Genomic DNA, 143,155 nt, shown 5'->3' on the forward strand with positions numbered 1-143,155 from the left:
GCAGTGCTTGCTGGGAGTTGTAGGATGGAAGGAGGCCAGTGCGTCAGAAGGCGCTGAGGGGGAAGAGCTCTGTGGTCACTTCCTGGAGCCCGCAGCGGCATGCGGGGAAGTGTAGTCCCCGAGGAGCATGCTGGGAGGGGCGGTGCGTGGCCGGGCCCGGGCGGGATTGGCGGCGCGCCCCGCGCGGGGCGGGGCCACGAAGAGCTGGAAGGGCCCGGCCGGCTCCTCCCCTGCGGGCGTCACTTCCTTCCCGGCCGGAGCTGGCCCCGCTCATTCTCTTTAGTGTTTGCCCTGTGCCGCCGCCGCGACTCGCTCGCCTCTCCCCGGCCCCCCGCTTCCTGGGAGCCGCCAATGGACTGAGGCGCCCGCCCGCCCGCCCGCCCGAGCCGGCCTGGGAGCCGCAGCCCACGCAGCGCCAGGTGAGGGGAGGGCGGCGCGCTGGCTGACTGGCTCCGCAGCGGGGCTGAGGGGCCGGGAGGAGAGGGGAGGGGGAGGCCGCGGCCAGGCCAGGCCTGCGCCTCGGAGGGGCCTAGCGGGAAGACCGTCGCGGGCCGCTGTGGCTGGCAGGGGGTCCCGGAGTCCGCTGACAGGCGCTCTCCCCCTTCCCTCCGCGGTCTGCCTGGGTCTGCGCCCTGCTGGGTGGCCGCTCCCGCCGCCGTCCTCGCCGCACTTGCTTGGGAGTAAGCCCCGTTGACTAGAATGGCGCCAACTTCCGAGTAGACAGGCACAGGACTGGGATCCCAGGCTGCCATTCTCTCCACACTTACCTGGGAGTAAGCCCCACTGGCTGTCATGGGACTTGCTTCTGAGTAAACATGCACAGCATTGGGCTGTCAGGCTGCAGTGTTATCCACACTTACCTGGGAGTAAGCCCCATTGACTGTAATAAGACTTACTTCTGAGTAGACTTGTGTAGGATTGGCCTCTGAGGCTGCAGTCCTCTCCACACTTTCCTGTGAGTAAGCCCCATTGACTATAATGGGACCTACTTCTGAGTAGACATGCAGAGGGTTGGGCTCTGGGGCTGCCATCCTATCCACACTTACCTAGTTGTAAATCCCATTGACTGTAATGGAACTTACTTCTGAATAGACAGGCGTAGGATGGGGCTCTCGTTTCACTTTATGCTCTCCTCACTCTGGAGTCACTCCGAATTAGCCTGCTAGCACTTGATTCTGCTCTCTTCCTCTCCTTGAGTATTAGGGCTGCAACCTCTATCCACCCTTACATGTCAGTAAGCTCCATTGTCTACAATAGGAGTTACTGGTGAGTAGACATGCCAAGAATTGGGCTGTTGGATCTCTGCACAGAGAAAGCAAAGGACAACTAGGAAGCAATCTTCCTTTTCCATCTGCCCCCAAATAACCTATCTTCCCCCAAGGACAGTGTTGGGGGAGGGATTAAGCCGTTTCTGCCCAGTGTTGCGAATACACAACAGGGATCAAATATGTACACTTGTGGACTGGACAGGAATTGGTTAAGTGGCCTACAAATCTCTGTACAGCAAGTTGTAACATGTATCTAAACCAGTGGTTCTCACACATTTAGCAGTGGGACCCACTTTTTAGAATGTGAACTTGTCAGGTCCCACCGGAGGTGATGTCATGACTGGAAGTGACATCATCAAGTAGGAAAATTTTTAACTATCCTAGGCTGCAATCCTACCCACTGTTACCCAGAAGTAAGTCCCATTTGCTGTCATATACATAGCTTGTTAAAAGTACAGGTCTGTAACATTTTCCCAAATGCAGTCACATACCATGATAGCATCGGGTCTAATATATTAAAAATAAAATATTGAAATGAATGGGGACCCACCTGAAATTGACTCGCAACCCGCCTAGTGGGTCCTGACCCACAGTTTGAGAAATACTGATCTTCTAGACCAGGGGTATCTAAACTGGTGTCAAGGGCCAGAAAAAACAATTAAATATAAAATTTAAATAAATACATTAGAGATGGAACTTAGATGAATGACTAAAATTGAACGAACGAATGGGTTCAAATGACTAGGATTTCTCTAAGCACAAACACAACCCAAGAAATAAAGCACACACACTTAAATGGACCCCCATTCCCCCACCCCACAAGCACAACTCTGGTTGAGTTTGGTCTACTGGACCAGAGGCTCTCAGAGGATCAGAGGCTGGCTGCGGGCCAGAGAGAGGCACTTTGCAGGCCGCATCTGGCCCACGGTCCGGGGTTTGGAGACCCCTGTTCTAGACCAATGTTTCTCAGCCTGTCATATCAGTACCACCAGTGGTACTTGAGGTGGTGTCTTGTATGACACCTGCCACCTAGCAGCTAGACCAGGAATTTGATGCAGCAAAAAGTGGTAGGAGACTTGGCAGGCAGAGCTCTAAGGTATGCTTTTCCGCATTCAAAAAATCCTTCTCACGCACCCTTAGCTTCTTATTGGTGTTTGTCGCATTGCATCTGGTATCCCAACTCCAAAGTAACTGGCGATGTGATCACCAGTTACTTTGGGTGGCACGTCAAATAGGTGGACCATGTGAAGTGGTATGGAGGAGGACAAGTGTTGACAAACACTGACCTATATAAAACACTGAGGGGAGTAGGTTAAGTTGCCCACAGATCTCTGTGCAGTAAACTGTAACATGTATCTAGATCAGTGTTTCTTAACCAGTGGTACGGGTGTACCACCAGTGGTACTCGAGGTGGTATTCACTGGACTAATGGTATTCACTGGACCATTGGACAGCTGCCATCTGTCAGCAAGGCCAGGAACTTGACCCAACAAACAGCTGTAGCCTTGGGAGGCAGAATTCTGAAGCATGCTTTTCCACGCTTGGAAAAAGCCCTCCCGTCCATGCTGAGCCTTTTATTGGTGGTTGTTGCATCACATCTGGCCTCCCAGCCCAAAAGTAACTGTCATCACCAGTTACTTCTGATGGTACTTTGAACAGGTGGACCATGTGAACTGGTATGGTGGTGGACAAACGTTGAGAAACACCAAGCTATACAAAACGGTGGGGGGGGGGGTTAAGTGGCCTGCAAATCTCTGTGCGGTAAACTGTAACATGAATCTATTCATCCACTCCCAGCCTGCTTTCCCTAATTGTATAACCTCCTTGTGCTTGACATTACTCATGAGCATTCTGTGCAAAACGGGCACACAGATCTCTCTACTGCAGTTGCTTATGTTCTTGTAATACCAGGGTCATAAAGCCACTTGTGACTCTCTGACTTGACTTGTCAATTTTAGACATGGGTTTAGTTTTCCTAATTTTTCCAGTAAGGAAAATGAAGTTATTTTGGATTGGAACCTTGATTCTGTGCTACCTACTGAATTGCATCTCTGTTCTCTAGGATTCTATTGATTGTATGAGTGGTTCCCAAACTGAGCTGCAGCCATGGAATCCTCACATAAAACCTGCCACCCTATACAGTGTATAGGAATGTGGCCCTAATAAGGAGCCACAGCCAATGGCCCAGGGAGCTTCCAGGCTAAGGGAGCCACTAGCCAAAAAAGTTTGAGAACATCTGGATGTCCTTGTATCGCAGCTGTGGTCTACCTGTAGGGCGCTTTCCTTGCACGAGTTCTCCATAGAGGAGATCCTTTGGGATCCGGCCATCATCCATTCTCACGACATTACTGAGCCAACGCAGGCGTCTCTGTTTCACCAGTGCATACATGCTAGGGATTCCAGCACATTCCAGGACTGTGTTGTTTGGAACTTTGTCCTGCCAGGTGATGCCGAGGATGCATTGGAGGCAGCGCATGTGGAAAGCGTTCAGTTTCCTCTCCTGTTGTGAGCTGGAATCCCTAGCATGTATGCACTGCTGAAACAGAGACGCCTGCGTTGGCTCAGTCATGTTGTGAGAATGGATGATGGCCGGATCCCAAAGGATCTCCTCTATGGAGAACTCGTGCAAGGAAAGCGCCCTACAGGTAGACCACAGATGCGATACAAGGACATCTGCAAGAGGGATCTGAAGGCCTTAGGAGTGGACCTCAACAAGTGGGAAACCCTGGCCTCTGAGCGGCCCGCTTGGAGGCAGGCTGTGCAGCATGGCCTTTCCCAGTTTGAAGAGACACTTGGCCAACAGTCTGAGGCAAAGAGGCAAAGAAGGAAGGCCCATAGCCAGGGAGAAAGACCAGGGTCAGACTGCACTTGCTCCCAGTGTGGAAGGGATTGTCACTCCCGAATTGGCCTTTTCAGCCACACTAGACGCTGTGCCAGAACCACCTTTCAGAGCGCGATACCATAGTCTTTCGAGACTGAAGGTTGCCAATACAATACACTTATAATACATGCCTTTATTTTTTTACTTTTATTGTGTTTTAATGAATGCTGGAAACTGCCCTGGGCACCTCAATATTTTGAATAAATATATGTGTGGTTGATTACAACCTGTACAAACTTCCTCCCACAGGTAGGAGGAAAAGCATGAACTCAAGGGTTGCACTTGCTCATGCAGATGATGAACTATGCATCCTTATATCTGAACTGGGCTTTTCTCTTCCTCATCCTTTCCTCCCCTTTGTTTTATTTTCTCTTTCTCTCTCTCAAAAATGATTGGTGTGCTAGCGTGCTCTAGGCATTACAATCCACCAGCTGAAAAGTAATTGTTTAGATTAGTGGTTCTCAAACTTTTTTAGAGATCCTAGAGGCTGCTGCCTGACATATAAATGCCAAGGGGTGTGGCTATAATGCTGATTGGGCAGCAGTGCTCCCCCCAAGTAGCAGCTTGTCTAACCCTTGATGCACATAAACTAATCTTCCCTATAAGTTTCGTGAACCATCAAAAAGTGGGTCACGATGAACTAGTGGGTCTCTGACCCACAGTTTGAGAACCACTGGTTTAAATCATGCAGGGCAATTCTATATTAGACAGACTTGATACGTGTGTGAGGGCAGACCTAGCCTGAGCTGAGTTGGAGAATAAGTTCCCCAGGTTTATAGCATAGTGGGCTGTTGGAAGAAAGTTGCAGAAAGTATTTTTTACTTATGGCAAGTACAGTACTGCTTAATCCTGTACAGCAAAAGCATTGCAGAAGGTACAAACTGGTGATTAACAATTGAATTGGCATTCTCTTTCCAAATTACCCTGCTGTGTTTTAGCATTTGGCAGGCCAAAGTCAATTTCAGAAGGATGTGTGTATGTTTTCTGCCATTAGACATGAAGGCTGGAACAGTTAGGACAATATATATGCATTTTTTTGTTTGTCTTTTTTAGCCACAGTGTAAAGATGGTCAGCATTCATCTTTGGCATAGGAGCCAGAGGCTATGTCTGTTAGTGGATGGCAGGCCACTATGTTGTGGCGCCACTTCCGGACATTCGGTGATGATGTTTGGCTTGGAAGTGTGCAGCCTCTTGACTGTACAGTATTAGAGGGAACAGTGATTGATGGTGAGCAGTGGAGACTTAACAGCACACTGCAGCCTAACTCAGTGAAGGACCAGTTTTGTGCCATCATTATGCCCATCATGAAAGGGATAGAGTGCAGGTTGATCAGGTTGGCCAATGCCTTAGAAAGGCATGCTGCACCGCTGGTGCCCCAGACTGAGCACCACAGCAGCCCCAGCATGTGCACATTGCTTATCACATTAATGACTGACAGCACCATGCTGAAAAGCCATAATCCCTGCCATCACCATCTCATTGCCCGATATGATGTTCATGTTTCACTCCATAATGGGTGTGGGTTGCAAAGCCTCCATCCAATTTGCTATAATAGACAGCCAATGGCAGAGCCACCTGCCAAGCCTTGCAGAGTCCTAATGTCACTACAGCCACTGCTTCCTAGGGAAAAGTGCCACCTGTCACTCTGCAACAGAACGGAGACTGCAGGCTATAGGTTGCTGATCCCTGGTGTAATGCATCAGGAAATTCGTATGCATGAGTTTTGCTGAAGTTGAACAAGAGCACTGATTCACCTCATTCATTTTACTTCACAGAGAGGTAGCCATATTGGCCTACTGTAATAGGAACAACTCAGATTGCACCTTGGTTGACAAATTTATTGTTGCGTAAGCTTTTGTGGGCCGTTATCTGATGAAGAGGTATAGACCATGAAAGTTTATGGAATAATAAATCCGAGCCTTGGAAGTGCCACAAAACTTCATTTTAGAACTTCCTGACTTAGAAAGAAAGAAAGAAAGAAAGAAAGAGAATTTTGGTGGGAAAAGGATATACTAAGAGAAATAAATGTGTAGCCAAAATGTAACTAGAAACTTTTTGCCAAAGCCTTTTTGCCAAAAGTGCATACTAACATTTCCATTAGCATGCAGTTCATTATATATTATGCTCAACAGCACAACTCTTTTCTTCACATCCACATTAATGTTTTTTATTTTCATTGGCTTTTCAGAAATGTATGCAGTTCATCAATCCTTAGGTGTTGAGTTCACCTCAACTCTTCACCAAGCCAACTCTTTAAATCAGTAGCTTTCATAACATTCAGGCCTGAGACAACCTGCAGAATGGGCTTCACTTAGTTATATGTTGGTTGTTCTCTTTCTCCCTTGTTCCTTCTATTCCTGGGTCTGCAATCATCTTCAAAAAGTCCTAAAAGGAGGAAAAAAGAAAATGGATACACTTAATTACAGGTTAGGTACAGGGTCTGTACATAAGTCAAAATGTTAGGCTGAAACATCAGTTCTTGCTGGTTCAGCACTCTCGTGCCTCTTCAAAAGCGCCACTGAAGGATGTACTGCATCTGTGTGAAAGTGCCAGGACAGATGTCCGTAATGCAGGGAACTAGTGAATCAGCAACAATGCTACTATCTTGGGTCTAGGTTTTGAAACTTACCTGGGTCACGACACTCCTGCAGCCTCTTCTTCCTGGCTCAGCTGGGCACCACCATGGTCATGCCCAAATCTCAGGAGATTTTATGAGGTCTAAGATGGCAGCACCCTGGGGAACAAGTAGAAGAGGCCACCAGGTATATCCTGTGGCACCCTAAGGTGTTTTGATGCATACTTTTGGAACCCCTGAACTTGACCATGAACCTCTAGCTCAAGATCAGTTATTTGAATCATGCCACGTGTTTGTTATTGAGTTTGCTTTTTAAGTCACATGTAGCATATGCACATGTGGGAAAGGGGGGACATGACAAAGTATTGTGACCAATGGCACAACCTGGGGGAATGACATGAAGGAGAGAGATGAAGTTAAGGAGCACTAGTAGATAACTTTTAATTGTTGCAATAATACAGTAATGGGAAGAAATTAATAATAAAATACTGTATATCACTCATACTAATAATTAAATCATATCACAATTAAATCACAAGTGGTTTGTAGGTAGAAAAGAGAGATGGAATCTTCATAAGGAGAAGGGGATGTATAATGGTACAAGCAAAGGAGGAAGGGCTTGACTTAGGAAAATTAGATGAGTTTCCTGGGGGACTAGGGGCTGGAAGATAAGGGGTTTAGGGGTAAAATAAGGGGGGAAAGACCAGCGGAAAGAAGCAAGCAGGGAGATAATGAGGTTCCTGTCATAGCACAAGACTATAGCTAAGTCATCTTTCTTTGTAGCCTGAATCAAGGCTATAGTCGAGGAGTGAACCATTCAGCAAGCCATGAAATCACTCCCGACAGGAGTGTCTAGAACTCAACTTAGAACAGAGCTAATCTCATCCATTATGTGATTCCTCTTAACTGGTATTGCTGATGCTTGAAGGGACATGCTCTACAATTCTGAGCAGTCCAGCAGTTTGAGCAACTTCTGCTACTGTTAAAGGAGTCCTCAACCAGAAGATGGGGCTCATCTTCAGGGCTTCCGCTAAAATAGTTAAAAATGGGTCCAAGAATTCCAGCTTCACCAATGCACTCACACAAAGAGGAAAATTAAGTATGTTGCCAGTTTGATTACCACAGTTTGGCTAGGCACGGACGGGGGGGGGTGGTTTGTTGGTCAGGTTTTCAAAGACCAAAGTTACCAATCTGTATTTGCTAAGGCAGGTTGAAGCATTGGAGAGTTTGCAGGGCAGTGGTACCAAGACAGTGATCTCCAGTTGCAAAGGTGGGGAGCCAGGCAGGAAAGGCTTGAAAAGCAAACCCAAGTGGCCTGGGCAGTAGCCTTTACTAGTTCCAAGGACAGAAACAAGCCAAAGTAGCCAAGATAGTTTTCCCAAAGAAAGAGAGTTCTTGAGAAGGGCTGGAGGCTAGAAAGAATGGTCTGATACTTGTGTGTGGTGCCGGCTAGCACAGTGCTTCTTGAATATCAGATCGAATGGAATTGTTTGACACAGCCACTGAGCAGTTCATGGGCAACAGCAAGTAGGCAGACCACAGCCCTGATGAGGGGGGTCTGTGATTTTGCTTTTTATACTTTCAAATTCCCATAAGAAAGCGCAGAGGTTACTGTGGGGCGCAGCCATCAAGAACATTTCTTTCATTCTGCATTGGTTCTTGATTGATTGTCCTCAACTTGAGATGGGTACTGCTGTTGTTCCAAGGGTGCGGCAACAAACTTTTGACCTTCTCTGTAGGCCAGGACCTCAACAAGCAGTGCAGCTCTTGGTTAGATTTGACCATGGGGTTGGGGACCCTTCTTTTATGTCACTAATGATTTTTACTACAAGTCAGGAAGATCCCAGAACATGGCTCTTGCTTACAGTTCATATTTCCTATTCAAGCAGGTTCACCCAATCATGGAATGTTCCCAAAAGAAAAGCAAAACTTCTCTCAAGCCAGCCAGCTTGAGTTACGGGTGGTCTTAGTTGCTCTGACAAACCAAAGTTGTGGCCTTTGTTAAAGCCTGTGGAACCTGAAGCATCTTCCCATAAACCTATTCAAAATGCCAAGGGACTATCCTGGATTATGCTTTCCTAGCATGTACCTGTTGCCACGTACGCCCAGATGTTAGGCAACACTTTCACTTTGAATATTGTATTGAAAAGGGCTTATAAATATGCAAAAAAATTATAATGTCAACCAGTATGTCCTTGACTTAAGGTAGTTTGCTTATTGTTTGGTTCTTCCTCCTCATTCTTTCCTCAACAGTCATTTCTTTTCTTTTTCCTTTTTCTGTGCTATGCTGATTTACTTAGTCCGTACTTGGGAGTTTCTAATGTGACTGTTCTGGGTAATGCCTAGGAATTCTTTGACTCCAAATAAAGTATTATTGTTAGGTGATGCCAGAGTTTCTGCTGTTGCTTTGGGGGTTGAGGAAAGATGTGTCTCAGTAGCCATCGGAGGATTCTATCCAGGATGACACTAATATGTGAACCAGAAGGGTTTTTTGTAGAAATCATAATGAAGACATTCAGGACATACTGATGTGCATGTTAAAGTCCAAACTTGAACCTTCTCTCTGTTGTCTGTAACACAAATGAAGGTGCTGTAAATGGATCCTATTATATCAGTGGTAATTAATAAAATCCATGACAATCTGCTCTGAGAAAGGGAGATCTATGTAGAATGTGACATTTGAGATTCTTTTTGAGTAAGCATCACATTACTACTGCTACTACTACACACTCCTTGCAGTAAAAAAAAAAAAAAGTCTGACTGCTTGAATTGCCCATATTCTGTGCCTGGGTTTCCTAGCATGATAAGGACAAATACTTGCATCATTAGGAGAAGCATTTGTTCCTCCTTCTCCTTCACAGTTTTGTGCTGCTTATAGGATAAATGTTGAAGGAATTTCAGAAACAAACCTATTGTGTATTGAGACCATCATCCACCAACTCTTTGCAGATCAGCCGATGCATTTGCTCCTGTGATAGAGGGTAGTGGCAGTGCAGAAAGCCCATGCAGAGCGAATTGCTGAAGATGCTTCTCCCTCACAAGCCCTCACTTTAGGGAAATACTGGTGGTTCTGTCTTAGTTTTCCCATCAAGTACAACAGGGAAGACAACAGTCTTCCCAACAAGTACAATGATCCTCCAGGGCTAAGGCATTAAAAATGTCACTTCTAGTTTCCCTCCATAAATTGGAAGTGGCATGTTTTTGGCTATTCTGAAGTCCACAGAGGCTGTAGGTGGACACGCGCGACCTCTGCGGGCTTCAGTAGGTCCTCTGGAGGTGACCAGAGCACAGCTGTGGTCGCCTTCCGGAGACATCAGTCTGGCTTCATTTGGGGCCAAGTCTGGTTCAACATGGTTCCAGGGGTCCCGCATTAGGCCAGATCCGTGGATATAAAATCCATGAATAAACAGGCTCCACCTGCATTTGGTTAGCCTCCTAAGTTTCTGATTGTGCAGTTGCTGTTGCTGCTTCTGTATGTTATCTGATGTCTAATACACAATTTTTCAAAGTCCTACAGAAGACAACATTAAATATTGATACAGTCTACAACACATTAAATCTAGTAGCTAACTGAGCATTCAGTAACTGCTTAGCATTTGAAAATGGGGAGGGGAGTTCACTTTTTTGGGCTTTTTGAGAGATACAAAATGTAACATTTTAGTGATTTGGTGTAAATCTCTTCCAACCCTATAGAGGTCTCATCCAACATTTATTGGAAGCATTGTTTTTGATTATGTAAATTACTATGTCCCCAATTTGAAATAGCCAGCTTGAGTGCCATTTGGAGAAAGGCAAGATAGAAAATTCTAAAATAAATATGCTCTTATTGTCGAACTACCGCTTAACGCTGCTAACAAACTTCTTAACAAGACCTTCTTTCTACCTCATGTACTTCCAGTCTGGCACCAGACATTCATTGCACAGGCAACAGATGCAGCTTTTTGTACACAGCTGTGTGAGTGTACAACATACCTTCATAGAGCAGGGAATCACCCTCAAACCAAAGAGACATGTTGGCTGCTATGTCCAGCATCAGCTCGTGGGTGGAGGCTTTCAAGCATCTTGTGTGCCTAAGAGAAATCACACAGATCTCTAGTGCTGTATATCAGTGTGATCAAATCAGTGTTCCATTACATTCAGTTCTTATAACAGATAATAGAGCAGGAATGGTACTGAAGCCTTCAAGCCCTGGCCAGCCTTCTGTGTTCACAGAACAATGCCTAGGAGTGAAAAGGAAGGGCTGGTAAAATTATATTTTGTCTGGTAACAGTAAATACTATCCACTGTACCTTATGGACTGATGGTTAACTGCATACAGTATGTTTTGATGTCTGAAAGCCCCTTAGTGCTTCATCTTAATTGTGACATTCGCTGTCTTGTATATCCTTGTGTTAAACAGGTTCCTTCTAATACTGTACATCTTTCCCTGTGTAGCTTACGAAGGGTTGGTATTCGTGGTGTATGTAGTGAAAGTCAGAACATTCAGCTTTCCCAACCAATGGATCAGCTCACCTGTTACAAGCTAGAGAAAACAAAGGCAGCCGCTCAATGTAGGTGGAAGAGTGAAACCCATAGCCACAAGAGAGGAACTGGCATATTTTGTGAGATTAAGATTATTTTTACCTGTTTCAGTCATATTTAGTCATATCATAAAAATAATAATGTGGTGTATAAGGAATCATTGGTATGTATTTAGAGGGAAATGTCTTGCACATGTATGGCATTTATTTTAAAAGTACAGAAATAATCTGTGCAAATGTACAAGAAACAGTCTGCGAAATGCACATTTAAAAATAACACAAGGTGTGTAAATAATAATGCAGCCATAAAGGCTTATGTCACTCTTTTCAAGTCAGGTTGCTGAGCCCCCAAGTATGCAATGTGGTTGCACCAGAAATCCAAAACTTGGGTGTACACTGTGCTTGGGTGCAGGAGCTGCATTCTTAGAAATTAGCACCTGATATAATGCTTGCTTGTTTGCTCTGTAAGCCACTTTGAGCTCTTTCATTGAAAAGCAATATATAAATATTCATGCTAATAGTAGTGTGATTCTGGCCATATGTAATGCTCCAGCAAATAACTGTCTCACTTAAATAGACTTTATAATAAACAAGTAGTGCAAATTAGTATTTAGCCTGCTGGTGAGAGGAGACAGGGAGAAGAAAATCTTCAAGGCAGGACAGGGCCTTTCTGCCTTCAGAGAAATAGGCACATGTGTTAGGGGACTCTTCCACACACTATGTTTGTGGAAGACTAAGCTGAGCTTTTGATTTGTGTGCATGAACTTGTGTGCATGTGCAGGGCTGAGGTCGTTGTCAAGATGCAGTTGAGAAGGCTCAACTGCCAAAATAAAAACACATTTTAAAGTTATTTATTATAAAATTATTTTCAAAGTATTTGAATAGTTTTGATAGTATTTATTTAAAAGAATTTGTACAATGCCTTTATTTTGTAAAAGATAACACCCAAGGCAGTCTACAAAATGTTTGCAGAATACATGCAATAACAAAATTCTCAGGCCAATGCTAGACTCCAAAGGATACCTCTTCTTTGGACAATAAGTTTTTTGGGGATCAACTGCTTGTTTGCTCTGGGGAGCAAGCATAATATAGTGTCAGTCATCTCAAAAATAAGTGAAATAGTGAACTGTATCACTCTGCTATCTTAGGAGTATGGTGTCTTTGATTTTGTGAAAACATAATGTCTAAAGAGTTCTGACTTAATTTTAGCTATAATGGAGGCTGTTCTGTAGGGGAGATTTCAAGGCACATGTCTGAACATCGAATTTTGCTTAAATATATTTAAAGCTAGCATTTCTGAAAAAGAAATACTGTATTGCTTGGTCTTTCACAGCACACATGGTGAGCACTTTCCACAGAACAAGACCCCTTCCATTACTCCTAACCATGTTGCTAATAATGTGAGAGGTTATCCTGGTGACCTTTCAAAACAACTTTCTAACCTTGTGCTTTCTCTCCTTTCTTTTGTGTTTAGGTAATCCCCACCATATAAATAATCCCCTCAGAACTAAAGCCAAAAGCACACTGCCCCTGGATCATCAAAAGGTACAAGAAATGAGTAAAGTATATTTTCAAACAGATCCTTATTGTTGTAAGATACTTGGAGGAGAAAAAATATTCAGGAATCTTTAACTGGAAGTATATACAGTTCTTTAGCTTTCTACCTGAGAAGTCTCTTCATTGTACCTGCTGTACTCCTTAGATGCAAAAGCGTGCTGTCTGTCTGTTAGTCAAGTCAATGATTTGGTTTGTTGCCTATTCAAATCCACGAGAAATTCTCCCCCTCTGTTCCACTCTCACTTTTTAGCCTTCCATGCCTCCTAGTCTTCTAGTGCCCAACGCCATCTTAACTGTTCACAACATAACAGTGCACATCTCTGTTCCTAGATTTTCCTCACACAGCTAGTTTATGTGTGTGCTCTCATTTTGCAGTTCTTCCATGCTCTGTGTTCCTCTTCATTACAGGTCCTGCTTTCCAGTCTACTGACTTCCTTCAGGCAATCTGTCTCTGAGGTTCCCTGCTTTTATCTCTCTCTTCAAATTTCTTTTCCTACTTAACTTCCCCGGCCAACTTAACTAGCATTGTTCTCTCTCTTACCTAATTCCTGTCAGTAGAATCCTGAATCTGTTGCCTCAATAATATTCCATGTGGAAGGTCGAGAGCTTTTAATCTCAAAAGACTATTGAGGACAATGGCAGTCTAACTAAAACATTGAATATTTTAGGCTAGTATTTCAAGTCTATTGACATTTGCAGTCTTTGTTGAATATGGATTTTTATTGGTTTAAAAAGAAATTGATACAGAGATAATATTCAAATGTGGGATAGGATTCCCAAGACTCTATATTCTCTGTGTGGTGAATGGTGTAGTAGTTTGGGAGTTGGACTTGGACCTGGATGATCCAGGTTCAACTCCCCACCCAACCATGAAGCTTCCTGGGTGACCTTGCACCAGTCACTATCTCTCAGATTCACCTACCTCACAGCGTTGTTGTAAAGAAAAAGGATGGAAGGAACGTTGTACCTGAGCCCCTTGGAGGAGGGGCAGTATAAAAATGTGAAAAATAAAGGGTTTTGAAGGCCATACACATTAAAACCAAAGTCTGTATTAGCAGCCAGTTCTGGCCATTTACCTATATCCAGGTAACTTGGTACCCTATGAATGGTAGTGAGTCATTCTGAATAGATTCTTAGATAGAAAACCTTAATTAACATGTCAAGATAATGGGATACATCACAATTTTGTGAAAGGGGCAATGTGGGGAATGGTAGGAGTGGGGAGATAATACATGCACAATCATTTTGGAAAAGGGGTCTTGTTGAGCAGACCAACTGGTACGCTCATTGTTTTGCACAGGTTTTCTTAGTGACAGTTCATCTATCTGATCTTAATTTTATCTCTCAGCTTTCCTCTTCTGCAAGTAGTGCTTTGTCTGTATTTTTGAACTTGTTCCATTTTAAAATTGAAACTGCATTTGCCATTGTTTGAAGCCAACATCCGCATAGCTTTCTGAAGATAACCTTAGGCTTAGGCGATAGCGCAAAAAACATAACTTGCTGCTACTTGGTTGTTGATTTATTCTGTTTATGAGTTGGAGGTGGGCTTTATCGGAAGTTTCTTGGGGGCATGAGCAGGAGTTACTTATGAGGTAACTCTGCCTGCTTTGTGAGAGTAGTCAGTAATGTACCCCTTACTGCCCCACATCCAAATCTGCATTGTGTGATTTGAGAGAAGTCTCAGAATTTACAAGACATGGCTCGGTTTTTTCCTTCCTGCTCCAGATGTGTAGAAAGTGTGCAGTCTGTTGGGTCCTATTCTTGGCAGTTTAACCTGCCAACCTCTGTTGCAGATGTCCGTTCAAAATGAATCTTTTTGGGGCTGAGCAGGGTATTTTCTTTGTAATTCTGGAGCTTAGCCAGGGTATCATAACTTACAGGAAGCATTAATGCTGAACTGAAAGTTCATGAACTTAACATAGCACGCGGTTTTAACAGATTTATAAACCTCTTTGCTTTGTGTGTAATTAATAAAAGGAAGCATAGCAGAATATAATGGAAGTCTGTCTTTGATAACTTCATTTATGAATATGATATTGGTTACTGTAGCAATGAAAGCTGGCGTAATTGGAATACTTTGGTAATGTAGTGGTATTTGAAGTAGATTTTGCACTCCTATTAAAGTAGGAAAATAAAGTGTTTCTGTGTTGTGTGAAATTCCTGGGGTTGGTCTTGGAAACGGATCTGGCAATGGACTCTGCAAGCCCCCTTTTTGTTGTAGTGAGTTGAACACAGAGTTTCTGCTCCTTGATGTCCCCAAACAGCTTGTCTGAAAACATAGATGAATGCTTGGGTTCAGCGCTGAAGAAGAGTTCCTGTTTGGCAATGTGTGATTACCTGTCAGACTGCAGTTTGCAGAATTATGTAGGTCTGCAGAGCTCTAGGATCTTAAACATGCGTTGGTGGGTACGTTGGCACAGGATGGATTTGCTCTGTAACTGATGGACAAGAAGTTCAGGAAAGGGTAGGAGGCACAAGAACTTTGCATCTTTGTGAATCTACTCCAGGCAGAGACACATTGTTCTCTTGGAAGCACCTTTGAGCCACCTGAATTCTAAAGCTGGAATCCAAGGGCTGGAATATACAATCAGGAGTTTTACATGAGGAACCTTAGCCTGAACAGTTCCACTTTAGATTACAATGCGTTCTAATATAGAAAGATTCTTTGCATTTATAAAACTAGCTTGTGTGCAGGGAAAGTTGTTTTATTCTAAAGCATATTTAAAATACTTTTCTTGCACATGCTAGTTTTATAGGTACAAAGAACCTTTCTGCATTTGAGCAGTTTTCCACCTGCAGCTTGAAGTGGTAAGTCCAGAACAGGGTTCTTCATGAAAGCCTTTTGACAGTGTACTCCAGCTTTAGAATTGGGTGTCTGGTCTCACCCCATCACACAAACAGCAAGGCTGTGTGTAGTTCCCCCCCCCCTTGCTTCAGTTCTAGAGTAGAAAGTAAATATGTGTTTGGTTGCTTTAAAGATAAGGTTAGCGCTTACTCTGAAAGTCTTTCTCTCTTTGTCACAAACCCTTTATATTTGAGTGGGTTTTTTTGTTTGTTTGTTGCCAAAATGAAGTCTTAGAGCTAGGCTGCAGATCACTTTGTCTCATTGACTCATTCTTTCTAAATTTGGAAACCTATTAAGGGCATCAATTTGAAGGTCTGCAGAATACTTAGGTAAATTGCTGTTACAGACATCCACATTCTAGACAAGTAAAGGTTCATTCTTAAAGTAAGGAACTGATCAGCTTTTGCATATTCAAGCTACTGTAACACCTTAAACCTTATTGGAGAGCGGGAACTCGTTAGCTGCTAATCCCTGCTGTTCATCACCTTGGCAATATACAAGTAAATTCTGAACCCAGTTCACCAGAAGCTAGTGCTGTGCAACCTTTATTCCAGCCTTAACTGAAATAGTGACTGAATTGCAGCAACATGTGGATTGTGCCTAGTGTTGTATCTGAGTGGAAAATGTTAGGATTGGAAGATAACGGCACTACCAGATTAGACCTGCTAACTGGATAAGCGGGGCACTTTAAAAGTAGTGATTCTCTTATGATAAGTAGGGGATAAACTGCTTTTGTTTCTGCTGACAAAGCATCTTTTTTTGGTGTCTGTCTCTTAAAAAAAAGTTCCTTTAAGAGAGGGAGCCATATTTTTATTCTTTTGCTATGTGAGCTACTCTTTAACTCTTGTTGAAAAGTAATTGATAAATATTCTTAATAACAATTTAATGGAAGCCTGAATGATTGCATTTCTCATTTATAACTCCTGAGCAGCTAGTCGCATTATCAATTCTGCATTTGATTGATGACACAGGAACATCTAATCCAAATTAGAGGCTTGCACAGACTTGTACCTTAAGTAACTTAATAATTCTTTCTGCATTTGGTGAGAGGGTCAAAGACACTTTAGAGCAGTGGTTCTCAAAATTTTTAGAGGCCCTGGAGCAGGGTTGACCAACCCACAGCAAACCATGTGCCACTTTTTATGTACAAAATTTTGAACATGCCACTCCACCTTATTTTAAGCCTCTTCAGATGTGCTCGGATGGTTTTGCCAGCCAATGTGATTTGCCGAGCATCTGCGCGGCTATCTTAACTGTGCCCCGGGTGTCACTCCCTTTCTGGGCTTTGCACTTGGAAAAGCACCGTGCATGGTGCTGGAGCCCTGCATCCTGGGTTGGCCAGCCCTGCTGTAGAGGCTGCTACCTGATTTATAAATGCCAAAGGATGTGGCTATAATGGTGATCCAGCGTCAGTGCTCCTCCCCTGGTTGTTTAGCAGGTTGTTTAACCCTTGATGCACTCAGCCTAATCTGCCCTGTCAGTTTCACAAACCACAAAAAATTGGGTCATGACCCCACTGGTGAGTCCCGGACCCACAGTTTTAGAACTGTTGCTTTAGAGCAGAGCCTCTGGAACTGCAGCCAAGGGGCCAAATCCAGCATTTGCGCAGATCCATCCACCTAGTGAGTAGGCCTTTTGGTTCCACCTGGACGCTCTGGGCAGTTGCGTCTGTCTGGACGTCCTGTCGCGCAGCCTTATGAGACACCATAGAGACGTGACTGCCCAGACCGACCCTGTTTCCCAATTGCTGGGGACGTTGTGGGGCGCCCAGGCAGAATGCTCAGATATGGTCCAGATGGAGACCACATTTTGAGCACACAGTGGTTGTTAGTTTGTGCACCGCTGCTTTGGAGTATTCTTTTTGTAAGTTTCTGTTCCTAAATGCCACTCTTTTTACAGATTTTAAACTGATCAGATGTAATATTTGCTATTTTTCTGCAAACTTACTTATGTTTTTGTATAGCACTATCAATATGCACAGCACTTTATAGTAGAAGAGATAAATTATTCCCTGAGTGACTTGCAATCTAAAATAGACACAAAAGAGAGGACAAGAAAGTGTTGCCAGGGAAGAATATGCAGTTATTTTGTATACGTGCATTTAAACTTCGTTGCAGTAAAGTTGAGGGGCTTGAGTAGAGACTTCTTGGAAAAGGTGGCTTTTAAGGAGGAAGTTGAAGGAAAGTGAGAGAGTAGTTGTTTAAACATATGGGAACATATTTTTTTAAAGGATGAGAACTCTGTTCATGCTGAGGAAGAACCCCTCACATGGAAGAGACCTTAACTCAGTGACAGAGCACATGTTTTGCATGGACGTTCCAGGTTTGTTCCCTATTGCTGCCAGGTAAGGCTAGGAAAAGTCTGAAGCCCAGAAGAGCTGCTGCTAGTAAATGGGCGCAATATTGACCTAGATCAGGGGTGCCCAAACCCCGGCCCTGGGGCCACATGCGGCCCTCAAGGCCTCTCAATGCGGCCCTCAGGAAGCCCCCAGTCTCCAATGAGCCTCTGGCCCTCCAGAGATTTGTTGAAGCCTGCACTGGCCCGACGCAACTGCTCGCAACGTGACGGCGACTGTTTGACCTCTCACGTGAGCTGTGGGATGAGGGCTCCCTCCACTTCTTGCTGTTTCACATCTTTGATGCAGTAGCAGCAGCAAAGGAAAGGCCAGCCTTGCTTTGTGCAAGGCCTTTTATAGGCCCTGAGCTATTGCAAGACCATTCATTCATTCATATAAGTTTGTCTTTAATATATTCATTTATGTAAACTTATGTAAATTTATTCAAATTTTAAATGTAAAGTAATTCTTTCCCCCCCCCCCCCGGTCCCCAACACAGTGTCAGAGAGATGATGTGGCCCTCCTGCCAAAAACTTTGGACACCCCTGACCTAGATGGACCAGTGGTCTGACTCAGTATCAGACAGCTTCACATGCACATTATATGTGCACATATGTGAAGAAATTAATGGTGAAGTACAAGCAGGATTCCATTTTTTTTTTTTTTTTTTGAGCAGCTACTTTAGATGTTTGCAAGATTCTGGATGCATGATATAGAAATAAGGTCTCTGAACTTGAAATTGCAGCCGGTCTTAGTTTGGTTCAGTTTCAGAAGCACCCAATAAGTGTAGCTATTTCAGTGTCTCTGGCATTTCCTGCCCCATCCCATTCCCTCCACCCCAATTTGGTTTTTGTGTTGGCAGAAATGCCTTTGCTCCACCAGTCATACTATTTAGTCTGAGTGGCTTTAGGAAAACTTAACTTTACCCTCTGTTTAGGGAAGGTAACTCAGAAATGAAAGATGCATTTCTTTTCAACTGAAATATAGTATGAAGGATTTGTGCTCTGAGCAAAAATCCCTCTGGAAGAAGTTGTTCATGCTTACCTGGTTGAGAAGTACAGACTTAATTCCACAAGACAGCAATGCCTAAATCTAAAAACAGGCATCTTTGCTGTAGACATCAATGGCTTAGGATTCAGATCTCTGGATTTCTGTTGTGAGTGGATTTACTGATTGTCCAAAAGTGGTTTGCAGTTAATCTTCATAAGCAAATAACCTTCTTGTTGTCTGTACCTGAGCACAATTATGTTAAGGCTGAACTGTGTTATTGGCATCTCAGTTCCATGTTTTATCTTCAGTTATCTGACATGGGGAAAAGCAATTATTGCATTAAATGATATTCCTCCCCCCTTTTCTTTGTTTTCAGGTAGAAATTCAATCTCCTGTACAGAAATAACCTGCATTCAAAGCCAAGTTTAACTGCAACAATTTGTTTGGATGGAAATCAGCATGTCTCAAGTTCAAATCCAGAATCCATCTGCTGCCCTTACCAGCAACCAGCTACTAAACAAGAACCAATCTCTTGCACAGCCTTTGAGTATTCCTTCTCCCACTAGTTCTCTGCCCTCTGAAAATGCAGGTAGACCTATTCAAAATTCTGCTTTACCCTCTGCATCTGTTACATCTACCAGTGTAGCTGCAGGTAAGCTTGAAAGTATATTTGCTGTGTTTGTGTCATGCTCAGTATGAAACTTCTCTTCAAAATTTGAGTGCCTGATATATCAGTGGAAAAGAACGAGACTAGTACCATAGCATGCTGCAGATTGTGCTAACTTTTAATGCTACCTTACTGAGACAGCTCATATGCAATGGGTTAAATGAAGTTATTTATCAATGAAAGTTTTAAAAAGAAATTTTTCTGTGCAACACTTGAACAAAATTAGATAATTAAAAGCTTTATAAATATATTTGTCCTTTGAAAATTCATTGTTGTATAGTTTGTCTGCTTTTCTGTTCTAGTATTTGAAGAAGGATTCAAGACTGTTTGTTTGATGAGTCTCTTTTCAGGGAATTTGTTTGACCAATTGGGCAGTTGTAATAGCAGCTGACAACTACTTTGTAGCTAATTCTTTGGGGCTAATCGGGCATTTGAAGCTAAGTAAAACTTTTGTCACTCTAATTGGTCTTTAAAAAGTTGGGTGTCGAGAGCACTGAATGGATTCCTCTTGCCCCAGTCCCATTTCTCTACTTGTACTCCCTGCCTGGCTTCCCTCGACTGTTTATATGGATTACAGAATAATCCTCCAGAGGAGGAGGAACCAGCATTTTACTGTTCCCTGGAGGTCCCTGTGGTGACACTGCAGGCTGCGTAGTTGGCAGATGTTCATGGGTGGTATTATATGTAGCACTTACACAGCATGAAATTGCGGAACCATTGGCTGTTAAAAATGTGTAACAATTCTAATTGCACTGTGTCTAATCTGCTGTCTTGGACCATTTGACAAGTCTTGCATTACTGTGTTCTCATATCCATGTAGAGAAATAGGAGGCAAGTCAAAGGACGCTTGTTGCTTACATGGAAGCTACAAATGACGCAGTGAACTTTTAAGGAGTTGCCCTGTAGTGGAGTGGTCATGTGATTCCACCCTCAGAATATTGAATGGTGGAAGATGCATTTGCTTAATGGGAAATTTGTGGATTGGGCTGCCTTGTTTGAGTTTCAATAAACTCAATAAAGCCTAATGGACTCTGTGCATATGTGTGCATCACCCAAATTATGGTTGGATGATGAGCATAATGAAAACTTTTTCTTCCTGAGTTGAGGCAGTCAGATAAGCTCTCTTGTTAGAGGACAACATAGGCTAGAAGCAAAGAAAATGAAGCATAGTACCTAAAATGTTTTTTCTGTTAGATTCTTTCAAAAGCATTAAGTGGTTAATTTAGGAGTATGGATAAATACAAAGCAGCCTGAAGATGCACTTGCAGATTTGGACTAGTTCTTTGGACATGTCATAGCAACACAGTTTGGAAATATTCTTTCAAACAGAGCATGCTATGGAGGTCAGACATGAGGTTATAGCCTTTAAACATTCAAAGCAGGTGCCTAGCTAGCTATTTTTTGCAAAGCAAATTAGCTTGATCTTTTCTCCTGGCTATTGCAACTGTAATCATCGCTTGTCTGATCGGGTCTGCTGGCATTCAGGGTATTTACATTAACAGATTTTTTGGTTACAGAAAATGAATGTGTTGGGCATCTTTTATGGAAAGCTGATTAATTTCATAAATTTAAGCCCTTATACAAAGTTTCAGCAGAGCCTGCTTTAAGAACTAAGCTTTTTTCCTACTGCTGTAGAGACACAAGTTCTTGAATTTTCAGTACTGAATTTCTATGTACTGAAGTAGCTAACTGTTTTGCTTTTCAGTTCCTTCTAACATGGCAAACCCCAAAGAGAAAACCCCAATGTGTCTTGTGAATGAGTTAGCCCGTTTCAACAAGATTCAGCCTGAGTATAAACTTTTGAGTGAGCAGGGTCCAGCTCATTCAAAGGTAAGTGTTATGTATTTGTTTTGTTCATACTAACAGGTTTCTTGAACATATATTTGTGTACATGAGTATAAGATGTATTGTCATGTGGCTTGCAGAATTCAGCTCAGTTGGTGCCAGTATACTAGATGATGATGGACAATGCGCTGGGGAATAATATCCATTAACTTCCATAAGACAAATTGAATATTTTTAGAGAGAGCTTTATTAATATAGCTTAGCTGATACTGTGGGCCATTCTTAAATCCTGCTGACATAAAGCTAGCCTCAATATCGGATCCCAACTGTAAAATGGGAATTAAAGTGAAAGATAAAACACTGCACTCAGAAATTGCTTGAAGGCAGATCTCTGTGTGAGGCATGTTTAGGTGATCCGTGATCCGTTTAGGCGTGTTGGAGGTGGGGTGGCCCTTTATGTTAAGGAAGGGATAGAATCCAGCAAAGTAGAGATTGAAGGTGGGTCCGACTCCACCGTAGAATCTCTGTGGGTTAAATTACCAGGCTTGTGTTGGAGGTGGGGTGGCCCTTTATGTTAAGGAAGGGATAGAATCCAGCAAAGTAGAGATTGAAGGTGGGTCCGACTCCACCGTAGAATCTCTGTGGGTTAAATTACCAGGCTTGTGCAGCAATGTAATACTGGGGGCGTGCTATCGTCCTCCAGACCAGAAATCTGATGGGGACCTTGAAATGAGGAAACAGATCAGGGTGGTGACAAGGAAGGACAGGGTTGTAATCATGGGGGACTTCAATTATCCTCATATTGACTGGGTCAATTTGTGTTCTGGTCACGATAAGGAAACCGGATTTCTTGACGTGCTAAATGACTGTGGCTTAGATCAGCTAGTCAAGGAGCCCACCAGAGGACAGGTGACTCTGGATTTAATTTTGTGCGGTACGCAGGACCTGGTTAGAGATGTAAACGTTACTGAGCCATTGGGGAACAGTGATCATGCTGCGATCCGTTTTGACGTGCACGTTGGGGGAAGAATACCAGGCAAATCTCTAACAAAAACCCTTGACTTCCGACGGGCGGACTTCCCTCAAATGAGGAGGCTGGTTAGAAGGAGGTTGAAAGGGTGGGTAAAAAGAGTCCAGTCTCTCCAGAGTGCATGGAGGCTGCTTAAAACAACAGTAATAGAGGCCCAGCAGAGGTGTATACCGCAAAGAAAGAAGGGTTCCACTAAATCCAGGAGGGTGCCCGCATGGCTAACCAGCCAAGTTAGAGAGGCTGTGAAGGGCAAGGAAGCTTCCTTCCGTAAATGGAAGTCTTGCCCTAATGAAGAGAATAAAAAGGAACATAAACTGTGGCAAAAGAAATGTAAGAAGGTGATAGGGGAGGCCAAGCGAGACTATGAGGAACGCATGGCCAGCAACATTAAGGGGAATAATAAAAGCTTCTTCAAATATGTTAGAAGCAGGAAACCCGCCAGAGAAGCGGTTGGCCCTCTGGATGGTGAGGGAGGGAAAGGGGAGATAAAAGGAGACTTAGAGATGGCAGAGAAATTAAATGAGTTCTTTGCATCTGTCTTCACGGCAGAAGACCTCGGGCAGATACCGCTGCCCGAACGGCCCCTCCTAACCGAGGAGTTAAGTCAGATAGAGGTTAAAAGAGAAGATGTTTCAGACCTCATTGATAAATTAAAGATCAATAAGTCACCGGGCCCTGATGGCATACACCCAAGGGTTATTAAGGAATTGAAGAATGAAGTTGCAGATCTCTTGACTAAGGTATGCAACTTGTCCCTCAAAACAGCCACGGTACCAGAAGATTGGAGGATAGCAAATGTCACGCCTATTTTTAAAAAGGGAAAGAGGGGGGACCCGGGAAACTATAGGCCGGTCAGCCTAACATCCATACCGGGTAAGATGGTGGAATGCCTCATCAAAGATAGGATCTCAAAACACATAGACGAACAGGCCTTGCTGAGGGAGAGTCAGCATGGCTTCTGTAAGGGTAAGTCTGCCTCACAAACCTTATAGAATTCTTTGAAAAGGTCAACAGGCATGTGGATGCGGGAGAACCCGTGGACATTATATATCTGGACTTTCAGAAGGCATTTGACACGGTCCCTCACCAAAGGCTACTGAAAAAACTCCACAGTCAGGGAATTAGAGGACAGGTCCTCTCGTGGATTGAGAACTGGTTGGAGGCCAGGAAGCAGAGAGTGTGTGTCAATGGGCAATTTTCACAATGGAGAGAGGTGAAAAGTGGTGTGCCCCAAGGATCTGTCCTGGGACCGGTGCTTTTCAACCTCTTCATAAATGACCTGGAGACAGGGTTGAGCAGTGAAGTGGCTAAGTTTGCAGACGACACCAAACTTTTCCGAGTGGTAAAGACCAGAAGTGATTGTGAGGAGCTCCAGAAGGATCTCTCCAGACTGGCAGAATGGGCAGCAAAATGGCAGATGAGCTTCAATGTCAGTAAGTGTAAAGTCATGCACATTGGGGCAAAAAATCAAAACTTTAGATATAGGCTGATGGGTTCTGAGCTGTCTGTGACAGATCAGGAGAGAGATCTTGGGATGGTGGTGGACAGGTCGATGAAAGTGTCGACCCAATGTGCGGCGGCAGTGAAGAAGGCCAATTCTATGCTTGGGATCATTAGGAAGGGTATTGAGAACAAAACGGCTAGTATTATAATGCCGTTGTACAAATCGATGGTAAGGCCACACCTGGAGTATTGTGTCCAGTTCTGGTCGCCGCATCTCAAAAAAGACATAGTGGAAATGGAAAAGGTGCAAAAGAGAGCGACTAAGCTGATTACGGGGCTGGGGCACCTTCCTTATGAGGAAAGGCTACGGCGTTTGGGCCTCTTCAGCCTAGAAAAGAGACGCTTGAGGGGGGACATGATTGAGACATACAAAATTATGCAGGGGATGGACAGAGTGGATAGGGAGATGCTCTTTACACTCTCACATAATACCAGAACCAGGGGACATCCACTAAAATTGAGTGTTGGGCGGGTTAGGACAGACAAAAGAAAATATTTCTTTACTCAGCGCGTGGTCAGTCTGTGGAACTCCTTGCCACAGGATGTGGTGCTGGCGTCTAGCCTAGACGCCTTTAAAAGGGGATTGGACGAGTTTCTGGAGGAAAAATCCATTATGGGGTACAAGCCATGATGTGTATGCGCAACATCCTGATTTTAGGAATGGGTTAAGTCAGAATGCCAGATGTAGGGGAGAGCACCAGGACGAGGTCTCTTGTTATCTGGTGTGCTCCCTGGGGCATTTGGTGGGCCGCTGTGAGATACAGGAAGCTGGACTAGATGGGCCTATGGCCTGATCCAGTGGGGCTGTTCTTATGTTCTTATGTTCTTATGTGAAGAGGATGCCCAGAAAGCATTGTTTCTGCTCTATAATAATGGGACTTTGAAAGTTTGCTGCAGGTCAGAGCATATTTAAAAACATTTTAAGGTACTAATCTCAGCTGTTACAAACTTGAATAATCTCACATTTTGGATATTTTTAGCTTGCATTTTATTGTTTGGTGGGTTTTCTCTCACTAGCAACATATGATACCTAAAGAGCCAAAAGTGCTTTTTTGCATAGTGAACCACTATTGCAGAGCATGGGGGGGGGGGGAGAGATGACACAGAGTTCCACAGTTGGAATGAGGACCATTGCAGTGGCATAGCTAAGGGGGTGCAGGGGGTAGCAGTTGCACTGGGGATCAAGCTTTAGGGGGGCAACAAGCTGAGCTTGACACTACAGGTCCAGCCTATTTATACACAGCTTTTTTTATACACGGATTTGACTCAACACGAATGGCCCCTGCAAATGAGAGAGAATGTGCTGATCCCTGGAGAATGGGAAAAATGCATCCCTTTAAAATCAGTTTTAAAAACTAAACAGTCCTTTAACAACAGCCTCCTTAATGGGGGGGGCAGCTGGCTGACAATCCATCAATCCTTCTCTCGACTGCAGACCCCTCCCTTCCCCCAGTATGTGAAAGAAAGGTGATCATTTGCATTGGTGAAGGGAGGGGCTGAGTGAAGTGCTGATGGATTGTCTTCTTAATGACTCTTATCTTGGAGTCAAAAGGTCACCAAGGCTGTTTTTCAATCACTTGAGCAAAGAAACTTTGTTTTTTTTAAATTGATTTGCTATAGTTTTAATCCATGTGAATGCTTGGAACGGAACTTACGCGAATAATTAGTCTCAACCTATAGTGACCAAAATTGTGAAAATCTTGGTATGTATGAATAATACCATCATGTTATATATCATTGGAAAGGTAATTTAATGCTGAATGCAGTGAAGCAAACTGCATTGGAATATCTGTATTCTATCAAAAGTTATGGTCAATTAATCAGAAAATGAAAACACTGCATTTTGGAAGAAAAAGTGAATTTTCTTATCTCAAAACTGACCTATGAGACTGATTGTTCTGAGAGCCAATGACATGTTATTTTGTTATTGACATGTTGCAATGTCATCTTATCACGATACAGCATAAAACCAATAAGGTGTTAAAATGAGTTTGTCCACATTTCCATGTATTGTAATATAGTTACCTCTGCGAACTGGGTATAAGGCACTTTTTCAAGTGGTGCTCCTGTTATATTTAGCAGGGGGAGAATAACCATCCCTCTGTACCCAACACAGTGTCAGGGGCACACTTTTTATTTATTTACTTCATTTTGTCTGGCGGGGGGCTACAAATCATCTTTGACCCCAGGTAACAGATAGATGCCTTAGCTATGCCACTGACTGGGGGGAGGCAGCAGAGCAAGTGGGTGGTAAGCTGGTAGGGGGAGGAGGTGGGTTCCTCCCAATTTTCACTTTTTAAAAAGCCCGGGTGTGACATCCCTTCCGATTGTGACATCACTTCCGGGGCAACATTTTGAGCTTGGCACTGGGCTACATGACCATTAGCTACGCCACTGGGCCATTGGAAGTCCATGGCAGCTCCCCAAGTGGCCTTTTGGAACCTGGCCAATGTGTTAATGTAACATATGCAACTTAACTTAATCCTTGTCCCAAAATTCTAGGATAAATGTTTCAAAATAAATTCATTGCTTGTGTAGTGATGCACATATGTGAGACTCTTTATTTGCACAATTATGGGGTAATAGTGGCCCTCGGTATCTGTGGATGCCAAGCCTGCACCTCAGAAGGCCTTCAGGACTTGACTGGAAACTACTTCTGGTCACATCTGGGAGATGTTCTGAGGCATAGGAAGGCTTGTGACCCACTCCACGGGCTTCCCCACACCTGAGAACACCACCCAGATGTGACCGGAGGTCAAGGATGTGAACCAGACGTGGCTTCTGATCATGTCCTGGCAGCTTTCTGAGAAAGCAGGGAGGCCAATGAAGTGACCTATGGGCCCAGGGCAGCCTCTAGAAGGCCCAGCGTGGCCCAAACATAATTCTGGCACCATGAGCATTCCTCCCCCCATGGATACTGTGTGTGCACTATATTTAATGAAATAGGTGATGTGTTTGTGTTGTAACCTTAGACTGAGTTTCTAAATATTTTGCATATGTGGTATCTGTGAGTGGGATGTTGTAAAAAGGCTTCCTTCTCATTCCTAGGTGTTTACAGTGCAGCTGACTCTTGGGGACCAGCACTGGGAAGCAGAAGGAACTAGTATTAAGAAAGCCCAACATGCAGCTGCTGCCAAAGCTTTAGAAGGGACAAGATTTCCTAAACCTACAGCTCGCCCATCACGCAATGAAGGAAAGAACCCAGGTATGTGCTGCCCAAACCCTGGATGGAGAGTATAGAACTACTGGCTGGCTATGAACTTGATATACTATAGTGTGACATGTAGATTAGTTCTGGAATTCTGAGAAACTTTGCTAAGGTTCTAACCTTCATCGTGCAAACAAAACTTGAAAATGTCATAGGAAATATCTTAAAAAACAGGAGAAAAGATAGAAAGTAATGAAATAGCTTTGAACTGACAATTCAAGTTCCTGAGGGCTGGTGTTCTCACAAATATTAAACTGCTTGATAGTCCATCATTAGAGGTGGTTTTTTAATTTTTTTTATTTTTTTGTTGTTAAAAGCACATTAAAGCATAAAACACTGCATTTTGTGTTTTAAAATATTTTCCAGAAATTAAAATAGATTTTCCAGTTAGAAATAATACTTTGGCTGTTTTCTCCTGATGTTATATCACTTGCCTAGTACAAAGTCTTTAAAATTAATAAAAATGAGAACTTGGAATAAAAGCACCTAACTGCTTTCTGCCTTTTTCATTTTTTCAAATCACGAAATCTGCAAAAAAGTTAAACCTTTTTCAAACACCCCTATTCATCACTCATTCACTCTCAGCTGGTTGTGTGAGACACATGCATTAAAAAACACTGAAGCTGAAAGGTCAGGTACTGTGAGCACTCTGCCTGCTCATGTATGTCCCACCCATATAAGCCATCAGTTTGATGTTGCAGTCCTACCATGAAACTTACACCTGGGTCCCCTTTAAATTTTCTAATGGCTTATCTTTTGCAGTACAACATTAATGCCTTGGATCCATTGCTAAAAAGCTGAGTAATGTCTGAAATGTTACTGTAGGAAACTGGCACTGATTGGCCAGAGTGTGCTGCTCCCATTGGCTATAATAGTCAATCCAGGATAAATTGCACTTTAGCAAAACAGTGCTAAAGGTAGTGACATTCTGGCGATATTATTGTAATTACTAGTTATCTGTTTCTGATCATCATTGGTGACTTGACAGCCAGAAAGTTTGAATCCTCCCTAAGAATGTGCACTAAAAAATATGGTTATTTCAGTGATGTTCATGATACAATCAGTGGCAAATCACTTGCATACTTAGTTTCCTCAGTCTGAAGTTCTGTGATAAAAATTTGTACCAATCTCCAGAATGCCTCAATTACTAGAGATGTGCTTGTCTCCAGGCCCAAACCTTCATTGGCCTCTTTAGCCCCTGTGCTTTTCTTGATTACAAATAGCAAAGGTGGTGAAAAGCAACCACACATGAATTAGTCAAAGGTAAGGGAAACCAGAAATGAAGTGCTGTATGCTTAATATGGATTTTGATGTGTTGAACTTGTAGTGTAACCAGACTAGACATGTATTAGCGAGTCACATAGTCAATTTGTATGGCAGATTTCTCAAGAAAGGAATGGAGTATGCATGTATGCACATAGTGACAAGCCACTAACTTGGGGCATTTTTCAAAGTCTGAAAATGTTGCCTAGAGTTGGCTGTCTGTGCAGTTCTTCCCTTCCTACCAGGTATTCTTTTCATTTTCAGCTGCTTCTTTGGGTGCTTAGATAAGAGCGAGTAGCTTTGAGATCCCATCAGAAAGTATCCAATGCCAGTTTTGCATTGTCACTTATGGAGGCAATCTTTCACACCATTCATCCTTAAGCTGATCTTACACTAAAGCATTTTTGTGGCTAGGCTAGTTTTATGTTAGCACTTCATTTAATAGCCTTATGAACATCTCCTTTTCTTACATTCTGTTTCTTTTATCTGTGGAATAAGCAGGGATTAAAAACTTAAGCAGCCAGCTTTCTCTGACAGTTCTGTAAATCTACATTGGGGAAAACCTGATGTTAAGGCAAAGCGATCCAGAAAGCCATCTGGTATGATTTTAAAGTCTAACAATCTTGATCTGTATTCAAGGAGTTTCTGTGCATGCGCCTAATGTGATTTTTGTGAATGCACAGAGGCGTTGTTGATTCCCCCCCCCCCCGGTCCAGCTTCAGCCCCTCATGCTTTTACTGTGGAAAGTTTCCCAACCTGCAGTAATAGCTTTTGAGGTACTCGAGAGGCTGTAGTTGCAGATAGGGGTGAGCCTATAAGCCTTCCTGTAATGGGTAACCTTCAGTTTGAACAGCATGTCAACTACACTTTTTTACTTTCTAAACCAGTGATTTTCAACCTTTTTCATCTTGTGGCACACTGGCAAGGCACTAAAATGGTCAAGGCACACCATCAGCTTTTTGACAATTGACAAGGCACACTGTGCTGTCAGTGGGGGCTCACATCCCCCAATGGTCCTATTGATAAATGACCCTCTCCCAAATTCCTGTGGGATCATTCACGGCACACCAGTGTGCCACGGCACAGTGGTTGAAAATGGCTGTTCTAAACATATACAGGTGCAACCTTTTTGGATTTATCTCAACACGAATGGAGGGGGGAATTCAAAGAAAAGTCGTACACACCTTTGCCCCACGCTGGTGTCTCACTCCGTTTCAAGGCAGCCCAAAACACTGCAATAAAACTGTGCCTTGCACAGGCACAGATATAGCCCTGGAGCCATGGAAGAGGCTGTGGAAAATTGTGCACCTTGTGCAGGAACAGTAAGACTTCTTGGAGCCCCTGAGCCATCAAAGAGGCAAGTGCAGAAGACTCCGCAAGAATCAATGAGAATCTTGTGGGGAGAGGGGAAGCCAAGGGAAAAACCTTTGAAGCCAGAACAGGTGCAGCAAAGAGGAGCTCTCTCTCTCTCACTCACATGGTAGTAACAGAGGGGGATTGCTTTAAAAAATCCAGGGAGTGTGTTTCTCCATCTTGTTTGGTTTGCCTTTCTCGAAGCTGAAAATGATAAGGAAAACCAGACACCCACTGCTGAATTTCCCCCTCCTTCACACTGAGTTGCTGCAGGCTCTCTGTGCTCCAGCCTACACAAACAAAACAGCCCAGCGAGCAAGTCTTCCGAGCAATCCCAAGCATTAGATTTAGGCTACAATCCTCTCCACACTTTCCTGGGAGTAAGCCCCATTGACTAGAATGGGACTTACTTCTGAGTAGGAAGGCATAGGACTGGACTCTTAAAAGGTCAGCATCCTGCCTGCAAAACAAGCAGGGACAGCTGGCAACAGGGGAGGACTGAGTACAGGAGCGGGGAGGCAATTGAGAACAGCTGCCTTACTTTCCTTCCATCCCCAAGTGTCAGGCTGTAGCACTATTTGCTTAACTGTGTGCAATTTGTGTAACTATGCAATTTGTGTAAAATCACGTGTTTCTGGTTGATTTGGCACAATGCGGATTTTCCCAATCGTGGAAGTTCAGGGAATGAAACCCCCGCGCATAAAAAAAAGTTCCACCTGTAGTATCAGAATCTTTAGTTATAAATCTAAATATTACTTTGCAAATACAAATCAAGCTATATGTTGCATCAAAAAATGTCAGATGGTATTTGCATTAACTCTGATTTTCTGTAAAATGTGCCTCCTGTATTTAAATGATTATGTGAAGACTTGCTGATCCTGCAGAGTTGTCCTCTGTGGTCACTTGATACATACAAGGTGGTCTTTTTTCCTGTTTCAAATGGCTCAAGGTTGTTTCTCACTTTTGAGACAAAGAATGTTTAACACAACATAGAACTTCTCAACCTTGGCTTTTAACAACTATACTCTCTTCTCCTTAGACAGTGTAACTCCTACAGTGGAGCTGAATGCGCTTTGTATGAAGTTGGGAAAGAAACCTTTGTACAAACCTATAGATCCTTACACGGAAATGAGGTCTACCTACAACTACAATATGAGAGGTGGTGCTTATCCCTCACGGTATGTCGTGCCATGACTCTGCTGTCCTCTGAAGTCCTCTGTTTTCTGTCAGCTTTACTTCACAGCGTTTGGGCTTGCAAAGAATACTCCAGTTTTTCGATATTACATGTTATATACAAAAGCTGAATGGAAACTTAGGCAACTGCCTCAAACTTACCCCAGTGTTGGAATGATAGAGCCAATCTGGTCTTGCACCATAAAATTCCCAGTCTGCCTTCTCAGCACAAGATGACTGAGGGCGCAATCCCAGGAGGGTCACAAACGTGCCACAAGGATCTGAATTCCTAAGGAAATGCTGAATCGAATCTTTTATTGCGGTCACTGACCAGTTCATTAAGGAAGTGCTGAATCCAGCCTCTGTGGTGGCTTCCATGCCGAGGCTTTCGTTGGCTCAGCAGGGCCTGGGTGGGGGGAGGGAGGGTGTGGGCAACCCCTGGGAGTGTGCAGGCAGAGAGGGAGGTGGGGCTGGGATCCAGCAGTTAAAGTAGATTAGTCCCTATAGTTTCATGAGTCTGGGATAGGAAGCTCTTGGAGAAAAGGCAGATGCGTGAAGAACAGGATATTGGAAGAAACAGAGGGACTGTCAGCTTTGCCCTGATTGGGAATGAGAAGACTGGCACTCTGCCTTTTAGCCAATTAAGCTGCACTTCTTCTGCCTGTGGCAATAGTCTGGGTCTCCCTAGTGAAGCTTACAGAGCATTTTTGGAACCTTTTGCCTTAAAGCCTTTTTCTCAATTCAAAGTGAAAATTAGTAGTAGCCCCCCCCCCATTTGTGCTCATAGGAGCTGTACAAAAGTATTCCTCCCTCCTCCCCATTTCTTTCCTTCCTGAGAAACTCCGTTAAAGGCGCATTGGGAGAGAATTTTTTTAAAAGTGAGAGAAAGAGAAGTGAAATTGATTTTTGACGCACTTCACAAAACTGACAATCTCATTAGTGCTGGTTATCCTGAGTAGCCAAAACTTATTGCTACGCTGAGCATGTCCAATTCTTTATTTTAAATTTGGGATTGAATGTGAGAAAAATCTATGGGTAAGGAAGCCTGCTGGTTGAGTTTATAAACTTTTAATTTGTGATAGTTTGTGCTTCTGGCTTTACTCTTAACATTTCTAATTATACAGTAAAGAGACTGTACTGTGAAGTCCATCAGATGAGCCTTTGAGGGCAAACAGTTGGTGCATTGTGTTTGGTACTGGTTTTCCATTTAAGGCATTATTTTAACTTTGGATACTGACAGAATAACCCTTTTGTACACCAGAAATCTGAAATTTCAAGTCTTTCCATTTTTAGGTACTTCTATCCATTTCCTGTGGGACCCTGGCTCTATCAAGTGGAGCTCTCCATTGGGGGACAGCAGTTTCATGGGAAAGGTAGAACAAGACAGGCTGCTAAGCATGACGCAGCTGCTAAAGCACTGAAAATCCTGCAAAACGAGCCCCTGCCTGAGAAACCAGAGGTAGTATGTCTGCAGCATCTAGCTCAACTCAAAACTCTTGTATGCTTTGAAATTCTTTGAAAGCAAAGCTCTTGATTGGTGTGCATATGCTGTGACTTGAACATTTTAAAGGCTTGCACACATTACACATTTGTGTCATTTGTCATTGGCCTATTGCTGCCTGTTCTGCATTACTCTGGAAATAGCATTTATCCTGTGGTAGACTCCTATTGAACTGTAATGAATCATCCACCACCACTTCTGAAGAGAGACTGGCAGCTAACTAGAAGTAAATTCAGTGGTTGTGGGTGTGTTTGTGGCATTCAAGTGGTACGCAACAGTTTGTACCAGCTTCCTTGAAGAATAACCAACAAGTTATATAAAGGAAGCCAGTAAAGGCAAAATTACTTTGTTGCGAATGTGGATGTCATAGTGTAGCTCTAAATGTGAATTTATACTTAGTGATAGCCCGACTAACCACATTATACTGCAGAGCCAGGCTCTGTAGTGAATACACTGGGTCCCTAAGTTACAGATGTCCAGATTGGCACTCTTGCACCTGACCATAAGACGCACCTAGTTTTTAGAGAAAGAAAAACAGGAAAAAAATATTCTGAACCAAATAGTGTAATAAAATATTTAATAAACTATAACAGAATAACATTTGAACCATGTAAAGTGAACAGCAGTCAACAGTAGCATTAAGAACCATTATCACTGTCATTAACAAATTGAGAGACTTAAAGGTTTGAGTACTCTAGTTTTCTGGAAACCCCAAGAACTCATCATCACTAGAGTCAGAATTTATGAAGCTCACAAAAGCAGGTGCACACAAATAGGGGATCACATTATCTTTCTGCTACAATGATGTTCTGCCAAATCCCAATCCACTGGGCCTCATGCCCGCTTAAGGCTGATCAGTCCCCCTTGTGCAACTCACCAGTGCAGCAAGCAAAAGTGAGTCCAGTTCCAGTCCACAGATGCCAAGTAAATCAGTCCCATCAATCAGAGTTGCCAAATCAGAGTCCAGAACCAATAAGCCAAATTACAGTCCAAGGTCAGTCAAATCCATCAGGGTATCCAAGTCCAGTCACAATCCACAGTCAGATTCCAAATTCAATAAACCCAGTCAGTCTCCTCTCCTACCTCCAACCTGCACTCCTTCAAAACCCACAAACCCTTTCTGCCTCAGGTACTCCTTATATCCCTGAGGGCCCTATTGCCTTCCAGTGGCTGCAGCTGTGCAGCACACTCTGCTGAATGCCCAGGCCTTACCCTTAAAGGGGCCACTGCTGACACCACATCTACCTCCTCCCAGTTCTTCCCTGATTCCAATACAAATGAACAAGTGGAAAGTCCAACCACAACTTGAATTCTCAAGACACAACAAACCTCTGGATTTATGGTGAGAACCGAGCCTTACCTGGGGCTTGTGCAATAAGCAAACACTGGCATTCTGACCAAGGAGACAGTTTTTTCTTTGTGATGGGGGGGGGGCTTACATTCAGATGCTGGATGAGGTGAGTGAAAGCGCCCCTCCCCTGCTGTGTGAGTGAGTGTGTGTGTGTGGGGGGGGGAGAGCATTTGTGTGTGTAAGAGAAGGGGGCAGCCTGTGTGTGTGAGAGAGAGGGGGGGAAGTGTTTGTGTTGCAGAGAAGTTGTGATGCTCCAGGCTTGGGGTGGGGGGGAAAGAGAGGCTGTGATGCTCCAGGCTTGGGGGGGGGGAGAGAGAGGCTTTCCTGGGAGTAAGCCCCCCTGACTCTAATGGGACTTACTTCAGAGTAGGCATGCACAGGATTGGGCAGTGAGACTGCCACCCCACCCACGCTTTCCTGGGAGTGAGCCCCACTGACTATGAGACTTACTTCTGAGTAGCCTCTGACTGGGAAGCAGAGCAGAGCGAGCGGGCAGGGGGCGGGGCCAGGGCTGGGGCGGAGTGTTTGTTTGTTTGTTTGTTTGTTTTAGTATTCGCTCCATAAGATGCACACACTTTTCCCCCCCACTTTTTTGGGGGGGGAAAAGTGCGTCTTATGGAGCAAAAAATACGGTACATTCCAACTTCTGGACCAACCTTGAACAAAACCAGTACATATCTTGGGGACTTAGTGTAATTACAGGCTTAGAATGGTTCTAGCTTACAGAGGATAAGACATTGGCCTTATCTAGAGCAACAGTTTTCTCTGGTCTCTCTATCCTTTGTAGCATCAAAAGACAAATCTTCCAGCCATTATGTTCCCTTTGTTGACCTATGTGGCCTAGACTACCATATGCTGCAAATACAGCATGGGTCTTGTAAGGTTATTGGAATACAATAACAGCTGAGGTATTATATGGTGTCACTATATTATCTTGTCAAAATCCCAAGAATTTGTCAATCCTCCAAAGAACTCAGGGTGGTAGACATTTCCCTTCCACCTATCATACTTACAACACGCCTGCAAGGTAAGGCTAAGAGACTGGCTGCCACAAGGTCACCCACAGAATGTTGTGACTGACTGGGAATGTGAACCTGGTTCTCCCTATTCAGTCCAGCGCTCTAACCATACACAATTCTTGCTCTCAATAGCGTTCCTTAATGCAATTTATAATAGTGAATGATACTTGAAGTGAATCTTTGATAGAGATAAATCCCCTCGGATTATTAGCACATAGCATTAGATCTTTGAGGCATAATATAAATTATTTAGTATTTTCATTTTTACCCCAGTTTTCACCACATGCAGTTCCAAGGTGGGTGGGGATCAGTTTCCCTATAGAATGATTTATGTAATACTACAGCTGCAATACCTATAAATGTTTGACACAGTGCTGGTGGTCAGCGGTTATGAAGCTGCCCTTCTTTTGAAAAATTCAGCACAGTTTCAGATATATTCATCTCATAGCTTAATAGAAAACTGTATGCAGTTATACCCATATCCTTGGATTACATGAAAACAACTATTTCCTATTTGCAGCAGAAGCAGAATTGAATTACTGGCATCATTCACATACATTGATTTAAATGAGCTGAATTTTCAACTGCTTAACTTGGCATTGCCTTAGAAACTGCTTAAAGTTACTTACACTTGTTCTGTAGCTCTCCAGGGTCTTAGGTGAAGTATTTTTCCAACATTACAACCTGAGATCTTTTGAACTAGAGTGTTAGAATCTGGCACGTGTATATATTCAAAGCATACATCTCTGCTCCATACTGTGGCTAAATAAATATTCCCTACACTGGTTCAAGTTGAGGTCTTTCCTTCATCTGCCATTTACATCATTCAATGTTTTGTTTTTCCTGTTTACAGTAAAATAAGATTTCTAAGGAGAGAATTGTCTGCTTTCTCTATCCTAGCACATTCTCCTTTGCCCTGTACTGTTGGAAGCAGCTAAATAATTTTGCATGGCAGTTATTTAGATGGGCTTGTGATGTGTACCACTTTATGGTTTGAAGGCTTCACTTGTCTGTAGTTAGAAAGGGTTTCTTGCATTTGTAGATGTGTTAGCCTTGCCAGCATACTAGTTGCTTGCTATGAGTAGTTCCGAAGCATGTGTTCAGTCTTCTTGTATATGCATGGCTTTAATTAGGCCTGAAAAGTTATTGCTGCTTAAGATGAACAGAAATTTGTGTGTTGAATAACTTGATTACAAAATGTATGACATGAAACATCTGATATCTCTCATCTTAAACGGGCATTCTGCCATCATCTCCTCTGTACAACATCCTTTGCAATCAACAAATATTTCCTAAAGCTGCTATTCCTTGTTACCACAGTCCACATATATAACATGGTTCATAATACCTCTGACATTTAATTAACTGGCAATGAAGAGACTTGTGTTAAAATTGGAAGTTGAGAGGAGGCCCTGCATCTAGCTCAACATTAAGAGTTTAATGCAATAAATTCTTGTCATCTGCTAGTGTTAGGTTCCTGGAAAACCTAGTGCAGTGGTTCTGAAACTGGTGGGTTGTGACCCACCAGTTCATGTAAGACTTCCCCCGTCCCTTAAAGGGACGGGGGAAGGCGAGGGAAGCAGCAATGCAATCCCCAGGATTGCATTGCTAAGGGGGGTGAGGAGGGGTGCTTGTGCCTTACTTTGCATGATGCTGGGCTGCAGCAGGCTGCAGGCGGTGCAGGCAGCCCTGCACAGTGCTCCCCGACGCTTGGAACCTGCAAAAGAAGCCAGCGCAAAGCACTTGTTTTGCAGGAGGCGCTTTGCGCCCGCTACTTTTGCAGGTTCCAAGCATCAGGGAGTGCTGTGAAGGGCTGCCTGCACCTCCTGCAGCCTGCTGCAGCCCAGCATCATGCAAAGTAAGGCACAAGCAGCCCCCCTTCGCAACGCGATCCTGGGGATCGCCCTACCCCCTCCCACACAAGAACTTACTGAGGGAGTAAAGCTCCCTCAAAGTTTGAGAAACCCTGACCTAGTGGATACCGAAGTAGCAGTTACTGAATCATTGAGCCTATGAGGAATATGGGGTTAGGTTCCAGGTGACGCTCTTCACCACATACTCTTTGAAGTTCATGAACCTTAGTTTGAATCTTCATGAATTTTAATTTGAAGTCTATGGAGCTGGGTGATAGTGACATTTCCAACATCTGATGCTTCCTTCTCCATGATGGCTATCCCTCAACTTGTGGCCCAACAATGAGGCCACAGAATTCAGCAGTGGGGAGAGGATTGCTTCACCCGTCCTCCTCCACCTGTCTCTCAGCTTCTTCTCTGGGCTTGCCCCAGCCCCAGAACAGCCGTCAGATAGCCTTCCAGAGACCTCTTGTCATCAGCCTCTCATTATCTATTGTAAAGGTTCAACTGGAGTCCCTGAGATGGTAAGGCAAATCTAGACGCAGACACAAGTGTACCCAAATATTCCCCACATGCCAGTGTCCATTTGTTGCAGAAAAGTAGCACTGGGACATGAAGGAAGCTACTGTCTGCATACTCGGAGCTGCACTGAGCCCCCCACCCCAAGTGCACCAGCTCAGTATTTGCAGATAACAAGAGGTAGGTAGCAATTCTGTCCCTCACAGATGAGTGAATTCACAGAGAGCGAATTCGCTTATGAAGAGAATTATTTCTTTGCCCCTGGCTATGGCTTTAAGGCAATACATTCTACATTCCTTCAGACTGGTTTGGGGGATTAGAAACAAGCAGAATCTATACACGTGTACTTCCCCCATCCATGCACCTTCTAGCTTAACAGAACATTTCCTGGCTTGTCAAACTAACCATTTGTTAGTGTGATCATCTGATCCACTAACTGATCTGAAACATCTGATCCAGCAAACTGATTTGAGCAATCCCTACAAACCAAGATTGCCAGTCAGGATCAAACCATGAACTGCAATCCTGGTTTGTAGAGAATGTTGATATCAGCTTTCTGGTTCCATTAGTTGCAAACCAGGAAATCTTCTGTTTAGCCCTGCATGCAAAGACTGGGGGGGGGGGGGTAGTGAACAAGTACATGTCTTATTTCCAATCCCTCATGTCATGGTCAGAGAATATACAATAACCTCTGGATGCAGTGTGAAAGAGATGGGGCACATGTTTTGGGCTAGTAGACTGTTGCACTAAGAGTCAGAAAATCAGCCATACTAATCATGGCGGCTCCTATTCTAAACCACCATCCCGACTATGCAGCCATTTATTTTCTGGTTATACTTGCTAATTCTGTGCTGCATTCTTTGGCCATTCCATGCCAAGCCACCTTGCTATTTCCATGTGTAGCCATTGTAGTTGCACAATAATGTTCAGACACATGCTTTGAAACCTGTATTTAGGAGGAGTGATGGAGCAAGGCAACATGTCACTCATGGCTCCTCTCTCAGTCTCCATTACCCTGCTTTCCTAGCTAGCTGCTATGCTCAAAGTTCCTTTATAAACATTTCCAAATCCCTGGAAATGGAAGAAATTATGTGCTAATTTATATAGCATTTGGCTGTGCTTGGTGCATAATTTGGATTTATTTTGGTGTCATGTACAGGTATCCATTGTGTCATAGCTATAGCCTTCTGGACTTCAGACAAATGTAGACAGAACTTCTATTTTAAAAAAGCAAATGTCTAGTGAAAATGGCCGCATAGGTTGGCTTGAAGTATCTGGGCAACGTTTGGTGACACTTCTGAAGGCAGCAGGTGTGCTCCATAGTATTTTTATGGATCAGAGGGCTTGTCATCATTGGCTAATTCCCCCATTGGACTAGCTGAAGTAAAATAGATTTAGCAACAGTCTTCTCAATTGTCCTGGAAACTGTGGCTTCTTTTAGCCTCAAGTTGCTTAATTTTGTAAGTGTGTAGTAAACATCACCCTGCTTATAGAGGCTTTTTGAGTCACAAATGTTTTCCTCATATTGAATAGTTATCATTGTACTCATTTCATAGAGTTACTGCAAGTAAAATTTTGATATCATTTTTGTGAAAAGTCACTTGTGAATGTCTTAACTGGAGAATTGAATAACCTGGACTGAACCCAAATTTGTAATGGCTGGACTCCTTGATTCCAACCCTTAATCTACGGAGGAGTTTTCACTACAGTGATTCCCTCCTCTGTTTAACTCTTTGATCTTTCTTTTAAAACTGAAGTTTGTTCATTTAAAGACTAGTGTTTATTCTAAGAGAATAAAGAAAGCATCCTCCCTTTCTTATATCTAAAGTTTAGATCATTCTCTGAATTTTCAAAAAGAATTTTTAAAAAAATCATTCATTTGCAAATTGCCCGGTTTACTGTACCTCTAATTTTGGGCAGGTTCTTGGATTTAGGGGGTTGGTTCAGGTTCAAGGCAATGGGATTAAAATTTTAGGTTCACTGGGGGAGAAAATTATCTGAACAGAATCTAAAAACCAGTTGGACTCCCTGGTTCCAAAGAAGTTAGAGAGTAAGCTGCATGCCTGTGGTTGCATGTTGTGACTGAGATCCAAAGGACTCCATTGGGTGTGCTCGTGGTGCTCCCAGTAGAATTTTCTTTTACTCATTTGCTATGAGTAGATGCCTTTTCCCATGCTATATTGCAAATTGCTTTTAAAATTCCCTGTTCCCAAAGTGGCTTGCCATGTGGCCTTGTGACTACTGTATAAGAAGCAGCACAAGCCTAAGGTCTCCCCTTGAGTACACAGAGTTATGCTGCTCTTAGGATTCTGATGGCTGGCCTTTAATTGGAAGGCTGTCAAGTTGGCAAGTAACATCAGCCTTGTATTCTGAACACAGTGTAGAGCAACACCTGATCGATCTCTTTTGCCAGTTCCTTTTACATGTTGCATTTGAACTGCAGGTATACATCCAAATTAATCTTTCCCATGTATTTTATTGCTCCTCAGTATTCCCACGTTGATTTTTGGACCAGGGTAACTTCCAAGCATTTCACTTGCATGTCAGTCTTGTACTGAAAACTGACCTTGAGTCTGCAATTTAATCTGCTTCTGAAGAAACCATGTTTAAAATTCCTGTACTAACACTGTACTGTGTGTGGCAGACTTGTTAGTGGGTTGGTTTGACAGTCATGCTAGAAGCCTAAATATGATTGTTCTTCTCTTAGATAAATGGGAGAGAACCAGATGATGAAAATCTCAATAAATCTGAAATAAGCCAAGTGTTTGAGATTGCACTTAAAAGGAACTTGCCTGTGAATTTTGAGGTAGGTTTAGTTAATTGACCTACATTCTGTCTTATTTAGGATACTGAGAGTAGTAACAACTGATGAGGATAAATTTTGGTCAGACACAACTATATTGGAATGTGTCTGGTTTTTCTTGTTACTGTCTCATCTGAAATCTATTAAATTGAGAGGAATTGAAGGAAGTTGTCTCTTACGTGCTGGCAGTCTTAATTATTCCAAAATGTTGGAAAGGAAAAGACTGCCAATGAGACTTTGGTTAATTATGTGATGTAGCAGATTGACTTGAATTGAAGGGTGCTCCTGTGGAGTAAGAAGTACCTTCCACTTATATAAGAACAGGCTCCCTGCTTCCCCATCCTACACTGTAGTTCCCCATTCTGTATCTTGTGTCAGTCTGGAGGATTCCCCAGTTCTTAGGTTACAGAGGGGAAGTCCACCTGCAGTTGTTGGGTTGGATTCTATCCCCCATAATTAAATTTACCCAAGGCTTGGTTGAAGATATGAAACTTTTAGCCCAATGGGCAAAACTGTTGAATTATCTTGGGATCGCATTATAAAATCCAGCATCTGATTTATTTGTGTGTGGATGTACCATCTTGCTGGTAACTTGTATGTAAAATATTTTGAAAATGGATAAGTTGCAAAATCAAGCGTGTAGAGCTCTTTGCAGCATTTGTTCCTTTTTCTGCAAACAATATTTGATATTTATTTAATCGAAGCATCAATGAATGTCAACATTTAGTATGCTTTTAATTTTTTGAAGTAAAAGTAATGAAGAGTAATTTCTACATACTTGCATGGGACTAAATACTGTAATTTTTTTTTTCAAAATTTGAGTGAAATGCACATTGGCTATTTATTGAATGGAATAAGACTAGAAAAATTAAATGCCTAAAGCATGCAAATGTATTTCTTTCTGCGTTTGTTTTTAACACGGAGTAATCCACTAAGTTCTTTAAAATACAGACGTTCCTCACCCCATATCCATGGTTCATAAATCCTCCCCCACACACTCATGGCTTTCTTCATTTGCCAAGGCTTTGCAAAATGCAGCTTTTTTTGTTTTTCTTTTGTTTTCAAGCATTCTGTAGCAAACACTTAGAACACTAGACTTAGTACTGCTAGACTAAATGGTACAGAGGGCGGCAGAGACAACCAATGGGAAGTTGAGTGTAGCATTGTCTATCTGCTTTCTCTGCTGTCTACTTCCTGTTAGTGTTCACTCTGTAACCTCCTGAAGCGTTTAGTCTAGCAATTCTAAGTCTAGTGTTCTCAGCGTTTGCTTTCATTTTCAGTGTTTTGTAGCAAAGCTAAAAGCAACTTTTTGCAAAATCTTGGCAAATTAAGAGAGGTGATCCATGGGTACACCAGGGAGGGAATGTGAATAAAGTTTGTTACTATCTTCAGTTTCAAGTTTTTGTGGAAGCAGTAGGAACCTATCCCCCATGGATATTGAGGGACGCCTGTATAGAAACTTACTGGTTATTGGGAATGTTGACCCATTTATCCTTGTTCCTCCCCTCCCCTTCCCCTCCCAATTTGTAATTTAGTTCTTATGTGTGAAGTTTGCTACAAGCATTGTACCTTACCATTTTTAATAAGTGTTTATCATGCTTTCACTCAGTTTTTCCCTCTGAAACAGGTGACCCGGGAGAGTGGTCCCCCTCACATGAAGAGCTTTGTAACAAAGGTATCTGTGGGCGAGTTCAAGGGTGAGGGCGAAGGCAAGAGCAAAAAGATCTCCAAGAAGAACGCAGCCATTGCAGTCTTAGAGGAGTTGAAGAAACTGCCTCCTCTTCCTACAGTTGAGAAAATGAAGCCACGAATCAAAAAGAAAACAAAATCAATAGTCAAGGTGAGAAGCATGCAGTAACCAAGTCATAACTGTAAGAGAATGAGAAATGGCTAAATCACAGGCTCCTGGTGAGAGTAATGATGTAGTTAAGAACATAAGAGCCCCGCTGTATCAGGCCAAAGGCCCATCTATTCCAGCTTCCTGTATCCCTCAGTGGCCTACCAAATGCCCGAGGGAGCACACACCTCGGCACAACCTCAGCACACACAGGCACAACCTGCATCCTGGTGCCCTCCGCTGCATCTGGCAATCAGAGGCAGCTTGTCTCTAAAACCAAGAGCTTGCGCATACCTACTATGACTACTACTATGAAGTAATGAACTTCTCCTCCGGAAATTTGTCCAATCCCCTCTTAAAGGCATCCAGGCAAGATGCCATAACAACTTCTTGTGGCAAAGAGTTCCACAAACTAATTACATGCAGGGTAAAGAAATATTTTCTTCTGTCAACTCTCCCAACACTCAGCTTTCGTGGATGTCCCCTGGTTCTGGTGTTATATGAGAGGGAAAAGAGCGTCTCTCTATCCACTCTGTCCATCCCCTGCATGATTTTGTATGTCTCAATCATGTTCCCCCTCAGGCACCTCTTTTCTAGACTGAAGAGGCCCAAACGCTGTAGCCTTTCCTCATAGGGAAGGTGCCCCAGCCCAGTAATCATTTTTGTTGCTCTCTTTCTGTGTTAGAATGAAAGCATCAGTTTGTGCCCATGGGTATCAGGCTGCTTTGTTCATGGATGTGATGCCAAAATAGTGATGCCCCCATTTCATTAAAGAAAGCAATTTAACTTGCCTAAATTAGATTCTTGTATTATGTGGAGTGTCACCCTTCATGAGCTATATGCTTGTGTGTTAATTCCATTTTGATGGAGGCTTGCATAATAAACATTTGGAGTGAGTTCTGCCCTTTACAGTCTAGTATGCATCTTCAGCTTTCTGGTGACAATTTTGTTTAGAAATTGTATGTAATGTAGCCAAGTGAGTGCAGCTAGTGTCAATGCCTCCAGTTTCAAACATTGTCTCTTTGAAAAAAGAAAGAAAATCCAATTCCTAGAGTGTTGTTTTTGTGTTTTTTAAATAATGACTGACTTATATTGAAATTGCTCTTGACAGCTGTTGGCTAACCTCTGCTCTTTGTATCTCAGCTGCAGACGAGCCCCGAATACGGCCAGGGCATGAATCCTATTAGCAGATTGGCTCAGATACAGCAAGCAAAGAAAGAGAAGGAGCCAGAGTATATGCTTATCACAGAACGTGGGCTGCCAAGACGCAGGGAGTTCGTCATGCAGGTTTGTGCAGAGCTTGGGTCCTCTCCTCTCCTGTGCAGTGCAGCTGGGTCAAGCTGAAGATGTGTTGGCATGCTCACTCTGGGTTGGCAGCTTTTGGGACACAAGAGGCCTTCAAAGCAGCTTGCAGTAAAACAATAATAGAATATTGTTAATGCCATAAAACAGTTAATAAAATCCAGCACACTACACCACATTTCCTTCTTATCACAAGTGTGATAAGAAAGCAACAGAGTTTTCAGCCTGGCAGAATAACCAGTATTTAGAGGTGACAGCTGAGGATGGAATAACCAGTATTTAGAGGTAACAGCTGGTCCAGAATGAAACAGCACTTGATATTCATTCTTTGTGAGTTTCATTGTTACCAGTTTGGAATCTGAGCTAAATTCAGTCTGCTGACTTTAATCTTTAAGTCCTGGATCTGAAATATTTAAGGAACACTCATATATACCCCACCCCCACCAGCATATTAGGATTGTCAAGAGAAATGTTCTTTAAAAAACAATTACTTTGGGTGCCACTGTCATTTGAGTTAAGATTAAGTTGAGGGCTTGGCAGGTGCACCCATACCATGGAATTCCTGATCCAGGAAAACTCAACAGGCTTCTTGGCAATTTTTAGCTCTGTAAAGACTTTTTATTCCATCCCTCTTAGAAACTCAGGGTAAGACCCAGACAGACTCTAGATACTGTTTTTTCTTCCCCTAAACCCCAGGCACTTGATGTAGATAATTGCTGCAATAACTTCCCTTTCCTAGAAACTGAAGTAGTCTGAGGGAACCAACGTGCTCTGTTTTTATGACTAGAGTAGCTCTTATCTTCATTGCATATGGACAAGTGTTCACGATTTTAGGAGCACTTCCTGGCCTAAGCCGAATAGTTTAAGTAGTGAGAGGTTCTTTGCAAATAGTGATACATTTTTTAATAATCCTGTAGGACTTTGAGACTGAAAGAGTAACCTGGCTCTATTTTAAAGAACATTTAAAGGCTTTCTCCTATGCGTTACCTATTTCATTTACATAATGGGCAACTTATTTTGCTTTATGTGAATGGCAATCTACAACCACCCTTTTCTGGGCCTCCAACATGAATTTACCTTCGTTTATTACAGAGGTCAGTATCTGCAGAAAGTCATTCCTCCTTGCTGGGCCTCTCAAGCTACTGCACCTCATTCCATATCATATTTCTTATCCTCCTCCTCCTCCTCTCTTCCACTGGCACTACCTCCAGAGCTGTTGCTCTCTTCCTGATTGGATTTTCATATCCCTATAAATGACTTGTTCTTCAAGATGAGCACTGTGCTTAATTCTGAAATATAATCTAGTGAAAAGGTGAGGTGGCCTCAGAATCCTTTTGAGACCCTGCTTTTTTTTTTTTTTTTTACCCAAAAAAATTTTTTTTTGAATATTTTCAAAAAAATCTACTTGGAATACTGAACTTAACAGTTTTTTAACAGTCTAGCTTTTTTGTCTAATGAGCCTAAACCTAGGGTTCCCAACCCGTGGTCCTCAGGTCCACGGGTGGTGGACAGTCCACGGGTGGTCCACAGCGCTCTCCCAGGTGGTCTGCAACCTGTCTGGTGAAAAAAGAACAAAAAATGCCCTTCCAGGAAGAAAAAAAGCCTCTGCAGCACCCCAGCCAATCAGAGCAGCTCAGAGCCAATCAGAGCATAGCCTTTTTCAGGAGTCAAATCAGAACTTGAGAAGTCTCTTGGGCAGGCGGGGGGGGGGCACTGCCGCCAGAGGAGGATGTGGGGGGACCTGAGGAGGTGAGGAATGGGAGTAATAAGGAGGAGGAGAAGGAACAGGCTCCCAAAGGCATTGCTGGGTGGGTGGGTGGGTGGGTGGGTTTCCCAGGGAGTGGATTTTTCTGGGTGTGATTTCCCTGGGAGTCCGGACTCCAGCTGGCCAGGGAACACAGAGGAAGGGAGTTAGAGGCAGTGTGGCAGCAGGAGAGAGGAGAAACAGTATGCTCAACCCCCAGCCCTGGTACCCCCTCCTCATTTGGCAGGATTGGGCACCCTGGATGTGCTCTTCTAACGCCCAGGGGTGGAGCAAGGGATCCAGGCAACCAGGTTTTGGCACCCCTTTTGGAGAGAGAAACAGGCAGCACCTCTGCTGTCTTACTGCAAGCTGCCCACCTGGGGAGAAGCAATCCCAGAAGTTGCAGAACAGGCACCACCGTAGCCAAGTACAGCAGGTGTAACCCCTGACTCTTCCTCCTCAGAGAGCAGCAGCAGCTTTGCCCATGGGGAGCCCTCCCCCACCCCACACTTGGCCAGTTCCCCTGTCTCCTCAGATTGCAATCCTGTGCATGCTTACCTTGGAGTAAGCCCCATTGACTATATTGGGACACTTCTGAGTAGACATGCCTAGAATGGGGCTGTTAGTCACACTGTGGCTGTGATGAACTTCTCCAGAAATTTCTCCAATCCCCTTTTAAAGGCATCTAGTCTAGACACCATCATCACATCCTGGGGCAAGGAGTTCCACAGACTAATGGCAGAGTAGGCAGCTGTTGTTTTGTGGCTGCAGCCTACCAGCTCCAACCAGAGTAGTCCACAGCTAGAGTGTGACAGCAATTAGAACAGGAAGTGAAGACAAGCCTTTTTCCCCCCTAAAGAACTTGCAGTGCACACCAAAAGGACTTTTCTTCCTGAGACATGCAGCAGCCATTCTGAGATGTCTTTCTGAGCTGGTGCTTCCTTCAAACGTCTCTTCTCCTTCAGGACCCACTTGCCTAAATTGTGTTGAACACTTTCCTAAGGACTCTGGACTCACAAGTGGGGGGGAGGGCAGGGCCAGGGCTGTGTAACAAAAGGAACTGTGGAGGGATGTGTGTGCTTTTTGTTGGCTCATTTAACTACCTTGCATGACTTGTCTATAATCCCCTTGTGCTTACCCTCTCCCTTTTTGAGGTGTTTTTCCACACTTAAAAGAAGCAAGGGCTGTGCATAATGTGGTCTGGTGTGGGGGAAAAGAGACTGGATTGAATTGGGTGGGTGTGAAAACCTCTGAGTTGGGGGGGAATTATTATGTGTTCCATGTATTCCATGTAAACCCAAGACTTTCACAGCTAGTGAAGCAAATGCAAGCACAACCATCACATTAATTATTAAATAGTCTTATTATGTATTACAAATTTAATTGTATTTTTTGTGTGCAAGGGTGGGAGGGTTGCATGTGGTCCCCACCATCTCAGAATTTTGCCTTAGTGGTCCCTGAGCTCCTAAAGGTTGGGAACCACTGGCCTAGACCAGTTCTAAAAGAGGGGTTAAGTATTACCAACACAGTTTTGGCCTCTGAGGAAGCTCACCAAAGCTGTGGGCGAAATGTCAGGTTTCAGTTTTTTAGGTTTGAGTTTTTAGCTTCTTATTCTAGTGTTTTTAGTTTTTAGTCTCTAGTATTATTTCAAGCTTAGTTTTAGTTTTAATCCTTAGTTGTTTTAGCTTCAAGCGCCTTTGGTGTTTAGTTTTCGGAGTTTTAAACTTGGTTTTAGTTTTAGCTTTTTAGGTTCAGTTTTAGTTATTGTTTTTAGTTTTAAGTTTTTAACTTAGTTTCGCATTGGTAATAGTTAGCCCCCCCACCCCCTTTTTAGGATTGGTTTAGGGTCATTAGACAAAAAAGCTAGACCATGGCCCCTAACCCGAAAAACTGTTAATTTCAGTATGGATTCCAGCTGTGAAAGCCTTAGCATGTTTAACTACTTGGAATATTTAACACTGCAATGTTATTGGTGAATGGATATTCTACAGCCGCTTACCTTCCAACTTGCACAAGGCACAAAATGCCTTTTGTACATGCATTATAACTGACTTGGTATTGTGTTTTTGTCTCCCTGTACTCCAGGAGATTTGCTGTGTAAAGTAATGTGGAACATTAAAACAGAGTACTGGGGCAGGGAGGAGGAATGAAATATAGATTTCTCTCTGTATTCATTGTGCTACGTTGCCTGCAATAAATGGCATTCAGGCACCTGTCTGGGATGGAGAATCTCCACTTAACTTGGCTCTTTTGACAGACAGACTTGGGATGCGTAGTTGCTACCAATCATCTGCCTAATTTGACCTTTGAGGGGGGAAAAGGATATTTGCCACTACAACCTGTTTCTTTCTTCTTCTAGGTAAAAGTTGGTATGCATACAGCTGAAGGAATGGGCACTAACAAGAAAGTTGCAAAGCGCAATGCAGCTGAAAACATGCTAGAGCTCTTAGGATTCAAAGTCCCTCAACCCCAACCCCCAAAGCCAGCACTAAAGACAGAAGAAAAGGTAACAAGTACTAGAGTAATGGCCTTGATACTTCCACCGATATGTGTCGAAATTGTGATGTGTGCAGAAGAATAGTAGTTCTCTACTTACTGGGTGTGAAACCAGCAGGCTAGTGAAAGCTGCCTTGGGCAGGAGGGCATCCAGGCAACTTCAACTTCTTGACTAGGAAGATGTCACAAGACTAGGAGGTGACCTTAACCTTTCTGAGTATTTGGTGTGCTGGCAGTACTTGGGTTTATGCTGAATCTAAGAGATGATGCCTGAGCAGTCCTTGAAATCCTAATCAGACCTATCCCTAGAAGGATGTGGGCCTGGGTCAACTCAACCAGTGTCAATCCCCCTATTATGGCCATGTATCAATAATGAAAGCGCAGGACCTGGGAGGGAGGGTCACCCCAATTGCTCTACCCAAGGGACAGCTCTGGTCCTAATAGTCTTTGCACTCTTCTTTGCAAGGATGAGGGAAAGGTGCAAGAAATGATTTAAAAGGCTTGAGGTCAATGTAATGATCACAGTAAGAAGGGAGAAACCAAAGATTTCCATATTTTGTTTTCCATTTCCATACTGCTTTATGACCCTCAATATTTAGGTTTTTCAACACAGGATCTTAACCTTCAGTTGGCTGAGGAAGGGTCCTTGTTCACAGTGACAATACAACTTTGCACATAGTTAAGCCATTTCTGCCCAACGTGGCATATACGCAACAGGGATCAAATGTGTACACCTGTGGGCTGGACAGAAATGGGTTAATTTGCTTTGTGGGCATTGACACATCTCAGTAGGTTCTCTGGAGCTTGACTAGATAACTACTTTTTCCACAGAGCTGGAAGGCTTGATAGACTCCATACTGGTGTGCAAGCAAGTCTGCCTGGCTGGCAGGATGATGCCGGATCATTCAGGGTTTACGTGTTGATGGGGTAGGGAGATATAGGAATGAGAGAGCATATTAAGTCATATTTTTGACTTTTGACTTGAAAGGATTGCAACCCACTCTTCACTTTCAGGATACAGTCGGATAACAAGATATAAATATTTTTTTGCCAGACACCAGTAAAGAAACCAGGAGATGGAAGAAAAGTAACATTTTTTGAACCTGGCTCTGAAGAAACACCTTCTAGTAAGCACAACTTAATTTTTATGTATGCAGGTTAAAAAACTTATTTGGGAATGACATTCTTGAGGACTGTCAGGAGACTGTTTAGAAATCCTTCATTTGCCTTTTTTGTTGACTGCTTTGAGCCTTTAAGAAGCAATTGGCTGCAGTCTTACTGAAAGTTGGGTTTAGATTTTGGGTTATTTTGGGCTTTGTGATCAATGATCTGCTGGTTTGTGCATGACTGATTCTTGCCACTTAATGAAGTTCTGCTCCTTTTATTCTGTCTCTGCCCAGGTAATAAAGAGGATGAATTCAGGATGCCTTATCTCAGCCATCAGCAGCTTCCTGCTGGCATTCTTCCAATGGTCCCTGAGGTGGCACAGGCTGTAGGAGTTAATCAAGGACACCACACCAAAGAGTTCAGTAGGGCAGCCCCCAATCCTGCCAAGGCTACAGTGACCGCTATGATTGCTAGAGAGCTGTTATATGGTGGCACTTCTCCTACCGCTGAGACCATTTTAAAAAACAGCTCGTCGGGCCATGTATCCCATGGACCTCTCACTAGACCCTCCGAACAGTTGGACTTCCTTTCCAGTGTTCAGGGAATCCAGGTAAACTGGCTGCAAGATGAATACTTTGGTGTCTTTTGCTGGATTTGCCTTTCTAGATGAAAAGTCTGTTCCACAAAGCCTCCTGGAGGAAGGTAGTAGTTCACTCATATCAATCCCATTTTCCTGAATGTTATAGGTCTGGGTTGTAGATGGCCTTGAAAGCTGTTCTTATGCTACTTTTTTTTTTGTTGGTGCAGTCTCTACTGAAACATTTCTAGCTCACATCTCAGCCCTCAGTTGATTTGCTTTCTTTGATGGCATATGTGAAGACATATGATTGATTTATATGACATTTGGTCTTGGTGGTGCACTACTCTGCAGGAATAGGAGAATCATAAGGCACAACTCATTGCAGTAAGGAACTGGGATCTTTCCCCAGGTGATAACTATCTCCCTGCTTGAAGGAAAATAGTATCAAACTAGGATCATACTAAGTATCCTAAGGATGTCAAGGATCAAACTAAGCAAGATCCTTTCTTCCTGCGTGCTACTTGCCTACATGCAGGGAGACTTCTTTACCAGGTGGAACATTCTAACATACAGCCCCCAACCTGCAGTCTGAAATGGTACTGTCCAACAAGAACAGTACTTTATGTAGCTGTAATCCTAACTACATTTTCCTGAGAGCAAGCCCCATTGAACAAAATAGGACTTACTTCTGAGTAGACCTGGTTGGGATTGTGCCCTTATTCATTTAACATTTCTTGTCTGCCTTCTGGTCTGTGAGCTTCCCAAAATGGCTTGTAGCTAAACAATTTCAAGCAATAGAAAAAAGCCAAGGGCACTTGGATGCTTGGTTTATACAAGGTGTAACGCTTGCGGAAGCAAGCATGTGCCTTTTTGAAAAGCAAGGGGATCATGCAGACCCCCTCAGGGGGAGATAACCTTATTTAGATGTTGTGACAAAAAAGGCTCTGTCTCTAGTACTCACCTACTGCACTTCTGATGGCAGAGAAATACAAAGCAGGGCCTTGAAGGTTGATCTGAGCATACAGGTAGGTTCATAAGGAGATAGGTAATATTTCAGGTCAACATTTGCCACAGTGTTTTTCAGGATTTCAGTTTCAATCTATAGCCCACCCCCAGATCCTAGATTGCATTTTATTGTCACATTAAACAATAAAGATTGGAGATTTTACATCAGAAGAATTTAAAATCTCAGCACCATCATTGAAAGCTCACTTCCGTTCAAAGACCAGGAGGCACTCTCTAGAGTTGGTCATTCTGTTCTGCATTTCAAGCTCAGCTTTTTAAAACTGTTACTGCTCCTTGGTTTTAATGCCTAGTAGTGTGTCTGGGCTTTGAGCAAAAGGTGCAACTCTTAACCCATTTTTCCCCAAGGGGCTTGCAGTTGGGGATTGCCAAGCTAGCAAAGTTAGCAAGCATTTGAGAGATGGGGTGGAAGGGCACAGAGGCAGATCAAGGGACACTTCTGTAATAAGTCTTAACAGGCTTAAAGTGGAGGTGAAGTGGTCTCAAGAATTGCAAATAGAAAAAGAATGAAACTAGTAGACTATGAGCTGTGTTTCAGTGAAGATGCTTCTACTTTGGGGGGGGGCACTGTTACAGAACAACCTAAGATGGGCACATCATGACTGTGACCTTGTGTATGCTGTGATTCATACGCATTTGTGTGTTTGGAAACTGGTTCACAAATATTGGCGTAACATTTGTGGCCCACTGTTGGCCTCCCTTGCTATCTTTCGGCGTATGCAAGGGACTTGAGAGTTTAGATATTCCTCATTTATGCTGCACTTTGGAGAAGGGAAGAAACATTAGTAGTCTCCATGCTGCTCTTTGGCAGAAACTGTTTCCATGTTCTGCATCCTCCAAATGGTAGCACAAATGCAATCTGTGTTTCTGGGCAATTTGCTTGCCAGAGGGTTAGAGGCATTCACCCTCATGAGTGGAGTTGTGGACACCTGTTTGGAAGTAATGAAAACTTTCTCTTTCTCAGGTTGAATACAAAGACTTCCCCAAAAACAACAAGAATGAATTTGTGTCTCTTATAAATTGCTCCTCTCAGCCACCCCTTATCAGCCATGGAATTGGAAAAGATGTTGAATCTTGCCATGATATGGTAAGACCAGTGGAAAATATGGAAGTCTTGTATCTGTTGATTTTTATAGAAATCTGTTTTATTGCTGTTTTATTGAATGGCATAGCTTCCTCTTGACATGTGACAAACATATACATTCATGTTGAATGTCCTGTGGTTTGTTTTGGAAAGCTCCAGGTTTTCACTCTTTCTTGGACCTGGGTAAAACTTCAGGTAATCTAGTTAATGACCAACATTGGATAGGGAAAATGTAGAAAGGAGGCTTCTGAAATGTTTACCTCTTGTCTTTCTGAACTATAGCAACATGTGTCTTGTAAACAAAAACACGTTCAATTTATCTTTAAAAACAAGCCATAGTATCTCTCAGCCAAACCTACCTCACAGTGTTTTTGTGAAGTCAGAAGTAAAGAACTGTGTTTGTTTACAATCCTGAGCATCCTGGAGGGAAACGCAGTATAAAAATGTGTGAAGTAATATTTTTTCACTTTGAGCCCTTTAGTAACTAAATATTCTGGAATGCACTTTGTCTATAAAGAATATTTGAGTAGCAAATAATAATAATAATAATAATAATCTGTTTTTAACAAAAGAGAAACGTAGTGATATGCAGGGATTTTGTACGAAGGGTTTTGACTTCAGGCCTCCTGTCCAAGATTCAGGGCAAGCTACAACCAAGCTGAAGAAGTTTGGGCTGCTTCATATAGGGCATTTTTTCCTACATTGAGATCTGGTTCACCCATTGGGCTGTGTGCATGAGAGAGAGATAATGAGTGAATGATGTTTTCAGTTGATTACCGTAGACCAGGTAGGACTGAGCAGCAATACTGGTCTAAGTAAAAGAAATCCATTCTACTCTGTAAAGCTTCAGTCGAGTTTGTGCCAATGTCCTTGGAGCAGGCAAGAAAAGTGGTCTTGGGGCAGATGAAAGTGGCCAGTGCAAAACTGCCCTAAAGCCTCTGGTGTGGCCAATAGTATTGCCAATCCCTCCAGATGCTCCAAGGTCCTCCACATGGGGGGTGGGCATAGTGCAGCCAGGGACAGCCTAGACTGTCTCCAACTCATGTGTCTACAGAATAGAGCTGGAACCCTGCAAAAAAGCAGCAGGTCATGAATCTGCACCAGAAATGCAGCCACCCCAGCAAAAAACTGGAATGTGGTCCACTCCATCCTTATTGTACACCTGCATATGTGAATCTTGACTCCATTGAGCAGTTACGTTCAAGGTGCTATGACAAGTTCTTTCTTGTTGTGGTGTATCTGTAATGGTCCCTTTCGTATATGCAAGTCATTATTTTGCAGTGATGAACCAACATTTGAAAAGCCTTCCTGATGTTGGGGTGGGTGGAGAATAGTAGTGTGCCACTGTGTATACTTGGAAGCCTTGGAGCTTTCTTTCTTAAACAAGGGAAACTGAAATTCTCAAAACACTGAATGTCACTGCTCCCATATACCTTATGTCTATGAAGCACAGTCAGTAAGTATTTGGCCTTCTTATGTGCAAAAGAGATTAGCAACAGATGAAAATACTTTGGACAAGACTATTTGAAAGTTGCACACAACTGAAATACCTTCTGCAGAGAATCCGAATCTCAAGCCAATGGGCAAAATACTTTTCTAGTAGCTCTCTTTTGCAGAGTAATTCTGCAACTGTTCTGTGAATAAAGTGCCCCTGTAACCCTCTTTGTGTGGGTTTTAAAGTATATTAATGGCAGGGTTGGAATATGTTCCTAAGGAGCACAAGTGAACACGTGTGAGCACAAGTGTGCTTCCTTTCCCTGCTGCTTCAATAGGACATGTACATGTTCCTATTGTCAGAACCATGAGTCCTTCTTCTTCATCCTGTAATCTTAGCCAGGCTGAAATTGACCGGCTTATCCATGGAAAAGTCCTTTTCAGTCTCTGCTTTCCTTGGAACAAACACACAACTAATTGAATTTCCCAACTCTTTATGGGAAACATCCTAATTTTATAATTGTTTTGAACAGTTCAAACTCCTATTGCACAGTACTGTTCCAGCCATATGCGATAACGTACTCGAATTATACATGCGTTAAATTGTGTATTTTCCTTTTCCTCTAGGCTGCGTTAAACATCTTAAAATTGCTGTCTGAGTTGGACCAACAAAGTACAGAGATGCCAAGAACAGGGAATGGACCAATGTCTGTGTGAGTGGAAAACAGCTGAGCTCTGCTAACATTTTTCCTCCTTTTTTGTTTTAAGTGTGAATAAAATTTAAAAAGCAGCCCCAACTTTGTAACACTTGGCAGTTTCACAAAAATATCATTTATCTTTAGGTGAGCGTGTTTTTTACATGGAGAGTTACAAAAATCAAGCTGTCTCATCATTTTGGGTAAGGATGGGAGAGCGTTTGTGCCCGGGGTTATACATAATCATGGCAATCTTACTTTGGCTGCCTACAACAAAACGTTCTGCCATTCTTGTTTCTTTGAAGTTTTGATTGTGTTGCCATAAGCAGAACATCACTTAACCACCCTGTTCTCAGGAAATGTTTTATAGGGTAGTAAATTATAGTGTCTGCTTAGCAGAGCAGGTTTCTCTTGCCAGAAGGCAGCTTAATTGCACGACTGGCAGAACACTTAAAGCAAATTGATAAATACAATAGCGGGGGTTTGCTGTTTCAAAGGATTGGTTCTCTTTGACCTGAGTCCCGAAGGACTGCGAGTTTGAGTGGATACTAATAGCCAAGCTCTGCATGATGCCCATCTTCTGAGAAACCCTTTCTTCATTTCTCTAGATGCGTGAAGCAAGAAATGGAAAACGACCCTCTCCTCAAACCGGCTAGCTCAAACACTTTGGGACAAACACTGGACACCACTGCCTAAAAAAAGGCTTGACTGGACCCAAACCTGAAAGCACCAGAGAAAATCAAATGCTTCCTAATTAATGTAACCTAACTGTTTTAGAATGCTACAGTTGTCACAACCTACTGTAGTATCTAAATCATAACCGTTGCTTTTCAAACAGTGATAAAATTTTTAGTTTCATTGCATTGTTTTGAATGACACTATAAATTTTTCATTTTAAAAAAAGTTTCTCAATTGTACCTAGAACTATAGCACAGTTTAGAAACTTTGTTGTCTGACTCACTTACCTATGAACTAACTTGGGAAGATCATATCCATGTATGTGTTTGGGTTTTTTGTTTTTAATGACTGTAAAATTCACTGGAAATAAATTGTGTGCCTGCCATTTGATTAAAACAAAGTCACAAGTTAGGCAAGTCTAGCCTAGTTATCAAACGGTTGAATAAATAATTATACATTTTAGGAATTTTAAACTTTATTTAATCATTTTGATTTCTAGAATATTTTTGAGGGGTGGGAGGGAGGGGGCAACCAAATGCAACAGAAGTTTAAATGGTCGCTAATCTTTGTTTTAAAAAAAATTGTGTGGTGTGTCTGTATATGAAGGCACACAAACTCAGTACAGTACAGGATATGATCTCAGTGTAGTGCATATAAAACTGCAACTTGATTTTCCTTGAGTGCTTTATACTGTTTAATTACATCTCCATGTAGGGCTGAAAAAAATTACCTATGTTTCTATATAAACTGTGTTGCTTTTGATGTTGTGTTTATTGCACACAGTGATGTGTGCAATAAAGTTTTTGCATATGGTCCAGGTAAAGCACGATAGCCTTGCAAGTTAAGTACTGCTTCAGTTCATTGTTTACGCTGGAATTTTTTCTCCCCATGGAATGTAAGTAAAACGTAGTGTTTGTCACCAATAAATGGTAAATACTAAAAAAAAAAAGAAAAAGCGGTGGTTTTGTTAAACTCCTCAGATTGTGTTAATAGCCAGAAACTTATTAAATCTGATCATGGTTGTTTGTTGATATTTCTCTTTGCATTGAGCACAATTCCCAAGAAAATGCAAGTGAAGCCTCAAAACAGTCTTTCATGGTATGCCATGAGTATTGTGTGGAGGGCTGAAACAGAGATAATGTTGCTCATCTGAGGTCACCCATGCACCTAACTGCTACAGCATCATATCCTGTGTCCATTACATCCCCCAATCTGATGATTCCAGAACTTGCATCAAATTGCTTCTGACACTAAAGTGAATAGGGAACCCATCCTTGCACGGATACCAGTGGTGTACACTGTGCCTTCAGGGCTTTAGATAGAAGACTTTGCATGGTCATGTACTGCAAAAGTCTTTTTTTGTCTTGACTGCCTTGATTTTCCTTCAAAATGGCTATTTTGCAAGGTCATAATGATTTCACATACAGTTATTTTGTTAGCATGCTAATGGTTTTTAGCATATACTCACAACCAGCCTACCAAACACAATGTGATTACATTTTTAAAACTGCTCTTGTTCATATGGACAAAAAATGGCTTTGCAAAATCAAAAAAGGACTTCTGCTACTGCGTAAAAGTGTATCTGTTTCCTGGACAAAGTGTTTTACTTTCTGCTGATTAATTACACACACGCACGCGCGCGCACTCTCTCTCTCTCTCTCTCTCTCTCTCTCTCAAGTGTGGCTCATCTGCCACATTGCATACTGTCCTTGGAGATCCTTGGACTGTTCATTACAGCATGGAGGGGATAGCACAGTGGAGGAGTGCTGAGGTGCAGGCGGTAAGAGGGCAAAGCTTTTGCCATCTGTTCTCATTTGCTTTACCTGTGTAGAACTAAAAATGCTCTAAAATGGTTAGGTGTTGCTGCAGCTTAATATCTTAATGCAGCTGAATATTAACTTTGTACAAGTGACCTATATAAACTGAAATGGGAATTTTGCTAATATTGAAGAGCCGTTCTGTCTTGGTGCAGGTTCACAACGAATGCATCATGAACTTTGAACATTACCATGCAAGTACTGAATTTCTTCTCAATCACCTAGTGTTAGCATCAGTTTTAATACAATGCTGTCCTGAGTATGTTGTGTGTAGGCCACAAGATGAAGTGTGGTATATTGTGGTGACTTTGGAAAAGTAGTAAGTGAGATGGAAAATGCATGATGGTTTTATTTATGTTGGGTTAGTCCCTTGAGCAAGAGTGATTAAAGTCAAAAGAATATGTTCTATTCAGCATACTCCTTTCCACTGTCAGCTACTATAATCAGCTGGAATCCAGCTGGTGGAATTAATAGAATCTACAATGATGCACACATCTGAGACATTTGTTCTATCCTAACTCCAAACTTGGCATCAGTCAAGTCAATTAAATTATCTCTCTGGTAACAGGAGGCTAAATTCCTTTTTCTTTTTCCTGGAATACAGAATAGGAGATAAGAATCTATTAAGCCAACTTCCTGGAAAGCAATTTTCAGTCTACACCTGAAGATATAATGGAATGACCTAATAAAATGTCCAACAAAAGCAAGGCAGATGCTCTAGAACAGGGGTGTCCAAATATTTTGGCAAGAAAAAGTCTCTCTCTGACAGTGTTGGGGGCCGGAAAACAAATTCATTTACATTTCAAATTTGAATAAATTTACATAAATGAATATATTAGAGATGGAACTTACATGAATGAATGAACATCTTGCAATAACTCAAGGCCTATAAAAGGCCTTGCACAAAGCAAGGCTGGCCTTTCCTTTGCTGCCGCTGCTGCATCACAGACGTGAACAGCTCACGCAAGAGGTCGAACATTTGGCTGTCATGCTGAGGGCAGTTGCGTCGGGCCAGCATGAGCTCCAGCAAGTCTCCAGAGGGCCAGAGGCTCATTGGAGACTGGGGGCTCCCTGCGGGCCAGATTGGGAGTCCTCAAGGGCTGCAAGTGGCCCCAGGGCCAGGGTTTGGGCATCCCTGCTCTACAAGAATCACTTAATTTTTATTAATAAAATGATTCTATCTGTTGTATCTGCATATTAAATCACTCTGATCTCTCGATGTGCACAAATGGTAAGAGGAATTGCCTTCCCATTGTTTGAAAGATGAGAGTGCTCACAAAGCAGATTCCCATGTGCAACTTGCCTACTGAACAAAAACTGTTTCAGTGTATCTCCTGCCAGGCACCATGGATGGTCTTATCCAGCTGTATCTGAGTTTGGAATGAGAAATTCTGTTCCAACAGCTGTTCTGTGACATTATAGCCTTCATGTTCTAGCTGCTCAATAGTGAACATCTTCTTTCTGTGGAATGCATGTATCCAGTCCCAGGAATTTTTGAATAAGAACTTGAACATCCCATGGAAGGAGGCTGAAGAAAGGGGGGGGGGGAAGAAAAAGTGCAATGTGTTTTAAAAGCATCATGACTATTTAACATAGTATTTTGGGGGAGATCGCAAAGCATTTAGGGTGAGCACAAATACTTTCCTTTTCCAGCCCTCTGCAAGTCAGAAGGATCCTGGAATAGGAGGAACCCAGGCTCCCTTGTGGCTTGCAGCGCTGCTATAAATTCATGTTCTGAAACTTCAGTATAGCACCAGTTCAGAAATCTTGCCTGATCCTGCCTACTTAGCTGCTGGTTCAGCTGCACATAATGTGACATTCCAGAAAATCTGTAGAATTCTTCTGAACATGTGTCTGAATATTCACTTCATACATGAACATACAAAGCTTCCTTTAAGTACAGAGTTGGAGTGCTGGTCCGTTACCTCAGTATTGTCTGCACTATAACAGGAAGTGGTTCTGCAGGATCTGTGTCAGGGATCTTTGCAAGCCCTACTGAGAGATACAAGGGATTGAACCTAGGACCTTTTGCATGCAAAAAAAAGATGAGCTGCAGCCCTTTCATACAGCAGCCAAGTTCCAAAAAGAGAGATATTGCCACTATTTTAGTTTCGAGGTTGGACAAAAGGTTGAAAGTAGTTCAAGAAAGGCTTTGCTTCCCATAGCAGCAAAAGGAGACAAATTTTGTGCACTTTTTGACAAGTGCAAAAAAGGATAAATCTTGCTGGCCTGGTGGGTTGCCTTTGTCAGGGCACAGGTAACTTTCCATAAAAGTGGATTCTCGTAAACATGGACTGTACTACTATTGGGGAATTATTTTTCTCATGCAAAACTCTCCCCCACTAAGTTGGAAAGAACCATTCAATTGGCACATGGTACTTTCCAGTAATGTAGTGATTTTCAATTAATCTGCCGTGGGAGTTTGGGAGAGGCTCATATATTCGTAGGGTCATTGGGGAGGGGGTGAACCACAGTCTGGCATTATGATGAGGTTTGTCAGTTGTTAAAAAAACTGATGGTGTACCTTCTCATTGTGCCATGAGATGAAAAAGGTTGAAAATCACTGCATTAGCAGAAGGGCCCCTTTACCTCTAAGCCAGTGGTTCTCAAACTTTTAGCACCGGGGCCCACTTTTAGAATGAAGGACCCATCAGAAGTAATGTCATGACTGCAAGTGACATCATCAAGCAGGAAAATTTTTAACAATCCAAGGCTGCAATCCTACCCACACTTGCCAAGGAGTAAGTTCCATTTAATATCATTGTTAAAAGCATATATATAGTAGGCTGTTAAAAGTAGAGATCTGTAACATTTCCCCAAATGCGGTCATATACCATGGTAGCATCAAGTCTAATATATTAAAATAAAATATTGAAATAAATGGGGACCCACACGAAATTGGCTTGTGACCCACCTAGTGGGTCCTGACTCAGTTTGAGACACACTGCTCTAAGCCATAGCCTGACTCCAGTCTAAATCTCTTTGCAGTCCAGTTCACCATACAGCCTACAGTTGGCGTAACCCTTTGCAAATCAGTATTCCTATTTAGCTAAACTGATGATCTATCCAGAGAAGTCCAAATTTTCTGCTTACCATCCGTGATGGCTGAAATGGCAGAGACCAGTCATTAATATCAAGTTTTGTCTGCACACATTTTCCTTCACTGTGAATTATAGCAGTGACATCTCCCTCTTTAAGTCAAGGACTCTGTGACTGTAGTCAGTGAGTGGCTATATATTAAATGCATGTAGATAGGAGTCATTAAATTAACATTCAAAATTAACACACAGGCAAGACATATTTAGCCTGTAAATGTTCATTTTACTACGTGAACATTGAGCCTATCGCTCTTCCTTTGCCTAAAGTGTGTGGTACGTATTTTTTCTTCAATAAGCCTGTCATCTTTGCATCATAGAAGTCACAGTGGTAGAAATTGACATGCTTGCCGTTTCCCGAATGGTAACTTACTTCTTTGAAATGGCTGCTAAGTATATCACTTTGGGGATACAGATTAAGTGCTGATCACGAAGTATCCCTTGCATTGCTGCCTTCACACATTGTGATGGATGTAAGGGAGGTACTAGGGCTTCCAGCTCTTGCCTGGTGGAGAAATAAGCAAATATTTTGAGGGCGTAGGCAGTAATAGCCTCTATGGGGTAAACACACATACACACACAAGTACAATCCTAGAGGCTTGCTTTTGTAATGGAGAAACACTGACATTGTAAGGATTCTGCACCCACTTCTTCAGATGCTTCCCCCAAATTCAGTGATGTCTGACTGAGTCCTGGCACCAAAAATGCATGAGAATCTTTCTTACTGAAAGGAAATAATGGTGTTATCTGGCTATTGGAGCAGTGAACAAAGGTATGATCCTTTTGTCTTCGCCTTCCTTCATTTTCCTTCCATCTCAGCTTATGATTCATTCATAATGTTCCAGAACAAGGAAGTCTTACTGACAGACTTAAACGTGATTAATTTTTGAAATCTATGAACTGCTGAAGCAGAGTGGAATTGCTACAAAGAAGTCTAAATGGGGATCTGCTGACTCTTTTCTGTACAAGGTGAGTTCAAGGTACTGCTATAACTGAACAAATTCTGCCATAAATACTGTGAACAAGCACCTTCTCCTTGGAGCATTTTGGCAATTCAAGGAAGGGTAGGCAATCGTTGGGAACAATTCAAATTGCATAAGCAAACATTAGTCCTGTTCTCTCTCCCCCTACTTAGAGACTTAGATTGTAAACTTTTAGAGACTGGGACCTGTCTGTTTTGCTTTTGTTTGTAAAACACCACATACGTTGGGGGATGCTATAAAAACTAGTGAAGCACAGTGTTTCACAAGTCTCACTTCAGATTTCATCTTGCAATATATTCTGTATCACCACAAAGGCCCAAGAGCAATCCATGGCAGTGTTGTTGTTGGCTGACAACAACATCAGGCATGATGTAGCCACAACTGAGTTCAGAGAATATTGTTTCTATTTGTATGTGAACCCTAGCTTGTTCACAGGTGTCTCAGTTGATTTCCAGAGGCATACACGGGAGTCATGGAAATCTACTGTTGGTGTTCCTTTCTAGAACTCTTCAGCATGCAAAGGGTCTCCAACTCCCAATTCATTTCATCCCTACAAAATGTCACTGAGGAAAAAGGACAGCAGCTACAAGTCCAACGCATGTCACAGTTAAGCAAGGATTGGAAGCCAGGCTCCCCATGGCTTCTCAAATCCCTATATTATAAGTGCAACAACACCTTTGCAATCAGAAAGTTGGAAGCCCAAACCTTCCCTCCCCCCTTACTGGAAGACTTCTGCAGCCCAAGAGACTGACTCAGTTTAAGGCAACTTAATGTGTTCATGATAATAATGTTCTGCTCTTGACTTCGCTATCTAGGATCTGGAAGCTAATCCTAGGAAGAAGCACTGAATACAATTAAAACAAGGGGAGGTTGTAATCTTTTTTGCAACAAACCTAAAGTTATTGCCACTCATAAATCTGCAGAAGTGATCTGATGTCAACTTTGGGTTTACCTCTTTGCTCCAAGTTGCCCAAATCCACCTGAACTCTGTTGCCACCAAGTTTTCAAACTAAATTGTGCAGCTAGTCAGAAATCTGGTGGTGGTTGACGCATCATGCTAAACTCCGTAGTGGAGCACAGATTCTGCATGTGCCAAGTCTTGGGTCCAATCACCCATATCAGCAGTGAAAAATCTAGCAGGGCTGTGAAAACCACTGTCCGTCAGAGTGGAGAGTTCTGTGCTAGATGAACCAACAGATTATTTAAGGCAGCTTCCTTTGAAAATCTTATCCCTCTGGATTCTCATCAGTTGGTAACTAGTGATATCACTTGCTAGGAAAAAAAATCCCATCTGAATCCAGTGTAAAGCTTCCAATGTACAACTGAACCTAACATGTCTGAGATCTGGTGTATTTGCAATGGGTGGGATCTGCATGAGTGTGAGGTACTTTTTACCTGATTTTACAGCCACAGAACATTCCAGTGTCAATGAAAAAAGGACACACTAGCGTAGTCTTCACACCATCTATTCTTTTGGCTTTCAGCTCATGGCTAAGAGCTTCATGGAATCCAACCACAGCAAACTTGCTAGCACAGTAATCCTGCAGAAAACAAGGCACAGTTATTATAATTATCCTCTCTCTTGGGGGTGCTAAAGCTTGAGATTCTAAGGCTGCAATCTTACAGGGAAATGAACACAATGGGACTTACTTCCAAGTAAATATGTGTAGGTTTGTGCTGTAAGTTTCCTGACCAAGTCAGTGTGTTGAACCAAGATGGTCCCTTGAATTTATGTTGAGAAAAACTGTAACATTACGTCAACAACAAAAAAATGGATCCTACCAGCAAAGTGGATAATTCAAGTGAAATTGAGTTCTTCTGACTAGCTATTTATTACTCATCTTGTATCAGTCCAGGGCATGATTTAAAGATGGGAGAACTCTGGGCTGAACCAGACAGCTTAACAATTGTTGCTTTCCTCTCTATTGATTTATTTGATTTTTAATGCTTGTTTATGGATCTGTACATTGCCTTGACAAGAAACCAGTGGAAAGATGATTGAGATATGTAAACTAGGCAAATTGACATATTCATGATGGGAAGGAAGGTTTGTATTTGAAAGGACTTCGGGGCTGCCATACTTATCTGCATGTTTGGCCCATGGTGACACATCTCACCCCCTTGTGGAGTCCTTGATAGGAAAGTCTTGACCATCCAGAATCAGGACAATGCTTGGGTGAGAGTTAAATCTGCTCCAGGTTACCCCAGCCTTGGAAAATAATCTCATCCTAGCAGTGTAATCCCACCCTCTTCATTGTAAGCTTTCCCACCCTCTTCAGCAAGCTTTCTGTTTGCTACAGTGTGATGGAATGTTGCCAATCTACTTTGCACTTTAAATATACTTTTCCATATAGTACACCCATTCTCATTTGACTAGATGAGTGAAACAGTACTTTGCATTTTAAACATAAATCTAATTATCTGCTTTTTTCTGTTTGAATAAGATGTGTCATTGGGATGTAGTAATGATCCCTTTAATTTATTGCAGGTGATTCATTGCCTTTGGGGTAACATTATAGTTTAATTTTTTAAAATTTATTGTTAGTGATCCCAGGTCTTTGCGATTGGTAGGTTATAAATGTGGGTAAATGCACACATGCAGTTAAAATGAAGGGACTATATCAGAGAGATTAGTTATATATTATTATATTTCTATTGATAAGAATTTACTGACCTCTACGCAACCTGCGGCAAAAAGTCCCAGTGATCCTGCTATTGTCACAATATGACCATGACCCTTCTTGATCATTTGTGGAAGGAAAGCTTTGACAGTCTGCAAAGGGAGAAAAAAAGGGGAGATAATATTATTTGTGTGCAGCTGCCATGTCTTACAGGACACAATCCTAACCCCTTATGTCAGTGCTTTCCAGCACTGACATAAGGGCAACGCAGCTCCAAGGTAAGGGAACAAACATTCCCTTATTTTGAGGAGGCCTCCGTGAGTGATATCCAACTGCAGGATGCAGCACATGTCCCATTGGTACTGCTATGCCAGTTGTGGAAAGCACTGACATAAGGGGTTAGGATTGTGCCCACAATTGCAAATTGAAAGATGCTGATAAAACATTCCAAGATCTGCAAAAGAGCTAACAGAATATAAGAGCAAGTCTCTTTTTATTGCTACTAGGTAAGTAGCATTTTTCGGTCTTAATGCCCCAGCTTAGGTTCAAACTACATGTGATGGTAGCAGAACTGCATCTTTAAACCAAAGTCTGCCCCATTTATGTGTAAAGTGAAAGCGGAAGGTGCTACTTATAGGGTCAAAGGGGATGTGGACAGGGCAGGAGCTAACCCCCTCCCCCACTCTGCTCTTACTGTGCAGTTCATCCCTAGGAAAGGGCATACTTTTCCTTCAGCTGGGGTCTGATCCTGGATGGGACAGGAAAAATACCTATGGAAAAAATAGTGGCAGTAGGATGGTGGAGAGCTGTGAGCAGGGGAAACGGTTTAGCATCCCCTGGGCTCAGCCCATGTCCCCTACTGCACCTTAAATCACAACGCACCCCTGCTTTTTACATATATGAACATGAACCCATGCTTTACATGTGAATGGAGCAGATCTGGACAAAGTTGCAGGTATGGTTTGGGCTTAAGGATGTCATCTTAGATATCACATAGAACTCTTCATCAGGTGGAAGGATTCTGTGGAATTATAAAGCTTGAATGTTACTAGACCAGCCTAAGTTGACTCAGCACAAATATATAATCTGCTAAGGGCAGGAAATACAAACTGTTTTACATACAGCTACAGTTTAATTTTTGTACTGGCAACATCTGCCTACTGCCAATATTGTCAAAAACAGGCAGCCACAGAGAGTTAGACACCTGTCATTGTCCTGAAAGGTAAGGAAAACTGTAGGAATTAGTGACACACACCCCTTTGAATTTGGGGGCTGAGACTTGACTAAGAGGGAAATCAGCATGAAGTGTAAATCAGTTTTGCCCCAACTCCCCTTTTTTCCTGAACCATCATCCCAATCCCTCTTTAAAATCATTCCACATGGCAATTTCGCTTCAACGCAGACAGGTGTTGCAAATATATAGATGCACGTTCCTATAAAATGCTCTGTACACCCAACTGGGACTTTCAGTCCAGGGGTTTGCTTGCAGTAGCATCAACAGCCTTTTTCTTGTTCAAGACTGCCAGAATCATGTAATCTATGCAGTGCATAGCTGGGGGAGTTGCAAAGCACTATGTTTTGCAGGGAGCCTCACTACAGCATGCAAATAGCCCCTTCCCTTCAGGGCCATTCCAGATAGGGGAGGAGCAAAACGGAAGCATTTGCTCCCCCTACCCAGAATGGCTCTGGAGGAGAGGGGAAGGGCCACTTGCATGCTGCGGTGAGGCTCCCTGCAAAACGTTGTGCTTTGCATCCCCCTCTAGTTACACCACTGATTCTATGTATGTAGAAGGGAACATTTTGGTGTTTCTGGCTGTACTGTTTGCTTGGTGAAAAAAGGTACGATCTGTGGAAATTCTGCAGGCAAAGCGCCTGCTCTACAACTAAGCTCTGGTCCACTCTTTCCCTTTTCCGTCTGTTCCTGCTCAGATTATAAACACTAATGCCCATTTAAAGTTCCTTCAGAAATGTCCAGGTTTTAGTGGCACATGTGACAAGGATAACAAGCATAACAAGATTAGTTTTCATTTCAATCCTCTTAAAATACCCTCAGTTCAATTTGTCTTTTCATCTTTTCTCTGTTCTGAAAAGTAGGATTAATGAGTGCCAGGCCATGTTCTAGGAGACCTGACCGATAAACTGCTTTTCAGAATGAGTTCCTGCAGAATTACTGTCCGCACCAGGGCAGGGGATTCATTTTAAGCAGCACCTAAATGAAACATTCCAACACGTAGCAGTTTGTAGAACTCCTTTATGCACCAACTCTTATTAATAAATATGTTTGACTTCAGGACTAAGAGATAGAGCCATGGCAGTTGGCAACCTTCAGTCTCGAAAGACTATGGTATCGCCATACTGAACATGGTTATTCCAGAGAACAATGAGGTGATGCAAACAACTGTTCCAACAGAGAAATGTTAGAGCACAGGATGCTTTAGAATTGTTGCTCCATGGTTAGCTCTTTTCAGTGGACTGTAGGTAGTCCTAGACTAAACAATTCCAAGTTAAGAACCTAACCCTATTGCAGTGTTATTCAAACTGTGAGGCGTGGCTCTTTAGGGCAGTGCCAAGAACTCAAAGGGGAGGCACCGGATGTCCTCTCGCAGCGATACAGTCACACCCCTGGGCAGAATACGAGCCCAACTTCTGCCCATCATCTGCGCTTTTTTTTTAAAGCAGAAGAAATGGGAGTTGCTCAGCTGCAAGAGTGGCTGCTGATATCAGCTCTGATATGTTTTCATGGTCTATTTTTGTTTTCCCCACCAGCTGCTGGAAAAATTTAATTTCATTAAATTAATAAAGGATTCAATCCTATCCAAGGAGAATGGGAGAAATGACTAGTTGGACTGGGATCCACAGGTGGGTGTGTGTGTGTGTGTGTGTAATGTTGGTCAGACTGGATGTTCACAAAGTTCATTTGATAAAACAATTCTATTGGTATGCTTACAAAGTTAAAAAAATGAGTCTTCCTGGACCAGACAAAATCTACCTACTCCAGCATCCTGTCTCCAACAGTGATCAGCAGCTGATCATTTATAAAGCATGTATATTGCTGTGTATTAATAATATATTTTTAAGATCTGCATCTAATTAATGATATGATTAATATAATTAATATTAATATAGTTAATATGTATTTAACATTTAATATTATAATAAATATATTATAATATTATATTTAATATATTTAACATAGTTAATATTTCTGGACACTTCCTGTTTAATGATGTCACTTCCAGCCCTCAGGAACATGATGGGGAGTCATGGCCAACAGCCATGAGGGTCAAGGGAGCCACTGGCCGGAAAAGTTTGAGTACCTCTGCCCTATTGGATCAAACCAAGGATCCATGCAATCTAGAATTCTGTTTCTCACACTGGCCAACCAGATGGCTTGCGAAGATCCCACAAGGGCATGAAGGCAAATACCCTTCTGATATCCATCGCACCCCAACAGCTGATATTTGGAGACATACCGGCCTTGAGGAAGTAAGAGTAGTATCCCTTGATAACACAGGCCTACAAAATTGAGGGTCAGAAAAGTTTTTCCCAAACTTTATGGTGGTTTGATATGAATTTGGGGTGCCAATTCAAAAAATGGCATCCGTTTTGCCCTATCATGTCTAGTTTTGGAGATATAATATAACCTCATTAGTGAGGTTATGAGGTTATGAGGAGGTCATGAGGAAGCTGCTTGAACCATTCACTAATGAGGTTATACTATATCTCCAAAACTAGACATGATAGGGCAAAACAGATGCTATTTTTGGAATCGGCACCCCAAATTTACCCAGGAATTGGTGTAACATTTAAGGAAGCAAAATGTGTGTTGGCCTGTGCAAGTTGTCCATAGTGAATATTGTCCAATCCCATTTTCTACTCACTTTCAGTGGAGACTTTTTAAATTTAAAAAGAGCATGTGTGGGGGGATTGGGCTCAAAACCACAGGAGGGGGGAAATTATGAAAGTCCCCCCCCCATAATTTTGCTCCCTTCTGTGCCTCCCTTGCTTTTTAATTCTAACACAATCACCCTGCCAATTCAATCTAGCTGTGCAGGATTGGCCTGGTGCTCAGATCAATTGGCTGTGTTAGCAAAACAAAAAGATTAAAAAGGAAGCTTCTCAGTTGACTTTGCTGGGCTAAGATAAGAGGGCTTGACTGCAAAGCATGAGAATCTGGTTTGGCTGAAGAAGAAAAAGTTGGGCTGGAATTTCTAAGTGCAGCCTTGAAGAAGGTGTAGCACTTTCAGCGCTGGAGGCTCACAGAAGTTTATTGATTTAACCCCCATCCAAAAGTTAAAGCAAAAAAAAGGTACCAGCCTAGGAGGCAGATATCTTGACAGCTGGGCTAGCTCTGCATGCATAAGATGGAACTGTTAGATTTGTCAATTCCCAATTCACTTCTGCTCACTTGGAAGCTTGATTCCCGTTTCTGGTGCACAGATCAACACTTACCCAAAAGTGTGCATGGCAGTTAGTCCTCATAGTCCGCTCCAACAGTTCATCTGGACATTGCAGGATGGGCTTGCCAGCGACAACACCAGCATTGTTGACCAAAATTGTGACATCTCCAACATCCCTTCTTGTGTTCTCAGCAGCACTATAGACCTCTTCCTTCTGGCTTACATCACAGGTGTAGACATAGGCCTTGGCTCCCAGCTTGCGGACTTCCCGAGCTGTGGTTTCATTACCCTCTGGGTCTATATCCCACAAGACAAGGGTTGCTCCCCTTCGGGCAAATTCCAATGCGAAAAGCCGCCCAATACCAGTTGCACTAGCTGTACCTGTTATCAAGCAGATTTCATTAGTGACTTTTTTTTCTGATGGTTTCTTTACCCATTGCAGAACGGAATGAAGGATATATCCAAAGACTTTCGCTGTGAGTATAATAAAGTCTACAAACACAGCCATTGTTTCAGATCTCTGTACTGATGATGATGATGATGATAGCAGTAAACTCTGGAGTGCTAGAATATCAAACAGCCTCAAACAAACTATCCAAAAAGGCTGTATTTATGAGGAAATTGGGAATTAAGAGATTATAGCAACTGCTACCAGTAAGCCAGTGGAATCTGGATAACAATGAAGGCAATTGGTCAGAAATGCCAAAACTCTTGTTCATGAAAGAATTGCTAGCATGCCCCAGGAAATAAATGAATAAAAAAACAAAGTTTCTATAAGCTCAGCATACACATTCATAGAGGAGATTACCCGTCATGTCTCTGAATGATGGGGTACTTTCAGATTCATGTCTGAATTATGGACTATCATGCCTCAGTCTAATCAACCCTCATTGAAGGGGGATAGATCTGTCCAATGGGCAGCCCAATCCTAACCTGCACTGGCACAGCTGGGCCAAGTGACCTATGCCATACTCAGTGGAGATTAAGAGCAGGCTGGAAGTCTCTTTGGAGTAAGGGGATGGTTTTCCCTTTTCCCAGGTCAAGTCTCAGCCTGTTCAGTGGGGCTACTTGAATCTGTGCCAGCTATTTAGTTCAAGTCCAAGAAGCCCATGTAAGCCTCCTCCACCGATCACACCCCACCTCCAGGGCTGTCTCACCCCCCCATTCCACCCTCCCCCCACCCCTGCACCACTCAGCACATCACTCACCTCCACCTGTATCCTGCAGGTCAGGATGCAGCATTGGTTGCACTGGCCTTCCTACCAGCGCTGCTTACACACAAGTCGTCGCAAATTGCACCAGCACCAGCAAAGAATAGGATTGAACTGTGAGTGTGTTTGGATCCTTCATTTGCACCCAGTGCAGAGACCCAGCAGAACTGTCAGGCCTTGGAGAAGTCATGCCCCAAAGCGTGATTTGCTGTTAACAGAACTAGACTAACAATCAAACTACACATTCACAGGAATGTGTTTTAAAGAGCTGTACTTCCAACTTGAAGTTCCTTGTTTTTCACGCACAAAAAGCTGTGGGAATGAATTTGACATGAAGTTGGGAGGGATGGGTTGACCTCTGCAAACAGCCACTTTGGGGAGGGGGAGAATAGCAGCTGAGCTCAGACCGCCAAGCAGTGGAGAGGTCAGCGGGGATGTGGGGGGAGGCGGGCAGGAGGTGTTCTGGGGAGGGGGAAGGCGGGGAGAAGACAGGGAGGAGGCATGTTGGGGAGGCGGGGGGAGGGGGCGGGGAGGGAAGGAGACGGGACCTCCATGGGGTCGGGGAGGCAGGGAGAGGGAGGGAGGCAGGACCGCTGGATCCAAAGCCTCTGTGTTGGGCTCGCCACCTGACACGGAGGATTTTAACTTACCACTGACCGAAAGGTTGGCAGTGAATCAAGTAGCCCCATTGCGGGGCTACTGTGCTTACACGGGGGAAAGGGACAAAAGTCCCCTTCTCCTGAGGTGCCACCAGCGGCTGCCTTGGACACGCAGGATGCGGCAGCAGCCATTTTTGGTGCTGCCACAGCCGCGCGCTCCGGGCAGCTCAGGATTGGGCTCTTAATCACCAGACACAAACACCTGTCGCTGTAGGAACTTAATTCTTGTTATGTATATCAATTAGCCCATGGTAAATTTGATATTGTTATGAGTAGTTTCGCTACAAGATGCAGTTTCCAAGAACCTATTGACAACTTTAAGCAAGAGCTTGCTGTCATGTATTCTTCCCACAGCTTCAGGGGTCTGTGTAATTAGAAAACTTGCAAACTGCCTAGTAAATATTAATTGTTGGGCACAAGGTGTGATCTGGTGGTGGAGCTGAGGCCTGTCTGAAAATGCTAAGCAGGAGTGGTCCTGGTTGAATTCTGGATGGGAGGTTGAAATAAGCTGATAAAGCTGTCCTTCGAGGACAGAGCCAGGAGGAGTTGCTGTAGTGACCTCACTGTAAGAGGGTGATGGACTTGCATGTGATGCTGCAGGAATGCGGAGGAGTATGGAGAGTCAGCTTCCAGGAAAGAATGATTGACCTGAATGAAGCTGCTCCTGCAATACCAGATGATCACGCCATGAAGGATTCCATCTATTAGTGCAGGGGTGTTCAAACTTTTTGGCGGGAGGGCCACATCTTCTCTCTCACACTGTGTTGGGGGCCGGGGAAAAATTAATTTACATTTGAATAAATTTACATAAATGAATATATTAGAGATGGAACTTATATGAATGAATGAAGGTCTTGCAGTAGTTCAAGGCCTATAAAAGGCTTTGCACAAAGCAAGGCTGGCCTTTTCTTTGCTGCTGCTGCTGCATCACAGATGTGCAACAGCAAGCAGTGGAAGGAGCCTTCATCCCACAGCTCATGCAAGAGATCAAACAATCGCCCTCACGCTCAGAGCAGTTGTGTTGGGCCAGTACAGGCTCCAGCAAGTCTCATTGGAGATTGAGGGCTCCCCACTGGCCAGATTGGGAGTCCCTGAGGGCCGCAAGTGGCCCCCAGGCCAGGGTTTGGGCACCCTTGTATTAGTGAAAGGCTCTACAAGTGCTTGTAGACAAACTCATTTGAAATATAGATGAGTTTAGCATAGCCTGCCTGTGTGAACTGCCTTGAGTCTGTAAGACTCACACAATGTATTGTGAAAGTCAGTGAGAAAGGTGGTATTCAAATCATGGGTGGATCCACTCCCCAACTGTCGCACCAGTGGGGAGCAAGGTCAGGAGCCATGGGAACACCCACTGGATGGGGTATTTGTGGTCAATGGAGCTGAGTTGGAATGGGAATCTGGCAGGTAGATCTGAGCTCTATGTCCAGGCGGGAGCCTAGGTCTACCTGCCCAGCAAATGGCCACAGAGGCCATAAGCTCAACCAGGAGCCCCAGTCTACCCAGCAGGTAGATCTGGAGTCCAAATGCAGGTGGCCCACCCAGAAAATGTCCATGGAGACCATAAGCTCACAGGTAGATTCTGGGCTCCAAGTCTGGGCGAGAGCCCAGATTTACCTGTCCAGCAAACAGGCATGGAGGCCATAAGCTCAACTAGGAACCCAGGTCTACCCAGCAGGTAGATCTGGGCTCCAAGTCCAGGCTGGAGCCCAAGTCTACCCACCTAGTTGACCTGGCTCTGGAGTTAAGGGAGTGCTCATGGCCCCCCCCCAACACAAACACTGGATCTGCCACTGATACAATGCTGTAGTTACTACTACAGTTGGTCCCAATAAAGACCAACTATAGATTAATATGATTAACTATAAATTAACAACTATAGATTAAGAAGATTAAGAACAAAGACCAACTCTTAGATTAAGTATGAGTTGTTCCATTGTATTCTGTGATACAAATCTCTCTTGAGCTGGAGGACAGAAGCTGTGATCGGAATCCTTTCCCCTTTATTTTAGATTTTGCATTCATTTCCCCTCTAAAAACTGGTTTTCTTTCCTGAAAGTCTCTTTTAAATGATTTGCACTTTCGCCATATAACTTTTGGTGCAAAGACTACTGCCAATGATGCTTGATGTATGTTCTATGTGCACTACGGAGAGCAGGTGCCATCATCATCACTGCTTACCTCCTTTAAGATGAAAGCTGTAATAAACATTCTTGCCAATAAACATCTGTTTGTCACTAAACCAGTGTTTCTCAAATTGTGGATCAGGACCCACTAGGTGAATCGCAAACCAATTTCAGGTGGGTCCCCTTCATTTCATTGTGTATTTTTTTAATACATTAGGCTACCATGTACATGCTACCATGGCATGTGTCTGCATTTGGGAAAGGTTACAGATCTGTACTTTTAACAGGCCACTATGTACATGCTTTTAACAATAATGGTGCTTACTCCCAGGTAAGTGTGGATCTGATTGCAGCCTTTGGGATGTTTGGGAAATTTTTTTAAACAGATCAGGAACAGCTTGGGAGGGTTGAGAGGGTTCTTCTTTATTTTAAACAAATGTTTAAACTTATACTTATTGTAAACTTTTAAATTGCTTAATTGATTGGATTGATTTGATTTTTGTCCTATGGAGGGGTATTAAAATTTTTCCTGCTTGATGATGTAACTTTTGGCCATGACATAACTTCTGGTGAGTCCTGACAGATTTTAAAAAGTGGGTCCTGGTGCTAAAAAGTTTAGTGCAGAACCACTGCACTAAATCATACCATTTGGGGGTGGGGGTGGGGGGGTAGATAAACAATGTGGTTTGCAGCCTTCACAGTGCAAGCCTGTGCATGCCTACTGAGAAGTAAGCCCCACTGAGTTGAACAGTACGCACTGGATCGCAGGCTTACTGATTTTCAAAGGTCCTGATCCTGCAACACAAACACCCCTTTGTGGGTTTTTTTTTGTTACCAGAAACTCAACCAAACCATTATTCTTCTATTACCCACTGCCAATTGCTGCACTCATCGGCTTCACTCCACTCATGCTTCACTCATCAGCCAACTACAATGAAGCCAACCAGGTTTCACACACTCCAGATGGCACACACTTTAGGAGACTGCAACAGAGGTTGAATGGAAGTGCTGAGCCACGTGCTTCTCAGGACTACATTTCCCATGGTACTTTTGAGGCGAGCCTGCGCACTAAGGCGCCCCTTTGGCTATATAAGAAGGTCGCGAGGGCCTGAACGTTCTTTTCCGTCGATCTTCCGAAGAGGTAAGGTAGTGGGAGCGCGAAGTAATCCGACCCCATCGGCCTCATTCTTGTCTCTTTCCCCCATTCGGGGTCCGCATCAGCTTCTCCTCACTCCTCTTGTCCTCTTTCTTCCTATATTGCTCATGGGCAGCGTCTTCCTTCCAGCTCCACAGCCTGGTCTTGCTGTTGTGGGCCCTGCGGCCTACCTGGCAGGAGGAGGCTTTTGTTTCCTAGGCTCTGCTGCCCTGGGCCTTCCTGCACGTCCTTGCTTTCTCCAGTTGCACTCCTCTAATGTGGCTCTGCAGGACCACTTTAAAATGCACAACCTGCTTTTCCAAGCCTACCTGCTTTCATTCTTGCTTCCACACGCTGTACACCTATAAGTGCCCTGCCCTCTCTTGCAGCCCCTTCTCCCTGGTGCCTATTTAAGTAGCATAGCTAGAAGGGGTGCAAAGCACTAAATCTTGCAGGGAGCCTCACTGGCGTGCAAGTGGCCCCTCCCCTTTGGAGCCATTCCAGGTGGTGGGAACAAAATGGAGAGACTGCTTGCATGCCACAGTGAGGCTCCCTACAAAACTTAGTGATTTGCGCCCTCTCTAGCTATGCTGCTGGTCTACTTAACTGGTGCACATGATGACCAAACTTTTTTCCCCATCAGAGCGGAAGTGTTGATACCTTTGCTGTTTAGCCAGTATCTGTCTGATTGCACCCTTGCAGAGAGAGAGAGAGGTTTGGAGGGAGGTGTAAGTGCCTCTGCATGCTGTATTAACTCTTGTCCTGCTATCTGTTATCTGTCTCCTTCATTTAGAATTGTGAAAAATGAAACTCCTCCCTTCTATGTTGGATGATTTCAAGGCAATGATACCACATTTATATGGTGCCTGTTGTTACAAAGCTAACCAGGCAGAAGGAGAAGATGCAGTTACCTGAAGTTAGGTGGAATAAATTGTTCTGGTGCCATAGAAGAGGAATGGTGAGTTTCTGTTTCCACTTTGAGCACCAGTTAGCAAATGTGTTTGAATACTTCCATTTTGCACCCACTGCCTAGAATGCCTCTGAAGGGGAAGGGCTGCTTGCATGCTGCAGTGAGGCTCTCTGCAACACCTGGTGCGTTGCAGCCCCTTAGCTATGCATAGACCAGTGGGTCTACTTAACTGGTGTAAATGATGACCAAACTTTTTTCCCCATCAGAGCGGAAGTGTTGATACCTTCACTGTTTAGCCAGTATCTGTCTGATTGCACCAGTTACAGAGGGGAGGTTGGAGGGAGGAGTAAGTGTGTCAGGAGTAAGTTGTATTAACCCTTGCCTGTTATCTGTCTCATGTTTAGAATGATGAAAAATGAAGCTCCTCCTTTCTACATTCTGCTTTATATCTTCAAGGCAATGATACCACATTTATATGGTGCTCATTGCTACAAAGCTAGCTAGGCAGAAAGAGACAGTTCAGTTACCTGAAGCTAGGTGGAATTGACTGTGCTGGTGCCATTGGAGAGGAATGGTGAGTTTCTGCTTCTGCTTTGAACATCAGTTAGCAATTGTCTGTGTTTGAGTGATATTGTCTGAATGATGTCTAGTTGCCAATATGTATATTAAATAGTGTTTAATCCAGATGTGTTAGAAATGGCTATCTTATAAATGCAGGCAAGCTCTTAATTTAACTGATTTTTTTTTAAGAACTCAGTTAAGTTTTACAGTTCTAACAAATGTTTAACATGCCCCAGTACAAAAAGCATAGGGTGTTGAAAATGAATACATGCGAGTAAGAACCCAATCCTTCTGCATATATTAAAAAGAAAAATGAGCATGTATATTTTGTGTGCAGCAGTTGCATATGATATGCTTTTTAGATACATTGTGCTTTGTAGCAGAGTACATAACAGAAGTAGCATTCCATGAGAGATTAGATCAAGTGATATTTAAGCCATGGCTGGTTAACTTCAGCCCACATGGCAGTCTTCTGTAGCCCACAGTGAAATATGACTGTTGGAAGAATTCTGTGTTGCTTGTCTCTGCATTGCCCTGAGCCAACTGTCTGTGGGCAGGCAAGCTTGGGCTGAGATGCGCATGGCGTTGATGAGGGTTGCTGCTTAAAACATTGAATTGAATAATTATGAAAATGATTAAAAACCCTACTCCTATGTTATATAACATGTTAGCACATTGTGAAGTGCTCGTAAGCAGAAAATTGATGGTTGCAGACCTCAGGAGATTTGCATAGTAGTTGATCTAGTCAATCCTCTAATGCTGCCTTCTTTTTTAACTAGAAGTGCTAGAGAGCTGTTTTAGCTCCTAGCATACTAGGGGCGTGTTCTTTTTTAGCTTCTAGCCTGCTAGCCATGCTAGAATTTTTCCTGGCGAGCTTGAAGCTAGAAAAGATGGCTGCTTGTATTTAGCAATGTTACCTTATGACTGCTCTGAGGAAACTGGTTGCAACCATTTTGTACGGCAAGGAGGGAGTTTTGAACTGGCACACAAAGCCATGCATTCTGGAGATTGTAAAAGCAGTATACTGAGGAAAATAAGATAAACATTGCAATAACACCGCAAAGTACATTCAGCACTATTTGACCTCCATTTTAAAATAAATCATCCTGGGAGCATGCTAGAAATGTCACTTCTGCCTGTTTCCCTAGCTAAAAAAAGAATGCAGCCCAAGCAGTGAGGAAAGGTGTAAAAATGAATTTCCCGTGGGTTTCCTTCTTGTTAGCTTGTGTATATCAAGACACAGGCACTTCTGCAGAGGTCAGTATAAGCATGATTGTGGTTGCAAAATGTGATCTGGATTGTCTCTTCCCTAGTGTGTCAGAAATATGTATGTGATGGCCAAAACCTTTACCATATTCTTAGAGTGTGAACTGTGTAGGCCAGGGTCTTCAACTGATGCATCAATCTGTATGGCAGTCTACTGGGAATGAAGTTTATAACTTTCAATTTTTCTGCTTTGTTTTAGGATCTTGCAGAGAAGCAGAAACACTGAGGCATAGCGTGTTGAATGAGAGGGTGTCTTAAAATAACAGGACTACTTGTTTTGTTGCAGATTCTGAACCTAATCTAGAAAGGATGTAAGTTTCTTGCCTACTCTTAAGAGTAGATTTTATCACTACACAATTTTGTGATCTTGGGAATGGTGCATTGTGATCAGGGGAGTTCCCAGTTCAGATACTGTTATGGATTCTCTAGGTAACTGGAGCATACATTACTGTTGGCTTTGGCATGTTGCATGCCCCCTGCATCTGTTGAGTCCCAAGAACTCAACAGCATAATTGCCTCAATCCCCAGCCTGCAATATGAGACTCTCTGGCAAGAGCCCAGCAACTGAGGGAGTGCCTTTGATGCTTTCTGTATTCCTGTCCAGTGGTAGCATAGTAATAGTGTGCATACAATTTTGAAAGTGAGATGGAAGCAAGTCAGAAGCTGTGATAGGTAAGAGCTGGCAACTGAATAGTCTGAGGGGACCACTGAAGATTACGGGGGAGGCTTGTTCAAAGCAGTTCCTCCAAAACATCCAGTAAGCTTGATGTCATCCAAGATACAAATTACTATTCTTAACAGTACAGTCTGAAAATGGTATTTGCAAGGGCCACAGTGCTGTCAACTCCCCTCCCCCCCGTGTGGTCCCAACCCACAAGTTGGTTTGATTAAGACTAGGAAATGGCTGTGGACCTGGTTCCCAATAAGGTGGCAAATGTGTTTCTAGCCTGTTATATTTTAGTCTGGACAAGGGTCTTTTGTGATTGATTGCATCTCCATATAGAAACTGTCTCCCCATAGGAAGCTAGCATCCAGGGAGAAGATTGCTAACTCAGCCTTTTCTGACATGCTGGTCTCTTCTGCGCAGGACCTCTTGTATGAAGTATTCAAAGTTCTAAGTACTACCCAAGTGGAAATAGTCTTCTTTGTGAAAGGCTAAATCTTTGCTTGTCCATAAAGTCTAGCTACACAGGCTTGACTTAACATTACATTACATATTTTAAATGCGTGCTCTTAGTTTGATATGTGCTTAGCTGAAGTTTTCAGTCTGTTTGATATGAAAATACTTGCTTCATATTTAATATGCCACTGTTTTTTCAGATTTTGCAGCAAACCTTGATTTACACTGGGTGTCTGAGAGAATGACATGGGAATGGGTGGTTCTAAGATCCTTTCCTACCAGAGTTCTTGGAAACCTTAAGCAAGGTAAAATCAGATCCTCATTTAAAAACGTGACTGGCTACTGTGAAAATGTCATTCAGTGGTACATGATGACTTAAATCTTTTTTCCCCATCATATCGGCAATGCTGACAAAACCTGTGTTCTAGCCAGATGGTCTGATTCCACTGATGTCCAAATTGCATGCTTTTGTAATTTGACTTAGTATAAACCTGTCTAGGCTGCTTAATGAACATGGCTTACTGGTGTTCATAAAATGTTGATGCTTGGCTTGAAAGTACAAGGACAGTTGTACCAAAAAACTACACGGCAGCTTTCCTTAGATCATTGCCCTCTTGATTTTTTGAGTAGAAGAGCCCATAATTGCAGGAAGATTTCTTTAACAGTAATATTGGGCTATGGCCATATGAGTGTTTACCTTGGCTTTTATAGTATTGGAGCATAATTTTGGGGAACAGCCTTGGTTTCTGAAATAGTTTGTTGTGAAAGATGAAAAATAGTAGTGGCCTGCATTTAAAGGCCTTTTACTACAGTGGCACAGATGTGGATTGCTGCTTGAATTTTGGGACAGATGGAAGCGTCTATGGTACATGGTGTAGGGTAGTGCATTTCTCCATGTCCTGAAACATACCAAGTGGAAAGCATAGTCTACCAGGTTTACATTAGTGCATAGAATAAAACTTTTGCTGCCATGCAGATCAGGTTTGGCAGACTTGAACTGTCTGATTTTAAACTCCTTAGATAACTACTGCTTACATCTAACAGATGGCTATACTTTGTTGGCTTCTTTTAACAGGTTCAAGGAGTCTCAATGTGGTCTTATGGTTGGCCTGAAGCACAAGGTGTTCCCACAGGAGCAACAGAGATGAATATTTTGAAGTGGAAATAATCCTAGTTTTTAGAGTTTTGTACAATAAATACAATTTGCACAATGGCAAGTTTGCATGGACATTCCTTACTAGTCATAATGCAGATGGAATAAAGAATAAAGCAGGTTCGGGACTTATCAGGTGGAGCCACAGAGACTTTTTCAATTGGATTTTTAAACTATCTACTCCCAGGATCAATCCCTGGCATGTCTAGTTAAAAGTAACTTTGGTATTGGAGTCTGGGAATGGCCTATGTTTAAAGCATTGGAGAGCTGGAGGGAGAAGTAGATCACTGAGAATCGATCTACTACTCAGGATGGTTGCATGTAGCATATTTGCATCTGTGCCATGCTCATCTGCAGTGTTATCTTTGTTTCTCTAGAATAGTTGACGCCACCCTTCATGGCACCCAGCAAGTGGAGTCCCATGGGAGGCAGTGTCATGGGGAGGGACCAGGCATCTTGGTGTTCCTCTCAAACAGTGCTATAATGATAGTACTCATCCACATGCCTATTTCAGCCCAGCCCACAGGTGTACACATTTGATCTTTGTTGCATATATGCAATGTTGGGCAGAAATGGCTTAATGTAGTAGATCAATGGGAGGGGAGTGGAATTCAACCCACCCAGCTGGCTGGGGCAAAAAGGCTTTGCTGCTTTTGGCTTCCTGGTATGTTTACCAGAAAGACATCAACCCCCCTCCCCGATTATGGTTGCACATCTGCAATAGCTCATGTGTCAAATAGTTTTGCGCTGCTTCTAAAAGCGGAGTAGAAGCAAGGAACCTTTCAGTGTGCCAGAAGGGCAGGTCCAGCCACGTATTAGATTGGCAAGTGTATATTGCATTGCGTGGATTCACATTGAAGTTGCTCATTAATGAATACATCCACATCTGATTTGGGGTGGGGGAGGGGAAAGAGAAGGTAACTGTTTAGAATGATCTTGTTGAAGGAGAGTTATAAGCTTTACGTACGCTTGAGTTTGGCTTGAGTTGCCCCTGCCTCTGAGAAATGGCACCAGTGCATGAACATCTCCCTATACACCAAGCACATGAGCTGTGTTTTCCCCAAAAAACTTGAAGTAGTTGGCATGTTCTGGGAAGTAGAACAGCAACTGTGTGGGTCACTAGTAGTCTCCCACTCTGGTTATCTTCATATGCTTGTTCATGACCTGACCTGACACAGCTGACCGATAAAGATGTTCTCATTTCACCATCATCCTTGTGGCTCACTGCTAGTTAAATAGAGCCCCAACCTGATCTACGCATGGCAGTTTTTAAGTGGTTGACTGGACTAGTCAAGGAAAAGTGCAGGCACAAGGAGAATTGCATGCACATTCCCATGACTGCTGGCTGCCACATGTAGCAGTATGGAGGACTCTCACCCAGAGTCTGAAGTGACAATTTCTGCATGGGGGTTTCTATTAAACCCCCCCCCCCCAATGCAGCAGTGAGGAGATATTCTTGCTAGTCCAGCCTGCTCGCTGTTCTAGTGCCATAATTTGCAAATTACTCAAATTCAATTTTGGGGGGGCAGAGGGGGAGTCCTTTGGTGTGGAGGGAGATGTTCATGCCCTGGTGCTGTTTTTTGGGGGGGGGGGCGGATAAAACTTAAATGGAAACAATCTTTTAACAAGAACATCCAAAAGAAATCCAAATCTTCCCTCTTATAAAAAAAAATCAGATATGTATAACATCAGAGTGAAGGCCATGAATCTAAATGGACTCAAGTAAAATCCTGTTGAAATCATGGGGGAGGGGCTATCTCAGACTAAAAAGTTTCATAAGTAGTGTCTGTAAGCTTTCTACCCCAGCACAAACTGCACACATCCAAACTAGCCTGGGTCCAATTCTTATTCCTTTCCTGAGGAAAGGTATAGAAATCTAAATATTTTAGCGCAGGGATGCAGGAGGTCGTTATGCCTAGTCTGTACTTAATGGGGTTGCTACCTGTGTAGATACAATGCTGTGGTCTCTGTGCCCACTGCTATCCTTAAGCCAATTGGAGCCCATGCTAGGGTAATTGCTTTCCATTTCACCAAATTCTATAGACTGGCAGTGAACCTGGGGCCCTACTAAAAAGATTTTCTATTGGCCCCTGCAGTTCCTGGCCCTGTTTGGGCCATTAGTGGCTTGATCTGTAGAAATAAGCCAGTTGAAACATAGCTGTGCAGAGGTGAGTGTTATCTGCTCATGTCTATGAAGAGGCTGCTGTCAAAATCCCCCAGTAGTGGCCTGTACAAAATGGGTAACTGCATATCTGTATGTCGCACCAAGACTCCATCAGCCATGCTTAAAAGCCTTTCAGGTCTCAATGAGCTGATTTTACTTCTTGCTTGAGCTCCATTTGAGCACCTACTGGGTGTTGCTCACCATTGCCTAGAAGGGCTGCACAACTTTCTGCCTACCATGTCAGTCACTCTTCAAGATCCCCATATTCTACAGGTGTTCTGGGACTGAAAACAGGTTTGGGGAGTAAGTTAATTACAACAAAAGGGTACAATTTCATGCTGTGGACTTTTGTATGCAGAGATTATATCTCCAAGGGAATTCTTATTTCAGAGGTGGGTGCAAGATATTTTCAATTAGTTGCTAGGCACAGAATGCAAAGATTTGCATTTAATTAGTCTGCAGGGGGTGCTGTGAGCATATGTTTTTGCTGAGATACTTGCTTTGGCCTGATCAGCCCTCTTATCAGTGAATTATGGAGGTTGTTTAAATTTGTGGAGTCACCATTGTTCTCCCCTCCTCCGTGAAGGCTTTTTCTCCTTGTCAGTAACCGTGAATGATGTAATACATTAATAAACTGGTTTATAGCTTGGAAAGGGTTTTTACAGTTTCTTAGGGGGAGGGGAAAGAAACTCCCGTTTAGCACGTAGCCTTCTGAGAGAGCTTGTATGATGTAGGCCTGAACTTTAAAGGACCTTTTGGTTTTGAGGGATACCCGTGCTGCTGCCAGTATTATAGAAAAAACATATTTCATGTAATCCAGTAAATGTTAATCACATCTAAGATCCGCTGAAATAAATGGCACATTGTAAAATTAAGGAGACTGCTCTCCTATGCACATATACTTTGAAGTAAGTCACCACAGTTCATCTTTGATAGTGTGATTAGACTGATGGACCAGGAGAACACTGAGAACACTAAAGAGGATAGAGGGATGTTCTTTTCTCTCTTGCACAACACCACTAAAATTGAGTGTTGGGAGAACAGACAAAAGAAAATATATACCCAGCATATAATTAGTCTGTGGAACTCATTGCTACAGGATGTAATGACATCAGGCGTAGATGTTGTTAAAAGGGGATTGGACAGATTTCTTGACAAAAGGTCAATCACAGGTTATAAGCCCATGATGGATATGTGCAACCTTCTAGTTTTAGAAGTAGGCTGACTCAGAATGCCATGTGCAAAGGAATGGCAAGACGATGCAAGTTTCTTGTTTCCCTTGTGTGCATCTTGTGGGCCACTGTGAGATACAGGAAGCTAGACAAATGGGCCTGTGGTCTGATCCGGCAGGCTCTCCTTACATTCTTCTGATATTGTGCATCTGAATTTCAGAAAAGCATTTAACAAAGCTTCCCATGATATCCTTGTGGATTAAATGGTAACATGTGGCTAGACCTACTGTTAAGTGAGGTCAGAACAGGTCCAAAATCTGTTCCCAAAGAGAGCTATTTAAATAGCTTCACATCAGCCTGGAGGAGTGGAGTATCAAGTGGAGTGTCACAGGGCTCTGTTTTGGGCCCTGTGCTGTTCAACTTTTGTATAAATGACCTGGAAGAGAGTGTTACAAAAATCCCCTTACCCCAGCTGGTGTTCCTACTGTTGCACAGGAGTTAAACTAACAAATTTATTTAATTTTAGAGGAATGAATAGGGACAAGGGATTCAAAATAGCAAGTTAAATTCAAGATAAGTTCAGGGCACAAGAAAACCATATACCCTTCCTTATGCTCTTACTAAGATCTGAAGCTAAATTGGCAGCAGTAACCCACGCAGCTTTTCTCTCTGCAGATACTGTGGGAGAAATGTCTATTTCTTATAAAAATCAGACCTTATTTGTCAGTGTATCACAAGCTCCGGTTGCCATGTTGAAGCAGTGAACTATTGACTGTAGCAACTGACTTTCCAAGGACCCTGCCAGATTAGGGTCTGGATTTGGCCAGAGACTGAGCAGCTTTGTTCATTCATGGATACTTCAGTTCCTACTTCCCTTCTGGACATATTCCTTTTGTGTTTGTGTGCTTTATCTACGGCCCATTTCTCTAGCTACACACAGACAGACAGACAGAGATCTGCCTTATTAGCTAATTACCAGAATGTTTAATTGCATTTCTGTCTTAGGAGGTCAGATTTATGTCTTTCTTCTTGAGACTTTCCCTTGTATGCAGGCCAAGCTAATTTAAGGTATAAGTTCCTTGTAACACATTGAACTTATGGGAAGAAAACCCTTATTGCAGTGTTTCTCAAACTGTGGGTTGGGACCCACTAGGTGGGTCGTGAACCAATTTCAGGTGGGTCCCCATTTTATTTTTAATTTATTAGACTTGATGTTACCATGGTATGTGACTGCATTTGGGAAAATGTTACAGATCTGTACTTTTAACAGGCTACTATGTATATGCTTTGAACAATGATAGGAAATGGAAAAGCCTCTCCTTATTTGGCAGGTACTGGCTCTTGTTAAAAGGCTTTTCAGCTGCTCTTCCCTCTCAGCTCTGCTCCCCACCTCTCAAAAGGATACATTTGCCTTTTGAAACTAATGGGAGTTAAAGCCTTCCCTTTGGTCCTTTACCAATGGCCTTTCCTGCTCTTTTCTATCAGTTCAGCTCAAAAGGATACATTTGCCATTTGAAATTAATGTAAGCCTCTTGGCTCAACTAGGCTCTAATTCCCAACAAGGTGGTAGAAGGGATGCTTATCAAATCTGCAGATAACACAAAGCTGGGGGTGGGGACAGCTAATACCCTGGACTTTTTAACAGCACAACACCACTGTGCACATGGACACACACACACACACACACCCTTCCTGGATTTAGACACATTTCAAGCAGATTCCGAGCTTCAGCCCCAGCTCACATGTGGTGGTTAAAGTTTGCAATGCAGGAGTTCATTATGACACCACCACACCTCTATAGCCCTGCCCCACAAAGGCCACAAAATTAAAAAAAAAATCAACTTCCAATTTTGTCATTAAAGAGTTTTCTCCTGCTACTTGTTTCTGTTTTTAACTCTTACTTGTTTATATAATTTATATGACTTCTTAGTACAGGCTGCAATACTTTAAAACCAATGGTATTCAAACTGGGGTGTTGTGATACCGAAGCCTGAAGGCCCTGGCCTCTGTCCCCTAAAGGCAGCAAGGAGGCAGGGAGGAGGCAGCAATGTGATCCCCAGGATTGCGTTGCTCAGTGGGCTGCAGGGACTGGGATGCACTCACCAGTCCCTGCAGCAGCCTTCCCAGGGTGTGGGGAGCCCTGCACGAGCATCTGCAGGGGTCCCCAGCCTGCAGAAAGTGAAAGTGGAGCAGAGGCGGAGTTAACACTCAGTGCATCGACTCCCGGGGAAATTGTTAAATAGATGTGTTTTCCAGAGGACCTCAATAATGAGGAACTCTTCGTTGCCAAGAAGAGGGAACGAAGGCTGAGTGCGTGAGGCTTGTATTGAAGGCTGAGGCTGAGACAAAATTTATGAAATAGCAGAAATGGAAGTTTTCAGAAAGAATGAAAGAGAGATTTAGGTAGAGTAAGAAAATATTGGAAGCCTTTTTATGATTGGATAGATAATTTTAGTTAAACAATATTGAGTGTTTAGATAAATTTAAATTTTTATAATGGCAAATATGATAGCTTTTGTATTGAAGATTTTTGTGTTTTTTTCAGTTGTTTGATTGCTTTTCTTTTTTTCTTTTTTTTGAATAATACATGTTGTAATCTAGGGCCATATCCTTATGTGTAACCTGTGTAGTACCTGCCCAAAGTCTAACCCATTTTCCTCACCTGTATCTGTAATAAATAAAAAAAATATTTAATATAGAAAAAAAAGAAAGTGAAAATGGAGCGATTGCGCTCCACTTCCACAAAACTGAGATGCTAATGTAATAGTGGAAATGGAAAAGGTGCAAAAGAGAGCGACTAAAATGATTATGGGGCTGGGGCACCTTCCTTATGAGGAAAGGCTACGGTGTTTGGGCCTCTTCAGCCTAGAAAAGAGACGCTTGAGGGGGGACATGATTGAGACATACAAAATTATGCAGGGAATGGACAGAGTGGATAGGGAGATGCTCTTTACACTCTCACATAATACCAGAACCAGGGGACATCCACTAAAATTGAGTGTTGGGCGGGTTAGGACAGACAAAAGAAAATATTTCTTTACTCAGCGTGTGGTTGGTCTGTGGAACTCCTTGCCACAGGATGTGGTGCTGGCGTCTAGCCTAGATGCCTTTAAAGGGGGATTGGACAAGTTTCTGGAGGAAAAATCCATTATGGGGTACAAGCCATGATGTGTATGCGCAACCTCCTGATTTTAGAAATGAGTTAAGTCAGAATGCCAGATGTAGGGGAGGGCACCAGGATGAGGTCTCTTGTTGTCTGGTGTGCTCCCTGGGGCATTTGGTGGGCCGCTGTGAGATACAGGAAGCTGGACTAGATGGGCCTATGGCCTGATCCAGTGGGGCTGTTCTTATGTTCTTATGTAGGAGCTATGAGCAGCCAGTACTATCTCTCAGATAGCCCTTGATGGCCTAGCCCTAGACAACATTCCCCCTACATAGATGTCACAGCTTGCTTACTTACTTTGGAGTAACTACCACTGAATTAAATAGGACTTGCATCTAAGTAATATGCTTAGGATCAGGTTACTAATCCCAAGAATTTCAGTGCATGATACTTAGCCAGTGCCTAAAAATCTCGTCTGATCTTGGAAGCTAAGCAGGGTCAGGCCTGGTTAGTACTTGGATGGGAGTCTGCCTGGGAATACTGGGTGCTGTAGGCTTATACCATAGTCTTTCGAGACTGAAGGTTGCCAACCAGTGCCTAAAAAGCATTGCTCAAAAAGTAAGTACTCTAGAGTCTTGTGTGTATTCTCAGACAACGAATGGGCCACTGCCTGTGTTCATGTCACCATCCTCCTCCTGTGCTCCCTGGATTTGAAAAGGAAGAGAGCAGAAGGAGGGGGGAGAATGGTGGGCTACAATCACTCCTGAAAAACACTCACTAGATCGGGGTGCCCAAACCCCAGCCTGGAGGCCACTTGTGTCCCTTAGGGACTCTCAATCTGGCCCACAGGGAGCCCCCAGTATCCAATTAACCTCTGGCCCTCTGGAGAATTGCTAGAGGATGGAGCAGGTAACTGCATGCTATTGTTAGTTAGGTAACAATAGTTAGGCCTATAGAAGTAATGACCACCAGCAGGTGAGGTGGAGGCTGGCTAATGGCATTTGACAGCTTGCCTCAGGTGTCCAAAAGTCCAAGGGCGCAATCCTAGCCCCTTATTTCAGTGCTTTCCAGCACTGTAAAGCAAAGTATGGGAACAAGCATTCCCATACTTTGAGGAGGCCTCTGTGAGTGACACCCAGCTGCAGGATGCAGCACATGTCTCATTCCCAGTGCTGGAAAGCACTGACAGCAGGGGTTAGGAGTGCACCCTAAGCCTGCTGCAGATTGCCTCATTCACTTGGTCTGAACAGGCAATAGCAGAATGAATGAGCGAACACTGAAGAGATAGACAGCAGGTGACTCAGCACTTCTGACATCTAGCTGTTGCTAGGAGTGAATTCACACGTCTGTTTATCACAGGGGTGCTCAATATGTGGATCGCGATCTACCGGTAGATTGCGAGGCAAAATGAGTAGATTGCGGAGTGCCGACCCCCCCCTTCAGGTGCCTCTGGGAGGAAACGCCGGGAGTAAGGCCCATTGTACTCAATGGGGCTTACTCCCAGGTAAATGTGGCTAGGATTGCAGCCTCACAGCCTAATCCTAGGCATGTCTACTCAGGAGTAAGTCCTGTTATACTCAGTGGGGCTCAAGGTACACCAACATACATTGTACTCATAAATGTTATATGTTATGATGGCGTGAACATTGTAAAAAAAACTCTGGTAGATCTCCAGGCCTTGCTGGGTTTCAAAGTAGCTCTCGAGCCAAAAAAGTGTGAGCACCCCTGGTTTATCACTTGTGAGGGCTACCTTACGTTATGATGTGCATGTGTGAAAAGGATTCAGTCATGCTGCTTAATGGCAAGGCCAACCTTGGAAAAAAAATTGATGAAGGACTAAATCAGTGATTTTCAACCTTTTTCACTTCACAGCACACTGTAATGCACTAAAATGGCCAAGACACACCATTGGCTTTTTGACAATTGACAAGGCACACTGTGCTGTCACATCCCCCAGTGGCCCTACTAATATGACCCTCTCCCAAATTCTCACGGCACACCACTGTGCCACCACGGCACAGTGGTTGAAAATTTGGCTGGATTAAATGATGGAAGGCAAGCTGGGCTGAGTTAAAAATGGATTTTAAAAGGACAACCAGTAAATAGTGTGAGGGACTTCTTTTTTTAATTTTAAATAGCAATGGGGGAAGGGCCAAGCAACAGTCTCCCTACTCACCTGTTGCAGTTTTGCATCCACTGTTCATTAATATAAAAGGGAAAAAAAGAGTCAAGCTAATATACATTCTCCATTATGTGCAATTTGGCCCTTAGGAAAGGCTTGAAAAGAGTGAGTTATGTAGCCTGATCTAAATGCACATTCACCCAGAAGTAAGCCCAACTGAGGTCACCAGAGCGCCCTCCAAATACTGTAAGTGTTTGAAGTATTCCGGGCTTTGAGTGATTTGAACTAGGGCAAGAGTTTCAGGCAGAGGAGGCCTCATGCCAGAAGGCATGCAGAAAAGAATAAAGGCACTGCTAGCCCCACTGTCTTTTATCTTTATCTTTTATCTTTAAAATATCTTTTAAAAAACAAACTTCTGCTTGCACAACTTGCAAGCTTCCCTTGCACATACAGATTAGTTTCTTGATTCCATTGGGGAAAACAGCACAAATGATTGTGCAGCCAGATGTTGCTTTTAATAGCTTTTTTTCCATATACAGTGAATGGTTTAACATTTATATTCCCAGAGACTCTCAGTAATCTTTCTGGCCACATGCTGGGGGTTATATTTAGAGTCTTTTTTCTCCGTGGCCCTACCAAGACCTGCTTATTCAGCGCAGCCCCTCTTTTTTCACCTCATCAGCCCCATCCTATGCATGGTTACTTGGAAGTAACTCTTACTGATTTCAGTGGAGCTTGCTCTCCAGTAAGTGTGCATGGGATTGTATACCTGAGTTTTCTTCTTGGGAATGATAAATAGTGATTGGCTCCTGATGCATAGAGATTATTGATGCTTGCATTTTGCCTCCCTTCCTTCGCTCCCAACCCCACATCCTCTCCCCACTAAGTTATCAGATTTGTCTGCTTTTGGCAGCTGTTTTGGGCAAGGAACAGTGCCCTGAGCTTTGATCTGCACATGACACAAACATTCCATCTGCCATAGTCATAGGAAGCAACTTCATGCCGAGTCCAATTATTGGTCCATCTAGCTTGATATTGTCCTTGTTGATGCATCAACATGGCTTGGTGGTAATGTTAATAACAGAGATGTGCCAGAGCCGCTTCCTCGAGTCTCTGCCCCCCTTGAGTTGAGTTGCCCATGAGTCATAATGGTGGCCATCACGACTCATCCAGAGCTGTTTTTTAAGTCATTTTTACTCAATTCTTTCTGAAAAGAAAATCAAGCCCCGGAAGTGGGGGGGGGGGGGAAGCAAGCACACACACAGTCTTGATTCAAGTCCATTCAAGTCTTTTCATTCTTAGGGTAAAACCCCCAAGTTCTGAGTCAGTGTCCAAATTTTTGACTCCTGTGACTGAAGTTCATGTGAGTTTCGAAAAGCACGTGTTTTAGCTTCTTGAGTCCTAGTTATCCAAGTCTTGGCTGATCCCTGGTTAATAACTTGGCTGACATGGTAGAAGTTAAGAAGTTACCCCATGAAGACTGTATGCCAGGAGTGCTCAATTAAACCTGAGGGGAAGAACCAGCTCATCCCTGACTTGCAACTCTAATCTCATGTTGACTGCCCACATCACAAATCCTCTGCCATATCTACTTAGGGAACTGCGCATGACAAGTAAGCTATGTGTAGATTACTACCAGGTTGCAATGCAGAGATGTTTATTTAGCAGAGAACCCCAAAAGAGACTGAAGCGGTGGTTATCTCTCCTGCCCCATTCCTTCCCTGGCCCTATTGCCAGTCTTCTCTACTTATCGAATGGGCAAAATGAGAATTCTCTAGAAGAGGGGTGATAGGGTTGAGAGAAGCCATGGCTACATAATTTCTTGCAGCTGTGAACCCCAGAACAGAAAAAAGCTTTGAGAGTGAGTAGCAGAATAACAATTGGGATATCAGTTCAAAATAATGGCAGGGTGAGGATGAGGATGTCACAGGAAACAAACAGTCTTGGCAGGTTTCTGAAGCACAGTAAAAGCTTGTGGTGATCATAGAATGGGTAAAGGGCAGGGATACCTCTATTCAGGGCCTAGGAGAGAGGGGTAATTTGTACCCTGGCCCAAGGTCAGAAAGGCGGCCCAGGAGCCAAAGGAGGGGCCCCAGAAATTTCCTGGGATCTTACATTTTCTAATTTCACCCAGATTCACTGCACACATGGGATGCACATGGCGGCAAGTACTGCCAGAAGCCACACGCACCAGGCCCAGGAATGCATACGTTCCTTTACAGTGTCGCATCTGGGAGGAAGCTGGCCTGCTCCAGGAGCACTTTGGCTTGTGGATCTGCTTGCCATGAAGAAGTGGACGGGAGCTCAGGGACACAGCTGTGGGGCTGCAGCTGCTACAGAAGGCTGCCCACCCCATTGCCCCCCCCAGTCTGTTTCACCCCCTCTCTCTTTGGGAAGGGGCCCCAAAGAAACTTTGTACCCCGATAGGACTCCTCTTGGAGGCCCTGTGAGAGGAAGCTGGCCTGCTACAGTGGTTCACTTATCATGGCGGAGTGTAGAAGAGCTCAGGGACATAGCTGCAGGAGTGCAGCTGCTGCAGAAGTATGTTTTGGTGCAAGCAAGACACTTTCCATTGTAGTGTGAGTCTAATCTCCTGAAATGATTTTCTACATTTGAAAGATTTTAGAGAGACTTAGGAGTGTGTTTGATTTTCCTTATTACTGTGTAATGGAAATGCGCACGATCCCTCAAGGAGATAGGGTGTGGTGTCAACAGTGACCCCTTGCTCTGGTAGACAAGCATAGGGTTAATCCCAGGGCTCTAACTAGCAGTGGGTGCGCTGCACAGCTGCAGCCACTAGAGGCTACTAGGTCAAGGGATAAACCTGATACAGGGAGTGTTTGGTGGGTAGGAGGAAAGCTTGAAGGAACTGTTGCATTAATGAACTGATGGACTACTGGAACTGCTGATGGACTGACTAAAGGACAGATGGGACTTTGGAGATTGCTGGAGACTGGTGTGCAGCTGCCATGCCCAAGACCTGCTGAGGACAAAGGTTCTGCTGTAGTGGCAGGAGGAGCTGCTGGCAGGAGAGGGGAGGAAAGAGGACCTCTGCAGGTTGAACAGGTAAGCAACCCTGGTGGTGGGGTCCGGCAGTGTTGCAGGGGAGAACTGGGGCCATTGTTGGGGAATGAAGGGGAGCTAATTAGCTCAGAGTGGGCATAAGTTCTCTAAGTGAATATGGAGTGGGACTCTGGCAAAGCATAGTGTATCTAGCGGTCAAGGGATAGACCTGGGCAGGCAGGTAGACCTGAGCTCTGCATTGGAAAGACTAGTAGAACTGGAGTTAGAACAGACAAGAGAAAATATTTCTTTACTCAGCGTGTGGTTGGTCTGTGGAACTCCTTGCCACAGGATGTGGTGACGGCATCTGGCCTGGACGCCTTTAAAAGGGATTGGACAAGTTTCTGGAGGAAAAATCCATTACGGGGTACAAGCCATGATGTGTATGCAGAACCTCCTGATTTTAGAAATGGGCTATGTCAGAATGCCAGATGCAAGGGAGGGCACCAGGATGAGGTCTCTTGTTATCTGGTGTGCTCCCTGGGGCATTTGGTGGGCCGCTGTGAGATACAGGAAGCTGGACTAGATGGGCCTATGGCCTGATCCAATGGGGCTCTTCTTATGGGCTTCAAGTCTATTCTGGCTATTGCCACTTTCCGTCTGCCTGTTTGGCCCCCCAGTCTGCTTACTCCCATTGCCACCCCCTACTCCCTCTCTCCCCCTCCCTCTTTGGAAAGAGGTCCTAAAGAAACATTGTACCCCCTGATAAGATTCCTCTCAGAGGCTCTGCCTCTATTAACTCTCTGACAACATTTGATTGCCTATCTTCAGTCAGTGTTTCTCCAGACATAATTAGAGTTGCAATATGGCAAGCAAGCTGAATTGTGGGAAAGCCCCCAACATAGTATATTTCCTTCAGTAACATTGCTTCACGCTGTCTGTTCTTTTTTTCCTCTTTTAATTTTCTGTTCTCTCCTGGAGCTGTTGTCACTGTCACTGATTATGGTAGACCATTTGTAACTATCCGATGGTTCTCCAGGGACATGGGCTTTTGGCTTTTGTAATATGAACTTTTTTGATCTTATTCCTCACAATACATATAATTAGGGCCTGGATTTGTCCTGGTTGCCCTTCTTAGTGTACATTCCCTGGACAATTAGGATGTTCTCATACAGTGCTGCCCATGGTCTCAACCGAAGCTGTTCTGTATTCTGCAGCGGGCCAGGAACAGATAAGAAGTGCTCTCCTCCCAGAAAGAGGAAGAAGAGGCAAGCACAAATGGCAAACCAGATTCTGCAACCTCCCCTTTCCCTAAGTTTCATAGCTTGCTTTGCTGTTGGCTGGAAATAGGACTTGAACTCTATTTTACTACTAGGTAAAGAGCAATATTGGTATGTACAAAAGGTCCACAGGTGTGCTATATGAGTTTGGCGCACAGTGTTGAAAATCACTGAAAAACTCTTCCAGGTTCAAAGAGTCACCCACAATTCAGAAGTGACATCCCAATAGACAAAGACCATAGCGAAAACATAGAGGCCAGTGTACCTTGAGAAGAACACTGAAAATCACTGCTGTAGCATGAAGACTCCCCACCTCATATATACAACCTAATGGAAGGGGTATGATGACCACAGTGCCAGCTGTGGGTAAATCTTAAATGGGGGTGGGGGGGTGGGACATGCTCCTGTGTAGGCTCAAGGGGAGAGTGCTATGTATTGCTTCCAGGATAGAGGCAGGGATGCGCTCTGCCCTGTTGTTTCTCATGCGCTTTTATGTCTTTCGAGTGCGACACTGATGCCGATATGAAATGCAAAACAACATTGGGGCTTCTGTTGAGTGTAACTGAGGGAAGACAAACTGGCAGAAGAAACTGGGGTGATAAGAATGTTAACTGTCAAGAAAGTGCCACAGAAAGGCTGGATTTTTTTGCCTGGGACAATGGGGAATCTGGCCTCCTGGCATTGCCCATGTAATCTTCATGTCATCGTGCTTGTAGCACAGTTATTATTATGGGAACCCAAAGGGAACGGAGGAGGAAATCTCCTGTGGAGCAAACCCCCTTGCTTTGTTTAGTTAAAATAACCAGCAGCCATTGAATTTCCCAGCATGGGGAACATTCACAAAGAGCCAAGTTAAAAATCTTTGGGGAGCTGTGACAAAAAAGTACATTACCAAAGTGTTCTGAATTGTGAGGAACTTCCTGTGTTTGTTGTACTTTGTAGCACTGCCCAGCCTGCTTCCACTGGGCTGATTCCTCCAAACCCCACCCAAACATACCAGTGGCCAGAAACTGGAGATTGGCATCACACAGGGCTTGTGCATTTGCTTTGCTAAAAGATAACACAGACCTAAACACACGCGCGCGCACACACACACTTTTTTTTAGTTGCCAAGGATGTTTGAATGAATTTAGGATATTTTGGGGGTACTGGATCAAAAAACAGCATAGGTTTTGACTGACTAGCTCCAATTATGGGGGTATGTCATAGCTATTTCATATGCTGTTTAAAGGCCTGACCCTATCCAATGCATGCTGGCCCAGCATATGTGCGCAGAGTCACAAATGTACCATAAGGCATGCCTACGACACTTACTGCCAGGTCAGTGTGGGCAGTGGCTCAGCACAAGCCCATGCTGAACCAGTGCCTGACGGAGGACGGGCAGCCACTGCCTGGAGCTCCAGGTGAGTGCCAGGCAGTGGAGAGGTGAGTGGGGGCATGAGGAGAGGCATGGTGGGGAGAGAGAGTGGGGCAGGAGGGAGTGGGACCAACAGAGCTCAGCTCCGCTGGATCCAGAGCTCTGCGTCAGCCTCCCAGCCAAACATGGGACTACTTTACTCTGTCTCGGCTAAAAAGCCTGTGCAGAGTTGAGTAGCACCATTACGGGGCTGCTTCCCTTACTTAGGGGAAGGGGGTGAATGTCCCCCAGAGGAGGCATCGGGAGCCACCCGTGGCTGCCCAGCATCCATAGGAGGCAGCAGCAGTCATTCTGGTGCCACTGCAGCCTTGCACACCAGGCAGCTCAGGACTGGGCTGTCAAGCAGCTTCCTCATGAGGAAGCCATCCTTGTGTACTTGTGCAGCAACTCTGAAACATTTTTCAGGTTCTTCTCATAAAATTGTCGGGTATCAGACTGAGATATAGGAACCTACTGTGATCAGAGCCATTATGTTTCTGATCAGTATACGGCTAGAACCACACTACAAATCTCTGATGTTGGTTTCCACTATGTGATTCAGATGCTGGAGAATTCTAGCTTTCATGCTTGGGGGTGAAACCGTTTTAGAAAGGGAAGGCATTTGTGCAAGCAGGTTGGCCCAAGACCTCCTGGTACCTGAGGCAGCAGGCCAAATGCTGTCTCGCTCCCTGAATTGGAAAAGGAAGACAGGGGTGGAAAGGGAGAGCAAGTACAAAGGAGAAGAGGTGAGGGAGGGCATCTCAGTGCTCTAGCAGCCCATCTCTCTCTCCTCCTTCCCCTCACTTCCTCTCCTGCTCTGTCTCCCTCTTCCTTTTTCAATCCAAGGACCAGTAGAGGTAAGAACATGAAGTGGGTGGCCTCTGGCAATCTACTGAGGTGGCAACTTGGACTGGCCCAGTGGGCGAGTTCCCATGAAGAAGGTGGGTGGTGTTTGTGGGTGATTCCATGTCCCTCTGCATAAACCACAATTCAAAGTTCCCCATTGTCTTCCTAACTCACCAAAATCCCACAGAACTGTCAGCCGTGCCTTAAGGCCACTGATTTAAAAGTCATTTTTAAAATTCATTTTCTACATGTATATCAGTTGCTAGAATGAGGCTGAAAATGAATTTCACAGTGACGTTTTTAATAAGTTAGTGGAAATGGTGAGCCTGGGTGTGTTTCTGTGAACTTCTCCCCTGTCACTCTTTTCACTCTGACAACATAAGAACTGACTTGGGGATTTCCCTTCTCCCTCCCCAATTATCTGCAGAGATAACAAGGGGGAATTATTGCCATTTGGCGAAGCTGTGATGAAATTTGGGGGCTTATAATGCCAATTACTCTTGCTCATTTAACATGTTATTAAAAAGTCCTCGGTTCTTTTAGAATGTAATTATTTAAAGTCTAGTGACCCCATTTGTTACTGACATCTTTCCTTTGATTGTTTTCTTTAAGGCTCTCACAGCCAGACAGTATTGAGGGAAAATGGTATAGCTAGTTAAAGAAACATATTGTACAGTTGTGTGAGCAGGCCCTTCGACAGCAGAGCTGGGATGACGAGTGAGATCTACTACAGGAGTGGGAAAATACCAGATTTATTAATTTTATTTTTTACCACCCTTCCTCCAAGGAGCTCAGGGTGGTGTATATTGTTCCTTTTGTCCTCACAACAACCCTGTGAGGTAGGTGAGGCTGAGAGATAGTGACTGGCCCAAGGTCACCCAGGAAGCTTCATGGCTGAGAGGGGATTTGGATGTTCCAGGTCTACATCCAGCTCCCAAACCATTCACCATCCTGACTCTCAATCCAAATCCTAAATCTAGTCTCATACAAGTAAAATTATTGAGCTGTTCAAGTAGTTTTAATTAAAGCATTTAAGTAGCTCTTACCAATCATTCTAGCACCTGGCCCCAGCTGTTCCATACTTTAAAGTTTGTGAAGAAGCTCCTGTTGCAGGTGGTCAAGGAAATGACAAGTTCTGAGGCTTTCTCTTGGTTGGGATAACCTCTCTGTTAACTTTCTTGCCTAAAGAAGTCCGCATGACAAGCTCACTTCCAATGTTTGGGAAGAAGAGTGATTTTGCATTGTGCCCATAGTAGCTTTTCTTCTATGGGAAACAGTTGAGGGAAAGGCTTTTTTTTTTTAAAAGAACTATTGCATGGGGAGAAGGGTTCACACCACCTCACTCTACACCTTTGTCTAATTCCATATTATGCTCCTTGTTGCGATTTGAAAAACCAGACAGACAGAAAGCCAAAGACGCGTTTTGTTGGAGTAGTTGGTAAGCAGAGCATAGTGACACAGGTAGAAAAAAACTCCTCTAGCGATCCAAAATGACTTACTGCCATCAGGCCGCTTTGCAACTAAGACAAAATGATGCACATAAGGAATAAAAACTTGAGGCTGAGGTTAAAGCTCAGACAAATACTTGAAGTTCTTAAATACTTATTTGTAAAGCATCTAGCTTAGGACCAGAGGTTCTAATAGCTCTGAAAACATAAAACGTAACTGAGTTTGCTAATCACTCTTGGTTTAAGAGTACAGGTCCAACCTTGTTAAAACACTGGTTTTTTTTATACACAAATTTGACTCGGCATGAATGGCCATTGCAAATGAGAAGGAATGTGCTGATCCCTGGAGAAGGGGAAAAAATGTATCCCTTTAAAATCACAGTTTAAAAAAACTACTTTTCTTTCTGTTGTAGAGAGACAGCCATGCAAGCGATCATTTCATTCTTCAGCTGAGCCAGGCAAAGGCAGGGGGTCCTTTCATTTCTGTTTGCCGACTCCCTCTCTACAACAGTAAGAAATGTTGTTTTTAAACCGCAGTTGTAAAGGGGCACACTTTTTATTATTTTGAACTGCTTTTTTTGAACACATTTTATGGTATCAGCAAGGAGTCCAGAATCAAACTCCTGCAGATGTCGAGGGAAGACCTTTTTCCATTATGAGCAATGGAGGAGCAAGAAACCTGGAATTATGTCTTTAAATCTATTTTTCCACTGTTCTTTTTTATCCACTGATTTTTTTTAATCCACTAGGGCAGTGATTTTTCAACCTTTTTCACCTCATGGCACATTGGGAAGGCACTAAAATGGTCAAGGCACACCATCAGATTTTTGACAATTGACAAGGCACACCACACTGCCGGTGGGGGGCTCACATCCCCCAATGACCCTACTAAGAAATAACCCTCCCCCAAATTCCCACGGCACACCTGGAGACCATTCACGGCACACCAGTGTGCTACGGCACAGTGGTTGAAAATGGCTGCACTAGGGGTTTTGGAACAGAACCCCAGTGGATAACAAGGGACGATCTGTACTTGAAAGAACTAACTGCCTTGCAGTTGAAGCAATACAGTTAAGATCCTGTAAAGATGATTGACAGGTTGGTAACTAACTCACAGAACACTCCCGCCCACAGGATGATGGGTCACTTTCTGCAGCTCTTTAGCCAATATTGCCCTTATTTCTAACAGATTTAATGCTACTGTAAGAGTCAGTTACTCTACTTCCTAGCTGGTAAGGTTGTATTCTGGGGTGTAGCTCTGGGTGTAAACTGCAGAAAGGGGTGCTACTATTATTATTCAAGATAGTAACTCTGGAGCAAAGGTAATTTCCTCCTTGTCTTGAGAATGACTGTCAAGGTTTCATAAACAACATTTATGTCTCTCCGCTGTTCTCACCCCTCCCTCTGCAAAAAATGGGAAAGGAAGGGATTCATCTTGGCAGGAGGGAAAGATGCCTAGCACCCTGACAATTGCAATTGTGCACCCCTCCTGAAAAAAACAATCTTTTGATTCCAACTAAACAACTACCAACTAGTATCTAATCTTCCTTTCTTGGGTAAGGTGATTGAGTGGATGGTGGCATCTCAGTTCCAGTGGATGATACGGATTATCTGGACCCCTTTCAATCTGGTATCAGGCTGAGCTTTGGGACAGAGACCCAAAGCTGGATGATCTTTGCTGAAAACTAGACAAGAAATGTGCGTCCTTGTTGGTTCTGCTGGACCTCTCAGTGGCTTTCGATACAATCAGCCATGGTATCCTGGGCCGGCTGGCAGAGCTGGAGATTGGGGGTACTGCTTTGCAGTGGTTCCATTCCTTCTCGACTGACAGGTCCCAGAATGTGATGCTGGGGGACTCCTGTTTGGCACCCTGGCCTTTACAATGTGAGGTGCCACAGGGTTCTATTCTGTTCTGCTTTTTAACATCTACATGAAACCACTGGGGGAGATCATCTGAGGATTTGAAGTGGGGTGTCAACAATATGCTGTTGACACTCAGCTTTCTCTTCTTACCATCTCGTTCCAGGAAGGTTGTGGGAGTCCTGGAGTGATGTCTGGAGGCTGTTGGGGTCTGAATGAGGGTCAATAGGTTGAGACTGAATCCAGAAAAGATAGAGGTCCTCCTGGTCAGGAAATCCTTGATGAGGAAAGGAAAGCTTACTGAGTCATCAGCCTGCTCTAAATGAGGTTGCACTCTCCCTGCAGGAGTAGATGCACAGTTTGGGGATGCTCCTGGACTCACAGCTTTCCCTGGAGAGCCAGGATATGTTTGCCCAGCTTCAGTTGGTGTGCCAGCTGTGGCTGTGTTGATCAGACCTGACCACGGCGGTCCATGCCCTAGTGACTTTTAGATTGGATTACTGTAACATGCTCTGCATGGGGCTGCCCTTGAAGACAGTTTGGAAGTTGCAGTTTAGTGCAGAATGCAGTGGCCAGGGAGGTTAGTGGAGCTAGGTAGTTTGATTCTGTTGGACTGCTGCTTCAGCAACTTCACTGGCTGCCCATTCGCTTCCAGGCTCAATTCAAGGTGCTGGTTTGACTGTTAAAGCCCTTCATGATTTGAGATCAGGTTAACTGAGGGACCACCTTCTTCCTTATTTCCCAGCCCGCCGTCTTAGGTCACCTGAGAGGGCTTTCCTGCAAGTGCCACCTTTCTCCCAAGGTAAAGGGATGGCAGTGCAGGGGCAAACCTTCTCAGTAGTGCCACTGCAATTATGGAACTCCCAACTGGAAGAATTAAGATCTACCCTCTCCCTCAAGGCATTTCGGCGAGGGCTCATAACTTTTTTGTTTTGTCTGGCTGATGGGTTGCTTGCCCCCTGTGCCTCTATAGCAGTTCCTTGAATATTAATAGTTTTGCCCTTATCCAACTGGTTTCTATTTTCTTTATTAGTTTTTTTCATTGCTTTTATAAATTGTATTTTTATTTTTACTTTTTCTGTAGAAATTGTAAGCCGCCTTGGGCATCTGCTCCGGCAGAGGAAAGGTGGGATAAAAATCTTTTAAATAAATAAAATAAAGGCAGTATAGAGCAGCCATTGTGCCTTGTTCTGGGGGTTCTAGAATGGTCCAGGAACTACAGTATTTTTGAATTTTAGTTGTCCTACTTTTCCAAAAGCATGTTTTTATATTGGACAATCATAGCAAATAAATGAAGGGCTCAAGTCAGAGGACACATTATTGATTCAAAGTTAGAAAAGTGATTCTTCTCTTTCACTGCTAGCGAGCAAAACCGGTAGTAGCGAGTTGATAACACAGATTCCAAACATATGCTCTGTGTTTTTGCCTAAAAATAGCTCAGCCAATTTGGATTTCCTCCTGTTTCTCAACAGGTAATTTTCACCCTCCATTGATTTCAGCGGAAGCCAATTCTTTCCCATTTTCCTGAGCATTAGACCAAACCATTAAGGGTCCCTGGTGTTCTTTATGACAAATGAAAGTGCACAATTGAAGAATGAATGAGCGGATAAAAACTTTGATACTGACATTACAGCTCTGTTTGTCACTAGTGAAGTAAACCCTGGCTTAAGGAGCCTGCAATGTGCATCTCTGGCAAAGGTCAGAGATGGTTTGCATAGCATGTGAAAGTATGGAATCCAAACAGGAGATGGTGGTTGATTGACCCGATACAGTTACATCAGTAAAAGTCTTCCTCCAACATAAGGATTCTTGTTGCAGGAACTTGTGGCTCTAGAGCTGAAGAATTAAAGTGTTGATGTGTCAGTGCAGCTGAACAAATGTGAGGAGAGGGGATCCTGATGGTTCTTAAAATAGGACTGTAACGGAGACAGTAGCAACCAGTTGGTTTTGCCCTAAAGCCTCCATACCTGGTTCATAAGAAGTGCAGACAGGATAATACTCATTCTGTTGCCTTGGGGCCCAATCCTATACTGCTTGCCCACCCTCCCACCCAATGATACAGCAATGCTGAAATGGGCCCTGCTGCATCCTGTAGAAGTCTCCACAGCCCCTATGGGTCTGTTTGGAACTGCACTAGCGAAATCACTGGCACAGATCTGAGTGGCCCGTGAAGGGTTTTCAGGCGCGGGAGGGATGGATAGGAACCAGCAGCAGCCTCTGCCGTCGTCCTTGCACCCTTCCAGTCCTGAATTGCCCCACAGGAACTGAACTGCTCCCCACCCACACACCACCAGTAGCTCCTCAATTATCACCTCTAAGGCGACTTGCTTGCCCATTCTGTGATCAGAAACATGGTTCACGCTTCTTGTCAGGTAACTTAGCAGCTGGGCAGTATCCCCCCAAATGGCAGTTTTGTCCCAGAATGTTCTACGTTTAGACCCCATCAGGCCTACAGCAATGATATCCTGACAATCATCTAGCGACATTGAGAATGCAGGGTCCTAACTGCGGTTCTCTAACTGCCCAATCCTGTGCAATCCAATATACTGTGCAGTGATTCAGTAGCACCAGCATGGCAGCCACTGCCTCCCGTAGGACAGTGTTTCTCAAACTGTGGGTCAGGACCCACTAGATGGGTCATGAGCCAATTTCAGGTGGGTCCCCATTCATTTCAATATTTTATTCTTATTAGATTAGGCTTGCTGCTACCATGGTAGCACTTCATCTAATCCTGAGAACTGCCTCTAAAGTTTGGAGCAGGCGCTCAGAGGATTGTCATTCTTGGTAGGCTTTTCTCCAGCTCGGAGGGCAATGAAGATCCAACAGTGGGAATATGAGCACCTTACACCATTGTTTCTCAAACTGCAGGTCAGGACCCACTAGGTGGGTCATGAGCCAATTTCAGCTGGGTCCCCATTCATTTCAATGTTTTATTTTTAATGTTAGACTTGATGCTACCATGGTATGTGACTGCATTTGGGGAAATGTTACAGACCTGTACTTTTAACAAGCTACTATGTATATTCTTTTAACAATGATAGTAACTGGGACTTACTCCTGGGTAAGTGTGGGTAGGATTGCAGCCTAGGATTGTGAAAAATGTTCCAGCTTGATGACGTCACTTCCAGTCATGAAATCACTTCTGGTGGGCCCCCACAGATTCTCATTCTAAAAAGTCAGTGGGTCCCAGAGCTAAATGTGTGCCGTAGGGGATTTTTGGCTGCTGGAGGTCTCCTTGAGGTAAGGGGACATCTGTCCCAGGGTAGGTCCTAGCAGTAGCTAGGGGGTAACTCAGACTTACCAGTAGTAGGGGATGGGGACAGACCATTGGTGTGCCATGGTGGCTGCTTGCTGCTTGTGTCGATGACCAGGCTGCCCACAAAACAATGTGCTATGTTTTGTGACAGGGGTAAAGGACCTTGTGCTACCAGAATGCTAGTTTTAGCACCGTAAGGCCCTTATAGGATTGGGCAGTAAGAGTCAAATTGTCAAGGTATCACCGATATGGCAGAGAGTAGACAGTTCAGCAAGGCCCTTAAGAGAGGGAAAATGGCAGTGTTCTCCTGAAATGATTTGCCTTCAGGAACTCCCTACAGTGGCATCAATGTGCTAATGGATAAGCTTAGCCACTATGTTTTGTTTCTTTCTTTCTGAGGGATTTTTTCCCCCAAGGAAAAAGGATTTGGGAGGAAGAGCCATTCAGGAAACTTGAGAGACCGAGGAGTGCAACATGCAGTTAAGCAGAGGCTCCTTCAGTAATGTGCCTTTCTGTGGGGTCAGTCAAGTGAACATGCAATTAGCTGGCTGAAAGGGATGCTTAATGGAGTCGAGGGCCAGCCTATTTCATCTCCTTTGTCTCTTGTTCCCCACCACCTGTTTAACAAAAGAGTAATATTATTGCACAGCCATAACACTGAATTTTTGTGCTCAGAACATACAATCGGAACTTTTTGGTGCTTTCCCCCCCCTCCAGTAGTCACTGAGGTTAATTTTCTACATCCAATTAATACACCAGACATTCTGAAGTGGTGGGCAAGTGCTGCCCTTTGAGCAACATGAAAAGGAAGAAGTATATTTTAGGCTGCAAGCCCATCCACACTTACCAGGGAGTAAGCCCCATTGACTCTAATGAGACTTGCTTCTGAGTAGAGATGGATAGGATTGGGCTGTTAGACAGTAACTCAGAAAAGAGTAGTTAAAACACTGATGGTGAATTAAAACTCTGGAACTGACAGCCCAGTCTTATGGCTATACCATAGTTGCACGCTATGGGTGGGGGGGGGTGGATTGGGAGAAGTAAGGGAAAATATTTTCCCTCCTATAAGCTGATCACCAATGGGCCTCCTTGGATCTGCACCAGTTCTGTAGTTGATGCAAATCTGAGGAAACGGGGTATGTTGGGAGGTGAGGAAGGGGATATTATACTGCCGCACCCGCACCAAGACAACCCCTGCCACTCTTATACGCCTCTATAGCAGCAGTCTAAAAGTGCACTCCACCACCAGAACACCAGTTCTGTCAGTGGGAATTGCCCATAGGATTGGGCCTTTAGTTATATGGAGTACATGTTTGCCCATATATGAAGTCTATACAGGTTGAATATCCCTTATCTGAAATGGTCGTGGGGATCACGTGGCTGCCTCTCCCCTTCCCCCACCACTTAAAGGGATGGGGGAAGCTTTACATGAGCTGATGGGTTGTGTCCCACCAGTTTGAGTACCACTGCTTTAAACACATAGCCTGCAGGTAATTTTATATGATATTTTAAATTATTTTGTGCATGAAACAAAGTTTGTGTACACTGAAACATCAGAAAGCAGAGGTATCACTACCTCAGCCGCTTATGTGGCTAATCTGTGGATAAGCGAATAGTAGCAATCAGGATGCTAAATACACTTTCTGTTGTGCGCATGCATTTTTGATTGCGACCCATCGCATGAGGTCAGGTGTGGAATTTTCCACTTGCGGTGTCATGCTGGTGTTCATAAAGTTCTGGATATTGGAGCATTTTGAATTTCAGATTTTTGGATTAGGGATGTTCAACCTGTATCTATATAATGCAATCAGTGCCCATAGTGCTGTAGAACACGCAAAGAAACAGGTCCCTGCCACACAGAGCATACAATCTAAAGGTGACAGGAGGGAGATGTTGGGAAATGAGATGCAAGAGTAAAAACTGAGTAATATTTATTACTTCCCCCCTCCTGTCCCTCCAAGGCATTTGGGTTAGTGTAACTGGTTCTTCCCCACCATGTTTATCTTCACAATGACCCCATGAAGTAAGTTAGAGAGAAAATGACTAGCTGAAGGTTGCTGACTTGAGCTTCATGGCTCAGCAGAGATTTGAGACTGGGTTTCTCCAGTCCTAGTCTAACCTTCTAGTCACTGCATCACACTGGATCTCTCTTGCACTGTGCAGGCCCTCTATGAAATATGCAGCTTTCTTATAGTTTCTAGATATATTTCCAAAGTGCCTGCTGGCAATGGAATGAATTGCCTACCTCTACCTTAACATCAGGGCTGGCTTTAAGCCAACTGAATCAACTGCTCCCAATTGGGCCCCCGTACCTAAGGGGCCCCCACACTAGGGTAAAAAGAAAAAATAAAATTAATATTTTTACCAAGTAATTTCACAGTCTCTAAAATAAGTGGTTTTGTAACTATTTACTGTTCAAAGGTAATCTACACATTTTGTTTATTTGTAGGCTTACATCCATGCAATTCTATATTAAAATGTGCTTAGATCTATTTTGTCCATTAACTTGCATGCACATTTTAAGTGCACACTTTGGTTGCTTTCCATTCTACCATATAGAAAGTCTATAATAAATTTTATTTATATCTGACAGACCTTGACTGTGAACCTGGGGCCCTGAAAAAATTTTCGGCCGCATAGCACCTAAGGCCGGCCCTGCCTAATGTGTAAAAAGGGTGCCCCATTCTCTGAGACTGGAGCACATATGCAACCTTGATGCTGGCCAGGAAGAGCAATTAACAATCCCAAATTCCAGCCAGTTGTGGAAGTGAGAATAAATGTTCCTTTGTGTCCATCAATCCCCAGCTGCCAGGATCCTCCTGCCCACCAGTTTAACAAAGGAGGACAGAGTGAGAGCCTCTGGGAACTGGGTCACTGGCAGTTCCATTACTGTAGAACTTTCTTAATTAAGGCTAAAAAGGAAACTCCCAAGTGGCCAGCAGCAAAGATTGTATGCGAAAGGAGCAGACAAAGCTGTCTGTGAGTTTGGTGTGGTCTCAGCAAACAGGCAGGAGTTGTTGCGTCAAGGCCAGTGCTATTGCCAGCTCTTCTCCCTTTAGTAAACAGCTGGTTTTGTAACAGCACAAAATCTAATATAATCTTGGTTTGGATGTGTGAGGCATCACCAAATGAAGATCCTGGTATTTTACTTCTGAAAGTGGAATGCTGGGAAACAAAACTTGGAACACACTGATATTTAAATTGTCACATGACGAGTCCCGAGTTCAAATTCATACCTGCTGCAAACATTCTTTTCCCCCCTTGCATTAATTTACTCTTCACATACATACTGTACATTTGTTGTTCAGTTGTTAAGTCATGTCCGACTCTTCGTGACCCCTGGACCACAGCACGCCAGGCCCCTCTGTCTACCACTAACTTCTGGAGTTTGTTCAAATATACCGTACATATTTGGTCACTCATTTTAGTATTTGAATCTCATACAATGGTTTAGCCATCAACAACCATTCAGACGGAAACTTCCACTACTTCCCCTACCCAAATCAAATCAGCGAATCTCAAAAATTACAGAGCTCTGAGGTGCATCTGAAAATCAGAACTCCTGCTCTGGGAACAAATGATTGTCTATCATGGAATAAACCACAACGAAGATGCAAAATTGATTAATTATGTACAGTAGAGTTGCACCCTATGAGCATTCAATTAATGTGAATTCAATGGTATGTACCTGGCAAACAGTTTAAACAGCATGGGCAATTCCACCCACTATTTCACTCAATAAGCATGAATCTGCTGTTCCTTCAGTTGGTCTCAGTTCCTGGAAGCCTTTCAGTGTGATTCTAGTTTCTAACAGTACAGTATGTATTATCATACAACACAGTCCCCAAATACAAGCAATTTTAGGGATTTTCCAGGGAAATTTTGATTATACGTGATTTTTGCCTCATGCACTGACTTTAAAACCTAAGCCCCATTGTACAATCTTCCTTCTACTGGGAAAGACCATTTGCTTTCTCCCAGTAGAGAGAGAGAAAATGATTGGCAACATTTTTTCAAGGTCTCAGGCAGCCCTCTTTTTAATCAGAGATGCCATGGATTGAATCATCCGAGCCCTCATGCAGGCAAAGCACGTGCTCTGCCACTCAGCATTAAGCCCTCTCAAACTAAAGCACGTTAACTCAGATATTACTGTTAAGTGAAACATGTCCAGTATTCGTTTTGTCATTAAGGAGAATCCTGGCGGCTGTCTCCCTCACCCTCTCATCAGGACCTTATGACTCCTGTGAACCAGCAAATTCAGAGCTTGCCTTTATGTTCATTAACTGATTAATTGCTCACTGAAAATGCCTTTGAAGCATTATCATAGACTTTCTACAAAGCTGAGAACCAAAGTATGTAGAAGTACCTGGATTTACAAAGGTCAATGGAAAAGTCAGAGATCAGAACTCAGAGCTCAAGAGGTTAGGACTAAAAGCTGTCACACAGAGCTTGCCTAGCATCTCCTTTTTCTCTCTTGCCAGTGCTAGGCCAATGGTTAAGAAACAAAGGCTGAAATTCTAAATACACTGTCCTGGGAGTAAGCCTCAAGGAACACAATGAGACTTACTTCTGGGAAGACATGCATGGGATTATGTTGAGAATGTAAATGATTTTTTTCCTGTCAAATATTGGCTGATATGAACCTTAAGACTATATAGACCAGGGGTGTCAAACTTGTTTCATACAGCGGGCCGAATAGCATTCATGATGCCTGCTGAGGGCCGGAGATGATGTCATTAGGCAAGAAGTGATGTCCTTAAGCAGGTCATAACCAGAAATAAGCACTTTTTTCTCACTTAGGAACACATTGACAGAAGAGAAAATATGCAAATCTTGATCATATTTCAAGATATGGGACAACCAAATTATCATGCAGGTTGCCCTTTCAACAGTGCCACCTCAGCACTGCTCAACAGTTGAGAGCTTGAGGGCCAGTTAAAAAGCTTCAGCGGGCTGCATCCAGCCCCCGGGCCTTATGTTTGACACCCCTGATATAGACTATTTTCCAAAACATTCTCTGCACTTCATTTTAAACCCTTTGCTGGGTGGTGGGGGGTTGAGTGATATACAGCAGTGTTTCTCAAATGGTAGGTCGGGACCCACTAGATGGGTCGTGAGCCAATTTCAGATGGGTCCCCATTCATTTCTATGTGTTTTTTAATATATTAGACTTGATGCAACTATGGTATGTGACTGCATTTGGGGAAATGTTACAGATCTGTACTTTGAACAGGCTACTATGTATATGCTTTTAACAATGATAGTAAATGGGACTTACTCCTGGGCAAGTGTGGGTAGGATTACAGCATAGGATTGTTAAAAATGTTCCTGTTTGATGATGCCACTTCTGGTCACGACATCACTTATGGTGGGTCCTGACAGATTCTCATTTTAAAAAGTGGGTCCTGGTGCTAAAGGTTTGAGAACTACTGATATACAATATAGATGTTTTACCAGCACTCCCATTGCAGGTTCCTGCCAGCCTTCCATAAGCAGATTCAGTGCTTCTGTGCTCTTCTTGTGTAATCTTTTGCAGCAGTCACAGGGCCCAATCCTATCCAACTTTCCAGCACCAATGGAGCCCTGACATAAAGAAACAAACACTTCCTTACCTTGGGGAGGCCTCAGTGACTGCTCCTCCACCACAGGATTCAGCACACACCCTGTTGGAACAGCTGCATCAGCACTGGAAAGTTGGATAGGTTTGGGCCCACAAGCATTCTTAGATAGTGTCCGTGACCTCAAAATAAAACAAAAGACGCATATGCTCACACAATTTTGGAAGTAACTTTTATATTATAATGTATTATAATGCCGTTGTATTATAATGCCGTTGTACAAATCTATGGTAAGGCCACACCTGGAGTATTGTGTCCAGTTCTGGTCGCCGCATCTCAAAAAAGACATAGTGGAAATGGAAAAGGTGCAAAAGAGAGCGACTAAGATGATTACGGGGCTGGGGCACCTTCCTTATGAGGAAAGGCTACGGCGTTTGGGCCTCTTCAGCCTAGAAAAGAGACGCTTGAGGGGGGACATGATTGAGACATACAAAATTATGCAGGGAATGGACAGAGTGGATAGGGAGATGCTCTTTACACTCTCACATAATACCAGAACCAGGGGACATCCACTCAAATTGAGTGTTGGGCGGGTTAGGACAGACAAAAGAAAATATTTCTTTACTCAGCGTGTGGTCAGTCTGTGGAACTCCTTGCCACAGGATGTGGTGCTGGCGTCTAGCCTAGACGCCTTTAAAAAGGGATTGGACAAGTTTCTGGAGGAAAAATCCATTATGGGGTACAAGGCATGATGTGTATGTGGAACCTCCTGATTTTAGAAATGGGTTATGTCAGAATGCCAGATGCAGGGGAGGGCACCAGGATGAGGTCTCTTGTTATCTGGTGTGCTCCCTGGGGCATTTGGTGGGCCGCTGTGAGATACAGGAAGCTGGACTAGATGGGCCTGTGGCCTGATCCAGTGGGGCTGTTCTTATGTTCTAACTTGCTTTTCTTGCCAGCTTTTTAAAAAAAGGTTTTTCAAGGGTGAACCTTTCAGCCTGGCTTTGTTGAAGGGGGGGGGGGGAGTCACAGCCCAATCCTATCCACACTGTCCTGGGAGTAAGCCCCATTGAGTTTAACTAGACTTCTGAGTAGACAAGCATAGGATGGGGCTCTCAGGTTGCCATCCTATCCACGCTTTCCTGGGAGTAAGCCCCACTGACTTTAATGAGACTTACTTCTGAGTAGACAGGCATATCCACCGCATCCTTGCCTAGCAGAGCTAGTCCCCAAGGAGCCCACTGTGCCTTTAAGCGGAGCTGGGAGGCTTGTGAGAGCCACGAGGCGGGCTGGGGCGGAGGGAGGGAGCCGAAGGTCAGTGTGGGCTGGAAAGGGAGTGTCCGCTGGGCTGGGCTGGGCTGGCAGGAGAGCGCGCCCTGCCGGGGTGGCCGCCACCTGTACGCAAGAGGCGTCAGGCGCACTCAGCTCCTCTCCGTCCCCGGGCAGGTGCGCGCAGGAGCCCGCTCGCCCGCCCGCCCCAGGTCCCTGCTGGGCATCTCTTCTCCGGAGCTGCCCCAGCGAGGCCAGGAGACTCCCCAGAGGCGCAATGCAGGCGCGCCCCGGCTGGACGCCAGCCCTGGCGCTGCTGCTGCTGCTGGCGGCTTCTCCGGGCGCGGAGAGCGGCTGCGCTGCGCTGGGACGGTGCTGCGCGGGCAGGAGCCTGGCGTGCGGCAGCAGCGGCTGGAGACCGGACGGCTCCCGCGGGCTCTGCTTCTGCGACCAGGCGTGCGCCTACACCCTGGACTGCTGCCACGACTACCGGCTGGTCTGCCCAGGTGCGTCTCCGGGGGGGCAGCAGGGGGCACCGCGCTGGCAGCTTGCTGAGGGACTGGGGCTACAACCCTGTCCACACTTTCCTGGGAGTAAGCCCTGGGAGTAAGTCCCCACTGTTTACAGTGGGACTAACTTCTGAGCACAGGATTGGGTAGGTTGCAGGTGGGAGCAGCTCGCTCGAGCCTTCCTGGTGCGCTCCCTGCAAGTAGAAAGCCAGTCTCTCAAGGGAGCCATTGGAAACCAACCCTGAAGCGCTGCAATTTTACTTGTGTGCTGGTTTCCATAGAAAGCATGCCAGCAACTGTTACCCTGCACATGCCCAATCTCTTCTGATCTTGGAAGCTAAGTAGGGTCAGGCCTGGTTAGTATTTGGATGGGAGACCGCCTGGGAATACCTGGTGCTGTAGGCTTATACCATAGTCTTTTGAGACTGAAGGTTGCCAAACCATGAAAAAAAGGCCTGTTGGATGAGGCCAATGAAGACTTACCCAGTCTGGCATCTCCACCAAATGTGTTTAAGACCACAAGCCTGTGCTTGAAGACAAGTCCCATTGTCTTCAATGGTGCTTATGCTCAGGAAAGTGTGCCTGGGATTGCCGCCTGGGTTGCCCATTCCATTGTCTGTGTTGGAACCCTTCATAATATGCTTCAATGTTTTCAACTTCACCCCGAATAGTTTGGTGTCCTCTGTCAACTGGGCTAAATTTTTGTTGACCTAACTCCAAATATTTCTCAAGATGCACCTGTGGGACTCCACTACTTACTCCTCTCCACTTTGAAAACTGCCCATTCCTACTTTCTGCTCTTGAATGAAGTACCCATCTATAAAAGGATCTGTCCTCCTATTCCAGTCTTTGGTGAGGGACTTTGTCAAAAGCTTTTTGAAAGTCCAAGTATACAGTATTAATTGGATTGCCTTTATCCACATGTCAGTTGACGCTTTGGGAGGTTAAAATAGAACTTACCTTTGCAGACACCATTCTGATTTCCCTTCAGCAAGTGACAGTTTCTTCTATATTCTTCATCATGTTATGCTTTTTACCAGTTTATTATTATGAAATTTAGATCCCACCTTTCCTTTGCCAAAGGCAAATGCCCAAGGTGGCTTACCAGTTTCACAAAAAACAGTGAGGCTTACAATAGAAACAATAAATACAACAATAGTTAAAATTTGTTTAAAAAGTGGGGGGTGGGTGATATAAAGAATAAAAAAGAAAAAGGGTTGGTAATGGAATAGCAGCAAGCATCATACAGGGACACGAGAGACAAGCACCAGCACACCCACTAGTACATCCAAAACACACATCACTATTTTGAGCCTTTGCTGAAAAGTCAAGAGGGAGGGGGCATTTCTTAACACCCCTGGAAGGGAGTTCCATAGTTGTGGCACTTCTATGGAGAAGGCTCACTCTCACATTGCCATTCCCTTAACCTGAACCAGAGGAGGCATTTGCAGGAGAACCCCCTCAGATGACTGTAGCCTGCCCAGTTGCGTCTGCCCAGATGTCCTGTCACACGGCCTGCTGGGACGCGGGGCAGATGATGCGACTGCCCAGAGCGACCCTGTCCTCCAAAAGAGGAGGACTTCACATGACTGAGTGGATCGCTCAGATACCGTCCAGTTGGGGACCACATTCTGGGTGTGCAGCAGGCACAAGTTTGAGAGCTGCTGCTCTAGAGGACTGATGTCACATACAGGGCAAAAGGGTGCAACTCGATTGATTAATTTGTAATCTTCCTTTCTCCCTGGAGAGCACTCAAGGTGGCTAACAACATTTAAAAGTCATAAAATACATTAAAGCAACCGCAATAAAAAGGTAAAAAACAACTAGCAGCAGTAAAAACAGTTAAAAGCAGCCATCACACATCAAAAGCTTGCTGGAATAAAAAACCGTCTTCAGTTCCCTGGAAGGTTAACAATGAAGGAGCTCTTCTCAACTCCACTCTATACACACTTACTCTTGACCTGTGGAGAACACAATCTTTATAAGAGAGGTTGTACAGTTGTTTGTGGTTCTTCAAGCAGCTTGGAAGTATGACACTATAGGCCAGTAAGAAAACTTGGAGGGGAATATAGCACCAAAATCATTCTGAGGCTCTTTATTTCTTGGACTTGCAGCCTTTCTCTTCCCAAGAGCCTGAGGCAGGTAATAACATGCTAATTCTTCAGTTGTCTGACCACCCAAAGCCAGTTTGGAGAAAAGTGTGCCCTGCAGCTGTAACAGCTCAGGTGAGTCAACCCCTGCTAACTGGGTAAGAGGCACTCTTTCAAGTGGGTGCTCCTCTTTTTAGCAGGGGGAGAGTAACTAGCCCTCCTCACCCCAGCAGTGTCTTTTCTAGTGGCTGTCTGCTGGTGTTCTTTTGCATCTTTTTAGATTGTGAGCCCTTTTGGGACAGGGAGCCATTAATTATTTGATTTTTTTTCTCTGTAAACCGCTTTGTGAACTTAAGTTGAAAAGCGGTATATAAATGCTGTTAATAATTGTATTGGCACTTTTTGACTTTGTGTACCTTGGCTCAACGATCTCCGACACACATTCTCTCGATACCGAGCTAAACAAGCGCATCGGTAAAGCAGCTACCACGTTTTCCAGACTCACAAAGAGAGTCTGGTCCAACAAGAAGCTGACGGAACATACCAAGATCCAGGTCTACAGAGCTTGCGTCCTGAGTACACTTCTGTACTGCAGCGAGTCATGGACTCTTCGCTCACAACAGGAGAGGAAACTGAGCGCTTTCCACATGCGCTGCCTCCGACGCATCCTCGGCATCACCTGGCAGGACAAAGTTCCAAACAACACAGTCCTGGAACGTGCTGGAATCCCTAGCATGTATTCACTGCTGAAACAGAGACGCCTGCGTTGGCTTGGTCATGTCGTGAGAATGGATGATGGCCGGATCCCAAAGGATCTCCTCTATGGAGAACTCGTGCAAGGAAAGCGCCCTACAGGTAGACCACAGCTGCGATACAAGGACATCTGCAAGAGGGATCTGAAGGCCTTAGGGATGGACCTCAACAAGTGGGAAACCCTGGCCTCTGAGCGGCCCGCTTGGAGGCAGGCTGTGCAGCATGGCCTTTCCCAGTTTGAAGAGACACTTTGCCAACAGTCTGAGGCTAAGAGGCAAAGAAGGAAGGCCCATAGCCAGGGAGACAGACCAGGGACAGACTGCACTTGCTCCCGGTGTGGAAGGGATTGTCACTCCCAGATTGGCCTTTTCAGCCACACTAGACGCTGTGCCAGAACCACCTTTCAGAGCGCGATACCATAGTCTTTCGAGACTGAAGGTTGCCAATGGCTAATTGTATTGGCAACCTTCAGTCTCGAAAGACTATGGTATCGCGCTCTGAAAGGTGGTTCTGGCACAGCGTCTAGTGTGGCTGAAAAGGCCAATCCGGGAGTGACAATCCCTTCCACACCAGGAGCAAGTGAAGTCTGTCCCTGGTCTGTCTCCCAGGCTATGGGCCTTCCTTCTTTGCCTCTTAGCCTCAGACTGTTGGCAAAGACTTGCCAACAGTCTGTTAATAATAATAATAATAATAATAATAATAAATAATTAATATACACGGAAGGAGAATTGCAAAGGCAAAGAGGCATCATTGTGAGTGTGCCTGGTGATAGAGGTGTTTGAAAATGGTGTTATTTATTTTTCTCTGAAGTAAGCCCATTTTGTTCAGTAAAACTTGGCTGCAATTCTCTTACTCTTGTTTCTCTTACGGAAACAAATGCCTCTACCTGGTGACTTCTGGAACTGGCAGAGGACAGACACCCCCCACATCCCACTGTCAGGTGTTCATGTCACTAGGTCACAAGGCCTGCCAGCTACCATTCTGTTTCTGTGTTGTTCACACATACTCCTTGTCTGGAGGTGGATAATAGGAGTTTTTTTTTCCCCTTCAGGGAGTTGAAGCAAATAGGACAGAAGCCTCATTGCCTGGCATTTACAGCCTAATTTGTTTTGTTCATGGGAATGTAGCATTGTAGCTGAGTTGAACAAATGGACTTTCCTGGTTTCAATTTGTCATTGCCACCAGTTATTTTCAATAGCCACATGCTGTGCCTGCAGTGTGAGGTGTGTGTGTGTCATTAGTTGGGTGAGTCTGGGAAGTGCTGTCTAACAGGGTTGTTGTAAGGATTCCAACAAGGTAGTTGACGAGAAGGACTTTGAACATTTGAAAGCTCTACGTCAGTGCTAAGTGTTACAGCACTATTATCCTAAGCAAACCATCCAGAACCTGTAATATAACATTAGACTTCAGATACATTCGATCAGCAGGAGAGTATCTTACGTAGGTATGTGTTGTTACAAGTGGGCTTGCTTCCAGGATCTTATTTCTTCTGCTTTTAGATTCTGGTTTCCACAGTGGTGGCGTAGCTGGAGGGGGGACTCAGCGGGGCGGGCAAGCGGCCCTTCCCTTTGGAGCCATTCCTGGTGGGGGGAGCAAAGCGGATCCATACGGGAATGGCTTCAAAGGGAGGGGCCGCTTGCCCACCCTGCTGAGTCTTCCCGCCAGACTGAGTGCTCGGCCCCCCTCCAGCTACGCCACTGTTTCACAGAACTGGTAGTTTTGTCCGCACAAAGGAAACTGCACCTGTAACGTATACTGTGAAGATCTTAGAGATCAATATATTGTGAAGATTGTTGCTCCTTGCCATCCTTTTGCATCCTTCAGGGGTTGCTTTTGTACTGCCTGAAGGCATACAGCGCAACTCAGGCATTTGAGGTGGCCTGCAGTGACAACGGCACTTCTGTCAAAATCTGACAAAAACCTGAACGTAGCAAGATGTCTGCAGGCAAGAAACTACCTTCTTCTGGGTCAGATCCTCAGTCTGTCTAGCCCAGTATTATCTATAACAGCAGCTTTTCAGGATATCTGGGGCCCTTCTCAGTCCTGGCACTTATTTGGAGGTGGGGAGCAATGAAACCAGGACAGTCCGCATGCTGCCATAGAGTCCAATGAGCCACGCTCACTGTGTTGCTAGTATGATCGGACCCCAATATAGGCCATTCTGAACTGTTTCTTTTTTTTTTTCTCAGTTGCTTACCATTACTGTTGTGTTATCCTTTTGTCATTGTACGCCCGAAGGTGAAAATCAATGTTGACAGTAATGGTTTCTGTTGCAATGGTTAATCATACCCTAGCCTAGTACAAAGTTTACCTATTTATGGTGATTTACTTTGGCACCAAGGCCCTGCCCATTCTACTGATGACTAGAAATTCTGCTCGGCTCTTCCTCTGGTTTCTGAGATTATAGCAGGGGTTATTTGCATTCATTTTATTTGACCTGTGAGTCATGAGGGCTGGCATCTTGGTTTTAAAAACAAAAGGCTGAGCTTGCTCAGAATGTGGAATATGCCTGCTACCAAATTCTGGTTGTGAAATCCTTACCTGCCACCACTGTCTGGTTGTTTTTTTTGGGGGGGGGGGAGAGAGGAAATCCTTGGGTAATATGCCCTCCTTCCCTGAGTGGGAACCCCTCTTTGCCAGTGTCACCATTGCCCATTTTCTTGCCCTCTCCTTCCATGTCCAAGTCACACCACAGCCCAGAGGCCAGTAGGCTGCAAGGTGCAGCAGTAGGTCTCCTGCTGAAGTGTGAGTCTTGATCTTGATTTCAGCTCTAGTTGTATTCTTTTGCACTTGCCACGTGTCTGTAGATTCTTACAATAGACAAACACTATAGAATTAATAGACATCAGTTGGAAAAACTCAACATCAGTTGAGGTCTTTTTTAGGCATCCTCAACTAAGAGAATTTGGGCAAAACACAATTACCATGCATTCCCCAAATAAATACAGGTATGGGATTAAAATGGGCCACTTTATTGAATTACAATAAGCTAGCAACAAGGCAAAACAGGGTAAACAATACCCATCCCAAGTGCGGGGTTCTAAGTGGGGGAAACGGCCCTAGCCCTCTACGTCCCCAATCTCATAGGGCATCCACTCCAGGCGTAGCTCAATTGTTATTAAGCCTGCCTTTCACTGTCGACTGAAGAGGGTAAGTCAGCCGAACTGCTCTGCCTTCAGGTCACCCCTGCAAGGCCCCCCAAGTTCAGACAAGGGGCTAGCCAGCCTGCCTCCCTGAGCCGGTCAAGCATCTTGAGAGTGGTTCTGGTTCACCCCTGTCCTTGCTGACTTAGATTGGACACCGAGAAGGTCTTCTGCCTACAAACCCCGCACTTCTACCGCCAGTGACCAGGGCGTTAAAGAGATATATTGCAAACCCAAACGCGCTCCATAGCCAGTCTGAGGTAGGCGAAAACAACACCATCGTGGTGCCAATCAGATGATGCTAAAAAAATTCCTACCCGGTCCTCCGGAGAGCGACTAGCTAATCCCAGACTAGTTAAAGGGCGGGCAGGGGTCACTTCCAGGAATGGACTGAGCTAAGTCTAGCGCCTGCGCGCTAGAACTAACCCAGTTGTCCCACCCCCTCAGGCCAGCCAGCCAATCAGCTGGCAGCAAAGCCCTGCTGCTGGCTGATAGGGGTTCAGGCATGGCAATCATTGCTAGCGCACCATACAGGCGCACTAGCAGCCCTTCTTCCTCTTTACAAAACACAAGTTTGTTGTTGAGTGTATCTCAGAACAACTAAAGCACATGCCTTATTTTTGGCCCTGTCAGTCACTGATTTATGTATCAACACCATATTCTTAAGTGGTGCCATCTTGTGGCTTTCTGTGGGAATAGCAATGTGCTGTCTTTCAAAGTGTGACAAGTGCAAAAGGCTATTTTCACTGTTAGTCACTAATGTGGAATGTTTTGGTTTGCTTTGGTGATGAGTAGGGCTCAAGGTTGTCTGAATTCATGGCTATGACTAAAACCTTATGCGCTGTGCATTCCATTGATGGTATGGATTGCTTGATATTCCTATGTATTATGTTGTATTACTCTGATTGGGTTCACACAGGTTGCAGAATGAAGTGGTGGAAATACCAAGGTGGTAAAATGGAATGAAGTATTTTATGCTATAGATTAGGATTCATGGTACCTGTTTATCCTGTGTATGTTAATCACAACAACCCATACCTTTAAGTAGAAAACTAGCTTGTCAGGGAATGTTACCGTAGTTTTCTGCTTGGGAGGTGATGGTCCTGCAGTCTGCAGTGCATTCCACTTCCTCATTCTGCTGCATGGATGGATAGAGCCCAAGTTCAGAACCAACATCTTGTTTTTCTCTTGATGACATCAGAGTTAGAAATAGCATGCAAATGGAGAAGCCAAGATCCTTGGTGCTGGTTTTCCCATTAACAAAACAAAGGGTGTGATCCTGTGCACGCCTACTTGAGAATAAGCCCCATTGAACACAGTGAGATTTACTGTAAGTAAAGCTGCAATTCTGTGCATGCTTACAGGGGAGTAGATCTCATTGAATATAGCATGGGCACGCTTAGGATTGCACTGCAAACATGCATAAGGTTGCATTGGAACAGCCCAGTCCTATTTGGGCCAACTGCCAGCAGAACATGCATTCCTTACAGCAGTTATAAAAACTGCTGCAGTATTGTACAGAGTAGTGTATGACACACCAGTGGGAAGGCTGGAGTCTTTTTGCACCCTTCAGAGCAGGGGTCTCCAAACCCCAGCCTGGGGGCCAGATGCAGCCTGTGGAGGGCCTATATCTGGCCCTTGGCCAGCTTCTGATCTCCTGAGAGTCTCTGGCCCAGTTGACCAAACACAACCAGAGTTATGCTTGTGGGGTGGGGGAATGGGGGTCTATTTAAGTGTGTGCTTTATTTCTTGGGCTGTGTTGGTGCTTGGAGAAATCCTGGACATTTGAGTCCATTCATTCATTTCATCTAAGATCTATCTCTAATGTATTTATTTCAATTTTATATTTAATTTTTTGTCTGGCCCTCGACACTGTGCCAGATATTTAATGCGGCCCTTTGGCCAAAACATTTAGAGGCCCCTGCTCCAGAGGATTGCTGGCCACTCGCTGAGGCAGGCACCAGAGGGGGGGGGGAGAGTGGAAAGAGGTGGCAATTAGGGTCGGGGGGAGGGTGGAATGGGGTGTCGACGGAGGTAAGGGAAAGGCTGATTGGGTAGGGGACTGCTTTGACTCGTGTCCATGCAAATTTGCTAGCTCAGGTCTGAGTAGACCCCCTCCGTGCTGTGGATACTTACCCTAGGGAAAGGGAACATTTGTTCCCTTACCCACAGGAGACTCTGCAACCTGCCCCCTTGCAGGATGCAGCAGCAGCCATTTTGGCATTGCTGCATTGGCGGTGGTTGGGGGGGTGTAGGATTGTGTGTAAACATGGTGGAATTTGCACAAATAGGAGTCTGTGTAAACCTGCACAGGATTGTGTTGCAATTCATGCCTATAACAAACAGGGTGGTTTGACACTTCTGTGAATTGCTGGTTCCTATTCATTTTGTTTATAAATCAGCAATTAGTGAAATGTTTGCCTGAAAGACACAGGTCATACGGGTCAGAGTTTTATTACCATTTAGCACCATGGTTTTAATTATATAATGATGTAGTATTAATTCTCTGACTGAGTAGAAATTCCATTATAATATGTTGAATTTTGTATCTTTCCTCCCTTAAGAACATAAGAACAGCCCTGCTGTTCTTATAGGCCCATCTAATCCAGCTTCCTGTATCTCACAGTGGTTCACCAAATGCCCCAGGGAGCACACCAAATAACACGAGACCTGCATTCTGGTGCCTCCATTGCATCTGCCATTCTGACGGAGCCCATTTCTAAAATCAGGAGCTTGCACATACACATCATGGATTATAACCCGTAATGGATTTTTCCTCCAGAAATTCGTCCAATTCCCTTTTAAAGGCATCCAGGCCACACAGTCAGCCACTGTGATGTGTTTGCACAACATTTCATAGATAAAATCGATTGTATTTGTCACAACTTGGATACCACATTGACAATGTCTGGTGATGTCCCCTTGGCAACTGCTTGTCCGGTGTTGTGGGATTCTTTTCAGCTTGTACAGCCTGAGGATGTGGACAGACTCCCTGGGAGTGTGAGGCCGTCTGCCTGCCTGTTTGACCCTTGCCCAGCTTGGCTGATTAGAGCGGCCCGGGGGGGACTGGCTGAGTGGACGGGGAGGGTGGTCAACTCTTCTTTGATGGAGGGGACATTACCACATGCTTTGAAACGGGCGGTGGTTTGGCCCCTCCTGAACAGGCCCTCCCTGGATTCCACCATGTTAGACAACTACCGGCCAGTCTCCAATATCCGGTTTCTGGGCAAGGTAATTGAGTGGGTGGTGGCATCTCAACTCCAGAGGGTCTTGGATGAAGTGGATTATCTGAATCCTTTTCAATCTGGTTTCAGGCCGGGCTTTGGGACGGAAACTGCCTTGGTTGCTTTGGTACAGTGGCATAGCTGGAGGGGGGGCGGAGTACTCAGGCTGGCAGTGAGGCGGGCAAGCGGCCCCTCCCTTCGGAGCCATTCCCGGCGGGGGGAGTAAAACGGAGCATTACGGTGGATGGTCTACGCTGTGGACGCAGGGAATGACTGGACAGGGGAAGTGCGTCCCTGTTGGTCCTGCTGGATCTCTCAGTGGCTTTCAATACCATCAACCATGGTATCCTTCTGGGCCGATTGGCCGAGTTGGGAGTTGGAGGCACTGTTTTGCGGTGGTTCCGCTTGTACTTGGAGGATCGATCCCAGATGGTGGTGCTGGGAGATGCCTGTTTGACACCCTGGCCCTTGAGGTGCAGGGTGCCACAGTGTTCAATTATGTCCCCCATGCTATTTAACATCTACATGAAACCACTGGGAGAGGTCATCCAGGGATTTGGAGTAGGGTGCCATCAATATGCTGATGACACCCAGCTCTATCTCTCCTTTCCTCCAGACTCTAGGGTGGCGGTTGAGGTCTTGGAGCGCTGTCTGGAGGCAGTGAGGATCTGGATGGGGGCTAACAAGCTGAAATTAAATCTGGATAAGACAGAGGCTCTCCTGGGTCGGAAATCCTTGATGCAGGTGCTAGAGTATCTGCTTGCACTGAATGGGGTTGCACTCCCCCTGAAGGAGCAGGTCCACGGCTTGGGGGTCCACCTGAACTCACAGCTGCTCCTGGATTCCCAGGTGGCGGCTGTGGCTAGAGGGGCCTTTGCTTAGCTTCGGCTGGTGCGCCAGCTGGATCGTGCAGATCGTACTTGGATCGTGCAGACCTGCCACGGTGATCCATGCCATGGTGACATCGAGGTTAGACTATTGTAACGTGCTCTACGTGGGGTTGCCCTTGAAGATGCTTTGGAAACTGCAACTAGTACAGAATGCAGCGGCCTGTGTAGTTACTGGAGATAGGCGGTTTGACTCTGTTGGACCGCTTCTCCAGCGGCTGCATTGGCTGCCCATTTGTTTCCGGACCCAATTCAAGGTGCTGGTTTTGAAGGTGCATTCAAGGTGCTTTAAAGCCCTATACTGCTCTGGGCCAGGGTATCTTAGAGATCGCCTACTCCGATACAATCTGGTTCGTTCTCTTAGGTCATCAGAGAAGGCCATTTTAGAAGTGCCACTGCCTAGAGAGGTATGTGGGGCAGTGGCAAGAAATAAGAACTTCTCAGTAGTGGTGCCACTACTGAGTCCCCCTTGACTTGGCACCAATACAAGTCCCCCTTGACTTAAGAACTGCTCCCTCTCTTGAAACTTTCCGACGAGGCCTGAAAACTCTTCTGTTTAGACAAGACTTCTGAGTTCCTGGCCTTCTAAACATCTTTTTAACATCTTTTAATACTTTTTTAACACCTGGTTACAGGCCTGATCCTTTTATAATTAGCTGCTCTATGCTCTTTTACCTGACTACTTTTTTTTATCTGACTACTGTTTTTAATGATGTGTTGTTAATATGCTTTTATCTGTTTTAAAATTATGTTTTTTAAAATTTGTTTTAACCTTTGTTGTAAGCTGCCTTGAGTCTCTCCGGGGAGAAAGGCAGGGTAAAAAAAAATTAATAATAAATGCTATCACCATATCCTATGGCAAGGAGTTCCACAAACCAACCATACGCTGAGTAATGATGTTGTATTTTTAGTAGTGATATTAGTACTGATGTTATATTTTTGCATGTGGTTTATTTCTTATAAACATTGTATGGAGATTTTCTTTTATAATAAAAATATAGTTAACAAATTATTTGTGGCAGGGATCAGTGGGCTTGAGCCTCAGATGCAGTTTCTGGCCTTAAGTTCTCAACTCTCCCCTGCCCCCGTTCAGCCCATTTTGTGCAGCCCCCCTGGCAATATTTGTTTTTAAAAATAAAGAAATAAATTCTAGGTTGAAAGCATGCATTTGTGTGCACGTACAACTCTACCCTAAGTTGAACACCTAAGCACTCAGCAACGATGCGACAAAGTTTTGTTCCATTGGAGTCATGGCGGTTTGGCAAGGTGTAATGTGGCTAACATCTGGTAATGTTCTTTTTGTCCTCCTTCCAGAGGTCCCCTGCATAGTCTCCGAATGGAGTGCGTGGAGCGGCTGTGCAGAGCCTTGCAAAGCAACATACCGCATTCGAAGGAGGCACATAATCCAGGAGTCAAGAAACGGTGGCGAAGCATGTCCTCCTCTTGAAGAGAAAGCTGGCTGTTGGGAGTATTGGACTCAGCAAGGGACCGAGTGCAAGCAGTCCTTCAGTGGGTGTTGTGGAGCAGAGTGCCGTTTCTGTGGGTGGAGGGGTGTGGGAAGGAATGGTAAGGGAGGTCAGATGCAAGGGAGGGCACCAGTATGAGGTATCTTGTTATCTGGTGTGCTCCCTGGGGCATTTGGTGGGCCGCTGTGAGATACAGGAAGCTGGACTAGATGGGCCTATGGCCTGATCCAGTGGGGCTGTTCTAATGTTTTATGTTCTAAGGAAAATCAAAGTGCATCCCTGAATATATTCAAGACAAAGTAAATGGAAAGGCAGTGTGTTTTGAAGAGTGTTTATTGTGGTTACTTTTTTATAACTTCATAGGAACAGTATCACAACACACCCTTTTAAGGGAAGGAATTTGTGCCTCTGACATGCAATCCTTGAGCATAGACCCATTTCATTGTTGGAAACAAGAGCCATTCAAATCAGTGAGTTTGCCAGAGAAGTGCTCCTGAGAATCAAGGAGATCACAGATCGAGATCACTTTGCATGTGATCAGAAATTAGTACTTAAAATTTTTGCCAAGTAATCAAACTCCAATTCTCACTTCGCCTTACCTCCAGGTCAATCAGATGGCAGAGCCTTTCAACTTTGAACAGTTTCGTTCCTCAAGGGCAGACAGGCAGGTGCCAAGTTTCTCAAGCAGCAGGCAGGCACCAGGCAGGCAGGGCAGAGATCCTTTCTACAGCAACTGGGAAATTCCAGCCAAAGTTAACATTTTAATCTCCTTCCTTCTGCTGCAGCCTGGTTCTGCTTGGCAAATGCTTGCAAAGCAGGTCTGTTTTTTTCAACACCAGGATGGGAATCCTCCTTTCCATTTGAAGCAAAGTCTCAAGCTACAATTCATTGCACCCATGGAAAGCAGTGGGTCTACTTCTGAGTAAAAAGGGTTGCAAATATATGCAGCTGCATCTCTCTGCTGTCAATTGAATTGCACACTCCCAGTTATGTGTTATGGGTTGTATGTTGTACATAGAGCTTCTAGCTTAACACACCAGAAACCTTAAAGGTGGATTTGATTCATGGTTCTCCTGCAGTGGTTCCCAACCTTTTTCACTTGCATATCCCTTGGCAGCCCATTTCCATAAATTGTACCCTTCGTATTAGCAAAATGTTTGTAATTAATAATACAAGCCCTCATCTCCTCTCTATGAAAGCCCAGACTTCATGTATTTTTCACAGTGTTTTCTCTTTTTATCTGTTTGAAGAACAGAAGACTCTGCGTTTGCACTGTTTTGCACCAGAAGTGTGCTGAGAAATTCTGGGTGACTGATCACTTTCCATATTATGTTTCAGCTTTTTTACTGTGCTGATTTTCAATCAATGGTTCATACATTTAAGGTGTCTGGTGTGTTAAGCCAGAAGCTTTACGTGCAACATACAAGGCATTCCTGCCTTGCAAGGCATTCTGGAGCACGGCCTGCCTTTTTCTGCCATTATTCCATTCTTTTTCAAGTACCCCTAAAGGTCCTGTTGAGTGTCCCTGGGAGTACATGAATACCAGGTTGGGAACCACTGTTTTACTGGTTAACAGTGCACTTACTCTGATAGTGTTTACAAAAAGGTGGTGAAGACCAGAATTTAAAAAAGAATAAAAATTTATCTTATGATCTTTTACTCTTGTTTTTCATAAACTAGAGACTACAGTTTTTGGGTAACAATTAGTGGTAGGTTATTTTTCAGGTTATTTTTCAGCCCCCTGGGGGCTGGGGATAAGAATAGGCCCTCAGTTTGGCTGTACTTGTCGTAAGAGGCGACTAAACAGCCACCGGGTAGATGGGACTCGTCATCCTGGGAAGGCAGCTCATCTGAGAGAAGGAAAACTCTGATCCCAAACCTCCACTGCCTTGTGGCTACATCCAGTTATGGAAAAGGCTTCAGGAGTCAACCTCGAGGCAAAATCCGGAGCCGGAGTCCCTGAGGCAGTTCATGGCTGAACACAGTCACGTTCTGGCAACTCCTGCGACGCCGCTGGAACCAACTTTTTTGGCCTCTGCCTTTCCATTGGACCATTTCAGCGACGTGGAGAGGGGGGATTTGCTGCATGGGTAACAGCCTATCCTCCATACCTACTTTACCCAGGCTTCGCGCACTGGAGAGGACACTCTGTTCCAGAACCACCGTTCAGAGCGTGACACCATAGTCTTCCGAGACTGAAGGATGCCAACATTTTTCAGGATCTGACCTCGGGTAAAATCAGACAAAACTATAGCCAGACAGTCCCCTAAATTTAACACCCAACTTATCTGAGGGTCATAGAAAATTCCATGATTGTTGGCTCAAAACCTGCCCTCGACTTACCTGTGGGATCGACATTGGCGAGTGTCTGCGGTGCATGGGGAAGGGCCATAGCTCATTGGCAGAGTACATACTCTGCATGCAGAAGGTTCCAGATTCAATCCCTGCCATGTCCAGGTACAGCAAAGTAAAATTCCTGTCTGAAACCTTTGAGAGCTGCTGCCAGTCTATGTCACCAATATTGAGCTAGATGGACTGAAAGTCTTACTTGGTATAAGTCAGCTTCCCATATTTGTTATGGCATTTTTGGCAATGTGTGGTGACATGGCAGAGAAAGAAGTCCTCTCCTTCAGAGTATTTTAAACAGCTCCTCCTTCAATGGAAAAAATGGCTTACAGCTTCAGGCTCCATGCACTAACTGCTAACCAACAAGATTTAAATATCGACTTTCCTTACCCCTTTCCTTCCTTTCCTTCCTTTCCCCTTTCCTCCCTTACCCCTAGATCTTCCCCAGTGTGAACAGTGCATGATAATAGCTCCTGCTCTAGTGGAATTATTTTTTTTCTTTCCCCTTGTAACTGTTGTTACTTGGACCAAAATATAAATCTGTGGACTGGAGCACAGTTCAAGTGGAACATCTTGAAATCAGAATTGGTTTTTTCTAACAAACCTGTTAAGGATTTCTATCAAATAGCGAAAACCGGAAGGCAGGGCCAGAGGCAACTGTATGGCTGTTTTTCTGAACTCTTGAAAGTTCTTGGGAAAGCATGCTATTTCCTCCCAAAAAACCGTGGGTCTGATGAGATCCGAGGATCTGTGATCAGGAGAGATTCGATCCTACAGATAGTGTACAGTTTCGGAGAGGAAGGGTCCAGCCAGGGACTGTTTTTCTCCAAGGGAACCCAGCCATCAGAGTCGGTGTTGGTGAGGATTCATCTTGAAACTAAGTTGAAGGCCCCAAGCAGGGAAAGACATTGGAAGAACTAAGTGAGTGTTATTCTGCTGTGTGTGTCTGGCATTGATTGATTAATTGACTGCCTGATTAAGCTTTTGCCCGAGGGAAGAAGAAGGAGGGGCAGATTTTCCCCCTCAGGGAAGAGGAAAGAGGGGGGAGGCTTTCTCTGTTCACTTGTTTGCTTTTGTGAGAAGAAGCTTTGGAGGAGATTTACAGAGCTTGTTATGGAAATGTGAGAGCATAACTCTAACTTTACAAATCTAAAACTCGTTGGATTACAAATTAATCGTTCTGGAATATAAACTCTGCTTTGGAACGCTCAGTTTCGTTTTCCTGTGGAGTGCTTGTGGAGAGGGCTGGAGATCTGCATTTCTTTGTTTTGCAAAAGTGGTTTATTGTTTTGAATTCCTCTCACTATCTTCTAGAAAGGAATGTGGTTGATATAGCAACAAACGTAAGCAATAGAACCAAAACAACAGAATAAGAAGAATAGAACATCGGGGACATCTAGTGGATTTAAAAAGACATTGCAGGGGCTAGAAGAGGATTTGACAAGTGAAGAGGATGATACGCTGAGGACATCTAGGGGCGTTAAAACATATTGCAAAGCAAAGGTTTATTTGACTTAAAATTTCCTTGTGTTGGTCTTTATGGGTGAACAGTTGATTTCTTGATGATGTGATATATGGGTAACTGATAGTGATATATGTGATAACAGATATTTGAGTTTTACAGGAAAGAAAACATAAGAAGGAAGCAAAAGGATGACAGGAAAAGGAGCGAAAGTTAGGGGCTCTCCCGCCCTGGAGTCAAGCTTGGGAAAACTAACACAAGAGAAACCGAAAGGGAAAGATTGGAAGCAGACAATACAAGACAATGTAGAAAAATTAGTGGTGATGGGACAACAGCACACAAATCAATTTCTTCAGGTTCAAGCTAGTCTGGATGTTTTAACTACACAACTAAATGATCTCAATGTGCAACTGAAAGCTGTTAAAGGCCAAGCAGATGAGAATACACAAAAGATGAGAAAATTAGAAGAAAAGACAACAAAAGATCAATCTAGAATACTGGAGATAGAACAGAACCAATATGATGGAGAGGCAACTTTAATGGAAATTCAGATGGAGAGTGCTGCTCAAGTGGCGAGAATACAAAATGTATCAGAACAGAAAGATACACGATGTCTGATTGGTGATTTAATATCAGAGTGGATCGACACGCCAACAGAGGAGATACTCATGGATCTGGACTCAGCGAGAAGAGTGAGCACTTTTTATCTAAGAAAACACTACCAAGAGAAATCCATGTGAAATTCATCAAAACTTTTTACAGAGATAAAATATTGAAGAACTCACAGGAAAAGGAATGGATGGTGGAGGGTAGCAAAGTGAAAATTCTGAGGCATATCCCATGGAGAGTGAGAAAGAAGAGAAAAGAATATGAAGAGCTAGCAAAATTCTTAAGAGGAAAGCAAATACCATATAGATGGCTTATCCCGGAAGGTATGTTTTTTCAATTCCAGTCACAGAGATAAAATATAAATTCAACAATGAAAGCAGAAAATTTTTTGAGTACAGTGATGAAAGGTGAGACGAGAAATGAAGAAACTGAGAAAAAAAGAACTAGAAAGTGTAGAAATGGAGCTGGAAGAAAAGAAATCAGATGATTCAGAGATAACTGAGGAATCGGAAAAGGAAGAAACTAGAGGGGTAAGGAGGCATTCACCGATAGCAACAAGAAGAAGACAAAAAGAGAAGGTGAATAGTAAAAAGAAACATGATGGTTAAGGGAGGATGGAGTATTTACACTGTCAACATAAATGGCTTAAATTCACCTCAAAAACGAAAGCAAGTCTTCCTTCAATTGCAAAAGTTAAATATGGATATGCCATAATATTCCATTAGAACAATGGGAATAGATTTGGAAATATAATATAAAATTTACTAGAGCAACAAATTTTAAAGAAAATGTGTGTAAAATGTTTTATAGATGGTACACGACACCAGTAAAACAGGTAAAAATGAATCAGAACATATCAAAAAATTGTTGGAAGTGTAAATGTGTAGAAAGAACGTTTTATCATATGTAGTGGACATGTAAAAAATTGCAAGTATATTGGAAAATGGTAAGGAATCTAATACAAGAGATTGTTGGATTTACGATATTGCTGAAACCAGAGTTATTTTTGCTTAATATTACCCTAGATGTTATAGATAAAGAAAATGATGTGTATTTAGTTATTATTAACTGCTGCAAGGATTTTATATGTTAGATATTGGAAAGATATTAAAATTCCAACGAAGATGAATTAATAGGGAAAATAATGAATGTGGCGGAAATGGATAGGCTTACAGAGATTTTGGATCAATAGCACAAACCGACACAGATAGAGCCATGGAGACCATTTTATGCTTGGTTGAAAATGAAGTTGTAGATGTATAAGATAGGGCATTTAGATGAATATATTGTATACGTGATATATTATACAGGATATGATATGAATGATAAATGATATTAAAAGGCTAAATTAGAAGAGGAACAAGATTAGAAGATATGTATTGATTGATTAGATATATTGATAGGATTGCTTGCACCCTCCAACGGTGTGTTTTTGTGGTTTTTTTTGGTGTTGTGTATTGAGCTTGTGTTTGTTATGTGTTTGTTTATATTTGTAGTTTGTTTTTATTTTGGAAAATAATAAAAAAATTTTTTAAAAAAGGATTTCTATCAAATAGCTTGTTTCCTCCATCCTAGTTATTGGGAAGATGAGAAAGCATGTTTTAATTTTATGTATGTATTTTTCATTTTTTAAAAATTATATAATGCTTCTCAATAAGAAAATACCACCCTTCCTCCAAGCAGCTTAGGTTGCTGTACATATTTCTGTCCCTCCTTTTGTCCTCACGACAACCTTGTGGGGTAGGTTAGGCTGAGAGATAGTGACTGTTTTCCTGCCAAAGGGAAAATGGTATGGCATGAAAGACCATAAATATCCTAATCTTTATTGTTCAGCAGATGTAAGCAGGGCTGGGGCACTGTCATCACTTATCATGTTGACTGTGTTTTCTTTGTCTCTTTGAGAGCAGTCCCTGCATTAATAACCACTGGAGGCTATGGGAAGGCAAGGAAAAAACGTGCTGTGTCAAACAAGAATGAAAGAACCGGGTAAGTAAAGGCACTTGAGCATTATAGTCTATAGTAGTGCCCTCCCCCTTACCCTCTCTGGGTCACATTCTGCCCTGCAGGGCACATAGTGGAAGACACAAGTCTAGAAAGGATTAGCTCACTCCCTATAGCCTTGTGCTTTTTTTCCTAAATCCACCGCCAGCAAACTCCCCCTCCTAACTACTAACCTTGAATTTCAAATTCTTATTTTAGTTACAGTTTTCCTTCAGTTCTACTGCCTATTTGGGTATATTATTTTGAAAGTTTGTAACCTCCCCTTCAATCAAATTGATCCCCATTGCGACTTAGAACAAAAATAGTCCAAAGCTAATAGTCCAAAAATGACCAGCAGGTTGTTTGATTGATGGTAAGCACCAAAGTGTGCTCCTTCCAGGTCCGTAGTCCCCCAAGTAGTAATTAAGTCTTATTAATTGGCACAGTATTTCTTACGTTATTTAAACTGTAAGGTAGGAAATTAACAGACTGAAAACAACCTCCAGGTTTTAGAGGTAGCCTATCTCTGAATGCCGCATGTAAAGAAGTGGCAACAGAATATAGGTATCTTGGTGTCTTGAGTGCTTCCTGAGGCATTTGGTTGGCCATTGTGAGACAGGAAGCTGGACTTGATGGGCCCATGACCTGAACCAGCAAGGTCTTAACAGTGCAATCCTGTGTATGTCTGCTCAGAAGCACAACCCATTCAGTGGCACTTACTTTCAGGTAAGTGTGCATAGGATTACAGAATAAGTCCCAATCCTATCCAAGATTGGGATAATGCATGGAGCGGTTTACGACAACTGGAACAGTTCTGCTTTTGTAAAATGGTTACATAAAATGGCTGTTTTGCAACCTGTGGCAGCCACTGAACTGGGAAAGATGAGTCCAACAGCATTTGGGGCAGAATGGGGCAAGCAGAGGAAGGAGGGTGTCCCCAGGTAGGGTGGAAGATGGGGAGGGAGGCAGACTGGAGGGGTGGGATCAGTGGCACTGGCGTGTACTGATATGGTCACCTCTTCTGTCTCCCTTTCCACCACCATTGCACCCCTTATATGCTATACCTGTGAAATAGCAGGTGTAGATCCAAGGAATTCCATGATAAGGGTGAGTGAACTAGAGTTCACTTCCAACTGCCCTCCCCCCCCATGGATGCAACTCACACTCTGTTGGCGCAACTGTATTGGAGGGGCTGGGATTTCAGTAGAATTGGGCTGTAAGCCTTTAAAAAGAGGATACCACAAATAGAACCATCCTCCACTGGTGCCACCACTGCCGCCCTCCTCGCCCCACGCAGATGCCTTAGGAGGAGTCTGCAAGTGACCCCCACAACCCTCCAAAGACTTTCTGAGACTTCCAGAGAATGTTTAAAGTGCACTTCCAGTTTTCAGGTGAAAATTGGAAGTGAAGTTTAGGCCTTCTGGAGGCCTTGGAATGCCCCCTGGTTTGGGAGGGCAGCATTCTGTGGTCCCAGCCCTGGGCGTCAAGGCCTAGGATCACTAGTGCCTCCCTCAACGATTTAGTTCATACAATTGGCAGAGTAGGTAGTAAATTATTCCTGAATCATACCAGTTCAGATTGTAGGTGGGAGATCACAACTGTTGAATGCTGCTTTAGGAGGTGGGGGTGGGGGGAATGGCTGTAAATGACAAAATATAATTTCTCAAATGAAAACGTTTTTCCTCTGTAATATTCAACTTTCTAGTTGCCAGGATTTTTTTATATGGAAGTGCTTGCAGCCTTGTGGTCCAGAGATCTGCAGTTTCCACATTGTGACACTCTGTAAATAGTTTTATCACTCCTCTGCTACTTTGTGTGAAGTAGGTCTAAGGCTGGTTTTCTTTTTTCTGTGGCAGGTATTGTGTGGAATTTCAGCTCACAGCTATCACCGAAGGCTGCCTGCATGGGAATAGCTCCTACACTCATTGGATGAAATATCTCAGTGAAGGGCATACAGTCTGCGTGGAGTGCCAGTATCCAGCCCTGGATTCCAGGAGCCTCCACTGCTCTGGAGATGGCAGTGGAGCCAAGAAGTAAGACTTGAGCTTCCCATCTTGTTCAGTTCAAAATCTGTACCTGATAACTGCCATTCAATCCACTGCCATTTCTACACAGTCTAGAAAATATTGAAAGGATATGAACAGTGGGATTCATATCAGTTCTTTGCCTGTAGCAACTGCAAAGATAGTTCTGCCCCGTTATTGTGGCAGTGCTTCTAGGGGGCCTCCTCTTGGCTGATCTCCTGGGTTGGTGGCAGCACATTCCAACTACCACAGCTGCATGCCCAAATCAGAGGGAAGAGGGGAATGGGAGGGGAATGAGTGCTAAGCACTAGGCTCTACTGTCCTAGGTCAGTGTGTGGTCGTTGGTGGCCATCTGTTCCACCACAGAAAACACACACCTAGATCATTTGGGGCTGTAAACAGACCCTTTGTTCCTTCTGATCTGTAGAGCCCTTTTAGGTAGGATTTATTTGTGTTTTTTAATAAGAAGACAACTGATGGGTATTCCCCCCCCACCCCAGCACGCACACACACCCCCACCCACCACCACCATCATCTTTGGTACAAAGATTGCAAAGTTATTTGGATAGAGTAATAAACACAACCGGAGCTGTCAGGAAAGGTTGTAAAATGCAGACAAAATTTAAATGGAAGTTAAAACCTGATGTAAAGTTACTCTGTTTGGAAGACCCTGGAGCCACATAAAAATAATGACATGAGGAGTTGCCAAAAATGAAGAGTTACAAGTTACTAACAAAGGAACAGCAAGATTGTCAGATGTCCCTGTGCTGTGTGCTTATATGAGGACAGCTCACCTGTGCATGTTCATCACATCTTGGTTGGCGACTTGCAGATGTCCATGAGTTGATGGTGAATCTCTGCAGAGATAACTTCTACTTTTACAAGCACTCTTCAATAGTTTCAGCTTGTACATTTGCCCGAGTGACACCAAGGGCAAATCAGCTTTACAAAGTTGTATTGGTTTTATTCCATTTGAATTGTTTTGACTTTGACCAAAAAAGAAGGGTCATGGAAATTGTAGTATAAGGAAATTTCTCTGTTGGAGATTTTAAGGCCCTCGAACAGAAGTTGCCTACCTGTTAAAATCAGTTAATTTGGTAGTGCAGATACACCTAAATTGCATACTTTAGGTGTATCTGCACTACCAAATTAACTGATGTGTAATGCGTGAGGGCCCAATCCTATTCAATTTTCCAGCACTGATGCAGCTGTCCCATCAGGGTATGCACTGCATCCTATGATGGAGGGAGCAGTCACAGAGGCTTCCTCAAGATAAGGGAATATTTGGTCCCTTAGCATGGGACTGCATTGCAGCTGCATTGGAACTGGAAATTTGGAGAGGATTGGGCCCTGAATCACTTGACAGCTCAAATCCTTGTGCAGAGTATGCTGGAATAGGCATTGGAAAATTCTGGGCAGTCCATGGCAGATGAGGATACCCTGACAATGTATCTGGGCAGGGGCAGGAGCAAGTCTGATAAAGTCAATGCTGGGCTGACCTGGAAGAGCTGCGAGCTTCACACATTATCGCTTTTCTTTGTATTTTCCACTTGTTTTTAAAGCCTCTGAGCACTCTGATTGCTGCAAGGAGTTCCTTAAAAAGCAAAACACATCCACTTTGCTTCCTACATTTCTGGTAACCTGCACAAAAGCTATCTCTATGGACTCGCTTGAGATTTTTTCCCAAGGGAGGTGTGCATGTGTGTGTATATGTATATATGTACACTACAGGTGGGGCCGCAGTATCTGTTGTGGATCCTTTCTTGGACCCCCCCCCCCAATGGATACAGAAAATCGCAGATAATCAAGTCTACAATTTTTTGCCCCATAATAATAAACTTTATTTCTATCCCGCCCTTCTCCCTAAAGGGACCCAGGGCGGCTGAAGGCCCATAAGCCTTCTAAAGGGCCTCCAAGGTCCTCCAGAGCCCTCCAAAGCACACTCCAGTTCCTCTGGAGGGCTCTCTGAAGCCCGCAGAGGTTTCAGAATGGCTGTTTCGGCCAAAAAAAAATGATTACCAGTTTCCTGAATAAAAGTCCTCTAGAGGGGACTGGAGCACAGAGCCAGTCCTCTTCGGAAGGCTCAGGTGGGGACAAGTGTGGCTTCATTTGTGTTTGGGGCACCCGCATTGAGCCAGAAACATGGATGCAGAATCCACGGATACTGAGGCCCCGCCTTTATTGTCTTTGCTGAAGATTTCAAAGAGCAGGAGCCACAGATAAAAAGGCCCTGCTTATGTGCACCTTTAATCTTACCTAAGTGAAGGACAAAACAGAAATTTTATGACCCAAGGTCAAAGGAGGTGCCAGGGGGGTGAGGGACATGTGCGGTAGGCAGCTTCTGTCTCCCAGAGTTGGAAAAGCTCAAGAGTCCTGCCTAGTTCAGTATATTGCCCAAGAGGGACTGTCCATTTCCTGATACATGCAGTCTGTCTCGCTCCCTCTATCAAATCTAAGCAATCACAATCGTGCCCCTCCCCTGCCCCCCCTTGAAGAGCAGGTGCACAGAGCAATAAGGTGTTTCTTGAAGAACTCTGTTTGGAGCTTTTTACCAAAACTTGCAAGGCACCATGAGGAAGATCAAATTTCAAGGAATCTATAATGAAAGGAAACCATGCACCATCTGAACAGGGAACCTTGATGATTAAGAGGAAGGAGGGAGCCCTCCATCCCCCTTAATGTGACAATTGGGCCATCTGCAGTCAAATTATGAACAGCCTTCATGAACATGGATTTCTTCCTGAATCACTTGAACCTTATGAGAGCTTAAGAGTAATCCTAGCTTTTGGAATTGCCCTGCTCTTGTTAATTGTCTTTCATTCCTTTTGTCACTTTGGTTCCAGCTGGAGTCTCCAAGTGCAGACCTCCCCCCCCCCCCCTCACGCCAGACCCTTTCTCTTTGAAAGCAAAAAGCAGTTTTTGTTTTTTACACTGGCAGGCAAGTATTGAGGGTTCCATTTTGATCTTTTTACTTGCATTCCTGGGATCTTCTTTAGGGACTAGTAGTAGGCTAATTTTGGATGGACAGAGAGGAGAGGAAAGGGACTCAGTAGGACACCTCTCACTAAAACACCTGGGGAACGCCTGGTTATGAAGTCAGCATAATGGCTTGATCTAATTTTGGCTCCTCACTTGCATACAGTTTGTTGAATGAGCAGAGCCATGTGTGGAATGTCTTACAAGGTCACGTCTTGTGCAGCTGGGTTTGTTGGTTGGTATTCCTCTCCTCCTCCTTGTTTCTTCCAGAAATAGGCGTTGAGGCATTGGTCAAATCAACTGGGGAGGTGTGGTGGCATGAGGATCTTGATTACTTGAGAAGGGAGAGCAGCTGGGGAAATTTCTGGGATGGGTGAAGGGAAACGATGCATCCTGGAAAACATTTATTCTATAGCAAGGGTTCAGTAAAGGGAGAGGATGAGTGTGAGGCCTTTCTCTTTCAGCTCGGACAAGAGGGTATTGGATCTGACTCCTAGGCTAAGTGAGGGAGGGCAAAGACAATCCGTATACAGGAAGAGCTGATCATCTTGCTCAGACCAGCAAGGCTGCCATGCTGGAAGCTTTTAAAGCTTTTAAAGCTAAAGTCAAAAGGCCCTGCCTTGGCCCATTGAGCAACTGCATAGAGACTTCCTTAGCTGGCAGTCCAGTCCTTTACCAGCCAGTTCATTGCACTCATGCACCTTTGAATGCACAAAAGGAAGCTTTGAATTCCCACCTGATGTCTCTTCAGGGCCAGACTAAGCATGTGTGATGCTGTATTATGCCTGTTCTTCTTTTGCTAAATAGCATGTCTGGGGAGGAGGGGGCCAACCTGGATCAGGAATACAGGAGGAGGGGGAATTATTTGCCCCACTGCAGTCACATAAGAACATAAGAAGAACCCCGCTGGATCAGGCCAAAGGCCCATCTAGTCCAGCTTCCTATATCTCACAGTGGCCCATCAAATGCCCCAGGGAGCACAGAAGACAACAGGCAATTCTGAACAACCCCCTCCCATCTGCTATTTAAGCAAAGAGAATAACTTCCACTGGTGCCAAGGATTACATCTCCATCCACCACAGCCTTGATCCAGACTTCCCTCACATATCCTATTTAACAAAGTAAAAGCAAGTACACGGCCACATTGTATATCCTTTTCCTCTTTCTGGCCTTGATCTGCCTTGCCGGATCCACTTGGACTTGTGCCAGCTAAATTGTTGGCACAGGTCCAAATAGACCCATTCAGGCAGCTGAAGCTTATCCCCAGGCTAGGGAACAGATATTCCCTTACGTGGAAGAGACCTCTGGGACTGCACCCCTGCAGGATGCACTACACAGTCTAGTGGTGCTGCTGCATCGGGGGAGGGGATTGATAGGATTGGCCTGTAAGGTTGGCTCAACATAGAAAATATTTCTATGCAGGAAAGTTGCATGTAGATTAAGTGTGATGATTATGTGCCCAATTTTCTCAGCACATGCATGTATGATAGAAAATGTGACTTTGTTTGTTTAAGAGATTTATAACCTGCCTATCCACCCTCCTTAAGGATCCTCCCCTGAGCACATATACTGCATGACACACAGTGAAAAAGGGTGATCAGAGAGCTCTTCCTCTACACATATCTTAATATTGGTCAAAATGTAGAACTTTATATAACAACTTGAATCTTACAGAAATTCCAAATTTTTAGCAGCTTGCCAGCATTTTCTTTCTTCGATGTAAAGATGGTAATTCCAGGTTATCCCATGATACAGCACCCCGGTCGGGTTTAAAAGTAGATTGATTCTAAGAGCTATAGACAACATGCATTGTGTTGTTGTTACCTTTGTGGTTGTATCTTTTAACTAGTACTTTTAAGAACTTAAAATAATTAGCCTTCAAAATGATGTCATTTAGTGATTTTTAGTACTTTTGACATGGGACTGGAAAATTTAGGCTTGAGTAAGAACTACTGGCATTTACAAAAAAGCATGCATGGCAAATTGCTAGGAAAGTCAATGTCTCAGGCTTGCAAGGATTAAGTGTTCCTTATAGTTTGTAGGAAGATATGGTATGTTGTGGATATTTATGTACATGCAGACAGGGAAGGATTCTAACCCAAAGTCTTTCTTAAGTATAACAGTGTCTGCATTTTTCCATCAGCAGACCCCAAATCTGCAATCACCTGGATGGACTACACCTTGCCTTCCAATTGAAAGGGCCTCTTTTCTATGTTGCGGCCAAATGCACAGTCGGCCTCACTGCATGATTCTAATATTGGGTGTAAACTTTCAGTTAGTGTAGAGTTTCTACACTAACTGGAACAGAAACCTCTATACTAGATGAAAATCCCATGACTAATTTTATGTAAATGTAGGAAGGTGCTGCTTTATTCTGTAGCTGCCCATCTAGAACAGTAATATCTATTCAGAGGGCCAAACTGTGCGTGACAGTAGCTCTAGCGTGCTTTTTTCTAGCATGAATAGTGCAAGGCGTGTGCACAATCAGGATTGGGACCACGGTGCTGTTGGTTGGGGGCTTTAATTGTACCCTTGCCATAGTCTCAATCCAGAGTATGCCCTCTATGCATACTATTTACAAAAAAGACATAAATTCCCATCGACTCCAATGAACACTGTTGTGGGGGAAATAGTATGTGCGGGGATCACTATCCGGAACTGGTTTGTAAAAGGAGGAACGGGTCAAAGCCCCCTGATCTCTTCCTGAAGTTACCCACCCCTCTGTGCCATTTGTACTGAAAAACGCAAGCACAGTAGACTTAACGGTGTGAAAAATAGTGTATAATTTGGCCTTTAGCTCTCCAGGGCCTCGGAAGACAGTGTTCCATGCCCTAATATCTGAGATCCTGGTAACTGATAATTGTCAGGCTACATCTGGGACATTCTGCATGCACCTCTGTGCTAGAACTGAGCTATGGCCTTTCCCTGTATTAAGCTGTGATGGGGACATCAAGGACACCCCTACACAGAGCTTATCAGAAGTAGCCTCCATTCAGTACACATGAAATGACAGCCACCTCTTAATGGCTGATCTTGGATCTGCAGATGGGGGAAGATGAACAGTGTACTTAATTGCAATTAGCACTGTTCAGTTGGCTCTAAAGGACATGCAGCCTTTGGAGTCTGGAAGGTTCCAAGCTCTCTTCAGGAGTGGTGTTGGTGTTTCAAAGAGTCTCCATCAATCTGAATCTGATTCTGTCTGTGAGGATTTCTTGAGGTCTTTTCGAACTCTGCCAGTGTGTCCTTGAGCTGGCTGTCTGCACAATGGCTTTAGTCACTCTTGGCTGACCCATTCCTGAGGGAGTAGTGTGTGTTTTGATGTTGCTGTTGGAGAAGGTAATGCATTGTGTCATTGCTTGGTTTTGCTTTTTGTTCCAGGAGCCAGCTATTGCACTGGCAGGCTGTCGGGAATCCCAGATGCAGAGGGTCCTGGAAGAGAGTTCGCCAGCTGGACACTTGCTCTTGCCCTTCAGTTCACAGCTTCTTGTTCATCTGAGCTTCCATCCTTGGTGATCTGATTGACAAAGTGTCAGCTTTGAATTGCCACAGCTGGCCCCTGATTCAAGAATTATAAGATGGGGTGCTGCTGCTTTAAGGACCCGTCACCTTGGTGACACAGGGTACTTTCTGAACACCCAAGGCCCAAGGCCATGTTCTTAGCCTCTTTTCTATTTAAAGGCTCCTGAGTAGCAGGGTTTAGAGGGGGTGCTGGATAGGCCTTGGATAGACCTTGAATAGGAAGGTTTGGAACCTGCTTGCAGACCACATTGCTGAGAAAAGGCAAGGATGGTGTAAATTCCATGAAAGCAGAGGGGAAAGTGCTAAAGGTGGCATTAGGCACAGACCTCAGTGTTCATTTTTTTTTTTTTAAACTAGCTTCTAGTCTTATAGTTGCAAGGGTGAAGGTATCCCTTCTAAGCCAGAAAGGTGGTTGAATAAGAATCCTGGGGACAGGGCTTCACTTCCCTTCCTTTCCCTTTAGGGAGAAGGGCAGGATATAAATAAAGTTTATTATTATTATTTTCCCTTTAACTAGCAAAAGAAGTATATAAAATCATGCATGTCTGCATTATTTACACGGATGTGGGTTGGAGTGAGTTGTGCAAATTTGACCTTTTTCTTTTGATAGCACAAAAAATATATATAGGCCTGTAAGGACTTAGCTAAACCAGGCTCTTGACCCAGCTGGATATATAAGGTATTTGCTTTATCTACAACACTGAAAATTGTGCTGCTTAATTGTCACCAGTTCCAGGTTTTTGGGATGGTCCTGGAGCAATGCCCTGTTGTGAGTTCCAGTAATGTCCCTTTCTACCCCTAACAGCACACAAGGCACTACCACTGCCGCAGAGGTTTTGGGGCAAGCCCAGCCAGGTGGCCCTCAACCACTGTCCAACCTGGTCAACCCTGACACTAGCCCTGCTCTGCCCTGCCCTGCCCAGGATTCCTCAATTCTGTGCATGGAGCAGGCTTATCAAAATTTTTTAGCCTTTGGCCAAAAATGTCCAGCAGAGCTATGATCTGTATATTTTTCCCCTGTGGAGCTATCAGTAGCTTCAGGGGGAGTTATTTGATTGGGAAAGCAGCACAGGGGCAGGTAAAATGCTCTGTCCGTCAGTGCTGCTGTTTCAGTTTGACCTTCTGAAGTTCCTTCACTAATGAGAATGAGGATTTTTGGGGGGAGGGTAGAATGTACTCGGCTTCCCCCTCCTGTTTCTCCACTGCCTGTTTTATGACAATGCTTCTCCCTGCAGTTGCTGGGTGGTGGCCATTATTATTATTTTCCCCCCCAAGGGCCCCATAGGATGATGCTACGTAGTGACATAGTGTCCTTCTGACATTATGGGTCTTCTGGGGAAAGAATGGCAGCTGTTGGAAGGGGTGCTGCAGGTAGTGGAGAATTTTTTCTCCTCCCATTGACTAAGGGTGCTATCCTAACCCACGTTCCAGCACCGATATAAGGGCAGTGCCTCTCCAAGGTAAGGGAACAAGCATTCCCTTACGTTGAGGAGGTCTCCGTGAGTGCCACCCAACTGCAGGATGCAGCACATGTCCTATTGACTCCACTATGCCAATGTTGGAATGTTGGTTAGGATTTGGGCCTAAGTTGCCCTCAGCAAATGGTGTTTTGAAATGAGGGAGGAGGGGCATTCTAGAACAGTGCGACTTTAGAGAGAAAGCATATGGCAGATGGCCTCACCATGAACCATGCATAATGTGTAGTTTGCCTGGATGTGGGGGGGGGGTCTGGCACAATACGTAGGATAAGCAGGTGCCACAATACGCCCTGTAACCAGCCAGAATAGGTCTGATAGCAAGTGGGAGCAGCCACTTATGTGGCACATTGCAATGCCTGCAGTACTTATCGCTCCCCCCATAGCTACACTACTGCCTGGGTGCAGATTCCCCTTGTTGTTTAGAGAACAAGGAAACCAAAGAAAGCTTTAATGGACGTGTCTGTCTGGAGAGATTGCAAGATTAGGAGCTCTTTGGACTTCTTTGCAAAGCTTCAACACTCTTAACCATTCTCTTTTTGGCAGCTGGGGACATGGCAGAGAGATCATGGGACTCTGATATTGTGTTGCTGATTTACTTGTGAAGTGCCTTTCAAAGGGCCAAGTTAGGCCTGATGTGGGAGATCTGTGATTAGGAACCAGCATAGATTTAAAAAAAAATGAAGAGCAGCTTCATGAGGAGGTCCCAGGGCTGAATGAAGCTATTAGGCTACCTGAGGCATTCCAATAGTGCTGCTGCCCCTCCCAGTCTACATACCCCTTACCTGACTTCTCCCTCCATGTGGGCTCTAATAAAAGCAGAAAATGTGGGGCACACTGGCATGGGTCCCAGCTTGCTTCACATTCCCTTCTTCATTTAAAGCACCTGCACAAAAGAAAGAGCATGATGCTTACCCCATACCACACTGTTTCCCTCCTAACAACTGATATTCAGGGTATGCTGCCTCTAAACCTGGAGGTTCCACATAGCCATCATGCCGGATAGTCTTCCTCCACTGGGCTTTTTAAACAACAGGAAATGCAGAATGCACTGGAAGTGATGCCAGCATTTCTGGTTGTTTAAGAAACTGCTGGGGAAGGAGCTGGGTAAGTGTCAGGATCCTCAGAATGCAGTGATCTTGCCCCTTCCTCAGTTAAAGAGCCCATGTGGAGAAAGTGGCTGGTAAGGAGGATAATTCCATAGGTGGTCAAGTGTGGGGGAGGCAGCAGATGTCAGCAGGATTGGGAACATCTTTGGAGAGTTTGCTCAAAACTGCCCTTCTCCACCAAAACTGTTTGGCATGCAGTAGAAAACTTACTGATACCATGAGCACCTCTAAATTTTCTCCTGGAGCAACAAATAACAGCTTCAGGATGGGGATTTTAATGGGGGAAATGATGTGGGAGGAAAGGGTTAATAGCATCCTCTGCAGCTTCAATGAACTTAAAAAAAGAGATCCTAATCACAGGTCTCCTGTGTTCCATCTAGTTTCACCCACACTCATGATCTGATTTTATACATGTTTATCCAGTAGTGAGTCCCACGGAACTCAGTGGGGTTCACTCTTATGTAAGCATGATTAGGCTATCTGTTTTAAATAGAAATAGTCTCCTGGGTAGTTGTGACATGTTAACTTTTTCTGCATTAATTTGGATCTGGACAAATTGTAAGAGTTTTTTTGCTCTGTAACACTGGGAATACTGTATTTTTAAAAATGAATACTAACATTTAAAGAAGAATTTCAGCCTCTGCTTTTTTTTTTTTTTTTTTTGCATAATTTACAGCATTAAATCCAGCAGTTCTCTCTAGGGGAGAAAGCAGAGGAGCTCTGCTTTCATTAAGTCCAGTATGCTATTTCTGACAGTCACCAGTCAAATGCCTCTGGGAAGCCCACAAATTGGGCATGTTCAACCCCTCTCCCCTGCTGTTGCTCTCCCAACAATATTCAGGGTATACGGTCTCTAAATCTGGAAGTTCCACATAGCCACCATGCTGAATAGCCAACGATAGATCTATCATGCATGAACCTGTCCAATCTCCTTATAAAGCTAGTGAGTACCACTGGATCTTGTGGTGGTGAATTCCAGAAGTAAGTTAGGCAGTGTGTGAAGAAGGCCTTCCTTGTGTCTGTTCTAAATTTCCCTTTTGTTTCTTTCATTGGATGACCCTATGGTTCTGAAGTTGGGAAAGGAAGAACTTTTCTCACTCTGCTTTCTTCACCTCCTGCATAAAAGCATTGATTGTGTGCCCCATCTTGGTTGCCATTTTTAAACCAAAAGCCCCACATTTGTTAGCCTTTCCTTGTAAGGAAGACACTCCCACCTCCCACCCAGAAGATTTGGAATTACTCTCTTTTTGCATCTTTTCCAAGTCTGCACTATCATTTTGGGAATGTAGTGATTAGAACTGTACGCACAATTCTGAGTGTAGGTGCCCCATAGATTTGTCTAAGGGCATTGCAATATGGGCAGTTTTTTTTTTCCCAATCACCTTCCAATGATCTCTAGCGTGGAATCAGTTGCTGCGTGCTTAGCTAAAAATCCACCACAACCTCAAGACTTCTTTCCTGGTTAGTCACTGACAGCTCAGACCCATTTGTATACTAGAAAGTATGTAGACTTAAAAATTGGCTAATAATGGCACTAGTTTCCAGCTAGTTTCTGCTACTAGGATCTTCCCAGAAAATCCACGTGAAGAAGCGATTTTCATGCCTTCTCCTTGCTGTGACAGAATTGCCACTGCAATGAAACCGAGCAAAACTTCCAGAAGAGGGCAGTCATAATCCCTGCTTTTAATGGCAGCACCCAGACCATTGCATAAGTTAAATGCTTTGAGGTTTGTTAGGATGTTTTTTCTTTTTTTTAAAATTAAATGGGAGAGAGTATGTCTGAAAAGCAGACATTAAAAGATAGGAAGAACAGATGTGCCATTAATTCAGAAGGTTCCTACCAGTTTCTACCTGCAAGTGAAAACCAACATACAACATAATTAGCCCTGTCATTTTTCCAATTATGTCTTTATCCATCGTAGTGATGTGCGGTGTATTGATATCTGTATAAAAATCTCACATCAATACTATGGATAAACATAAATCCAGATTTATGGATTTCCAGAGGAAAATGCCATTTGGAAAGCTGGGTTTAAATAGTCCCTACAATCAGTGGCATCACTAAGGTTTGCATGATCCAGTGTGGGAGGCCAGCATGTCACCCCCCAAGGATGGACCTCTACCCTTGCAGTGGATGGGGCAATGTCCTGGCTGGTGGGTGTGGTGGTGCACCATTGCCCTGCCCCAGTGGTGTTTTTGCTATAACTTTTGGTAGAATAGAGCTGTTTCAATGTGGTTTGTTTCATTGCGTTCTGCATGAAATTATGCATTAAATGATATATAACATGATGGCATTATTAGGAAGCACCAAGATTTAAAAATTTGCCTACAATGTCTTTCCACAATAAGCAAGCAAGCCAGCCCCCCACTGGCTCACTCTATAGGTGTGATTTGCAGATCTGGATGGAAACTGGCACAATAATGCCAATGGCTTTTTTGTACTATCACCGGAACTAGGTGCCCCCCTCCCATGCCAGCATCACCTAAGCCAATGAATTGCTGTGCTGGTATAATGGCAAAGACTCATGGGACTACAAGGCCAATCATCACTGAACTTGCTTTATACCCTTTCCCCCCAGAAACTTTAATCGGATGAACGTTTGCCAGCCTGACTGCTAACGTCTTTGGATCTGATGGTGGGCCCCGTGACAGCTGTTGGCGTGACTCTGCGGTCACCCAATCCCTCTTAGCATATATTCGAAAGCATGTTGAAAATGGTAATCATTGTGCAAAGTTCTCTGCATTGTTGCAAAGGCCTTGTACAGCTGCTGGTGGCAATACAATTTGTTGCCGTGGAGATGGCTGTGATGTTGCAAACAAGATTATGGCTTAATGTGAAGAAAGAACACCAGGAGCAGAGGAGATTTTTGTTTTTAACAAGCAAAGATTCTTTTGCTCTGTAAATGTCACACTTCCTGTAAAAGGCGCAGTCAAGCAGATTGGTTCTCCCAGCGTTTTCCATCTTCTCTTAAGGTGACAAGAGAAGATGTCAGTTATCACTCCTTATCCGAAATACGGAGAAGTGCAAGACTGGTCCAATAAGCTTAATCAGCTTAAATTGATGACCTATAATCTTATGGAATTATCTAGCAAGAGCAAAATTAAACATTTTATGGGTTATACCGGGGGGGGGGGGCACCTGGACATGACAGGCCAGCATGGTTCCACATTTGCTGATCCACATAAAAAGAGATTTTACTCTTTACTTGAATATGAGTGTGTGGGGAGAGAGAAAGAAATCACTCTTCTCTCCTGTCTTTGTTCCCCTGCAAGTGGTATTAACAGGCTGCTGCTGAACCTAGTGATAGCACTGCTGTTGGATCTTGCTGGTAAGCTGGCATTGGGGGCAGAGCAACTGGGTCGGGGGTGGGAGGGAGGTAGATCTCATCAGCAGGCACCACACATGACAGATGCTATCCCTCGTTCCCAGCCCATTCCCAGAGGTTTTTCAGAGTTATACCAGCAAAAGAGCTGGCATAGGTGTGGGGAGATCCATTTAGGAGGCCTAAAAGGAGGTAAGTAAAAAATGTCTTTACCGCTCCTAAACTGTTTGGTCCCTGGCCGGCCCTAGTATATAGCTCAGACTGATGGCAGCACTGCAATCTCTGGGTCAGCGAGGGATAGGATTGGGGCTGTACATCATGCAACCTTGCTGAATTGCTTCCTTGAAATCCCTCCTCAAAAGCCACACTTTCCACAAGTCCTTTGGCTTAACCACTTAATTGAATGGCAACCAGGGTCAAGCTCTGCAACTAAATGTGTTTGTATTCCTCCCATGCTGGACTTGTCTCTCCCTCTCCTTTATCCCCCCCCCATGACTGCCACCAGTCATCTAACAGTCCCACAAGTGACTTGGAGTACAAGAGTAGTACATGTTGGAACAGTGAGCGGGCTGGGTTTGGCGGTGCTTTTTCATAAAAATAGAACAACCTCATCTCTTTGTATCCGATTCTCAGAGCAGGATTTATGTTCTCTTTCGTCGTGTGCTTTCAAAATTCTTTTTTAGTCTTGATCTTGATCTTTTTTAGTCTTGATCTTGTATGTCTTGGTCTGTTGCTCAGTTATTCTCTCCTGCATAGAGATGAAGAGACACTGAGACTGGAAGAAGGTTCTGGAAAATTAGGGTAATTTTCGTTAATTAATCTCAACAACCCAATCACTGGCAGAAGTGTGGTGACGCTGGTGGAAGTGACGTTCCACTGGCAAGCACAACAAGGGTCCCAGTGCAATGGCTGGCAGCTGCATGCACAGACTGGTGGGGAGCCCCCTGTCCACTGGCACCAGTGAGTTGGTGGTGGGGGTGGATGGTAGGAGGAATGGGAGCATTTCTGGACATAAAGGGGGAGGAATCAAGGTGGGAAGGAGTGACACATGCCCAATCTTATCCTCTTTTTTTTTTTGTAAACCCCCTTGTCCCCTTTCCCTCCTTGGACATACACCACCAAAATAGGTGGTCTGTGCCTGAGGAGACACATAGGCAACCTGAGGACTTACTTGGAGGTAAGTACAAATGTTTTTGTTTACTTCCAGTTTGCCTTCAGTTGCAGCAATCATAAGTTGGGGCATGTGCCTTTTTGGCAGATATTGTACTCTAAAATTTCAAAGCCAGATATAGCAAATTACTTTCTTTGGTCAGCTGCTTTAATGTACTGGAGGGCAGCATGGCGTATTCCGAAGAAGCTGTTGGGAATTGCATCAAGGCTGATCCAGAGGAGGCAATGGCTGAGGGACCACTTGGCCAGACTGACTCCTAAATTCTGAGCACAACTGGTGGTAGTTGTGTCTAACGTGCCACCAGGTAGGGAGCAGATCAGCATCTTGTGGATGTTACTCTAGGGCAGGGGTTGGCAACCTTAAACACTCAAAGAGCCATTTGGACCTGTTTTCCGGAAAGAGGAAAACCTTGGGAGCCACAAAACCCTTTTGACATCTAAAATGAAGATAACACTGCATATATAGTTTGTGCTCCCCTCTTATAGGTTCCAGTTATATAATACACTCCCCTCTTGTAGGTCACGGTTATATAATACACTCCCCTCTTATAGGTCCCACTAAAAATCAGGTCCAGACCCACAGTTGGAGAACAACTGTTTTAGATTGTGTACAGGTGAACTGCTTGTGAAGGATACTGTCATTCTTTACAGTCATTTACTTCTGTACTTTTGTAAATGCCTTTACACACAATACTACCTCTGAACAAGACCACTTAGTACTACTTAACACTGTTCACAAAAGTGCTCCTGAACAAACAAGCTAAGAGTTCAAAACTGCATAAAATAAAAGGCATACTAACAGTGATTACTTCCCAATCATGAAATATGCTTTGGTGCTACATATACAGTATGTAACACATACAGTATACAAACATATACAGAATACCATCTGGTGCAGGGGTCTCCAAACCCCTTTCAAGTTTCCAAGTGAAGGAAATGGAGCAGTGAGAGTGTGAGTGAGTGACAGGGGAATGCTGAGTAGGGAGCTTGAAGGCTGTAATCCTGTGCACACTTTTCTGGGAGTAAGCACAATGGGACTTACTTCTGAGGACACACACACAGGATTGTGCTCTGAGCTTGGGAGGAGGACTGAGCAGCTGCACTCAATTGCTTGCTTTTGCTGTGATCATGAGGGGAAACAAGTGAAGGAAATGGGGCAGTGAGAGGGTGAGTAAGCTATGGGGGAATGCTGAGTGGGGAGCTTGAAGACTGTAATCCTGTGCACACTTTCCTGGGAGCATGCACAATGGGACTTACTTCTGAGGAGACACGCACAGGATTGTGCTCAGAGCTTGGAAGGAGGACTGAGCAGCTGCACTCAATTGCTTGCTTTTGCACTGTGGCTCGGGCAGGAGGGAGCGTGCGGCGGCGGCAGGGGCTCGCCCTCAGCGGCGGTGTGGGCTCTTTGGGCAGGAGCTGCTCCGCCAGCCCGTTCGCGCCCTCTCCTATGTGGCACAGCCGCAGGACGCATGGGAGCTGCGCTCGTGCGCTCGGGCTGGTGAGCGGAGGCTGCGTCGTGGGAGGGGTGAGCCCCTCCCCCCCAGACAGGTTGGCCCCGCACAGAGCCGCAGCAAAAGGCTTAAAGAGCCGCTTGCGGCTCCAGAATGGCAGGTTGCCGACCCCAGCTCTAGGGTCTCCAGCAACCTAATACTGGTGCCATCTTACAGTGGAAGTAAGTTCCGCTGTATCTGATGGGGCTTACTTGTGGGTAAATGCGTTTAGGAGTGCAACCATACTTTAGTATCCACCTTTAAATTCCAGTAAGCACACCTTTACTCAACAGCGTGGAAACGTTGTCAGATTGAGCCTCATCAGAACTGAGGTCAACATTTTCTGCTTTCCAGAATCATGAAATTTGCTGTGACATTATGTGCTTTACTGCTTGTTTACTTCAATTTTTTTCCCTGTGGTCTTTCATACCAATAACTGTGTGTTATTGAATTACTGGAAGGAGTGCATGGAGCAACGCCAGAGGTAATGGGATCGAGATTTATCCACGTTTATAACCATTCGGATTTCAAATGAGCCAATTTTTCATTTATGTCTTGAGTCTGCAATTCATATATTAGCATCAAAGGTGAAGCTAATGTTATCTCATTGGCAAGCTGAATATGTGAGCTGCTTTACTGCAGAACTGCAGTACATTTCTTTTGCTACGTTCTCAACTTTTATTCATTTATTTAGGAAATTTAATCCCCTTGGCGTTGGGGCTGGCCCATTCATGAAGTCAGCTAAAGCGGTTGCCTCAGGCAGCAGATTGCTGGGCAGGTGCCCATCTCTCTCTGTTTGGATCTCTTGCCCCTTGTTATCCTTCCACTCTCTGGACTGGAAAAGGAAGAGGGAAGCAGAGAGGGAGAGGAAATGTAAAAGAGAAGAGTGGTGAGCAAGAATATTGGAGAGTGTGAGGAGCAAGGTTGGCACATCATCTGGTAAAGGGGGCAGCATTTGACCTGCTGTCTCAGGGATCAGGAGGCCTAAAAAAAAATCCCTCAGAATTAGTAAGCTTATTGTTTATGCTTGCAATAACCCATCATTGCACATTTTCCATTCTCATACACACATCATTCACACAAGGTCAGTATAAAACCTTGTTGGTTTTATAAACTGGTCATAAACTACTTTCCCAGAAATGCTAAGTCAATCTGGGTAATGGATATGATAGTATAGTTATTATTCAATATGTGTATTGAATTGAATGGAATGTATTGAAACCTAACCTCTGCAGCTGAAAGGACGTCTTTATACAAGTGAATTTCCCCATTGTCTCCTTCTCCAAAAAAAGCCACTTCTCAGGCCCCTCCCAAAAAGCCCCCCCCCAGGGCCCCTCTATGAGTGAAATGGAAAGAGAAGAGTGGGTTTGCAGATGGGATGGTGGTGGCAAGGAAATTTGCTTACATGATCTTTCTTTTGCCACAGCCCATTGGTGTGCTGCAAATTGTCTGCAGGTGTGCCAACGGAGTTTGGGGGGGGGGGGAGGTCATTTATTAGTAGGGCTATCCGTGGGTGTGAGCACCCTGCTAGCGGCAAGGTGCACCATGTCCATTACCAAAAAACCGATGGAGTGCCTTGACAATTTTAGCACCGTGTCTGTGCGCTGTGGGATGAACAAGGCTGGAAATCACTGCTGTAAATAGATAAGTGAAAGGGGTGAGCGCATCACAGTAGCTGGAAACACATATATCACATCTGTATTTGTGTGCACCTGATCAAGCTCTCCCAAGTATCTCTTTTTCTGCAGTCAGGCCGTTTGAGAGTGGTTCCCAGAAATATTTGGAATGCCCTCTGAAGTACAAAAGACGTGCAACACTTTCCCCAGAACAATTTCAATGTGTACAGTCCCATGCTCCTTGTTTAGTTCCCTGTCAGACTTAACAAGACTCTCTGTAGTCAAAAACTTTCCAGTTTACCCAGCATTATAAACAGCAGCCCTTTCCTCAGAAATATGTAAACTTGTTCTGTATGAGAAAAATGGAGTCACTATACTGCAGTATACAGTTAGGCAAGATGAGATTATTATACAGGGCACAACACACAGAGTGGCAGAATCAGTTTTTTAAGAGAGAACCTTCAGGGAAATAA

The 143,155-nt window shown here is 44.0% G+C and overlaps 3 protein-coding genes, 1 long non-coding RNA gene, 3 other non-coding genes and 1 pseudogene across 13 annotated transcripts; 7 read left to right on the top strand and 1 right to left on the bottom strand.

Annotated features, from left to right (window-relative positions):
• The first annotated feature begins 230 nt into the window (after positions 1-230).
• On the top strand, positions 231-55,002 carry STAU1 (staufen double-stranded RNA binding protein 1). 7 transcript variants are annotated; one of them, XR_010794283.1, is made up of 17 exons: positions 231-419; positions 12,720-12,790; positions 19,349-19,624; positions 21,345-21,469; positions 27,006-27,162; positions 30,821-30,959; positions 32,248-32,413; positions 39,905-40,003; positions 41,610-41,840; positions 42,981-43,124; positions 47,243-47,389; positions 48,434-48,506; positions 48,780-49,096; positions 51,054-51,176; positions 53,235-53,320; positions 53,450-53,505; positions 53,911-53,997. XR_010794283.1 is itself a non-coding variant. In XM_066623022.1 (16 exons), the coding sequence occupies exons 3-16, from the start codon at positions 19,420-19,422 to the stop codon at positions 53,996-53,998; spliced, it is 2,100 nt and encodes a 699-aa protein (XP_066479119.1). In that variant the 5' UTR covers positions 232-419; positions 12,720-12,790; positions 19,349-19,419; the 3' UTR covers positions 53,999-55,002. The 7 variants fall into 7 exon arrangements, 6 of the variants coding, with proteins under 6 accessions (XP_066479119.1, XP_066479122.1, XP_066479123.1 ...); XM_066623022.1 differs by lacking the exon at positions 53,450-53,505 and having other exon boundaries at positions 232-419; positions 53,911-55,002; XM_066623025.1 differs by lacking the exon at positions 53,450-53,505 and having other exon boundaries at positions 232-419; positions 41,628-41,840; positions 53,911-55,002.
• Positions 55,003-57,237: 2,235 nt separating this feature from the next.
• Positions 57,238-67,404, bottom strand: LOC136649022 (retinol dehydrogenase 10-like). Its single transcript, XM_066625405.1, has 5 exons — positions 66,949-67,404; positions 62,550-62,648; positions 61,271-61,416; positions 59,266-59,397; positions 57,238-57,325 (listed from the first exon to the last, which is right to left on the bottom strand). Exons 1-5 carry the CDS (start codon positions 67,402-67,404, stop codon positions 57,238-57,240), a joined length of 921 nt encoding a protein of 306 aa, XP_066481502.1.
• A 5,225-nt stretch (positions 67,405-72,629) lies between these two features.
• On the top strand, positions 72,630-72,722 carry LOC136650661 (small nucleolar SNORD12/SNORD106). The gene has a single exon (XR_010794476.1). It is a non-coding gene; the product is annotated as a small nucleolar SNORD12/SNORD106 (small nucleolar RNA).
• Positions 72,723-72,821: 99 nt separating this feature from the next.
• On the top strand, positions 72,822-77,084 carry LOC136649155 (uncharacterized). The gene is made up of 5 exons (XR_010794371.1): positions 72,822-72,982; positions 73,339-73,508; positions 74,961-75,072; positions 76,082-76,186; positions 76,957-77,084. It is a non-coding gene; the product is annotated as an uncharacterized lncRNA (long non-coding RNA).
• Positions 73,163-73,255, top strand: LOC136650660 (small nucleolar SNORD12/SNORD106). Its single transcript, XR_010794475.1, has one exon. It is a non-coding gene; the product is annotated as a small nucleolar SNORD12/SNORD106 (small nucleolar RNA).
• Positions 76,239-76,331, top strand: LOC136650662 (small nucleolar SNORD12/SNORD106). The gene has a single exon (XR_010794477.1). It is a non-coding gene; the product is annotated as a small nucleolar SNORD12/SNORD106 (small nucleolar RNA).
• A 28,704-nt stretch (positions 77,085-105,788) lies between the features above and the next one.
• LOC136648588 (somatomedin-B and thrombospondin type-1 domain-containing protein-like) lies at positions 105,789-132,476 on the top strand. Its single transcript, XM_066624706.1, has 5 exons — positions 105,789-106,017; positions 117,432-117,626; positions 123,908-123,986; positions 125,837-126,013; positions 132,359-132,476. Exons 1-5 carry the CDS (start codon positions 105,789-105,791, stop codon positions 132,474-132,476), a joined length of 798 nt encoding a protein of 265 aa, XP_066480803.1.
• LOC136650712 (5S ribosomal RNA) lies at positions 106,309-106,425 on the top strand (annotated as a pseudogene).
• Positions 132,477-143,155: the final 10,679 nt, after the last annotated feature.

This window comes from Tiliqua scincoides, chromosome 4 (genome assembly GCF_035046505.1).
Source record: "Tiliqua scincoides isolate rTilSci1 chromosome 4, rTilSci1.hap2, whole genome shotgun sequence".
Lineage (NCBI taxonomy): Eukaryota > Metazoa > Chordata > Lepidosauria > Squamata > Scincidae > Tiliqua > Tiliqua scincoides.

Excerpts from the sequence above, each read along its gene's own strand:
- LOC136648588 (XM_066624706.1), top strand. The coding sequence starts at position 105,789 with ATGCAGGCGCGCCCCGGCTGGACGCCAGCCCTGGCGCTGCTGCTGCTG. Across the intron at positions 123,987-125,836 it reads AACAAGAATGAAAGAACCGG|GTATTGTGTGGAATTTCAGC; the intron begins GTAAGTAAAGGC and ends TTTCTGTGGCAG. Across the intron at positions 126,014-132,358 it reads GATGGCAGTGGAGCCAAGAA|GAGCCAGCTATTGCACTGGC; the intron begins GTAAGACTTGAG and ends TTTTTGTTCCAG.
- STAU1 (XM_066623022.1), top strand. The coding sequence starts at position 19,420 with ATGGAAATCAGCATGTCTCAAGTTCAAATCCAGAATCCATCTGCTGCC. Across the intron at positions 21,470-27,005 it reads AGGGTCCAGCTCATTCAAAG|GTGTTTACAGTGCAGCTGAC; the intron begins GTAAGTGTTATG and ends TCTCATTCCTAG. Across the intron at positions 49,097-51,053 it reads CCAGTGTTCAGGGAATCCAG|GTTGAATACAAAGACTTCCC; the intron begins GTAAACTGGCTG and ends TCTCTTTCTCAG.
- LOC136649022 (XM_066625405.1), bottom strand. The coding sequence starts at position 67,404 with ATGGCTGTGTTTGTAGACTTTATTATACTCACAGCGAAAGTCTTTGGA. Across the intron at positions 62,649-66,948 it reads ACTGCCATGCACACTTTTGG|ACTGTCAAAGCTTTCCTTCC; the intron begins GTAAGTGTTGAT and ends CTCCCTTTGCAG. Across the intron at positions 57,326-59,265 it reads TTAGCAGCCATTTCAAAGAA|CCTCCTTCCATGGGATGTTC; the intron begins GTAAGTTACCAT and ends CCCTTTCTTCAG.